This window comes from Carassius auratus, chromosome 17, assembly GCF_003368295.1.
Source record: "Carassius auratus strain Wakin chromosome 17, ASM336829v1, whole genome shotgun sequence".
NCBI classification, from domain to species: Eukaryota; Metazoa; Chordata; class Actinopteri; order Cypriniformes; family Cyprinidae; genus Carassius; species Carassius auratus.
This window is the reverse complement of record NC_039259.1, coordinates 3,709,455-3,851,730: the sequence shown is the minus strand read 5'-3', so window position 1 is coordinate 3,851,730 and position 142,276 is coordinate 3,709,455. Positions and strand designations below refer to the sequence as shown.

The following is a 142,276-nucleotide window of genomic DNA, read 5'->3' as shown; positions in this document are numbered from 1 at the left end:
AATTAAAATCAGGGTCAGCTGTCTACGGTAGTCCTTAAGATACCAGCACAATAACACACACGGCAAATTATAGTCGGCTTATAGTTATAGATGAAATCCCAGAATAGCGATATATATATTGTGAATATCGCACACCCCTAATGTATTTAATATAATGATTTATTGATAATTGTTTAAATTAATATAATATTTTTTACTCATCCATTTTCTTAAGAATGGTTTAAAGACCATGTGAAATGTGAAGTTTATAATTTTGTGAAAACTTGTATCTGAACTGTAAATTATGCTTTTTACAATAACTTTATGGTTTAATTTGGTACTATAGACATTGCCCTAACCCTGCTCATATGGTATTAATTTTATCATTGCAGGTCTTTAAAAAGATCTTAAATTTGAGAGTAAAAATGTTACAGTGCGAAAGAGGCGAAGACTCAAATGCAGGCAGAATGATCCTTTTAATACAAAAAATGAAACAAAACTAACAAAAACAACCTGAGTGGGACAAACAGGCAGACTAGAAACTGTACTATAAACAGACATACCACGATGGAAAACAACAGATCAGCACAGGATTACAGACACAAGGAGAATAAATAGGGAACCTAAGAGGGAGACACAGATGTGGCAACTAAAACAATAATGATGCAACAAGATGGGTGGGGTCAGAAAATAAACAGGTGTGAGCACATGGCACCAAAAAAACCCCAACAATCACAAAAAGACAGTGACAAAAAAATCCTGCAAGAAACCCTGTACATGAATGTGGTTAACCAGACTGTAAAGTACTAAATTTTTGTGCACCTCAAAAATATATATTTGCATTTGGAATATATTGTTTCTTTGTACTTTTCCAAATAACTTTGATGTTGCCTGCTTATAATCACTTCATTATACATTATGGCAGTTTAAAAATAAGACGACTCGTGTCACTTTACTTAAGGCAGACAACGACCACTTATAAATATTACTACTACGTTATTATGCTTTTTAGATATTTATACTTTAAGTAGTTAAAGACCACTTATAAGATGTAAGATACTGGCCAGATCTGAAGTAAAAAAAAAATCAAGAAAGTAAAACATGAAACTATGGGATATATAACATAGCTTAAATATATATATGATTTTTATTGTGTGCGATATAAATCATCACACTCTTAAAAGTTGTAAGCGCAAGTATTATAAGATTATATAACATACTATGATACTGTTTAGAAGGTATTAAGTGTACATTAAAATGCATTAATGATTCCCTTATAATGCTTTATAAATACAGGCTTCATAGAAAGTTTTACCACATTTTGTTCTTTTCAGAATGGAGCACCTGATCCTCAATCCACCACTACGCTGAGAAGTGACTGACCTTGTTGAGGTGTACTCAAGATAGACTAGAGTAATCCTGATGTGCCATAGCAGTGTTTGTGATATCAGAGCAGCTGCTTTTATTTTTCTTCATTGATTCTGCCACTAAGTTTGATTTGTGTCTTGTTAGTTGCTTCCAAGTCCATCCTTAGAGCGATTTTTTTTTTTTTTTTGTAAAATTAGACAAACACACAAAAACCTGTAAATTTTTAATATCTTTATTCCCCCCAACCCCCCAAGTCTGTACTTTGTCCTTCATTTCTGTACTATATTGAATGTTCACAAACATTTCACCTCATTCTTGAATTCTGGTGAAAAGAACCTCATAACTGCAAACACCACAATCCAACACCTCATGTGGATGCCACAATTTACACTGAGCATTCAGTTTACTTAAATTGAATGTTAGGTGGAAGACAAGTACATTGACACGCTAACGTTTAAGCTAAAAATAAATACTTTCAAAAACAACAACAACAGCAAAAATGAAAAAAGAATACAATCCCACAGGGATATATCGTAACTTTTTCATCCTACATAAAAGTGTACATTTTTAAAAATGTTTCCATCTAATTTTTATCAGACAATTTCAGAAATACAAAATGGTATTTTAACACAAACATTATAATGGTACATCAAAATGTTAAATATTGTACAAAAGTTTTCTCTATTGTTCTTTTAAAGCACTAATCAAAATCCATTAACAAACAAGGTGTTGGAACTACTATAAATGCAAGAGTGTAAATGGATGCACCTGACAGCTGCATGTGACACAGTATGTGGTCCTGAGAACAAGGCCTTGATTAATATATATCTAACCATCAACTGTGCAGCCCCTTTGTCAGGATCACCATAGGCTGCATATCTTGAAGTTGCCTTAGCATAAGTTCAGAAGAAGTGGATAGGTTTTCATACATAACAATTTTAACATTCTCGACAGTCTCAATTTTTAGTGGATTTCTGAAATTAACAATGCATTGGATTTGATCTCTCTCTGGGATGACTGGTTGAAGTGTTCGCTGTCGTTTTGATGAGTTGGATAGAGAGTCTTCACTGAACTTCAGGACGGATGTCTCAAACCCTGAAGGCTTATAAAGTTTTAGTGCAACTTCATTATCTACATGGTTCCCTTGAGAGTTTGATGAGTTCAATATGGATTCTGAGACTTTCAGCAAACATTTAACATGCTCAGCAGAGCAGTTCCGAAGACTTTGTTTTCTCTCGACACTGATTTTGTTTCTACATTCTGACTTCCGTGGACGACCCCTTTTCCGTTTGACTACTGGCATGGTTGTGGAAACGAATCCTTCATTAACTACAACCTCTGTTGCAGGCTCTGGGCCTACATCTTGAGAACTGACCTTTAAATTCTCTGTTTCATCTCCATCAAAGCCTGTTTCCGCAACCTCAACATTTGTTGAGGTTTCATCTTCTTTGGGCATCTCATTGCTTTTCTTGCAAAATATGAACTGGCTTCTCCGATCCTCAATATATCGCTCTGTGAGACCATGAGTGGTGTAATGTTTTATTATATTGTGCTCAGCACTCATTACTGAATCACAACTCTCAATCATGCACGGATACTGTAAAGCAAGTCTTTCATTGCACAAGGCAGATGCTTCATCTGTGGATTTAAGAGCAGGCTTTTCTACCATCATCCGATGGTTCTGGGCCTTGTTCTCTTTCTTTTTTGAATTATTCCTCTTCATTTTTATCTTGTTATTTGCAATATTCTCTTTTCCATTGTTTGAACCTGCACTTAACGTTTTTGCTTGAACATCATCCCCAAACCTATTTTCTTGTTTCTGTTTCATAGTTTCAAAAGTAGCATCATGTTTCTTCATAAGGTGTCGAAGAAGGTTTGACTTGGTTGTATATACCCTGTCACAACCTTCGAACTGACATCTGAATGTGAGTTCCACGCTCTCAAAGTCCCCATCTGCTGAAACCTTTATTGCTTTGTGGTCATTTTTGATATGATCAATGTACTTCAAATGACACGTGAAGTGAGCAGAACATTTTGATTGGTCACACTGAAACGTGCCTACCTCAACACCGGATAACAATGCACTTGCCTTTTCCAATGTGCATCTATGGAGAAAAAGATAGTGTTTCAACAAACTGGTCACTTTCGACACTACTTTTGAGCATTGTTTGACTTGGCATCTGTATTCCTGCACTTGGACAACTCCATTAGTTTCTTTAGCCCTCTTTTTGTCATCACATTCTGATTGATGCATAGCCCTGTAATGGAGAATAAGATTTTGTTGGATTGAAAAGGCAGCCACACATCCTTCATGCACGCATCGGTATGGCCGGTACATAATTTGTGTGTCACTTGAATCACAAAACTCAATATCGTCACCTGGCATTTTAGCTTTTTCTTTAAGATCAACCATCACATTTGAATTTGTCTCAGTTTCTCTGTTAGATTGTGCAGTTGAATATTCTGTTCTTTTGTCTGGAGCATTAAGTGTGTCAAAGAGATACGGACTTCCACCACTCAGCTCTTGCACTGCAAATATACCTGGCTCATTGAATTCAATAACACAATTCTCTTCAGTCAGAGAGGGACTTTCTAGTTTTATATTTGTAGCTGAAAGTCCATCAAGATTTACCACATTTTTCTGTGATGCTTCCACAGTCCTGGAGGTGTCAGTGATGGCAACTGTACCAGAGATTTGAGTGGGGCATTTATTTTTTCTTTTGGCAGTGGTGCTGGCTTTTCCTTTAACATTGGAATCAACAGATGTAACTGTCAAATTTGTACTGATTTGGGATTGAGACTGTTCTGGCAGGGAGTCTTTTCCCTGGTCGATGATGACACTGGTATGCACATTTGCTGACACATTTTCTGTTGATTTTCTGATCATTTTCTTTCTATAACCAAGACCGATTTTCAAGCCAGACAATTCCTCTCTTGAAAAATGGTGGACATTTTTGTAGTGAATTTTAAGGCCTGTGGTTCTGGTAAATGTCTTGGAACATAGATGACAGTTGTAAGGAGCTAATTTGTCAGGGTTTTTCTTCATTTCATTTATCCTTTCCTCACTGTAATCATGTACACGGCTAAGGTGTTTAAATAAAGCTTCTTTAGTCATTGCTCCATAAACACAGCCTTCTTTACATCTAAAGGGCTTTAAAATACATTTCTGCTCGTTTTGAACAGGGTCTTTATTTGTGTGAAACTGATCATTTCTAGTGACAGCTTCAGAGCTTAGATCACGCAGGTTAGTGCTCTCAGATACACATTTGTCTTGACTATGTATGTCAACTAAATCAAGACGTTGTAGTGCCCTTTCAATTTCTATAATTTTGCCATCTTCACCAGTATTTGCAGGGGTGAATTCAACTTCAGTTTTGATTTCTCTGCCTGTGTTTGTAACAGGTGGATGGAGGGAATTGTAATTTCTAGTCATTTCAGAGGGGTCTTGAGAGGATATATTAGTGTTCTGAAGGTTGTCTGTGCTCTGTACACTTGTTAAAGAGTTCCCATTAAAGATATTTGATTCTAATGGTGCATAGATGCAGGATTTGTGATTGGGCTCTTGTACGTCATTCGCAGGGAGAGGCATTTGCACCGTTGAAATGTCAGGATCATTCAGAAAATCAAGAAATGATACTGGTAAATCAGCAGTAAGATCAATTTCATCTACAGGTTTGCACTGAGAACGTTTTGATAAATGACCTCCTAGTGACTTTGTGCTTGAAAACTCTCTGTAGCACCTGCAGCAAATAACTTTTCCATCCTGTATTATGGCAGGCCATTTTGTTCTCTTAGATGATTTCATTTTTTTGGATTTCCCAGTTTCTCCAAAACCTGAAATGCTTTGGCCATCTGAAGCAATTACTTCAGTTCCTTCCTGTGACAGTTCATGATTACAAAAATCTTCTGGACTTTTCTCATCAGTCAGCGGGGCAGCACCAAAGAAATCTTCTCCCGATTCTTTAAATTGAGGGTTTAAAAGATTTGAAATACATTTGATATCTGATGAGAATACGGCATCAGTACTATCAGTACTGATTTCTTCATCTGAATTTGCCAATGGCTGCACCGAAATAGCACTTTCCTCAGAAGGCAAAGTTGAAAAATATAGGCTGACATTGTCTCCAGACAAAGATCCTGTTTGCAGCAAACCAGTGCTAATGGAAATATCATTGAGATGATTTTGTCCAATTTGACTGAATCCAGGATTGACACTTGACTCAACCTGTGGCAAGTCACAAGTCTGATCGCTGTTAAGTGCATGTAGTACTCTAAGAGAGGTTGACACATATTTTGAGGCTTCGTTCATCACACTGGAGGGTGTGTGGGCATTCACAGAAAGGGGGATGAGCTCATCGTAAGAAGAGGGAGATGCATAATTTAAGACTGTGTCAGAATGGTATGACAGGTTTGTGTGTTGGTTGTCAGATAAAATTGTAGTGTGGTAAGGATCATTCACAGAAAAAACTGAATCCAAATGTTTCATTGAGGGTGTTTCCCATGTCTGAGGTATTGGTAATTGCATCAGACCTGTCGGGCTTGTTGATGTTGCACTTTGAGTGTTTTCAAGCTGAGTTCCAAACTTTGCACTTGCAGAGTGCACACTATCGTGATTGGAAAAAGCAGAAGAGTCCAGAAATGCATTATGTTCAGTTTGTTTGTAACGGCTTGTCCCTTTTGGTTTCTGAGAACTAGCAGCTGTGTGCTCAGAAGAAGATTTTTTTGCAGCAATTTCCACAATCCGTTTGTACTTCTTTGACAGCTTCCACTCCTCAAAGGCCTCTGAATGAACATTTTTGACATGTCTCGATAAACTTTTTGAGGTGCTGTATTTCCGTGTACAGGTTTCAAATGGACACACATGAGTCAGACCTTCTTCTCTGTTGGCTTTTGTCACAAAGGTAGATGACTTCAATGTTGAAGGCTCAAGCTGACTCTGTGGGAAAGAAAACAATTTCTTGTCTTTCAAGAGTGTTTGAGTTTCACAGTCAGCATCCTTTAGAGCATTTACATATATTGAATCATTGCACTTGATGGGAATAGGCTGCAGTTTTACAAAGCATGCTTCAAGATGTGATTGATTTGTCCTCCCAAGACAATGAGATGTCTTCGATTCATCAGGCTGAGTAGCATTAGTTTGGGAATCACTTTTGCTTGCTGTCAACTGAGCTGTTCCTGATACAAGGTGCTTAGGTTGTTCTGTGGAATCATGAGTGTCTACTACGTTTTCTACTTTGCATTTCATTTCTACTGGGGTAGACTCTTGAGAAACCTCTGATATTTGGCCAGGAGGCAACTCAAAGGCAGGACAAGTCGAAGCTGGTAATTCTGGTTGAGAAGGTGAGTGAACATCAATAGCAGAGCGGTCCTGCTTTGTGTGTCTTTTCTGATGCAATTTTAGCTCAGACAGGGTGTAGAACACCTTGTCACAGTTATGACTTTTGCATGAGAATGACATGTAGTGCTGTGCTTCATGATCATATAGCAAGTATGTCTCGTTGAATATTCTCTCACAGTTTGGATATGCACACTGTGCCTTAAATTCAGCATGATCTTTTCTGTGTATCAGAAGCTCAGCATGAGAGGAAAAGCTGCAGTTACATCCAAGCTGAATGCAAAAATATGGCTTCTCACCACAATGCATCTGTAAGTGATCATTAAGGTGGGTCACATTAACAAACTGGCGGTGACAATATTGGCACAAAGCCTTCTGGCTCTGTTTTTCCAGGAAATGTGTTGCTTCCCGCTCATTTTTGTGGGCCTTAACATGTGCAACCAAATTCCTGAAGTACTTAAAAACTTTCTGACAGCTAGTAACAGGGCAGGAACAAAGTTTAGTGTTGTTAACATCACGAATAGGGTTGTTCTGTTTTGGGGATGACGACTTAATTTTACTTTTCACATTTGTGATGGGACTATCGTTTGAAGCATACAAATTATTGCAAATTGTCTCTTGGCTAACTTCTGCAGCAGTTTTGTTGTAGTGCTCTTCCCTGCTGTAGTGCTCTTCTGCTCTGCTTGAAGTACTGCTAGCTTGTGTTAACTTGGTGTCAGAACTGGGACGTTTCTTGCTCACACCCATTGCAGCAAGGCGCTCCTTACATGACTGTTTCACATGTGATGCCACATGAGGCTCTAAAATTGCCCTAGTTTCAAAAGTCTCAGCACATATTGGACAACGGAAAATCCCATCTTGGACATGCTTCAATGCATGCTTCACAATCCTGTGTCCAAGGAACTCTTTATCACACAAAACACAATACTGCATATAAGCCTGCCAATTGCGGAATCGAGCAGAAACAAATCCCCTCTCTCTCATCTTCTTGGTTTCTTTTTTCTTTTTTCTTTCTTCTTCAACCTCACTAAGTTCATAAGTAGGACTATGTGTAAAATGCACATGTCTGAAATATTTCTCATCAAGGTCATGGACTTCATTGTCTTCACTGTCAGTAAATTTGTCAGTAGACAATATAGCTGCTGCCTCCTGATCCATCAAAGCAAGGCATTGACGTTTTAGGGTTTTCCAGTCCCAGAACTCTGGATCGAAAGGCCACTTAGTCTTTAAGGCCAACAACAGATCACAGCGTAGTGAATTTAGAATCGGTGGATCATCCAGCTCAAGCTTTTGGTCGTGCTCATTAAAGAGAGCCTCAACAGCATAATAAGAATCCAAAGATGGCTTTATCAGGAACTCAGTGAGCTGACAAGCCTGTTTTACTTCCAAGTCTAAAGGCAGCAAACAAGAGATAGTTTTGCAGATGGAGATATTGCAGCCCTCGTTATCATTGAGTCCCATTTTTAGTGCTTGAATGCACATTTCGATGCATACTGACAGTCCATCTTTCTCAACCTGAGGAAACAAAAATGTCACTGTGACATGAATGCCATTGCCTTGATTTCCAAAACACATCGACATAAAAACTAAAACCTTTCTAACCTCAGCCTGAATGACTTTGATGAGGAGCAGAATATGGTACACACTTCCAGAAAGGCGTGCTAACAGTCTGCATTGGTCCAAAAAGGCCTGTTTAGATTCAAGCCGTATAAGAAGTTTACTCCAAAACAGTGTCAGCTCCCTGTAAGATGTACAATATAAAATGATAATCATAATTTGTTCAAAATTGTTCAATTATTTTCATGCAAACTCAAGAGAACTCTTGTTAAAATCAGTGAGCGCAGTCAGTGAGTTTGCACAGTCATATGGACACTTTTTTTTTTTACACTGTGTGTGCATTATTGAGCAATTAAAAAACAAAAAAAAAACAAATCTAACACTAGCTTCTCTAATCTTTTTTGTATGGTTTTTCTTTTTTTATACAATTAACAAAAGCAAAAAAAGGACTCTAACACTAGCTTGCTCTGTTCTTTTTCAATTCTACCTATTTCCTTTTTTATTATATAATAAAACCTTGCTACGTTTACTGCGTCAAGTGTTAATTTTGGCAGACATTTTTTATTTAGTCTTAAGTCTTGAGACGAAAATGCTTAATCTTAGTCACATTTTAGTCATTTGAGTCTTTCATAGTTTTAGTCTAGTTTTAGTCGACGAAAAGTCATTGCATTTTTATCAACTTTTAGTCATTACTTTTAGTCAATAGTTTTAGCCAAACTGTAGTTACCAAAATTTATTTTGGTAGCTATTTTAAATGTAGTTTTCAAATTAAAATAATCATTAATTCTTCTCTCTTCTCTCTCTCTCTCTTTAGACCAAATCAATTGAGCTTATGAGAAATTTTAATCAAGGACTGAATTTGGAAAATCTTGAATAAATTATGACAATTTTCATTTTTGGGTGAACTATCCCTTTAACAGAAGTGAAAAGGGAGCAACTTTATACTATCACACGTTCTGTTTTCACCCACCTGTTCACATTCATTTAATCCATAACCGACTGTATTTACATGAGATACTCTACACCATAATCATGTGGACTGCTGTGTGTGTATTTAAGCACTGAGAACTGATCGCCTGCTGTATATGAGGAAGTGGAGTGTTTGTGCGCGTGCACGCAAGAGCACTTCTATCAGCGTGATTTCCGCACATTTGAAGGACAATAGCCTATAGGATGCATTTAGAATGTCTGGTAGTCATCAAATAACAGGTCTCGTTTAGTTAACAAAGACACAGCATAAATTTCATCATAATTTCGGCATTTGATATTATTTTTAGCCCGTCAACGTCTTGTCTTAGTCACAGAAAATTTTTTTGTTAACAAATATTTTTCGGTGTCGTCTTCGTTAACTAAATTAACAATGTACTGCGTTAAGGTACATGAGACTTGTTATAGCACTTGCATATCATTGCTCTTTTGTTGATTGTAGTTGCTTTCATTGTCCTCATTTGTAAATCACTTTGGATAAAAGCATCTGCTAAATGACTAAATATAAATGTTTACCTGACAAAGGTCTTTGACAGAAATGTTGACAGTTTTAACTTCTGCTAAATAAAGGGTGAATAACTGTGCAGATCTTTCTTGCATAATTTGATGTACCCTTTGATCTTCAAGATGTTTTGGATGTGCATATTTTGACCTTTTTTCCCAATCTGATGTGCCAATCTGAGTCACTGAATACCGTTTGTATGCCGATACTGAGTCCCGGCGGAAGTTTTCGAGTCTCGGGCCGGCAGGAATTGTGGGTGGGGGAGTGCATGAACCAGTTCTCTCTCCACCCTCAATACCACGACTTAGGTGCCCTAGAGGAAGGCATCGAACCCCCAACTGCTCCCCGGGCGCCGCAGCATAAATGGATGCCCACTGCTCCGGGTGTGTGTTCACAGTGTGTGTGTGTGTGTGTGTGTGTGTGTGTTCACTGCTCTGTGTGTGTGCACTTCGGATGGGTGAAATGCAGAGCACCAATTCTGAGTATGGGTCACCATACTTGGCTGAATGTCACGTCTCTTAGCTTTTATTATACAGTTTTATCCTGATTAAAGCTTTAATAGAGTATTGCAAATGCACACATAATGCTTCTCATGGCTGGAAACAGAACTGCATTTCCTAACAAAATTTTCCAAATACAGACATTCAAACAGTGTTCTATGATAAAATACAGCAGATCCATCAGAAATTTAAACTCTTTCAAACCAGGAAAAACTGCCATATCTGTTAGGAGAACACAAAAACTGCTGTGTGTTTGCTGCTCCAATATGTGTCTGCCTGCCATGATATAAGAGAAAACACTCAACCTGCCCTTATCTGATGTTTCCAGCACATGTAGATTATATTATGCCATATTACTGTATTATATTACTTAGTTGTAGGCTATATTTTGCCTCTGTAAATCGAATACTTCCATCTATCTCATTTTATTTTATTTCTAACGTATACACTTACACTAATTCATTTTGCACTGCATGCTTAATACTTTTATACATTTTTATTATTACTATTACTTTTATCCTTTTCTTTTTCTGTTAATACATATGTGCATTATTTGTAAGCAGCCCAACTGCAACTGCTTTGGCAATACAAATGTAGTTTTTGTCATGCCAATAAATCTCACCTAAATTGAAACTGACATTGAGAGAGAGAGAAAGAGAGAGAGAGCGATGCAGAGCGTGTGCAGAGAGTGGGACACAAATAACAGTATTAATAACTGCTGCTTAGTTTAGAATACGGATTTTGAAACTTGTGAATCCATTAGAATCATTAGAAGACAGAATCGCAATTCATATATAAAAAGATTTTTACATACACCTCTAAACTCCTCTTCCTTTTCTTTAAAGCAGCACAGCATGGCCTCGTATGGAAAGATATTCCGGACATTATTTAAAAGGAATTGCAAATTGTATTTGCAATTGCGTTTTCAATTTGTGGACGCATAAAATGTGACAATCCAAACGCAAATGCAAATCACGCATTACCGTTTGCATTTTCATTTAAGCGAACGCACAGTGTCTGCCAAATTTAAAATGGAAATGCAAAGTCCGTTTGCAATTGTGTTTCCCATATCTTACGAGCTATGAGCCTGTCATATGTAAATAGCAATATTAATTACCACATTTGCTTTTTTACTCTCTCTGCACTGCGCATGTAAACTGCCAAAACTCAAATTCCAAAACTCTTTTGCATTTGAATTTCCGATGTCTACACGGAAACCTGTCAATCAAGTAATGGGGTGGGGCCATTTTATTGGGCGTGTTTGCATTGGGAAGTGACGTCACTCACAGTCGACGGTAATAAACAATTATTAATAGACAACTTTGCGGAATGTTTTGAAAAATGAAAGTAATTGGTGAAATTGTGGAGGACATTTTGACACTCGCGCAGCAACTTGACGACAGTTCATACGGTACAGATTTCCTTTTGTAACAATTGTACCAGGAAACTTTTTGCCCTAGGAACTATACCTAAATACTAATACCTACTATACTAAACTCATGTCATGTATGATCCGCCCAGTGACACCAAATATCTCAGAAACCGAAAATTTCAGAACTCCGGCCACTTCACTTAGATTGGCGAAGACATCATTACTGATGATCCTGTTCGTCAAGGCCACAAACACATTTAACCTGTCCAAAACCAAATGGCTTCTGAGTAAAAGGAAATCTGTACCGTATGAACTGTAGTCAAGTTGCTGCGTGAGTGTCAAAAAGTCATCCACAATTTCACCAATTACTTCCATTTACTTCCAAAATCGTCTATTAATAATTGTTTATTACCGTCGACTGTGAGTGATGTCACTTCCCAATGCAAACACGCCCAATAAAATGGCCCCACCCTGTCACTTGATTGCCAGGTTTCCCTGTAGACGTCAGAAATTCAAATGCAAAAGGAATTCCATTTGAGTTTTGGCAGTTTACATGCGCAGTGCAGAGAGAGTGAAAAAGCAAATGTGGTAATTTATATTGCTATTTAAATATGACAGGCTCATAGCTCGTAAGATATGGGAAACACAATTGCAAATAGACTTTGCATTTCCATTTTAAATTTGTCAGACTCTGTGCGTTCGCGTAAACGAAAATGCAAATGGTAATGCGCGATTTGCGTTTGGATTAGGTCATTTTATGCGTCCACAAATTTAAAACGTAATTACAAATGCAATTTGCAATTCCTTTTGAATAATGTCCAGAATATCATTCCATAGCCTCGCCCCCTTTGCTGGCTTTTCATGAAGGTGGGGTTTGTTACATCAAGAGCCCGTGAAGAAACTTGTTGTAGTCCCTACTAGCCGTTTTCGTAGACATCAAACTGCCAGAATTTTAAGGGGGTCCTATTATGCTCTTTTACAAAATCTTGATTTAGTTTTGGGGGTGTACTAGAACAGACTGTCATGTCAGGTTCATTAGTTTTCACATATTTTACATTACCCCTCTCCCCAGTCTGGCATGAACGGGTCAAATAGTTCCTGTAACAAATGAAGGCCCACATTCTGAAATATGAAATGTGCTTTGATTGGTTAGCTGTGCCAGTGAATGTTGTGATTGGCACCACTCGGCGCCTGGTTGGGAAATGTCATACCCCTTACCATAGCCGCCTGCAAGCTTCAGTGTAAATATTGTATCCAAATCAATTTGAATGCGTTTTAAACCCGGATGATTGTAACCACTCTAAGTTTGCCTACATTGAGAAAGCTAGTGTGTCTCCCACAGTGATAACACTCATTGCCTTCTCCAAGGAAGCTCAACCAGGTCTCGTCCCACAAACCCCGAAAAATATGCCAAAAAAACCCCCCAAAAAAGTGGTTTCTGTTAAATAAAATATCTCATTTTGAAGTGGAGTTTGCGCTTTGTAACTTTGCAGATCTTTTTATGTTCAAACAACCTTAAAAACTAATAGCATAATAGAACCCCTTTATAGAACTCAGCTTGCATTGAACTTTGAGCTTCGTAACTTTGCAGATATTGTTCATGCTCTAAAAGCAATATTACACACTAACATTAAAAAACTGAAATCGCAATTAACCACCCCTTTAAGAAAATACATATTTTATATTTAATTAGAGTGGGTGTACTCATTTATGCTGTGCGCTGTGTATATCTTAACATAAATTAGTAAGATTAATGTAAATGAAATGTGTTCATGTGCTTAGAAGAAATACATGATCAGACACACTGTAGTGTGCCACTAAAAATACAGAAGTAAATAATTTAAACAAATTTAAGAAAAATTTTAAACTGTAGCATGCAAAATCAAGATATAAAAATACTTTAACATAATTAGTGCATGCTAATGTACAATAACTGACAATTTTGAGTTAGAACAAGAGGCTTACCAGGCACAATAAGCATCGCCACTGAGAAGCTGGCGCTTGAAAAATGCTGTACAAAGGCTGAGAGCTCCCTTTTCCTCTTCCTCAGACTCTAAATTACAAATCATGTCCAGAGCCTCTTTGCAGTCTACCTCCTTTATCTGCCAAAGAGAATGGAGAGAATTTAGGGTATAAATTAGGTGTGTGTGTGTGTGAGTGTGTATACATTTTATATTTGATCAGTGATATCACACGATCAAGTCACCTTTATTTATATAGCGCTTTAATAACCCTCTGGAGTCGATTAACGCGGATACGCATTTTGAGTCATTTTCACGCATAATATTTTTTTTCTCAAAACACAATTATGTACATACATGCATTTCACATATTATTATAGCCCAGTTTGTGCTGATTACAGTGAGATTAGACTTTACCCATTTAGATATTTATAAGAAACTGAAAAAAGCACAAATGTCAGGGCATGACAAAACTTCTCCAGGCCCCAAAAATACCCTTAGACAAAATACATTGCGTCAAAGCAACTGAAAAACATTCATTAGGAAAACAGTGTGTCAATAATGCAAAATGACAGTTAAAGGCAGTTCATCATTGAATTCAGTGATGTCATCTCTGTTCAGTTAAATAGTGTCTGTGCATTTATTTGCAATCAAGTCAACGATATCGCTGTAGATGAAGTGACCCAAACTAAGCAAGCCAGAGGTGATGGCGACAAGGAACTGAAACTCCATCGGTGACAGAATGAAGGAAAAAACCTTAGGAGAAACCAGGCTCAGTTGGGGGCCAGTTCTCCTCTGACCAGACGAAACCAGCAGTTTAATTCCAGGCTGCAGCAAAGTCAGATTGTGCAGAAGAATCATCTGTTTCTTGTGGTCTTGTCCTGGTGGTCATCTGAGACAAGGTCTGTACAGGGGATCTGTATCTGGGGCTCTAGTTGTCCTGGTCTCCGCTGTCTTTCAGGGATGTAGAGAGGTCCTTTCTAGGTGCTGATCCACCATCTGGTCTGGATACGTACTGGATCCGGGTGACTTAGATGCAATTCTTCTAATGATGTAGCAAGTACATCGGGTGTTATGGGAAGGGTTCCCCGGTTCCGGTTTACCTAATTAATGCAGCCTAAAAATCCTTTAACGGATTTGGATATTAAAAGTAAGCCAGGTTAATGAAATGGGCCTTTAATCTAGATTTAAACTGCAAGAGTGTGTCTGCCTCCTGAACAATGTTAGGTAGGTTTTTTCCAGAGTTTAGGCGCCAAATAGGAAAAGGATCTGCCGTCCGCAGTTGATTTTGATATTCTACGTATTATCAAATTGCCAAATTGTTCTCAAATTGTTCTCCAATATGTTCTCAAATTGAGTTTTGAGAATGTAGCGGACGTAGAGGATTATAATGTAAAAGGAGCTCATTCAAATACTGAGGGGCTAAACCATTCAGAGTTTTTATAAGTAATAAGCAATATTTTTAAATCTATACAATGTTTGATAGGGAGCCAGTGCAGTGTTGACAGGACCAGGCTAATATGGTCATACTTCCTGGTTCTAGTAAGAACTCTTGCTGCTGCATTTTGGACTAGCTGTAGTTTGTTTACTAAGCGTGCAGAACAACCACCCAATAAAGCATTACAATAATCTAAACTTGAGGTCATAAATGCATGGATTAACATTTCTACATTTGACATTGAGAGCAATAGGCTGTAATTTAGAATTTTTTTTAAGATGGAAAAATGCAATTTTACAAATGCTAGAAATGTGGCTTTCTAAGGAAAGATTGCTATCAAATAGCACACCTAGGTTCCTAACTAATGACGAAGAATTGACAGAGCAGCCATCAAGTCTTACACAGTGTTCCAGGTTATTACATGCAGAGTTTTTAGGTCCTATAATTAACACTTCTGTTTTTTCAGAATTTAGCAATAAGAAATAACTCGTCATCCATTAGTTTTTCAAATTGGTGTGTTTCAACGGGTCGCGAAGAGGTACTCCATACTAGGGCTGCACGATATTGGGAAAAAATGACATTGCGATATTTTTTTTTCTTCAATATATGAAATCTAATCTAATTTTTTCTTACAAACAAAAATCCTGTGAGCACACTTCCATTCTCATTTTAAATGATTTAAACATCAGAGTATTATTTAAATTAGAGTAAATTATTTGTTTGTAACTTTAGGATATGGTTTGTATTGTTAACATATTAACTAACATGAACTTACCATGAGCAATACTTTTGTTTCTATATTTTTTTAATCTTAGTTTATAAAAACACAGCTGTTCATTGTTTGATAATGTTACTTCACAGTGCATTGACTATGTTAACAAATACTTTTGATTTCAACAATGAAGGCTATAGCCTAAATGTTGAAATTAACAATGTTGCAGTTTAGTAATAGTAAATGTTAAATAATGAAGTTAAATAGTTTAATAAATAGAACATTATTGTAAAGTGTTACAGATTTTTTTATACACCAATTCAGACATCTCGTGAATTCAGTGTTGGAGAGGTCAGTTGTTTAAACCATTCATTAAATTGAATCGGTTCAAAGGAATCATTAGTTCGCGAATCAGACGTGTACAGCATGTGTTGTGTAATTATCTCTGCAGTTTAGGATATCGCACAATATTTGACAAAACAGAAAACATGTCATCACAGATTTTATTTTTTTGACACCATCGTGTCAATTGATTTTGATTAATATGCGCGAGCGAAAGATCAAGACAGCGCTCGTGTTGTTTGATGACTGAAGGTGTGCGTGCGCGCGGCTGGGGCTCTCTCTCTCTCTCTTGGGCTCTCTCTCTCTCTCTCTTGCGCTCTCTCTCTCTCGCACTCGCTCTCTTTCGTGCTCTTTCTCTCTCTCTCGTGCTCTCTCTCTCTTTGCTCGTTCTTATATGCGCTCTGTTAAATTGACAGGATTTAAACTGTGCAATTAATCCGCGAATCATATTCTGCAAGGGCCCGGGGAGCAGCTGCCTGTACAGTTAATGAATAACGGATCAACTACGACAGCCTACATCGCGAATATCGATGCTTAAATGACACTTCGTGCAGCCCTACTCCATACTGCACTTGTGATCGATATGATACCTCTTCGATGGCGGTCATATAAGTATGATTTAAACCATGCTAATGCACTTCTATTAATACCAACAAAGTGTTCAAGTCTATGCAAAATAATGTTGTGGTCAATTGTGTCAAACGCAGCACTAAGATCCAATAGAACTAATAGAGAGATACAACCAAGATCAGATGATCATTTGTAACTCCAAGGAGAGCAGTCTCAGTACTATGATACGGTCTAAATCCTGACGGGAAATCCTCACATATACCATTTTTCTCTAAGAAGGAATATAATTTTTGAGGATACCACCTTTTCTAGTATCTTGGACAGAAAAGGGAGATTCAAGATTGGTCTAGAATTAACTAGTTCTTTGAGGTCAAGTTGTGGTTTTATGATGAGAGGCTTAATAACAGCCAGTTTGAAGGTTTAGGGACATATCCTAATGACAATGAAAAATTAATAATAGTCAGAAGAGGATCTATGACTTCTGGAAGCACCTTTTAGGAGCTTAGATGGTATAGGGTCTAACATGTTGTTGGTTTAGATTTAACAAATTTATACAATTCTTCCTATGCCATGGTAGAGAATGAGTGGAACTGTTCCTCAGGGGGTCTATAGTGCACTGTCTGATGCGATACTGTAGCTGACGGCTGAATGGTTACAATTTTAGAAGTAAAGTAGTTCATACAGTCATTACTGCTGTGATGTTGGGAAATGTCAACACTTGTTGAGGCTTTATTTTGTTAATTTAGCCACTGTATTGAATAAATACCTGGTGTTATGTTTGTTTTCTTCTAAAAGTGAAGAAAAGTAATCGGACCTAGCAGTTTTTAATGTTTTACCATAGGATAGGTTACTTTCCCACCAAGCAATACGAAATACCTCTAGTTTTGTTTTCCTCCAGCTGCACTCCATTTTTTTGGCTGCTCTCTTTAGGGTGCGAGTATGCTCATTATACTATAATATGTTTTATTAGGTAACACAAAAAAAAAAAAAAAAAAAAACTTAAAATAAACAACAACTTTTATATTACATAAAACAAACTTTTAATTAACTTTAATTTGAAAAAAAGTGATATTACTTTGAAATGCACAATCAAAATACATGATTTGTGAAAATCTACAAAAATGTAGTAATTTATTTTTTTGCAAATAAACTCTTCATACATATCGTTTTATATCCCTAAAAAACACATTATTCAATAATTTTTCACTGGGACCTTAATGTTTTTAAAATGCCCTCCCTTAAGGGGAAAAACAATCGTGAAGCCCTGATTTCCTCATTCTCATTTCATTTTAAACCCAAAAGAAGTCAATTCATCTTTGGAACATATCATTATTATAACTTTCATGCATCAAAATTGTTTTTTTTTTTTGTGGCTTTTATTCATATAGAAACATTGAGCAATGCACATACAAAGAGCTTATCAAATATGTTAAAAAGAGAAGCTTGATAAGGTTTGTCTCACACATCGAGAAAGTACAGTTGTGCTTCCATATTTTCCATATTTGATAAGCTTCATGCATGGGCATTTATCAAGGATGAGAGAATATTAAAAATCTTAATTTGTGCCCCGAAGATGAACAAATATGGAAGCATATGGGTAGAAATATTCAATTTGGAATGTAATATGCAAAATGACAATGCAATATGTAAAATGGCAATGCCTTTCTGTATTTACATTTAAATTTTCCAATACATTTGTGCAACGTTTGGTGCAAAATGAAAATACATAATTTTCATTTGCCATTTCATACACCAGTTTTAATATGTAAAATGAATACTAATTTCGAGCCGATCACGTGTCCGCCCCCTCCCACCATGTCAATCACTGCGTGAACAAGGCGGGGCTTGCAGAAGGTCAAGAGACTCAAATCTCAAGAAGAGGATTCAAGTGAGAGAACATGGACAAGACAGTTGGCCCGTGTACGCTTTGATCATTTCGGTTTATGGCTTCAATATTTCATTCGCACTTCTGAGCGGAGCTGAAAAGCTGCTTTCATCTGATTTGTCAAATCTCTCCACCTTCAGCTCGTTCTTTTCATTCTTTCATGCAGAATAAGAGTCAGTGCGACTGAAGCACTGTAATGTCTGAAACTACATTCACTGTTAATTAGGGGTGTGCCGGTTTCAGAATTGGTGATGACGGTTATGATGTGAGTCAAATGTGACGGTTCATAACATAACCGTCGGGGGGGTTCCAAGTCAACTGGTTGTTCTTGGAGATAGCGGGTTAACTCCGTGTTAGCGCGCGCTCTGATCGGTAAAGGGGCAGAGATTTCAGACCTCCGTTTATTAAGGAGATCTGTCACAAAACTCATCATCCGCGCCAACGTTTTTAAAAAAAAAATTCAAAGCCGCACCCGCCCGCCATCCGCTGATTGTTTTGGGGTCTATGGCGATGCAATGCTTTGCTGATGCGAGCCGCAAAAAAAAGCCATTGCCATTTGCCCATTAGCTCCGCCCACTACCGGAGAAACTGGTATGTCTTCTGCTTGTTCGAAAATGAATATGAATAATTCTAAATTTAATCCATTATTTTGACAGGAGAAGACAACAAAGAATAGTTTACATATAGCGTGTTGTTTAAGCGTGGTAAGACTCTCGCTCTCTCTCTCTTTGCATGTGTGAGCAAAACATGAAACAGTAAAGTGACGGTGAGTCGTGCGCATTCACAAAGAGTTTACAGAGTGTCAAATACAGGTGCGCTGTGTGTCCATTGAGATGAGCTGAAAAGTTCAGATCGCTTGAAGGAGAGAGAACTCAGAAGCTCAGATACTGAAATTAATGCAAGCGTCATGCGCTTCAGTCTATGTAGTAAACAAACCTGCACGTCTCTGCCATTCATTAATTCACACAGAGACGCGCAGAACACGGATTTATATTTTAAACAACTTTTGCGGCTTAACATTTACAGATACTTGTCCATATGGAGATTTGATTTGATTATTTTATGCTAACTTTGGCAAATTCCATAACTGTCCATATTAAAATGCAAGTTTCATTTTCATGACTGGATTTCGAAATTCCGTCCACGTTTTTTGCTTCATGGAAATCATAGAGCAAATTTCAAATCCCCGCCCGCTATCCACTGCTTGTTTTGCGGTCTATGGCGGTGCAATGCTTTGCTGATGCGAGCCGCAAAAAAAAGCCATTGTCTGTTCTAGAAATGATGCAGCAAAGATATTTAATGCTAAAGTATGAGGCATAGGCCTACGCTGAGTTTCATTTACGATGAGATGTGCTCTAGGTCACAGTGCAGTGCGCGTGAACGCGGCGCGCTGGTGCTTCCATGTCATGGTTATCATTGTCTGCTTTATTTGCTTTTTATTTATTAAAATACATGCAATTGGTTGATGAAACATTTATTAAAATTAAGATAAAATTTGTACAAAACGAAATTCGTTTTTAAGAAAGGTTTTCTACAAAGCAAAATTTTATGAAGTGGTAAATATCATGTCTGACGATTTACAAAACTTCATTAAGTGGTAAAAACCATGTCTCCCTATATATTGCGTATCTTATGATCCTATCTAAAAAATGAAAATAATTTTTGATAAAAAATGTTTGTAAAAAATATTTTAATGACACGGTTTTGGCGGTTATAGAGTTCTAATGACGGTGTTCAACTATAACCGCCGGTCTCACGGTTATATACTAACCGTCACACCCCTACTGTTAATTAGCATAATATTTGAATCCGATGTAGCTGGGCACATAATTTGTGCTGCTGAGACCTGCAAAGTATTTCTAGGTTGTAGTATTGTATAAATATTGTCCCTCTGATAAATACAGTGCAAATAGTTTTGTCTCCTTGGATAACAGTGAAGTAGAAATAAATATAGTTAAATTTATGAAATAAAATTTTTGGGGAAGGTCAGTCTGGCCATTTATACAGCAACACGAGTCAGACGAGTCTGAAGATCTGAGCTGAATTTTTGTGAAACATTAAAGTTCTAGTCAATGTCAATTACTCCTATTACTCAATTATAAATAATAATAATAATTATTATATAATTACTCAATTATAAATAATAATAATAAAGTTAACTGTATTTTTTGGTATAAGTTGCATCAGTCCAAAAATACGTCATGACGAGGAAAAAAAACATATGTAAGTCACACTGGACTATAAGTCGCATTTATTCAGAACCAAGAGAAAACATTACTGTCTACAGCCGCGAGAGGGCGCTTTGGGGTAGGCTACAGGAGCACTGAGCAGCATAGAGCTAATTTTACTATTTTTATTTCAGAAATGTTACTATATTAATTTTTACAATTATTTATTAATGTCACATTATTTATTAATGTCACACATACCTAATGCCTTATGACTTAACAGATGAGAGTGGTAAATGTTACAGACAGGAACTGATCAGTCTATTATTGATTTTTATTTCCACTTCACTGTTATCCAAAGAGACAGAACTATTTGCACTGTATTTATCAGTGGGACAATATTCATACAATACTACAACCTAGAATTAATTAATTAATTTTATAATTAAATAATAAATGTAAATACAGAAATGCATGTCATTTTACATATTACATCCCAAATTGAATATTGCTACCCATATGCTTCCATAAACAAAAGCCATTAAGCAATCAAGTCTGTGTTTACCATATTTGATGTAGATGCACTGATCAGTGTTCTTGACAGATTAAAAGCATTAATTAAATATTTTCATCATAAGCAATCATGTCTCTTCAGAATACTTGGATTAAACTGCTCAATTCATATGGATTACTTTTATTTATTTTTGAAGCCTCAAGTTTTTGGTGGAATGGACTGTCTATAGAGGGAAAAATATCCTCATTTGTGTATCAATGATGAACAAAAGTGTTGGATTGGTTTGGAGCACACTTTAAGCATGATGGGGATTCCAACATTATGCAGAAACATGCAGGCCAAGATATCTGGATAACTTGGATTTGACTAAGATATCAGAATCCTTGGCAAAATCAGGAAAAAATTATAATAGAATGACTATTGCCTGGAAGACATTTACTTTTTTTTTTTTTTTAACACATTTTTTAAGGCCTTTTAAGGACCCTAAGAGGTGACCTAAAAATAAATTAAATAAATAATGAGTCTATAAAATAGAAAATATCCTGGTTATAATTTCAAATATAACAAAAAATGTGAAAGAGCCGAAATAAAATTCAAAATATGCATAAACTTTAACCATCAATGCAAAGTAGACAAAAGACCCTTACCTCCTGCATAAGTTCTTCTTGCGGCTTTATTTCACACAGACAGACGAGGTAGATTTGTTTGAAGTTCTTTTTGCCTCCAAATTCTGGAAACTCTGTGCATGTCTTAGCTAGTCTTGCAGCTTTTTCCATATGCTTGTGTTTTATTAGGTGCTTTAAACGCATATGAAGTAGTTCTGGTCCTTCTCGAGATAAAAACTCATGTACTATGGAAGACGCACATTCAATCAAGTTAACAACAATGGCAGTACAATTATAAATTAAAGTTATTACCAAAATATGGAGATAAGATAATAAGAACAAATAGAACATTTAAATAAGAATGTTAAAGACAGTAGTATACATTTCACCTTTCTGTACATTAGTGATATCAGCTGAGAGAATGTTACACAGCGTAGCGTTGGACCACACACCATTCTCCTCTGCTAGAGTCAACAGGGTGTGAAACTGTGAGTTTCCATGTGCCTGAAGAATACCATGAGCCATCTGGATTAAAAGAAAACAAAAACACACTCTTAACACAAGCACTGTGGTGATAAAGGGTCATCTAACTGGCCAAGCCCAAGGATAAAATAAATACACAATAATTCCACAAAGAATTATGGTTTTATTGTGATATTAAAACTTGCACACAAAAAAAAAAAACTTTAACTATGCATTAAAAGTTAGACATTCAAAGTCGAACATGCAAAAGAATTACACACAAAAAATGTTGTCATATATTTTGTAATCTATGGATGGAAACCAGACACAAATGAATGTAAATGTCCACTGCATCCTGAGACAGGTTTTAATTTATTTTAACTTGACATGGTGCATTAAAAGTATTTGAGCATTTGAGAAGCCAAAATTACTAACATCCCTTGTAGTCGATTAAAAGCCTAATGAAACATTATTCCAGTGAAATAATTCCTGTTAACTTTTACTTCAGTAAAGTACAAATGTACTTAATTTTAATGCATATATGTTATTAAAATATTAAGAGTACTGATTGGTGGATTTTTTTGGCCATTCTATATACTCTATCCTACTGGGGAGTACGTCCTATGCCACAGATGGGAGAGAGATTATTATGAACTATTATGAACAGAGATGTATAAAGTACTAGAGAACCATACTTGAGTAAAAGTACAAGTGCTCTATCAAAAAAGTGACTTGAGTAGAAGTAGAAGTGCTCTTTAAGCACCACACTTAAGTAGAAGTACTAAAGTATTCAACATTTTTTGTACTTAAGTATTGCAAGTAGTCTATTTTAAAATTTAATACTCAAGTACTGAAAGTAAAAGTAGAAGTATTGTGTTATGTAGCTATTAAAGAAAATAGTCAAAAGTTTGAACATATTGTTTTTACTATTTCAAATGATTAACCTAAAGGACAATCACAATTCCTTTGACTGTAACTTCTTGTAAACAAAAAACGGTTACTAGGGTTAGTTAGCCCAATTTGCAAAATGATGTCATTGATAACTTACCCTCATGTTGTTTCAAACCCATAAGACATCAGAGGGTCATTTAGAATTTTTTGAAGCATCGAAAATACATTTTGGTCAAAAAATAGCAAAAACTACGACTTTATTCAGCATTGTCTTCTCTTCCGTGTCTGTTGTAAGACAGTTAAAAACAAAGCAGTTTGTGATATCTGGTTCGCGAACGAATCATTCGATGTAACCGGATCTTTTTGAAACAGTTCACCAAATCGAACTGAATCGTTTTAAACAGTTCGCGTCTCCAATACGCATTAATCCACAGATGAATTAAGCTTAACTTGTTTAATGTGTCTGACACTCCCTCTGAGTTAAAACAAACCAATATCCCGGAGTAATTCATTGACTCAAACAGTACACTGACTGAACTGATGTGAAGAGAGAAATGAAGATGAACACCGAGCCGAGCCAGATAATGACTCGTTCACGAGTCAAGAACCGTTTCTGTCAGACGCGTCCGATTCGTGAACTGATGAGCTGATGATACTGCGCATGTGTGATTTAGCGTGAAGCAAACCGACACACAGAGCGTCTGGAACCGAACTGATTCTTTTGGTGATTGATTCTGAACTGATTCTTAATGTTATGAGCCAATGTGCAGTCAACGCCAATGACGCCATTGCATCGAGCGCAAAAGAATCGGTGAACTGTTTTCTTCAACTGGTTTACTGAATCGAACTGTCAGAAAGAACTAACGTTACTGGTCATCCGAAAACCGATGCAACCGGTTCTTGACTCGTGAACGAGTCATTATCTGGCTCGGTTCGGTGTTCATTTCTCTCTTCAGTCAGCATGCGCAGTCTTCTTAATCGCTTGATTCGCTCAATGATGTGCCAGCTTCATCAAACCTGCCATCTACAGTTCTGGCAGTGGTTTGTAATGGAATGATTCGTAACATCATAATTGTAACGAGTAACGATGCAGCACATAAAAAAAATATCGGAGTAAAAGTATTAAACTCAGCGAAAATATGTACCGAAGTAAAAGTGGAAGTAGGAGAAAAAAATAATACTCTAGTAAAGTACAGATACCGCCTTTTAGTACTTAAGTACAGTAGTGAAGTAGTTCTACTTCGTTACTATACATCTCTGATTATGAACCAATATGATTAGTAATTTGCACTCAAGCAGACACTCACAGTGTTTTGTGTTTATTTTATAATTAAAGTTTCATTTGAATGTTTGCCGGTTCCCGCCTTCTTCTTCCCATGATTATCAAGTTTTTACATTGCTACATACACATTACAAGACTAAACTAGAATTAAAAGTTAGTGAACTAACTTTGATGTTGGCTTGGCCATCTTGGCCATGGGGCAAAAGAACCACAGTACTTGTGTGCCCAACATTCTTGAGTTGCCCCACTGCAAAAAAATTAAAATAATAATACCATAAAGAAATACACCTGCAACAGTCTTTTTCCATGGTCCCTTGCTGTTTTCTTTTTTTAATAAAAAGCCTAGGCTATGATAACAGCTACGACAGGGTTGTCTAGCTGAATGCGAAATAAGTCATGCAAAAACCATAATCTCCTAAATACCATTCAATTTAATCTTATTTTAATAGTACTGACAACATATTTTAAGTTATCACACATTACTGAAAAATTAAAGAAGGGACACTATATATAGTATACCTTGGCGAGTCTAGAGCTAAACAAAAAGTCCTGTTTCATTACAAAATACTGTAACTTTTATAAACTTTATACTATCACCACAAAATTTTAATTAATATTTATTATAAAATAAATATTTCATAAAACTGAAACTTAAATATATTATTTCTATAGGCTATACAAAACAGAAAAGAAAAAAGACTAAATAATAAGGCTGAATAAGCTGATCTATAGCATGTTAAATGGTGGTTGCCTGTCTATGAATGGTACACCCCTCTAAGCTCACAGAAGTGGTTTGACCCAAGTCCTCAGCAGCCAATGACATTGACCTCTTCAAACTGATTTTTAACGTGTACTTCACGTCTATTTCACGTGTATTTAACACGTGAAATACACGTTAAATACCCGCTGATTTTTCACGTGTAAACAACTCGTATTTAACGCGTTAAATAATATTGGATATAATATCGGAGTAATATAGTATTTTAAGAAGCTCTTAAAAAAATATATAAATGACTTTACCATGTTGTGCAGTGCTGCTAAATAAATAATATTAAATACGTGTTGTCTACGCATGAAATACACGTATTTAACGTGTTGTTGATGCGTTAAAATTCACGTGTATTTGACCCTCTTGGCCTTCCATACACATTAGATATAATGAAGGGAGACGTGAAAAAAGGACATCGAATTGTTTTGAAATGGATTACTTTATCACAGAATATTTGTTCGGGAGCACTTGTTTAGTTTAAAAGTAGACATATCAAGCTTTCTATAGATATATCTCTCATGTCTCTTCGTTCAGTATTCATGGAGTTACAGTTCATTTTAATGACGTGTTTGTAAATGAAGATCAGCGCAGACCAAGGCTGCAGACAGCACACCTTGTTTGTTATCTTTATTTTATAAGTGCCCAAAGTTTTGTTATTATGTTTGTATCCAAAAAAAGTAGACCCTTTACAGAGACACATTAAAATTCACGTGTATTTGACCCTCTTGGCCTTCCATACACATTAGACGTGAAAAAAGGACATTGCGTTGTTTTGATATGGATTACTTTATCACAGAATATTTGTTCGGCAGCACTTGTTTGGTTTAAAAGTAGACATGTCAAGCTTTCTATAGATATATCTCTCATGTCTCTTCGTTGAGTATTCATGGAGTTACAGTTCATTTTAATGACATGTTTGTAAATGAAGATCAGCGCAGACCAAGGCTGCAGACAGCACACCTTGTTTGTTATCTTTATTTTATAAGTGCACAAAGTTTTGTTGTTATTATGTTTGTATCCAAAAAAAAGTGGACCCTTTACAGATTCGATTGATGTATTGCTCTTATCTGTACGATTAAAACTCAGTGTAATTTAAGTAATTTTCGGGGTTATCAGGAGAAAATGACTTGTATATGCGTTAATCGACTCCAGGCTGTCGTGACTTTTTTTCCTTCCAGTATTCATAAGCTGTATCACGCTGTCAAATTATTTTTCATTTTGCACACATAAACAGCTCAAAAACATCGCGAGCTCGCGGACATTTGGCTGCCGCGAATATATCATGTTATTACTTTAAACTACGGAAGTTCTAAGCGGCCATGCATAATAATTTTTTTCCCTTTTTGTTTTCTCGTTATAACGACTTATTTTTCTCGTTATCTCGACATAACAAAAGTTTGTTTTCTCGTTATAACGACATAACAGTTTTACTGTTGCTATAGTAATGAACTCAACTTTGACAGGCATCTGATGGACAACCATGCAGACGCTCTTACTGTAGCCTATATTTCAGCAAATTTAGCTTCACCTAGGTAATAACGTCTACAATACTGTATATAAATAAAGGCTGATCAATCACTGTTGATTTTTCAAGAGACAGTACAACGAACGTTTTGTTTTTGTAATTAACATGTTTAAATGGCAACACCGGGAAATTAGAGCTGCTTGGATTAAACTCACTTTTCATTTTCCCTTTATTTGAAATAAAATTATATATAATTTGTAGTAGTCATTATATGATGTAGCAGATATCATGTGTGTTACAAGCTTCTGTTTGAAAAGAGCGTCCATGTGTACGTGTGTGTGTGTGTAGAAAAAAATGATTACAACATTATAGAACATAACTGAATTAAATTAGCCTATGGATTTTACATATACATCACATTTCTCATCAATATGGTTAACAATAAAGATTAGTAATAAGCAAAAGAAGCACATCAGCCTACATCGATAAATCCCATATACTGTAGATAAACAGAATACAGTGATGTCAACCTTGGTTTTGATAAGCAGTTATTTTATGACACAGAATGTGTTGGTGAAACTCATGCATCTAGCAGGAACTTAATACACAAAATATTCATATTGATTCAAGCATTTAACATTTATGAATTAATTAAATGTCAGTAATGAAGACTGCACAAATTATAGCAATCACTAGGAAGGTCCGCATACAGTAAAGTGGATAGTGTACAACGCCCCATCAGTTATATTCAGGTCTATAGTGCCACCTGCTGGCAAAGTTGTGTAACTTCTTAGAGAAAATTAAGTCGTTATAACTAGAAAACGAACTTCGTTATGTCGAGAAAACGAACTTCGTTATGTCAAGAAAACGAGAAAATGAAGTCATTATAACGAGAAAACGAACTTCGTTATGTCGAGATAACGAGAAAATTAAGTCGTTATAACGAGAAAACAAGAAGAAAAAATATTATAATGCATGGCCACTTAGAACTTCTAATTAAACAGTTCAGAAACATCTGAATTTAGCTCTTGGTGTGTTCTAACAGGTAGATTGCGTGCAATCGCCAATATAATTTAATTTGAAAAGGTCTTAAATAAGAATAAATTCGCTCGTTGTGAGCTCCGTGTAGACAATGACTGAGCTGATCAGCCGTGATTCTTCTCTCGTCTTTCTGACTGCTCTCTGCCCAGAAATAAATTGTTAATGAGCCCTAACCCCTGTACTAATCAGATATGTTTGTTTAGCTTGTCAGTTTGAAGGAAATTGTATTATTTACTTGTATTTTTAACCGGTTTAAAAGTGAAACGAAACCCGACTCCTCCCCTAAATCTCATTGCAACTGTAGGGGCGCAATTTTTCTCAGACAATGTAAGTCTATGGGTAATGAATTTTTACATATAAAAATTAATAAAAAATAAAAAAACTTTAAGTCTGATCAAATAAATAGGCTACACATTTCATTCACACTGACAAGCTAAACCAACATATGTTATTATTACCGGGTCAGATCTGATAACTCTGAAAAGATATAGCAACCAGCACCGCTCTATCCCACAGGTGTCTGCCCAGTTTGGGGCTTGTGGCTTTAAAGCCCTAGGAGGAGATACGTTTGTAATTCAGTCTCAGAAGAATAATAATAATAAAAATAAAAATAAGTTTAAATAGCATAACAGTATGTTGGCTTGTTGCCAAGTCAACATAATGATTCGTTGGACTAATCCTATTACATTTGGAAAAAAAACAGCTTAAAGTGTATGAAATATAATGTTCACAGTGCCACAAGGCTTTCAAAAACAATTTATTTCTATAAAATCTGGACTTAAGACTGGTTTTATTGTCCAGGGTCACGTTTCTTCTAATTTTTGATCACTATGTATGGGCCACGAGAAATATTAAAGTTCCTATGACATGAAAATGTCACTTTCTGAGGTTTTTTAACATTATAATAAGTTCCCCTAGCCTGTATATGGTCGCCCAAGTTTCTAGAAATTTTAATCGGTTTAAATCGAGATTTTGCTATCTTTCTCTGCCTTTGAGAAAATGGAAGCTCAACCGGGCTGATCTTGAATCTCCTCCTTGTGACGTTATAAGGAGAAATGTTACCTCCCCTTTCCCTGCTTTGCCCGCCCAAATATTTACATATAAATCAGTCGCAATGTCAGCACAGGCATTACCAACAGACTTGTATAATATGGATTCGACAGCACCGCCACAAACAGTGAGTAACAGTGTTCATTAATGCCTGATCAGTGATTTCTGAAGTGTTTCTAATTCAAGTTCACACAGACTTTCTTTCTAAATCGTTTAATACTGTTTATGCATTAGTGAATCAAGCCAGTGACTAAACGATCAACTTCACGTTGTTTCTCATGAGACAAATCTGTTATTTAAATTGTGATTTAACTACAGAAAGCGATCAAAGAATTTTTTTCGGAGCTGTCACACATCGCGAGTATATCTGCAGACTTGCCCAAACTGCCTTTACAATGAATGACACTGTTATGCTGCACAACAAAGCTCTAACTGTATTCATGTGGTTTATTCATGTGTTTGCTGTTAGCTGTGGTGAAAGCATTTTGTGAGAGAAAACGTGTCGCAATAATGACGAAATCACTCCATTCACGCGATAAACAGACTCTGTTTACTCAATGCCCCTCACTGCAGCCTTTCATGTGATGTAAAAATATCGAAAAAATAATTATATAATCAACACTTCCACGATTCGTTAATTATTTCGTGTATTTGGTGTAATGCATTATGTTTATGCAGTTTAAAGGCGTCGATTTTTACAAAGCTTATCGTTCTGAAAAGTGAGGTGCATGTTGATTAGCCAGCTATCCAGTGGATTGTGATTGGCTGAATACCTCAAGCATGAAGCTCATGCAGCGCTATCAGAATACATGCAATGTGCATGCATTAGAAAATAAAACATTCTGCAGTTTATTTCACAATTTCTCATCTCACAGTAGCCTAACCACCAGCATCAGCCACCTCTTCTTCTCATTGAAGACATGTGATGCAGCACAAAACAGTCTCTCGCTGTCGTGGCTTCATGCTTGTAATGATTTCTGCATCTTTCTCTGATAGCTTTAAATACTTTCACACTGCCGACATGTTTGCTGCATTAGTGCATGCCTCTATTTGATTTCATTAGTCATTGCTCGGTACATATTATTAGGCATTTTCGCTTATTCAGGCAAACACCAAAATATTAATTTTTTTATATTTTCGGCCAAATAATTTTGGTTGCCGAACATTCAGTGCATCCCTACTACTAATGGTTATTTGTTATTTCAAACAACTGAAATCAAAGCTAGCTTGAAATACCGACACTCACGTGTGCACACATGCCTATGCTCTGAATGCAAGCTTTAGTAAATTATGGGTATAAAATTAGTGTTAATAAGGATAATTCATGGATAGAATAAACATGCTGTAAGCTGTCAGACAGACTGTAACTTTGTGTGTGTTTTATCATATGCAGCACTCATGCTTTCAGAGCTGCACTCTCTAATTTAAATCTCACACAATCATATTCATATATCATCGCCAGCTTCCACGTGTAGTTCTTCTGTGTGCTTGTAGGCATTTTTTTCGTATTTTTTACACTTTGAGGACCCCCCCCACCACCACCCCCTCAGTTCCAGACGATTATGAAAAAAAACAAGTACCGACAAGATTTTCAAATTTTTATACAAACTTGGTACTATAGAATCGGTTCTCGTAACAACCCTACTTGCAATGCTTGACCCACCTCCGGGGTCATCCGACTGGTTTTGGTACTGCCATTGATGAGCAGCACTGCATGTAAATTTTTTTATTAATTTAACGCACCACTCACATGTGAGACATAGGCTTGCCATAATAGACGCTTCTAACGGTGATACCATTGTTAAGCAACAACACCGGTTAAGCCACTTGCCCAACGTTGCACCGACCCATCACCATCCAGTGGACCACTGACACAGCCATGGTAATGCACTTATAAATCAGCGATCTGCCGTAAAGCAATAAGAAGAAGCCTCCTCGCATGCCTGCTTGAGAACGCGCTGAGGAGGATGCGCTTAGGAGAGTTCGAACAGTTTGCACATTGCATGAATCAGAGGTAAAAAATTATATAAATACTGTTCAGTTTCTTGCACAGACCGATCGTTTTGTCTTTACACCTCAATGTATCATCACGAACCGCAGGGATTGTGAAATTTGGTTTTGTTTGTGCGTGTTTTTAAAAAAAAAAATTTTATTTTATGTTTTAACCGTGATTCCCACCCACTTACATTATAAGACTGACAAACAGCAACAGTTTCAGTTAAAAATCTCAGTTTGTGTCACAAAGAAACAAAGTCACCTACATCTTGGATGCCCTGGGGTAAAGCAGATAAACATAAAATTTTCATTTTTGGGTGAACTATCCTGTTAGTAGGATTAAAAAACAAAAACAAATAACAGACATGGGACAATTCAGTTAAAGGTTCTGAATTTCAGTTTAAATTAATCATCCAGCCCTAACAAGCCGTGCTATTTTTATAATCACATCGCTTCTTTATAATCATGGCACACAATATTTGTTTGTACGCACATATAAATGTACAGTATATGTATATGATTCTGTTTACTATATGAATAAAACATATCATATTATCCAGCTACTTCTGAGTACAACCATTCTAGCTGTTCCTGGCTTGCACAATAGCAGCCACTTGTGCACGGAGGTTGTTGCATTCAGCTGATACATAGAGATAAAGTGTGCACTGAAAATAGTTTTCAGTGTTTGTAAACCCTTAAATCCCTTAACCAAGCTCTCTTATACATATTTTTTTATTTTGACCTCTTACCCAAGTTTTCTTTATAGTTCTTCTATTTAAAAAATAATTGTTATTGTGTGACAAGTGCGATTCAATGGTAAATAAAGCTGATCCTTTATAAAATGATACTCTTATATGAAGCTTATATGGTTAATTGTATCATTCTGCTTCATAGTTTAATGATCTAGGTCCATCTATTACTTCCCACATGCTGCATGTTACCTTTATTGTAATAAAAACATGCAGTTAAGTATTGTCTCTGACCTTGACAGAAGATTGAAACTCTTCCCATAAGGCACCAGGGATTTGCTCAGAGAATGACAACAGAAGATTCAGACAGCTCCTAAGAAGAAACAAGAACATAGAATGAGTACATTTACTTACTTTGTATTTAAAAATGACTATTTTTGTATTTAATGAACACCATAGCATGCCACTATATAATTAAATAGTGAAAAAAAATCAGTAAGCAAAAATGGACATTAAGGTATATACATTGTTGCACCCCAGAGAACTGCAGCTCTGCAGCATTTTGAACTAGAATGCTGCAAAGCTGGATAACATATTTAAAACAATAAAGAATGACATAATGAGAATGGATATTTACTAAATATTTATAAAATACATTTATCAACTTTCATTTTAGAATTTTTTTTTTTAAAACAACAACCATGTGTCTAAATGTAAAGCCCAACAACTATACTCATAGTAGCCCTTCCGACCAAAATATATAGTCACATGCTTAAATTGCACAAAAAAAAAACTACTAGGGTACAGTGCACAGCATAAATTAGTACACCCCCTCTAAAACTTTACTTAGAAAATATGTTGGGGTTCTTTGGAGATAAAATGCTCTAACAAGTCTGCTTGATCAATTACCAAAGAAGGATGCCAAAATTATTTGGCAAAATAAGATTTTCTTATCAAAGTGATAAAATTTTGTGTTGCAAAAACGAGTATGCCCTCCTGAAAATTACTATATTCAAAAAATTTTTATAGGTTTAAGCAGGGCTCCGAACCGGTTCAAGGAACAGAAATGAAAACCGGAAACGAACAAAATTTTTACAGGAACAGAAACCGAAACGAAATCAAATTTCATAGTTCTGAACAGAATTGAAAATTTGAAATGGCAATAACCCCTTAATAACGTTATTTTATCGTTCCATTTGATATTTGAAATTTGCTGCCAACCAATCAGAATTTCCAGTAGACTCCGGCATATGCAAATATGACGCTGAAGCCAGCGAGTGAAATGTCCGCTCAGCTGTGAACTCATCATAGGAGACTCTTAATGACAATGAACCACCTTCAGGGCGGATTAAGACCAAATCAGGCCTGATGATGCAGCACAAAAAGGGCCTTTTTTTCTTGGTGTTGGTGCATGTGCATTCAACACTCAAGCACCAGCATGCCTTTCCTGCCCAACTGAGGACCACAGCTCTCCTTTGATTATTCCCAACTTTTATAAGCTCCGCTCGCCAGGGGCACTGTACATCATCATGCACAGATAGATGCGCTAACCAATTTCGACATTTGGAAACGTCTGAGAAAGATTCAGCGATGGCAAAAGCTCATACAAGCTCTGCTGATTCGTTCACAGTCACCGGTTTCTGAGTGTGCATGAATGCAGCAAACTGTATCAGCTCATTTTGACCGATTAATAATCAGTTAAATGGTTTAAAAAGTCATTTATTTATTTTCAGTAAATTATCAAAATATTTAAAAAGGTTTGCTCCACCCAAACCAGTTTCGGAACGGTAATAATATCAGAGGAACGCAGAAAAGGAACGTTAAAATATTGATTCTGCTCGGACTGAACCAATTGAATTATTTTTTGTTTTCAAGCCCTGGGTTTAAGACTATTTTCGATCAACATGTAAGTATATTGAACTTAAACTTTTAAAGACAAGTAATTTCCTGTCAATTAAAAGTGTTATATAGCCCACTGAATCATACTCTGACTAAAAGCTGGTAGCAAAGTAACCATTTGGGAGAAAACTGCCAGGTGACTTATTTTTTAGTATAAAAGAAGACAATACAAGTACAAGAGGACCAAATTATTGTTTTAAGTGAGAAATTATTGCAGAAGTACAATATCTACATTGCAAATAAATCACTCGCATATGCGACTAAATCTTCACTCTGGGCGACTAAATGATGTCTAATATTAGCCAATGGCTAATCAATTCACAGATTTTACTCGCCAGTGTGTGAGTTGGAGGCTAAGTATAAGTTTAGCACATATATTTTCACTCGCCCTCCACTCTTGATTGAGCGCTTCTGAGTTACAGTACACTCTCCGTCAAGTAATCTGCTATTTTTCAGTTCACCTCAATGGATGCACAGCGCCACCTGCATTTGATGTTCCGTAAACTCTAGTGCATCGCGCACGATTCACCATCGCTTTGGTGAGTCGTTTTTTCCGTGTTACATGTAAACGATATTCCTTGTTGTATTTTTCCTATACCTGTCTGGGGAGTAAACTAAAAAAATTACTAGCCAATGGAGATTCAATTGCCAATGTGTTGGTAGAGGATTGAAGTAGCACCCACATTCAAAAACAATGGACTTGTGATAAGGCTCCTGAAAAACTAAGGTTTTCATTTTAAATTTTCATTCAGTGATTAGTACATTTTTGCTAGAAAAAAAAGAGCAGGAGAAATTACATGCAAGTATTTCAGAGCTATGAAAAGAGTGGCACTATCTCACAGAGTATGACGCAGCCTGCAGAAATGACATGCATGGCTGTTACCACCAGTAGAATTACCTACTGTAAGCCAAAGCAAAATAAAATAATTTAACCTCTTTCCAGGCCCATATTTACAACAAAAAAAATTCTGGGAATCCATACTCTGGTTTTAAGAGACCAAGTCAATAATAATACCAAAGCATCCAAAATGTTCTGGTGTTGCTAGAGGAGTATGTAGAGATGAATGAGTGCTGAAAGTGTGAGGGAGTTGTGCTTTATCAATGCTGGAATGAATTTACACACTTCTGTGTGATGTAATACAAAATCTTGAAACAGAGGATGCTACCCTCCGCTCATTCCATGCATTATTGGGCATTTTCTAAGCATGACAATGAATATATTCACTCTCATATGGTTGCACGGTGCACCGATACTTCAAAAGTATTGCGATTCTCGGAAATTAAAAACGTCACGATTCCTAAATTTATTAGTATCGATACTTAAAAGAATGACCATGTTCCAGATTTTAAAGATGTATTTCATGTTGGTGTGTGCAACGCACGCTTCCAGTGCCTCCCTATGGACGACTGTTTTTTCTCCTCATGCACACAGCAAAGAAGCTGCAGCTGTCATGTGACAAACACTACAACGAGATGGTTGCATAAGTGATGTACAGTTCGTCTCATAACCATGTGACAAAAAATGATTTGGCTTTATTCAAATGTGTGCATAATCACATTAACTAAATAGTCTAAAGTTGTTTAGATGAAGAAAGCACAAGGTTTTCTTGCATAATTAACATTTTAATTGTTTGGTCAGACAGTTCATATTGAAATATATTCACATTAATAAATCGGGGATTAAACGTTGAGTTATGTTCTGTTTGCTATATATTAAAACAAGCATGTGCGCACATTACCTATAACTGTGCTTTATATCTGCTGATTGCTGTTTGAGATTTATATGCTCACAGACCTCAGTCATTTCATTCATGAACGAGATGTATTAGTTAATTTCAACTCGTTCACAAACGAGAAGATCACTCGATCTAGTTCAGTGAAGGGTGGATTCGTACACTTCATTCAACAAATCACATGCTCCGTCACATCTTGAGTAACTCTTTGACAGGATGAAACAGTTCACAGAGCTGTTCACGAGCTGCGCATGTGCTGCTAATAGCGCCGTACTCACGCGCTGCTGTGGAGGGAAGAACTTCAGTGAATGAGAAATATGAGTCGGATTACGTGAACAAGAGTGATTAGTTCAACTAAAAGATTTGTGCCCGAACAAACTATCACCAGTGCAATTTAATATAGCCTATATGAAATATTTGGAATATATATTTTCATATTTTATTAGTTCCTTTAATAAGGTTACAATACGAAGGTCTAAGTAGCAATGTATCTTCCGTGATGTCCCAGATGCACGGGGCAGGTAAAGAAATATGCAGCGCGGGCCAAATTATTTCATAAAAGCGAGACCCTCGGGTTGGACAAAAACCCGACCCGCACATAACTAGGCTGCATGTGCGAGCACAAGTGATGCTGTGGCCACCGGTCCACGACTGTTAGAAAAAGATCACGCTAAATAAAGCTCACTGGCTGAGTTTTCTCCTCTGAAAGGAAAGGTTGCATAACTGACAGAATAAGAGATATTGCTGCTAAACTTCATTTGCTTTTTTTTTTTTTTTTTTTTACCTTCAATGCTATTGTTTAAATTGATATTATTTATATTTTGATATTTAATCTTCTGAGTTCAGAAACGTTGTTTAATATAATCGCTGTTCATATTTTTATTCAAAGTTCAGAATAAATATAAAATTATTACTCATGTTTCTTATGATAACTGAGATAATGCTGCTAAATTTTTATTTATTTTTTTTACCTTGAATGTCATTGCTCAAATTTTTTTTTTTTATTGATATTTTATTTCATTTTTTGTTCAAATGTTTAACATATACGCTGTTCAAATGTTCATTAGTTTGTTATATGATTAGAATGTTGTCCCGGTTTTAAAATAAAGCACAGCAATGATATTTGAGTGTTTTTTTCCCCTTTCAGGAAAAGTATCGAAAAAGTATCGAAATCGCAATTTTTAACTCGGTATTGGTATCAAAACAATAATTTCGGTACCGTGACAACACTAGAGGAGTCACGTGCCGATTTGGGTTGATTTACTATCGGTTGCCAGGGGCAATGCTTTCAGAACTTCACAGAGGCGTGACTAAACATTTCAGAGCTCTTTAATATTTGCGCATTTATTATGTCGGCGGGACAGAGACATATCAACGAATACGAGAAAGAAAAGGAAGAAAGTAAAGCAATGCAAAAAGATAAGGCGAAAGAAATGGGACCTTACAGGAACAGCGGTGTTTGGAGAAGCTCTCAGGCATCAAAAACATTGATTCATACAAGCTCCCTGCAGCGGCACAGAGACCTGGACCATTTACCTCCATGCACATACAGTATATGGACATTGTGAATTATATCGTTTACGATGTAAGTCACCTTGCATTCACACTGTTAATGGCTTTAATCTAATCATGACATTTACATCTTGCAATCACAACACATTTAACTACCCTAGCCAACCAGGAACTGGTTTGTCCACTTTGCAGCCCCCAACACAAAAATATGGTACAGTATATGTTATTGGGCTAAAATCAAATTATAACTAAACATACACAGCTTTAGCCTTCATCAAAACATGTTAGAAACGATTGTGTACATTGCACATCTCGTTATAATCTAGTGTTTACAAAACAGTCGCAGTTATTCAAGTTAGTTTGTCGATTTGGTCAAGAATTACAACACGCTAAAACGCATGTGAATAAACTTACCTTGGCCAGTACAACACTGTTTTCACCACCTGGAGGCTTGTAGATGGACCCAGCCACAGCAGAAAGCCTTGTAACTTTCCAATGACTTGTGCCTTTTAAACTCATGCATTGTGTAGTAACGTACACCTAAAACAAGATAATTCACAATGTCCATATATGTGAATGGAGGTAAATGGTCCAGGTCTCTGTGCCATTCCATTGCAGGGAGCTCGTATGGGTCGATATTTTGGATGCGTGAGAGCTTTTCCAAATACCGCTGTTTTGCGCTTGGTGTAACCTAAAAAAAACCTGTATTCCATTGTTCCTATGTGTTCCATATGTATCGTGTGAGGTACTGCAGCAGTTTTTAACGCAGCAGTAACTTCCAGGCATGGTAAAACAGTGCAGAATTGCGAGAACCTCCTCTACTACCGACTTAACACACGTAAACAATTATGTTTTGCCGCCCATGTCCTGCCAACATGGCGGAGACTGTGATATTGAGGGGAGGGGCTCTCTGCCATGACGACAACTCCTCATTCTCAGTAGCCCAGTTTGTGCTGATTACAGTGAGATTAGACTTTAGCCATTTAGATGTGTATAAGAAAATGAAAAAAGCACAAATATCAGGGCATGACAAAACATCTCCAGTTCCCAAAAATACCCTTAGACTCCAGAGGGTAATCAAAACCAAAAATGTTCTTAATTTATAAAGTAAAAAAATATATTTCTCGTATAGGCCTATTTATTCATTAAATATATATATATTATGTAATAATTATGTATTATGTAATATTATGTTTTCTCAGCTCGCAGAAGCGCTGCAGGTGCGTGATGTGATACATGTGTATCTTCATGTTCTGTTGTTTGATGCTTTTTGCGTATGTAAAATTTATGTTAGTATCTTTTCTAAAATATTCTTGTTTGTTAACGGTTAATAAACGGTTAACGAGCGTCGGTTAGGAAAAATAACCAAAATGAACATCCCTACCACAAAGTTAAAAATCCCATTAAAACTAACATTCAAACTGGATCATCTTACAGCTTTAAAGTGTCAAAATAGTTGTGTGAAATGTTTGAAAGTCTTTGAAAAGTGCTTGAATTTCTCTCTCAAAAGGTTGTATAAATCCTGAAATTAATGATACAATGCATTTGACTATTCCGCACCGATTGCTTTGGGCCAGGCCTAGTCAAAGTCCAGGGCCGTTTTTTGTCCCAATCTGTCCCTGCTTCTGTGTGAAAGCAAACTAGTCCCGGGATTGATTCAGGGATTGATCCCTGGTCGGGGATCTAGTAACATTGCCGGGTTCAGTCCCGGAACGAGCGCTGTGTGAACAAAAGCAAGAACTAATGCCATGTCATAGTAATGACGCACATTTTCGTGCAACTCTTTTACCAGTTGTTTTGAAGGCAGATCAATGTTTCCAATGAAAAAATGTGAAAACTGTAATGAAACAGATATCAGTTAGTTCCTCACTTACCGTGCTGAATCTGAGATCGTTCGCCAGTTTAAGTGAAAGTTAATGTGCCTAGTGTTTACGACTTATACATTACACGTCACGCCCTGATGTCACATGTCTTTAAAGGACCTTTATGGGTTGTGTGAACGGATGCATATATTCCGGGTAATCACTGGCAGTGTGAAAGTGCAAATTCTAGAGACCCAGGAACAATTGCCGGCACACATTACCATGTATTTTCCGGAATCGCAGTGTGAAAGGGGCTAATGAAGCATGCTTTGCTGGACAAACTAAGTACTTACATCATTAAGAAGCATTTAATCTGCTTTATATGTTATGTTAAAAAAAATATTAATATCAGAGGCAAATTTGCAGATACCAATACATATTGGCGACAGGCTCATACTGGCCGATAATATCGGCTAAACATGATATTTTACCCCTACAAGCTAGTGAACAACACAAGTCAAGGAAGGAATTTTATATCACTGTTCAAGATTGTGCAGGGTGGTGATACATTTTTGTAGCCCGAATAGAAAACACAATAGCCCAGGAATGTAGGGCTCATGATTTTGCGAGCTCTGCTTTATTATGATGAACATTATAATAAGAAAAAGATAAACCATATATTGCTGTAGTTGTGTGTTTAGGTCTTGTTGAATCAATGAAAGCAGCTAAAACTTCTGTTTATTCAGCTATAGAGCTAAGCATTTCCTGGATTTCTTCTTCGGCATATTTGGAATTTCAGTGAGAGAGCGCCCTCTGGCATTTAGATGGAGATTTACTACTGATCACAGAACTGTGCTTCACTGAATGATACGCACGACAATTGCAGCTTCTGCCTTATCGTGATTTATTGCCTTTGCTTTTTAATTTAGATGAATTGTGGAGCCCTACAATAAATAATACATGTGTTAATTATATCTATCTATCTAGATAGATATAATTAACACAGTTTAGACTAATTAATTTACACAATGTATGTAGAGTTTCTTATGTATTGTAGTAGTTTTTTGTCCTATTTAGGGATGTTCATTTTTCGTTCACGAACTAATCATTCCATTAAACCGGTAATTTATAAATAATAATTTTTGAGGTTGGAAAAAGGTAATCAATTGCAATATATTGCAATAATATTACATCGTGACACAAGTATCAGGATAATATTGTATCGTGGGGCATCTGGTGATACCCCCCCCCCCCAATAGTCCTGCTACTTTTTGTTGTTTTTTGGCATAAAACTTGATTTCAGTGTGTGTCCAACACATTTTAACATGTATTATACCATGTTATATCATATATAACAGTTTAGATTGATAGATTATTTAAGCAATGTTCATACTGGATAACAAGTAAATTAAGTTACTTAAAGTTAACTCATATTCAGTTCAAGTGATACAAAAAATTAAATAAAATAAATAAATAACCTCAAGAGAGAGAACATGCATGCAAAGCTATTGTAATATATCAATAGATAATACTAATGAAAAATCTACTCACCATGACAACTTCTCCAGAACATCTTTGACATGTTCACATTCAGGGCTGAGGAACGGGCTTGCCTCAGCACAACACGTTATAGCTAATGTATACATCTCCAAAAGAGGATGCGGATCTTCATCAGGTCTCCACTGACATCCATGATGCAACAAAACCTGCATGAAAAAGAGCCAAAAATGAATGGTCATGCCCAAAGCTATTTCAAACAAAGGGATGTAACAGTCAGTGACAATGAAATATGGCACAAGCTAGATCTGACAAAACAGCAGTGATTTATTTGATATGCAAATTAAAAATATTAAAATCATACATTGATAGGATCCTAGGATGATTATTTTATCTGCTAGTCAAAGAATTTTGTCACAAACTGATAAATAATGATCTGAAAACAGCAGTTTTCTTCAATAAAAGAGACAATTAAAACCCTGTCTTTTAAGTTACATCTGCTAAGTTTTTATATAGATAACGGTTATTTCATGATATATTACATACATATTTATTTTTTCTAAGCAAAAGTACAGCCTGCTGCTACAATAAGCTAACGTGTTAGCCATCAGGAGCTGTGACCATACCATACAAACAAAAGGCATGACTGCAAGATTTAATGACTTTAAAAGACAACCATGCTTCATCTCTCCATCAAACAGCTTTCTTTGTTTTACCCATCACATTTATGAATGACGGTATAATTATTGTTAGTTTTGTTATCGTTGGTGCAGCGATGCAAACATGCAGCATCGTCCACGAACAAAGACTGATAGATTAAAACGCATGAATAAAGTCGTACTTGACAAAAATCCTGACAAAAACTATAGGAGGCATCTAGCGTCGACTCGGAGCTCCTTTTTAATGCAGAGATGAGATCCTGAAATTTGTGTCTGAGGGCCACAACCTCAGTCGCACTGCCCTCCTCCTCCGCCATCTTCGCTGCATTCACACCAGCCCAAATATCTCAAACTACTACGGTCAAGGCCTGATCCACATATTCATGACCCGTGCATTCGCTATTAGAGGGTTACCGAGCAACGTCAGCACAACCTAATTAATATTCAAGAGAAAATCTACATGACAGCAATCGACGTCTACAAGTCATATTTAATATTTATGATTGTGAAGCAGTCACCATAGTAACTGCTATGAAGTACATGAAAGCACCATAATTAATATTTAACACGACCTTTCATCATAGTAGCATTCGAAATTTCGCGTCGCACCCTGTCCCAGCAATGGCGCAGACGTTTATGCGGGCGTCTTTTTTCACCGAAATTGCTAACTAAAGGAAATAAAAAAATAAACAAAAAAAACGAAACTATCGTTTCAATCACCTCAAGATAACATTGTTTTTGCTCTGTGTATTCGTCTTATTAAGATTCAAGTGGCTTTATTGGTCTGGCTTTGCATTGGTAACAATAAATTACAGACATACACATTTACAGTTTTGATAAGAACAATGAAAATGAACGACAAAAATAGTACACACTGACATGGTTTCTTATTTAGGCTAAAAGTTTAGGTGTTGTTATTGTGTGGTTGGTGGTCCTGTTGCACTGGTTAATCTCTTACCATGACAGGACATCACAAACCATATTTGAGTTTCTCTCAGCATACGTGGGAGAATGTTCCTTTATGGCATCAGGTTAAGTCTTTTTCATGGGTTTTGTTTAAAATGTTCTTTACACTGAGAAAAACAACATCAACAACAAAAAAGGTCCTTTATAAAGAACCATTCACTGAAAATTCTTCTCCCAAAATGGTTCTTCTAAGGTTTTAGTGCAAAAACACAATTTTGAAACTTGTGTGTAGAAATTTCAATCACAGTCAATACAAAGCTAGAATAAAAGTGATGGCGAAAAGAAGAATCAAAGCATGTCACAAGCAATCATATTTTTCCTTTAATATATGGATAAGATGACAAAATAAGTAAGCAATTACCAGGAAAAGAGGGCTCAAACTAATAGTACAGTGATGTTTCCTTGCATTGTATTAAGGATAAAATATCACATGGTGTGCTTTATAATGTTGGTTGCAATAATGATGGCAACCTTGTGGAAAAGACAACCAGCATTGACAATTTACAGAGAAATTTTTATGGTAAAAAAACTTAAAAAGGACAGCTAACAAAACTCTAATAAGTGGCATAAAATGACCGGTAGATGGGAATATAACTAGTTTTAGGCAAACACAAGCAAATCTTGAATATCACAAGGTTTTTTTTTTTTGGTTTTTTTTAAGACTTATGATGGTAGCAGGTGCTGCAGTGGCAGTCTGTGTGGTTCACTAGTCTTACATCATTGACAAGCACCTACAAATAAAAACAAAATCAATATTTGTTAAATACTCAGTAAAATGTACTATAGTAAAATATTTACAAATGTAATGAAATATAATATTACAGCAATAGCAGTTATTAATGCACATTTTACCCGTTTAACTTCTTTGGCTACACAGCATGTAGCTTCTGATGTGATATTTTTTGGAACAAGCATGGTTTTCTTGGACCTCAGGGGTGTGGGGTAAGCCCTAGAAAAACAGCATCCCATACACTGATAGACAGGAGCTCCAGGTTTTGAGAAAATGTTGTTCTCCTTGAGTTTGCACTCCTCACATCCAACTTGTATAAAATAAAAATATAATAGTAAAGGAAATGGTTCCATATGAAGTATCAAAATTTTGTCATTGGTTAGCAACTTACAGTTCATATCATTTCTTGGATACAGTTGTCCAAGATGAATAAGCATCAGTAGCAATAATATACTTGCTCCAGCATATCTTGTCCAAAACATGTTGGCTATAACAGAAGAGAAAAGCTAAAAAGTGTACATACATTAGGCTACACAACTGCACTAATACATTAAATGTACACACACAGACACACACAGTTTTGTATTGCTAAATTTTAAATATATTCTTTAAGATCATAAATATTTCATTTAAAAAAAAAAATCACCTTTGTTCTTGACTTCCTGTGAGATGTGATCGATCTGTCTTCTCAGAATCACATACCTAGCTACCTTTTATACCTTGCTTACGTCTGCCTTGTTTTGTGTGTGTGTGTGTGCATGACCAAGTGCGTGACTGTTCCCTTGCTGACCTTGTAATCCATTAGGTAAATGATGTTCAGAGGACTGAATATGTAATGTAGTTTAAACTAACAATATTTTGTCTTTGAGATATCTAAATTTCATCAATTACATTGTTGACTGGAAAAAAAACCCCAACCAGTTTTTACAGAAAAAAATAATAATTGAGCTGTTTTCTTTTCATTCAAACCTTCAGATTGTTACATGATTTACTGACACATTAATTAACCTGTAGTTAATGCTGTCCTTAATCTCTTGTGTAAACACACAGTATCACGTGTCAAGGTTGAATGTTTGCTTTGCCTTCACTATCTTTCAACCTTTCCATCTGCAGCAAATCCACAAGACCTTGGTTTGGATTGTGCAGTTTCATGCCTTATGCAAAGGTAATTCAATATTTTCAGTGCCAGATGGAGAGTTAAATTAATAACAAACTGAGATTGTGGAAAATAACAAATGGCAACATGCAAACATATTCCCTAAAAATGCACATGTTCTCCTTTCTATTTTATGGTAACGTATTTCCAACATTGCAGTTTATTTGAAGCCTTTGCTCTATAGCTTTTATGCTACTTTGTAAATGTATTGTTCTGCTTCATTTCACGTTCTACAAACGTACAAATTGCTTTTTTTAAGTAAAGTAAAGAAGTAAAGAAACCAATTAAAGAAACTTTATAGAACAAACTAAAGTGAACGCTACATCAACATTTTGCCCATAGGGAGCACATGATGAAAAATAACCTTTAACAGATCACCAATAGCCTACTTTTGTTAAAAAAAAAACAAAAAAAAAAACGATGGCTTGAATATCTCTGTTCCTAAACACTAACTTATATATCGTTATTGTTACTTATAATTCATTTATAAGTTTTCGCATAAGTCATTTAGCAGACGCTTTTATCCAAAGTGACTTACAAATGATGGCAATAGACCAATTTTTCAAAATTGAGATTTATACATCATCTGAAAGGTGAATAAATAAGCTTTCCATTGATTTATTGTTTATTAGGATCTGACAGTATCCGAGATACAACTATTTGGAATCTGAGGGTGCTAGAAAATCTAAATACTGAGAAAATCACCTGTCCAAATGATTTCTTAGCAATGCATATTACTAATCAAAAATTACATTTTGATATAGCTTATTTACGGTAGGAAATTTACAAAACATCTTAATGGAACAAGACCTTTACGTAATATCCTAATGATTTTTGGCATAAAAGAAAAATCAATAATTTTGACCCATACAATGTTTTTTTTTTGGCTATTGATAAAAATATACCCCAGCGACTTAAGATTGGTTTTGTTGTCTAGGGTCACAATTCAGAGCAGACCTAGGTCATTTACATTTACATTTATTCATTTAGCAGACACTTTTATCCAAAGCGACTTACAGATGAAGACAGTGGAAGCAATCAAAAACAACAAAAAGAGCAATGATATATAAGTGCTATAACAAGTCTCAGTTAGGTTAACACAGTACACGTATGGGATTTTAAATAATATAATAAATGAAAAGAAAGCAGATAGAATAAAAAAAAGAATAGAGCAAGCTAGTTAGAGGTCTTTACACATACACACATATATATAATTGCATAATAAATGAAAAGAAAAATAGAATACAAAAAGATTAGAAAGGTAGTTAGATTTTTTAAGAATAGAATTAGAATATTGAGTGATAAAGTTAGAGGGTCCAATAAAGATGGAAGAGATGTGTTTTAAGCCGATTCTTGAAGATGGCTAAGGACTCCAGGAGGGAACATTTAATTTAAAAGTCCTAAAATTAAAGTCGCCTCGGTGTTCTTCAGTTCTCTCTTCACAGCAGTTCAGTCAGTGTACTGTTTGAGTACATGAATTACTCAGGGATATTGGTTTGTTTTAAAACTGAGAGCTCTCGGACTAAATCTAAAATATCTTAAACTGTGTTCCAAAGATAAACGGAGGTAAACGACTAAGGCCGGGGAGCCATCAGCCTGTGCACCCCCCCCCCATCCCATCACTCTAATGCCCCGATGAGGTCCATACCAATTCATTCGAAGGAGACCTGCACTAAAGGTAGAGGGCGCAATAGCGCTTTTGGGATGCCCGGTGGGTTCACCAACTGACATTCCCGACACAATGGTCTTCCAGCCAATTCTATCAAACCTTTACAATTAATTCAGAACGCGGCAGCAAGATTTATTCTTAAGGAGCCAAAAAGAATACACGTCACACCTCTAAGTTTATCAATTTGCACTGGCTTCCAATAGCTGCTCGCATAAAATTCAAGGCATCCCATTAACCTAAATTTGTTACTTCAGACTTATGTGCCCTCTAGAAGCTTGCATTCTGTAAGTGAACGTTGCTTGATTGTACCATCCAAAAGAAGCACAAAGTCACTTTTACGGACTTTTAAATTAAATGTTCCCTCCTGGTGGAATGACCTCCCCAAATCAATCCGAGCAGCTGAGTCCTTAGCCATCTTCAAAAATCGGCTTCCATCTTTATTTGACATTCTAACTTTAACACTCACTATTCTAATTCTATTCTTTAAAAAAATCTAACTGCCTTTCTAATCTTTTTGTATTCTATTTTCTTTTCATTTATTATGCAATTGTATGTGTGTGTGTGTGTGTAAAGATCTCTAACATTAGCTTGCTCTATTCCTTTTCTTTTTTTATTCTATCTGTTTTCTTTATTATATTATTTAAAATCCCTTGCTACGTGTACTGTGTTAACCTAACTCAGACTTGTTATAGCACTTATACATCATTGCTCTTTTTGTTGTTTTTCATTGCTTCCACTGTCCTCATCTGTAAGTCGCTTTGGATAAAAGCGTCTGCTAAATGAATAAATGTAAATGTAAATAAATGAATGGCTTTCACTCATCTAAGGTCCAGTAAAACAATGACTGCTTTGTTAGTTAATAGTTAGTTAATGTTGAATTAGTGCACACTACAATAAGGTTCACAAATTCCCTTAATAAATCCTTTATTAATGGTATTTCATGTTAAAAAACAGTCTTCAAATGTAAGTTAAACATTAATGTTGAACTAGTGTACACTTTACAATAATGTTCACAAATTCCCTTAGTAACTGCTTAGTTAATGGTAAGTCATGTTAATAAACAGTCTACAAGTTAGATAATTCAATTCAAGTTTATTTGTATTTTACAACTTTACAGAAAATTATGTTTCTACAATATTTAGTAATAGCTTATAAGTGGTGACTGTCAGTTTGTGCACATATGACAGGATTTTTAGAAAAATTAATACAATATGTAATCAGCCAGACGATGAACATTATTAATATTATTAATAATTAATAATTGTTATATGATGCAGTCACACTTGTAGCAATATTTGTTAGTTATGTTTGTTGATCCAGGGTAAGCATCATCTGGGGTCCTCTGAGGGTCAGTATCATCTCTTCTCAGGTGTTCTGGGTCCAGACTGGAGCTTGTAGTTACATGTAAATCCTGTGGCAAAACATAGAAACAAATAGAGACATCATTGGCATAGCTGCTGATCCAACAATGTAAAATTAATTAGTTAGATTTTAGATTTTTGACTGTGGAGGAAGTAACAGTACATCTGTCTAGTTGCAGATTGTAATTTACAATATTCTGTTTAGTGTTTTTTGGTCCAATACTTAATATCTCTGACTTATCCGAATTTAATTGGAGAAAATTATTTGTCATCCAATCTTTTACATTTTTAACACACTCTGTTAGCTTAGATAATTTAGAAGTTTCATCTGGTCTCGTTGAGATATACAGTATTGTTCAAAATAATAGCAGTACAATGTGACTAACCAGAATAATCAAGGTTTTTCGTATATTTTTTTATTGCTACGTGGCAAACAAGTTACCAGTAGGTTCAGTAGATTCTCAGAAAACAAATGAGACCCAGCATTCATGATATGCACGCTCTTAAGGCTGTGCAATTAGGCAATTAGTTGAATTTGTTGAAAGGGGTGTGTTCAAAAAAATAGCAGTGTGGCATTCAATCACTGAGGTCATCAATTTTGTGAAGAAACAGGTGTGAATCAGGTGGCCCCTATTTAAGGATGAAGCCAACACTTGTTGAACATGCATTTGAAAGCTGAGGAAAATGGGTCGTTCAAGACATTGTTCAGAAGAACAGCATACTTTGATTAAAAAGTTGATTAGAGAGGGGAAAACCTATAAAGAGGTGCAAAAAATGATAGGCTGTTCAGCTAAAATGATCTCCAATGCCTTCAAATGGAGAGCAAAACCAGAGAGACGTGGAAGAAAACGGAAGACAACCATCAAAATGGATAGAAGAATAACCAGAATGGCAAAGGCTCAGCCAATGATCACCTCCAGGATGATCAAAGACAGTCTGGAGTTACCTGTAAGTACTATGACAGTTAGAAGACGTCTGTGTGAAGCTAATCTATTTTCAAGAATCCCCCGCAAAGTCCCTCTGTTAAAAAAAAGGCATGTGCAGAAGAGGTTACAATTTGCCAAAGACCACATCAACTGGCCTAAAGAGAAATGGAGGAACATTTTGTGGACTGATGAGAGTAAAATTGTTCTTTTTGGGTCCAAGGGCCACAGGCAGTTTGTGAGACGACCCCCAAACTCTGAATTCAAGCCACAGTACACAGTGAAGACAGTGAAGCATGGAGGTGCAAGCATCATGATATGGTCATGTTTCTCCTACTATGGTGTTGGGCCTATTTATCGCATACCAGGGATCATGGATCAGTTTGCATATGTTAAAATACTTGAAGAGGTCATGTTGCCCTATGCTGAAGAGGACATGCCCTTGAAATGGTTGTTTCAACAAGACAATGACCCAAAGCTCACTAGTAAACGGGCACAGTCTTGGTTCCAAACCAACAAAATTAATGTTATGGAGTGGCCAGCCCAATCTCCAGACCTTAATCCAATTGAGAACTTGTGGGGTGATATCAAAAATGCTGTTTCTGAAGCAAAACCAAGAAATGTGAATGAATTGTGGAATGTTGTTAAAGAATCATGGAGTGGAATAACAGCTGAGAGGTGCCACAAGTTGGTTGACTCCATGCCACACAGATGTCAAGCAGTTTTAAAAAACTGTGGTCATACAACTAAATATTAGTTTAGTGATTCACAGGATTGCTAAATCCCAGAAAAAAAAATGTTTGTACAAAATAGTTTTGAGTTTGTACAGTCAAAGGTAGACACTGCTATTTTTTTGAACACACCCCTTTCAACTAATTGCCCAATTGCACAGCCTTAAGAGCGTGCATATCATGAATGCTGGGTCTTGTTTGTTTTCTGACAGTCTACTGAACCTACTGGTAACTTGTTTGCCACGTAGCAATAAAAAATATACTAAAAACCTTGATTATTCTGTATCATCAGCATAACAGTGGAAGCTAATTCCATATTTTCTGATAATATTACCAAGGGGCAACATGTATATTGAAAAGAGAAGGGGACCAAGGGCGGATCCTTGTGGCACTCCATATTTTACTGATGATAAATGAGATGGCTCCCCATTTAAATAAACAAAATGGTAGCGATCGGATAGGTAGGATTCTAAACCATCTTAGAGCCTGCCCTTGAATACCTGTATAGTTTTGTAATCAATCTATGAGTGTGTCATAATCTATGGTGTCAAACACAGCACTAAGATCAAGTAAGACTAGAAATGAGATGCAGCCTTGATCGGACGCAAGAAGCAGGTCATTTGTAATTGTAACAAGTGCAGTTTCTGTGCTATGGTGGGGCCTGAAACCTGAAATTCTTCATACAGATCATTTTTTTTTGCAGGAAGGTGCTCAATTGAGCAGACACAACTTTTTCTAAAATTTTAGACATAAATGGAAGATTTGAAATAGGCCTATAATTTGACAGTTCACTAGGATCTAGTTTTGGTTTCTTAATAAGAGGAATAATAACCTCCAGCTTGAATGGTTTTGGGATGTGACCTAAAGATAACGACGATTTAATAATATTGAGAAGCGGTCCTGCGGCATACAAGTAACAACTCTTTCAGTAATTTAGTGGGTACAGGATCTACTAAACATGTTGTTTGTTTAGGTACCGTGATAAGTTTATTTAGCTCTTCCTGTCCTATATTTGTAATGCACTGCAGTTTATCTTTGGTGCGATGGATGAAACTGAAGTGTTAGACGCTGTAGAATCTACATTCGCTATTGTGTTTCTAATGTTATCTTTTTTATCATTGAAGAAATTCATAAAGTCATTACTATTAAACGTTGGTGGAATATTTGAATAAAATATTATTGTTTTTCTCTAACCTTTTTCAATTTGATGGGGGCAACAGCTTCTAATGTATTAGAGAAAATAGTGCCCATGTTGTCAGTCATTTCGTCTAATTCATATGTATTTTTGGGTACAAATAGCAGTTGAGATAGATCAGGCAGGTTATTTGCGAATCTGTCTTTTGTGGCTGGAACAATAGTTCTGCCCAGACGGTAACGCTGAGACATATAGTTAATATCAGTGATACGCAGCATGCACGATACAAGGAGATGGTCTGTAACATCATCACTTAGAGGTACGATATCTATAGCAGTAAGATCGATTTCATGCAATATAATTAAATCGAGTGTAGGATTAAAACGATGAATGGGCCCCGTGACATTTTGCTTGACTCCAAAAGAGTTTATTAGGTCAGTAAACGCAAGTCCTAATGCATCATTTGTATTATCAACATGAATATTAAAATCTCCCATGATTAGCGCCTTATCAGCTGTAACCAGAAGGTCTGAAAGGATATCTGAAAATTATTTTAGGAATTCTGTACAATGTCATGACAGTGTGTGGCTGAGGTGCCAAGTTTCTCCTCTTTTGCTTTTTTTTCAGTCTTTTCTTTTCTCTGTGTTCCTGACTGCGGGTGTTGGACAGTGTTTTCTCTACTTCCTGTTGGCCTTCTGTAGCTAATCGTAGCTCCATGTAGCTGTTTTTATTTTATTTATTTTTTCTCTAGAATCTTTATCTTACTATCACTCTCTGTTTTTTTTAAGTGATAAATATATCTTAATTCACACCATATTTCTGATATTATCGATCAATTTTATCAAATTAATTTTGATCGTTCGCTTTTATTTTATATCCGTGAGTGCAGTACACCTGCAAAGTGTTAGCACTCGTTAGCTTGTCATTAGCATTTTCATTCGAACCTATCGCTGTTTTCTTTTCTCCTCTCCTCTCCTCTCTCTTGCTCCAGTTTTTCACAAGTTCATCAAACAACCGCAGTAAGAATATTTCATCAAGCACGGTGAGTAATGGCTTCTCCTGCTATTGTTACTTGCACCTCTTGCCACATGTACAGTTTATCTATCTCTGTCACAGATGAGGGATTCACATGTGATAAATGCAGGGAAATAGATAGGCTGACAGAAAAGATTTCAGAATTAGAGACACGCATCCAAACTTTAATTGAGGACAGTAAGAATGTTAGGGCTCTAGATACGGCTTTGGATGCGTCTAGCTCATGGATTCTTGTACATTTTCCGGTTCCGGCAGAGCCCCTGCAGCAGGGCAACTGGATGACAGTGAGGCAGTGTAGTCTTGGGTCAAAACACCACTCTTCTGTTCCGATCAAAACATTTAACAGGTTCTCCCCACTCAGTGATGCACCCACTGAGAAACCTGATGAAGTGCTCTAGTTATTGGTGATTCTATTGTACGGAAAATTAATATAGAGACACCAGCCACCATAGTCAAATGTTTACCGGGAGCCAGAGCGCCTGACATCTTGGCAAATTTAAAAGTGCTGGCTAATGATAAACTTAAATACAGTAAGATTGTTATTCATGGTTGTGCTAATGATGTTCGACTTCGCCAGTCAAAGATCACTAACATTAAAGAGGTGTGTGAACTTGCAAGCACGATGTTAGACACTGTAATATGCTCTGGTCCCCTCCCTGGTGACGAGATGCATAGCAGATTGTCATCACTCAATCGCTGGATGTCTAAGTGGTGCCCACAGAATAACATAGGTTTCATAGACAATTGGACGAGCTTTTGGGGCAGACCTGACCTGTTGAAAAGAGATGGTCTTCATCCCTCCTGGGGTGGCGCCACTCTTCTCTCTAGAAATATGGCAAATAGTCTTAGTGTTTATACTTGATTAACTAGGGCCCAGGTCAGGAAGCATACAGACTGGCTAAACCGACCGTCTGCTAGTTGCCTCACGTCACAGAGGTCAGCTAATTCTCAGCACATAGAGACTCTTTCACCTAGATATCACACTATAGAGACTGTGTCTGTTCCCTGAACTAGAAAATACAAAAAACATCCAAACCAAGTTAAGATGAACAATTTAATTGAGGTTCAACAAATAAAAAACAGATGCAATATGGATAAACAAATGATAAAGCTTGGCTTATTGAATATCAGATCCCTTTCTACGAAAACACTTTTTGTAAATAATATGATCACTGATCATAATATAGATGTGCTCTGTTTGACAGAAACCTGGCTAAAACCTGATGATTACATTATTTTAAATGAGTCCACCCCCCCAAGATTACTGTTATAAACATGAGCCCCGCCTAAAAGGCAAAGTGGGAGGTGTTGCTTCAATTCACAACTTGACCCCAAAGAACTAGTTCTAGTTAATAATAGACCAATCTCGAATCTCCCTTTTCTGTCCAAGATACTAGAAAAGGTGGTATCCTCACAATTATATTCCTTCTTAGGGAAAAATGGTATATATATATATGAGGATTTCCAGTCAGGATTTAGACCATATCATAGTACTGAGACTGCTCTCTTTAGAGTTACAAATGATCTGCTTTTATCATCTGATCGTGGGTGTATCTCTCTATTAGTTTTATCAGATCTTAGTGCTGGGGTTTGACACAATTGACCACAACATTATTTTGCATAGATTTGAACACTTTGTTGGCATTAATGGAAGTGCATTAGTATGGTTTAAATCTTACATGACTGCCATCAGTTCGTAGCAGTGAATGTATCATATCGATCACCAGTGCAGTATGGAGTACCTCAAGGCTCAGTACTAGGGCCGCTACTCTTCACGCTTTATATGTTACCCTTGGGAGATATCATCAGGAAACATGGTGTTAGCTTTCACTGTTAAGCTGATGATACTCAGCTCTATATTTCTTCGCGGCCTGGTGAAACACACCAATTTGAAAAACTAATGAAATGCATAGTCGATATAAAAAACTGGATGACGAGTGATTTCTTACTGCTAAATTCTGAAAAAACAGAGGTGTTAATTATAGGACCTAAAAACTCTGCTTGTAATAACCTAGAACACTAAGACTTGATGGCTGCTCTGTCAATTCTTCGTCATCAGAACCTAGGTTTGCTATTTGATCGCAATCTTTCCTTAGAAAGCCACGTTTCTAGCATTTGTAAAACTGCATTTTTCCATCTCAAAAATTTATCTAAATTACGGCCTATGCTCTCAATGTCAAATGCAGAAATGCTAATCCATGCATTTATGACCTCAAGGTTAGATTATTGTAATGCTTTATTTGGTGGTTGTTCTGCACGCTTAGTAAACAAACTACAGCTAGTCCAAAATGCAGCAGCAAGAGTTCTTACTAGAACCAGGAAGTATGACAAAATTAGCCCGGTCCTGTCAACACTGCACTGGCTCCCTATTAAACATTGTATAGATTTATTTTAAAATATTGCTTATTACTTATAAAGCCCTGAATGGTTTAGCACCTCAGTATTTGAATGAGCTCCTTTTACATTATAATCCTCTACGTCCGCTACGTTCAGATACAGATCCCCTGTAAAGACCTCGTCTCAGAGGACCACCAGGACAAGACCACAGGAAACAGATGATTCTTCTGCACAATTTGACTTTGCTGCAGCCTGGAATTAAACTACTGGTTTAATCTGGTCAGAGAAGTACTGGCCCCTCAACTGAGCCTGGTTTCAACCAAGGTTTTTTTCTCCATTCCGTCAACGATGGAGTTTCAGTTCCTTGCCGCTGTTGCCTCTGGCTTGCTTAGTTGGGGTCACTTCATCTACAGCGATATCGTTGACTTGATTGCAAATAAATGCACAGACACTATTTAACTGAACAGAGATGACATCACTGAATTCAAAAACTATCATTTTGCATTATTGACACACTATTTTCCTAATGAATGTTGTTCAGTTGCTTTGACACAATGTATTTTGTTTAAAGCGCTATATAAATAAAGGTGACTTGACTTGACTGTATAGGGCCCAGGTGGTCTATACACAGTAGCCAGAGAGCAAGAGATACATTAGATTTCTTTTGCATGTCTGACAGTGTAACATTAAGAAGAAGTATTTCAAATGAGTTAAACCTGTATCCTGTTTTCTTGGTAACACTGAGAATATCACTATGTATTGTTGCAACACCTCCGCCACGGCCAGTCTGATGGGGCTCATGCTTATAACAGTAGTTTGGTGGACTCATTTAAACCAAAATGGTTAGAGAATTTGACTCCTAAGCCTAGGGTTGTGGGTTCGAATCTCGGGCCGGCAATAACACGACTTAGGTGCCCTTGAGCAAGGCATCGAACCCTTTTTTTTTTGGGTAATATTTATGAGCCCAAACTTAAAAATTTATTTTTGTTTATTTACTTTACATTTGATAAATTTATATTTTGACCTCACTATCTTCACTATTTTTATAGCGCAAGTACTTTTATAATTTAAGCGGGTGGAACAAAAGTCATCATAATAGTTATTTGAGAATTGTCTTACTAGTCAAATGGTGCGAAGTGTCCTTGAAATGTTGTCAGAGAGCATCTCCACTTTGCCTCTGCTGGGGTGCAGGCTATCAGCACGAAACAACCTAGGACGCTCCCAGAAAAGATTCCAGTTATTAACAAATAGCAGTTTCTGTTCTTTACACCATGACAACAAGCATTCATTTAAAGCAAAAAGTCTATTGAACCTTTCGTGTCCTCGTCGATACAAGGGCAGTGGTCCTGACATGCTGTGGGTCGCTGTGGGTGTTGTGCTGCAAACCGTCTCGATCAGGCTCATGAAGTCCCTCTTTGTCTCCGTCTGCTGCAGCGTGTAGTCGTTAACCCCGGCATGAAGCACGATCGCTCTGGGGCTCTCGTCGGCCTTCAGGATCGCAGGTATCTGCGCAGAAACATTGACAACACGAGCACCAGGGAAACAGTGAGTGTGCACTTTACTTTCGGCTAATGGGAGCGAAGCAGTTCCGGGTGGAGATCTCGAAGATCGGAGGGGGGCCTGGCTCGTGTCCTCCGCTGTGGATGCACCCAGGGTCTGTGGTGTCCCGGCGCCGGAGTGAAGGACATCTGGGAAGATCGCGTCCTGGGTGCATAGGGCCTGTGCAGAGAAACACACTGACTAGACGTGGTGGGACTGTTAACAGCACACTGTATACTTACCCCGGACTTGTGAGCATCAGCCCGGGATGATCCCAGTGCGGCTCTCCACTCTCTCAGCTGAGCCTGCCTCACCTCCAGGTCGCGAATCTGCTTCTCCATGGCCTCGAGCTCAAGCTGCAACGTGTCTGTGGAAACAGGGCCAGGGCCTGAGCCATATCAATTCAAGCCGCTGACTCAAACTGCGTACTTAACTCCCTCTTTGTGATCGGCATCCAACGATGCTAGCAAAGCAGCTGTGCAAGAGAGAAAGAGGCCAGTCTGTAAAGCCCCTTTCACACTGCCATTCAGGCAAATACAGGGGTAAAGTGTTCCTGCAATTGTTCCCTGGTCGCTAGATTTGGCACTTTCACACTGCCAGTGATGACCCGGTATATGTGCGTGCTTTCACACACAACCCTTGAAGATCCCGTAACGACACGTGACATCAGCGCGTGACATGTAATGTACGAGTCGACAACGCTAGGCACGTTATACTTTCACTGAAGCAAGCAAACGATGGCGTCAGCTGTAAAAGAGTCGCGCGATAACACGCGTCATCACTTCGACATGGAATTAGATCTGACTTTTGTTCACACAGCCCTCGTCCCAGGTCGAACCCCGCAATGTTACTAGGTCCCCGACCCGGGTTCAATTCGGTAATCAATTCCGAGACGTGGTTGCTTTCACACAGAAGGCGACCCGGCAATGTTCCGGAAATATTGCGGGTCCGACGTTTAGTGTGAAAGGGGCTTAAGTTAGGAACTGCATCACTTTTCAGCGTGAGCTGTGTGGAGAAGTCCATTTCCACCTCCATTGCATTGGAGAAGCAATCTCGCGTAAAATGCAGTTTGCACACTCCAGCTCTAGGCAGGAACTCACAGTCTTCCAGGCCAAGTGCATGCAACCACTGGCGCCTAAATTTCAAGTCTGCTGGAAAACTATGCAGTCCAGCAGAGCTGTTGCAACCAGCAACACTACACCTACTTACCATCCTGATCACTGTAAATAAATCTATGCTAACTTGAAGCTATCCTAACTGATGCAATACTATGCTACTAACCAACTGTAATGAAGGTTCAATCAGAGTAGAGGAAGGAGACCAGAGTCGGCGTACGGGGCTCGTGAGAGGCTTTATTCCAAAACCAAAACAAAACAAATAAACAAACAAACAAGCGCGGCAGGTGCGCGCACTCTCTAACAGCACTTCGGCCACGGATACTGCGTCTGGTTTGCTCGATCGCTCTCCAGCTTCCTGCGCTCACGAGTCCCCGTCTCTCTCTCCTTTTGCCGGCTGTCGCGCTCCTTAAATGCGGGTTCCCCACGCCAATCACTGAAACGAGATCCAGGTGTTACTTGTTTCTCACCTTAACCACTTATCGCCGCTCGTCTCTTCACTTGCTCTCCCGTTGCAGACTTCGCTAAACCACGCCTCCGCCACATACCCCCACCGCCCGACTCAGGCCGGGGAGCCATCCGGCCTGCAGCTCCCCCCCCCCATTCCTGGAGAGGAAATCGCCCACAGCCATCTGCGCCCCCGGCCTGTGAATCACCTTGAACTTAAATGGCTGTAAAGCTAGATACCAACGGGTGATTCGCGCGTTGGTATCCTTCATGTGGTGGAGCCACAGGAGGGGCGCGTGGTCCGAGCAGAGGGTGAACTCCCGTCCCAGGAGGTAGTAACGAAGGGTGAGAACCACCCACCTGATGGCCAAACACTCCTTCTCTATGGTGCTGTACTTAGTCTCTCTCTTGGAGAGCTTCCGACTAATGTACAGCACCGGGCGGTCTTCCCCCCCCACCTCCTGGGACAGGACCGTGCCAAGCCCCCTGTCCGACGCGTCGGTCTGCAAAAAAAAGGGGAGAGCAAAGTTAGGAGAGTGCAGGAGCGGCCCGCCACACAGGGCCGCTTTAACTCGGGTAAAGGGCCTTTGGCACGGCTCCGTCCACTGGACCGTATCTGGTACCTCCTTTTTAGTGAGGTCAGTCAACGGGCTGGTGAGGTCCGAATAATGAGGAATAAACCTTCTGTAATATCCCGCCAGCCCCAAGAAAGAACTGCCTCACCTCCTTTTTGGTCTTGGGCCTGGGACAGGTTGCAATTGCTGCCGTCTTATCAATTTGGGGACGCACCTGCCCGTGGCCCAAGTGGAAGCCCAGATACTTTACCTCCACCCGCCCAACTGCGCACTTCTTCGGGTTGGCCGTTATCCCCGCCCGTCTCAGCGCCCTGAGGACCGCCCTCACATGCTCCATATGCCGCTGCCAGTCCCCACTATAGATGATAATATCATCCAGGTAGGCGGCGGCATATGCAGCATGGGGCCGCAGCACTCGATCCATGAGGCGCTGAAACGTAGCCGGGGCCCCGAACAAGCCGAACGGAAGCGTAACAAATTGGTGTAATCCAAACGGCGTGGTGAAGGCGGTCTTTTCTTTGGAAATGGGAGATAAGGGGATCTGCCAATAACCTTTGGTTAAGTCCAATGTCGAATAAAAACGAGCCGTGCCTAACCGATCGAGCAACTCGTCAATCCGCGGCATTGGATAAGCATCAAATTTGGAAATTGCATTCACCCTGCGATAGTCTACACAGAACCGTACCGAGCCGTCCGTTTTGGGCACCAAAACTATCGGGCTCGCCCAATCGCTGTGTGACTCCTCGATTACTCCCATCCCCAGCATAGCCTCTAATTCGGTCTGAACTACCTTTTTTTTGTGTTCAGGCAATCTATATGGCCGGCTGCGAATTACGACTCCCGGCTCTGTCTCAATGTGGTGCTGAATCAGGTCCGTACGGCCGGGTAGGGGCGAAAACACTGCAAATTCTACCTGCAACTGCGCGATGTCAGTGAGCTGCGAGGGCGAGAGGTGGTCCCCTCCTAGAGCCAGTGCGAGGGGTTTTCCTTTAATAATCGCCTCTGGCCCGAGATCCTCCTCCCCACTCACTACCGTCGCTAGCAACACTGACTCCTCCCCGCTCCATTTTTTAAGGAGGTTGAGGTGGTAGATTTGCCGTGAGTCGCCTCTATCTGTCCGTATTACCTCATAATTGAGATCTCCTATCCGCCGTGTGACCTCAAATGGTCCTTGCCACTTGGCTAACAATTTGGAGCTAGAGGTTGGCAGTAAAACGAGCACTTTATCTCCCGGTGCAAATTCTCGTAGCTTAGTTCCCCGGTTATATAGCTGGCTTTGTCTGCCCTGGGCCCGAAGCAAATTCTCCATAGAGAGCCGCCCCAGTGTATGGAGTTTTGCGCGCAGGTCCAGGACATATTGAATTTCATTTTTGCCATCCGAGTGTCCGTCCTCCCAAGTTTCTCTCAGGACGTCTAGCAGCCCCCTGGGCTGACGTCCATAGAGAAGCTCGAAAGGGGAAAACCCCGTGGAGGCTTGGGGGACTTCGCGCACAGCAAATAAGAGGGGTTCTAGCCAACGGTCCCAATTTTTCGCGTCTTCATGTACGAATTTCCGGATCATGGTTTTTAATGTGCGATTAAACCGTTCGACCAGACCGTCCGTTTGTGGGTGATAGACGCTGGTACGCACCGCTTTAATGCCCAATAATCCGTACAATTCGTTTAACGTGCACGACATAAACGCGGTGCCCTGGTCCGTGAGAATCTCTTTTGGGATTCCCACGTGGGAGATTAAACGAAACAAGGCATCCGCCACACTTTTGGCTGAGATGTTGCGGAGCGCCACTGCTTCTGGATACCGTGTCGCGTAATCCACTAAGACTAACGCGAAACGGTGTCCCCGTGCGGATCGCTCTAACGGCCCGATCAGGTCCATACCAATTCGCTCGAAGGGGACCTGCACTAGAGGAATAGGGCGCAAAGGCGCTTTTGGAACGGCCGGTGGGTTTACCAGCTGACATTCCCGACAAGACGCGCACCACCTGCGCACGTTCTCGTGAATGCCCGGCCAAAAGAATTGGGTCGTTAGACGATTTAGTGTTGCTGCTACTCCTAAGTGCCCTGCCATAGGATTACAATGCGCCGTCCGGAAAAGCATTTCCCGACGGCTCCGCGGTACTAACAGCTGGGTTGTATCTTCATTTGTCTGAGCGTCGTGGGTCACTCGATACAACCTGTCTTTAATAACGGCAAAATACGGGTGGGATAGCGGACGCTCAGGGTGGAGGACCCACCCATCGATCGAGCGGACCTGCTCGAAGGCATGCTTCAGCGTCTCGTCCTGGGATTGTTCCAGGGGAAAGTCATCGCGGCCGGCAAGGTTTAGCCTCGCCATGCCGCTCGGTTCCCCTGAGACCGCCCCGCTAGGCCCCGGGACAGATTCTCCCACCTGAGCGCTCGCCCCGCCCCCCGGCTGGTTCTTTCCCCCGACGGCACCCGCTGTCAAACACCCTAGTAAATGCTGAAATGCTGGCCAATTCGTCCCCAAAATTAGCGGATGCCGGAGGTGCGGACTAACGGCCACCTCCACACTATGCTTATGGCCCCGAAATTTAATACCTATGGCTTTTAATGGATATTCCCTTATATCCCCGTGCACACACCTCACCTTAACCATGCGGCCCGTATCCAATGCCCCGGATTGTATCAGGCTTTGATGGATGGAGGTCTGGTTACAACCTGAATCCACCAGAGCCTGATAGGTACCCCCCTTAATACTCACGGGTATTTGGTACAGCCCGGCTTGATCGGGGGTAGCCTGCGGGTCGTCCGGGATCCGGACCAGTGTCCCCACCTCCATCATCGGGCACCTGTCCACAAAGTGGCCCGGATCCCCGCAACGCCAGCAGGCTGGCCCGGGTCTCCCCACTGCCCTAGTGGCAGGAAGTGGCTCAGGGGATTGACGTGGGGAAGCAGCCGGAGTGTCTTCACTCCCCCGTCGCTGGGGAGCGGCCATCCCTCGTGCGGGACCTCGGGCCCCGGCCGCAGGCTCCATCGCCACCCTCCAGCGGGGCGCAGCCCTCGGTGGCCCCACCCAACGGGACCTAGGGAGAGGGAGAGATTTCGGAGTGGGGGGGAGGGGGAAACAGAGAGAGAGAGAGAGACAGCAGGGAGGGGCTCGCCGACCCCGGAGCACGCCGCCAGCTGATCCTCCGCCAGTTGGATGGCCAGATCCAGCGACGCCGGGCGGTGGCACTGGACCCACTGGGCGGACTTCTTTGGAAGGCGGGAGATGAACTGCTCCAGTACCACCGCGTTGATGATGGATTCGGCGTCGCCGTCCCCGGCCAACAGCCATTTGCGGCACGAGTCCCGGAGCTGCTGCGCCAACACAAAGGGTCGGCCCGCCTCGGCCAGCTCCAGTGACCGGAAGCGCTGGCGATGTTGTTCTGGGCTGAGGCCCACCCTCTGGAGGATGGCTCGTCTGAGGTCGGCGTAGACCAGGAGGTTCGGGACGGGTAGTTGTTGGGCCGCCTTCTGGGCCTCCCCCGACAGCAGAGGGATCACCCGTACGGGCCAGCTGTCCACCGGCCACCCACACGCCTCCGCAGTCTGCTCGAACAAGTCAAGGAAAGCCTCCGGGTCGTCAGTGGGTCCCATCTTGGGGAGTGGCATGTGAGGGGGCGGGGCGCTGGGGGAGGCCGTCCCCGTCCGAGCCTCCCGGTCCAGCAAGCTCCGGACCAGCTCGCGGTCCTCCTGCTGGGCCCGCATCATCGCCTGGAACCGGTGGTCTTGGTCGGCCCGCAGGTCCAGCAGGGCCTGGTGGTGTTCTTGGTGCAGGCCCGCGAGCGATGATATGATGTCCGCAAATGGCGAGGCTGATGTAGCTGACAGAGTCTGCATGGCGAACGCTCTCCTTCCTCCCGGGTTTCGGCACCAGTGTAATGAAGGTTCAATCAGAGTAGAGGAAGGAGACCAGAGTCGGCGTACGGGGCTCGTGAGAGGCTTTATTCCAAAACCAAAACAAAACAAATAAACAAACAAACAAGCGCGGCAGGTGCGCGCACTCTCTAACAGCACTTCGGCCACGGATACTGCGTCTGGTTTGCTCGATCGCTCTCCAGCTTCCTGCGCTCACGAGTCCCCGTCTCTCTCTCCTTTTGCCGGCTGTCGCGCTCCTTAAATGCGGGTTCCCCACGCCAATCACTGAAACGAGATCCAGGTGTTACTTGTTTCTCACCTGAACCACTTATCGCCGCTCGTCTCTTCACTCGCTCTCCCGTTGCAGACTTCGCTAAACCACGCCTCCGCCACGCCAACCATGCTTCTAGTAATACTAACGATACACTAACAACTATGCTTATTAACTACATGAAGGCTACACGAAATAATCTAAATAAATATATAAATTATATGCTAAATAGATGATAAAATACTCTATCCTGATCGTTTTCAATACTCGCAATTCCAACTCCTGACTCACTACAGTGATCATGATGGAATAAGATGGTTTTATACTGCCAAGGTTGTGGTTTTATTTTGCCAAGGGCGTGGTGAGCTGGAAACTGCATACGTCACCTGCCACCACTCACATCACCTATCACCGCAAACATCCAATAGGAAAAACCTTTCAACCTGAAGAGGGCAGCACTCAGACGTTTGTACATTGTTAATTTTTAGTTTATTTTAACGAATGCATTAACCACATCATTAAAGGGGGGGGGATGCTATTTCATGCATACTGAGTTTTTTACACTGTTAAATAATTGGATTCCCATGCTAAACATGGACAAAGTTTCAAAAATTAAGTTGTACGTTTGAAGGAGAATTTTTGTTCCAAAAATACTCCTTCCGGTTTGTCACAAGTTTCGGAAAGTTTTTTCAAGTATGGTTCTGTGTGAGGTTAGATGGTGCGTAATTTACTTATATGGGTCCTAAGGGCACTTCTCCCGGAAGAGCGCGCGTGTGCCCGTAGACCAGAGCAGAGACATTCACTGACCAGAGCAGAGACATTCACTGACCAGAGCGAGAGAGCGAAATGTCACCAAAGTGTGTTTTCGGTTGCCAGGGCAAGACAACCCTGCACAGATTACCAAAAAAAAAAAAAAAAACAGCATTAAGGGACCAGTGGATGGAGTTTATTTTTACAGAGCATCAACGGAGTTGTGCAAGTGTTTTTGTTTGTTCCCTGCATTTCTAAGATATTTGACGCCGGATTTGCATATCGTTTATTACTTAAGGATGATGCAGTTCCAATGAAAAAGGGTCACGATCGTGAGTGAGTTGGTCAGTAAAACTGCTTCAAATATCTCTGTGTGGTTAACTTAGCTATCGGCGCGTACGCATATCAAGTAAACAACATGCAATGTATGGTGTGTGTGTATTTAAATACATTTGTTTAGCTGGCCACATAATGCATTTCAAGACATAAGTATAACCGGTTCTATTTTTTGGCAGCAAACGTTTTCCACCTCAGTTGGCATCAAACTGCACTTCCCACATGTAAACCTTTATAAAAAAAAAAATAAAAAAAAAAAAGACGACAAAGTGGAACTTAGTCATTTTCCAAAACCGCTAAGCAAATATATAGTTTCAATAACTTACATACCACATAGAGACGTCCTGCTGTAGTCGTTGCTGCTGCTGCTCTTGTTCAGTTTCAGCCTCGGGATCTGATTCTGGATCATAAATGTACGGCTGAATCTGACTGTTAGCCATGGTTTGTTTGGATGATGTTTTTTTCCTCACGGTAATGTCACAGCTTCCAGACGCTCTCAACGCAAAAGCCTATTCGCGCTCATGATTCTTTAGCTCTGCCCACACGTCATGCCTCCAGCCGCTCGTGTTTTTTCCGGAAAAAATCGGTACAGACTATCTTTCTCTCATGAATATAATAAAACTAGACTTTTTGGAGATATGAAGGATGCAGTACTACTCTATAGGTGCTCAAGATTGACAGGAGATTGAGTGAAAATGAGCATTTCACCCCCCCCCCCCCCCCTTTAACTAGTTAATCTGTTAATGTGAAGAGATGCATTAGCAAATGTGTAAATTAACATTAACAAAACATTAAGTAATCCTGAAGAGTGGAGTTGTTCATTGTAAATTCATGTTAACTAATGTATTAACTAATACATAAATATATATTAATATAATTAAAAATATTAATTAATGCTTAACAAATACGTAGTTCATTGTTAGTTAATGTTAACTAATGCATTAACTAACGTTAACTAACACAAACCTTATTGTAAAGTGTTAACAAAAAGAGTCTCTGTAGTAAGGATTCAATTTGGTACTATTTCCCCAATACAACATTATCATATTAGGTGGTCTAGATTTTCTTTTCTTTTAAAAAGTAATTTCACTCCTAAAATGTCGATTTCTCTCTCTAATTTTCACAAACAAGCTTTACTTGCTTGGAAATTGTGTACACAACTTTCCCCCCACAAAAAATAAAAAATATCATTTTATTTAAAATTTGTGGAAAGTTTCTTTTTATTGATAAGTGATAGGACAGTGGTATGTATTGTCTTCGTTTTGGATTTATTTAAAGATGATGGTAATATACTGGAGTATGAAGAATTTATGACTTTATGAATAGTTTTCCTCTTCCAGCTAGATCCTTCTGTTATCAAAAGTTTGTCTCCAAGTTATGTACATTTAAGACATACCCGAGTTATAATGAGAGGAAACAATTATGCCCAAGTTTAAAAAAGTAAAAAAAAAAGTAACAGTAGATATATATATATATAAAGCAAATATTACATTATTCTGTATATACATCCCCTATGTGTAAATTTTTTGACAATATTAGGTTGGAATAAAGCATGGTTACTCCCTGAAAAATTCAGCATTTCTAATAAAACTAAAGAGGTACATTTTAAAATTTTGCATAATGTTTATCCAACAAACTTTTGCGTGTTCTGCAAAGTTGAAGAAGAATCTTTACTACATTTATTCTATTATTAAAATTAGGTTAAGTCTCTTTGGGAGAATTTAAATTGTTATTTGTCTTTTATAAAAGCGGATTTAAATTTTCATTGAAAGCTATATTTTTGTATTTTTTTGGTAGTAACCATGTTGTCGATCTTGTCAATTTTTTGGTTTTGCATTGTAAATTTTTATTCATAAATCAAAATTTCTCAATATGTTACCTAGATTTGATGTCTTTCTTGCAGATATTTTGCTTAGCTAAATCTCTTTAATACATTGATAATAACAAGTTTATTAAGGCTTATGATGATATTATAGTCCGTGATATTATAGTCAATAGCAGTGATATCGCAGTGCTTTGTTTTTCTTTTGTCTCGCAAAAAAAAAAAAAAAAAAGGTTGCAGATAAACACTGGGAACAATTGGAGGAAAATAGGTCAAATCCAAGGGTTTATTTTTATTTTTTCTGCCTTTTGATGTCAAGATCGGAATTCTTATAGAATACTGTCGTCAAAGACACCATTTGAACCTAGAGGCAGATGTTTAACTGGATATACTATGGATGAAAACTGCTATGATTACTCTACTTTTAAAGCATACTGTCACAGACTGACTGTGACCTAGGACTTTTATTGTGAAGGCATTGAGCATGGGCATGTGCACACAACAAACATTTTCCACCATTACACATACAAACTAAATGCCGGCAAAAATTTACCATCCTTATATAGTTTTATGTTTTTAGCACTAATTTTGGTGTTGTGACATCCCATTTTTCATCTCAAGTTTTTATTTTTTGTTTTTGTCTGTTAAATGTTATTTGTTTAAATGTTTAGTGTCATCACAAGAAAAGAATACCAGAATACTTTGCATAACGAGTGTTTATTTCATTGAATTTAATTATCAAGGTAACTTCAATACGTTTCAAACAGCTAGACATACCTTCTGGTGCACCTCTCACTTTGGCAAACTTGTCAAACATGGGAAGTAGCCATATTTAAGCTAACATTTGCTCATGGCAGATTTCTCCATCTGGTTCTGACTTCATAAGGGAGGAAGAAACCATGTATGTAAGTGTAAGTGAAGTCATAGATGTAGATGATGCATGTTGTAGAGCCAAACTATAATGAAGTTATTATGGTTTTATCTCATCACCTGATTGTAAATTATAGAATCCCCCCCCCAACATGGTATGTTCCAAATATAGGAGGAGCCAAAGCTTTAAAATGCAGCCATTTTAGGGGAAAAAAGGGTTGTATGGAAAGATTGAATTACACCTGTATTTTTGTGCCTGGATATTGGCATAGCCAAATGTACATTTGCTTGTATAATGTAAATAACTTGATATATTTCCATAAGTTTTATTTTTTTTTATTTGTTTTTGACTATTGCTACGTTGCACACTCTGGAGATTAACCCTGGGGATTAAAACCACTCTGAACTGTGCAATTTGTTCCCTACCGTCTTATTCACACCTAGCTGCCGGTACATCCTAACAAGTGGTGTAAGAAGTGGGATTAAGTACCGGTCGAGCGACAAGTAGGGATATTTTTTTCCCCTCTTCTGACATGCCTCCCAAACTAAGGAGTCAGGCTGAGGATGGCGCAGTTCAGGACATGGATCAGGGTGCCATAGAAGGTATCTCGGAGGCAAGTGTGCAACCTTCTGAAGTTTCATCAGCTGGAGGGGATTCTGCAATTACGACTCTTGCACACATGTTTGAGTCCTTCATGCGGTATCAGCGAGAGCGGGACGAACGGCAGCAGCGAGAAATGACCCGACGAGAACAACACTACAAAGTCCTCAGCCATCAAGTAAACCAAATGCAGCTGAATATGGAGCATACCAGAATTTCAGGTACCGACAGCGATGGAACAGCAGCCAGGGTGAAGGGCAAGGAGCCAAAATTGGCCAGGCTTGAGGACACAGAAAATTTTTTGACCACTTTTGAGAGACTTGAAGTTTACCAGTGGCCGAATGGAGACTTGGCTATACACCTTATCCCCCTGCTTACAGGAAAGGCCAGGAGTGCTTTCGTGGCAATGAACCCTTATCAAACAAAGGATTATGACCAGCTGAAGCAAGCCATACTGAAAAAACTGTGAGATCAGCACTGAGACTTAACGTCTGAGGTTCCGTTCTTTAAATAACCTTATGAATGAGTCACCACAAGAGCTCTACACTCTATTGTGCTATTGTGTTTGAACAGTACCTGCAAGTCTTGCATCCAAAGGTGAGAACTTGGGTCAAGGAAAGGAATCCAACCAATGCTGCGCATGCTGCTAACCGGGTGGAGGTCTATATAGTGGCAAGGAGGGGTCCAGGAAACTTCCAGTATGCTGGCATTCTGCAGGCCACCAAGGGTAATTCAGAGGGATTCGGGGCGTGTTCAAGCATTCATACATTAGACCCACAACACCCCTACCTCAAACTACAGACAAGAATGAAGTTGTGTGTTATAATTGTGGTGAGCCAGGTCATACTAGACCGCGCTGCCCCTTAAAAAAAAGACCAAGACAGCAAGTCTCTGTTATGTTCCATGGCTAGTACAGTATGCAACCCCTAAACAGGACGTAGAGCCAGTTGTCGCTGTCTTGTTGAATGGTAAACCACTTCCAGTGTTGGTAGATACAGGTTGTGCCCACACATTGGGAGAGGCCAAATATTTACCCAAAGATAAATGGAGTGAAGAGGAAACTGTGACTGTTTGTTGTATTCATGGGGATAGTACTAAGTTGCCAACAGCTGAGGTCTACATTGAGGTATATAATCAGCCATTTCTCATGAAGGTTGGAGTGGCTCAGAGTCTGCCATACCCCATTCTGTTAGGCACAGATTTGCCAGTGTTGGTTGACTTCGTACAGGAGATCGCATGGTGTGGAGTAGTGACAAGAGCTCAGGCCAGGCAGCAAGTACGAAATACACCAACCCAATGTACTGATGAGGCACTGCAACGAATGCCTTTTTATTCTGAGGTTACTGTTGCAGAATCAAGGCCTACAGAGGAGGATAGGCTAAAGCTAAGTAGAATGCATGTTGAAAGTTTAATAGGGAACACAGAACAAACTAAGGTAGAGGCAGAAGAACTTGAATTGAGTAATACAGACATTGTCATTCTGAAAAATCTTGCTAAGCTTCAGAATGAAGATCCCACCTTAGCTGACTGTTTTAGGCAAGTAAGGGAGAAGGAAAGGATGAATGTTTTGTTGGATGAGAGATTTGTGCTGTGTAACGGACTCTTGTACAAAGAAAGTAAGGAAGATGGCATGCAGTTGGTTGTATCAAAGACACTGCATTGGGCAGGTCAATTGGGATTTATGAAACCCTTGATGAGGATTGCCAAGAGGTTTTACTGGCCCAGAATGTACACTGATGTTAAGGAGTACGGTAAGACATGCCCTGAGTCTCAGCTTAACAAGAGGAATACAACAACTGTAGCAAAATCCCTTGACTCGTCTGTTTGTGGTGGCTCTTGATGACTTGACCCCAGCCTCAGTCCATTCCTTGTGAAGTTCACTCAAATTCTTGAATCGATTTTGCTTGACAATCCTCATAAAGCTGCGGTTCTATCGGTTGGTTGTGCATGTTTTTCTTTCACACCTTTCCCTTTCAACTTTGTTAACATGCTTGGATACAGCACTCTGTGAACAGCCAGTTTCTTTGGCAATGAATGTTTGTGGCTTATCTTTCTTGTGAAGGGTGTCAATTATTGTCTTTGGACATGATTCTTCCCCATGATTGTGTAGCCTAGTGAACCAAACTGAGAGACTATTTGAATGGTTCAGGAAACCTTTGCAGGTATTTTGAGTTGATTAGCTGATTGACATGTTACCATATTCTAATTTGGTGGGCGTTTGTTAACTGCGAGTCAAAATCATCACAATTAAAAGAACCAAAGACTTAAACTACTTAAACAGTCTGTGTGCATTTATTGAGATGCACCTGTATAAATAAACACGCATACAAAGAAAAAGTAGATATGACTTTCAAAATAATATAGAAAGCTAGTTTTAGAGTTTAAGAAAAAATAGCAGTAATAAAACAAAGAGTACAAGTGATAGGTCAAGTTTTTTTTTAATGAAAAAAAAAAGACAAAATAGAAAGAACATGGAGTGCTAGAGTTAGAGGGTCAAATAAAGATGGAAGAGATGTGTTTTTAGCCCTTTCTTGAAGATAGCTAAAGACTCAGCTGCTCAGATTAAGTTGGGCAGATCATTCCATCAGTAGGGAACAGTTAATTAAAAACTAAGTAAAAGTGATTTTGAGCCTCTTTGGGAAGGCACAATAAAGCGACGTTGTTCACTTGCAGAACACAAGCTTCTAGAGGGCACATAAATCTGAATTAAATGGATTAAGGTAAAGGGGTGCAGAGCCAGTGGTGGTTTTGTAGGCAAACATTAGTGTCTTGAATATTATACAAGCAGCTGTTGGTAGCCAGTGTAAATTGATGAACAGAGGTGTGACGTACATTCTTTTCAGCTCATTAAAGATTAATCAATTTGCAATTTGGATTAATTACAAAGGTTTGATAGAACTTGCAGGAAGACCTGCCAAGAGAAGCATTGCTATTGTCCAGTCTGGACAGAACAAGAGCTTAAGTGTGAGGCATGTACCAAAAGAAAGGGCCTGATTTTCCTGATGTTGTATAAACCAAATCTGCAGGACCGAGCAGTTTTTAGCAATGTGGGCTGTAGGGTTGGGTATTAGTGATGGCCGATTCGTGAACGAATCGTTCAATTTAACCGGTTCTTCTTAGTCAACCGGTTGAACCAGTTCACCAAATCGAACTGAATCGTTTGAAATGGTTCACGTCTCCAATAAGCATTAATCCACATATTACTTAAGCTGTTAACTTTAACGTGACTGACACTCCCTCTGAGTCGGCATAAACCAATATCCCGGAGTAATTCATTTACTCAAACAGTACACTGACTGAACTGCTGTGAAGACCGAACTGAAGATGAACACCGAGCCGATCCAGATAATGAACGAACACTCCAACTGCTGGAGCAGTTCTCGTTCTGGAGTCAAGAACCGGTTGCTTCGGTTTTCGGATCACCAGTACACTCAACCGAGAATCGTTTCTGTCGGACACGTCCGATTTGAGAACCGATGAGCTGATTCTCGTTAGATGTTTCCAATCTGTATATTGTATATAATGTATAGGACAAATGGGTTTTCAGGGAAGTTGGACAATAATTAAGACTCTAAAGACTCTTATGTTTAATAGGAATAAGGGATGATTTATGAAATATCTGTACTGTATTTATAGTTAATGATGACACATTCACAAATTGAGTTTGTAGTAAACAGAACATGAACACGAGTAGAGCAGCTGATAATACTAAACTGCAGCACATGCCGGTTAGAGCGATTCTCATTCTCGAGTCAAGAACCGGTTGCATCGGTTTTCGGATCATCAGTACACTGAAGCGAAAACCATTTCTTTCGGACATGTCCAATTCTAAAACCGAGGAGCTTGTTATACTGCACATGCGCTATTCAGCGTGATCCCAACTGACTCACAGCATGTCTGAACCGAAGTGATTCTTTTGGTGATTGAGTCGGATTCTGTGCTAAAGGTTATGAGTGCGGGTAATCCGAGGGCTTGGATGAAGGGTAATCTGGCGAAACGTAAATTCATTTAATAACAAATACCGCAATGGATTATGTTTAGTAAGTGGATCATGGTTTCAGCACTGATGACACCTAATTTATTTACTTTATATCTTCAAGACTTAAATCCTCATATGCACATTATTGCTGTTACTGTATAATGGGTAATGTTGCAAAACTCAAAATGTAAACTCTTCATGATTATGAGGTTTTTAACTGACTAAAGTTATGATTATTGACTTTATATATTTGAATGTTTGAGCGTAAAAGAACCGTTGAACCGTTTTTTCAACTGGTTTATTGAATCGAACCGTCCGAAAGAACCTGTTCGCGGAAAATAATCGAACTTCCCATCACTATTGGGTATCGTTTGGGTTTTTAAACTGTACCGGTGCCTCAACAGTGCCTGAACCAATACTTAAAAAAATAAATAAATAAATAATAATTTGGATAACATTAAAGAACATCAAAAATATTTAAAATAAATCCATTGCTTTTACATGCTCCTTAGATGCTCTCGTTTCCCTAACTTCCCTTACTCTAAGGCTAATAAATGTATTTCATGATCTGGGTCATTGTTTAATACTCTGACAAAGAGCACTCATTTTAACTAATAATTAATAGTCTTTAATCAGTTCTGTGCATGACTGTATGGTCAATCTTTATAATGTAGCAACAATGTTGTAAAATACAGTACTGTGCAAAAGTCTTAGGCACATTATAGCCCCGCTAAAAAAGCCTAGCGGCACCCATGCTTCGTGTGTACATTTCGGAGAAACGGGACAAAGATTTCAATTGATCGCTCAGGCATTTAAGAGGCACAAAAATCTGCGTTCTGATTTGGTTCGGTGCATACTGGCTCCACAGGTACCGGGTTTCGGTACCCAACTCTAGTGGTCTGCGAAATTCAATGCTCAGTTAATCCTAATTAAGTATTTATAACAATGAACACTGATTTGTGATAATTTTACACATACTGCTTGACTGCTATGGAAATGTAGTAATTTTAAGACCGACATAATTCCTTAGAACATCAAAAGCAAAATAGTAGCTAAAGATAATCAACAATAATAAATGACAAACAACAGAATAATTTGAAATAACCAAGGATACTGAGAACTTTATCTATAGTGACTTTTATTTATGACAGCCTCCAAGCAAAATGGAACCAACCAGATGTGTAAACAATTGACAGAGATGTCATTGTTAAGATGAAGAAAAAAACAAACTAATATTCTAAGAACATAAGAGTGCCAAGGAGTGGCTTAATGGGAAAGGTTCATTATTATTTAAAAATGCATTGGTGGGATGTTAACATATTGTAATAGTTAAAGACTACTGGGCCAAATTAAAGTTTTAATCAGTAATATCAAGAAGAGGACGTCCTAGATCACCAAAGTTCCCAACAACAGCCACTAGATTTGGACTAGTCCTTTTCATTGGTTGCCGATCATTTTCCTCCTCTAAAACCGTGGTGCGCCATAATCGTCTGGCATCCTCTCAATGTTATACCTGAATAAATAAAATAAAAAAGTACAGTTATATTAATTTACACCGGTGACAATTAAATATTCTTCTTCTGCAATAATCGATCGACAATTTCAATCAATCGGTCAGACTGGAAGCAGTGCAAGGCAGATAGAAATTTAGTTAGAAAAATGTTGTGTCCCTGTAACTTTTGGCTTCAAAGTATTATAAGAGTGATTTGAGACAGCTGGCTGGCCCAATCTGCGCAGCTTCTCCAGAGGGACCATTTGTTTCATGTTATTCTGACACCTTTTTTTCCCCGATATCACTCACAAATCAGTTTTTTTAATAGAACTAATTTCATGCATCACTAATACAAAATAAAATATAAAATTAAATAAAATTTTAATGTTATTTTAATAGTATTTGCCTATGTTAAACTTTATTCATATACATATGGGTGATTTATTAAGCAGTACTTAAAATTTGAGCAAAAAGTGTTTTTTTTTTGCAAGTTAAATATAGTTTTGACATGTCTGTGTATTTAACAAATATTGCATTGATCCACTTGCATACTATGAAAAAGTATGCAAACACTGCCAGATATTCATTACGTGAAGCAGAAAGCATATGACTTTCATTGAAAGTCTGGAGTTTGCACATAACCTAGTCTTTCTCACTCACCACCTGATAAGGAAAACCCCCCAGACCCACTCCTCAGTAACACTAAGGTAAGACTTAGCAAAGAGACCTTGAGTACCTGTGATTGGAGATGTACATTATTGGGACTCCTGGGATCTTCCGAATCCTCCTTTTTAGGTCCCTGTCCACCGTAGCCACAATGTAACATTTGTGCTAATGAAACAGATGGGAATGCTTTAGTCATAAAGGGAATCAGCTTTGAGATTGGAATCGTTTCATGGTCATTTATTTTATTGATTTGTGAATTGACTTCATTTTTACTTCTAATATACTGTATATCTGAGAATATTTTATTTATTTGTTTGATTCCTTGCTTTTGTGAACCCTCCACATTCGCTGTGCCTTAACTTTCATAATGCTTTCAAAATCTGCATTTGACTTTTGGATTCCTGGGTCCATTTGGACCTGATGGAAATGAAATCTTATTTCATCCACAGTCATATTGTATCTTATCAGTAACTTCTAATTAATTAGTGATTATGCAATTATTTCAAGGTTTTGAGTTTGAGTGTTTTTACACCATACTTTTTTTATTAAATGGAACCTTGAAAAATAAATGATCATGAATAGGTGTGCACTTTTACGTTTATCTATATTTTATCTTTTTAAATATAAAATATTAAATGTTTTTTGATATTTTTTCAGACAAGTCACATTCCTGTAGATTCTGTAGACTAGTAACACCAAGTTTGTGTGTTCGATTTCCAGGGAATGCATTAAGTGAACGAATGAATAAAAATTTCAAAAACAAAGTAAAAAAAAAAAAAAAGACCCACATTTAGACCACTGAAAATTTAACATTCTCAGAGCAACACTATTATTTTGTTATATCTATGGAACCATAAAAGGCCTTCAAATGAAGATACCAGAAAAAAAAGATAAGTACCAAAATATACAAGGATATTAATATATCTTTAATACATTTTGGGGGGAAAAAAATATAATCAAAGTCCTTTTACCCATTTTTTTTAACCCACCGTCACAATTAGCATATAATGCAACATAGATTGCTATATGTAATTTGCTTCCAAATATTGGGGGAAAATTGTTACAAATAATGCTGCTGCCATCTTAGTAAAGCTAAACAATTATAACCCCACATATTACAAAGTTCTCATACCTGCGTTACTCTTTGCACCAAGCAGTCATCAGCATATGTTCCTTTGTGTGAGCAAGGTAATCGATCAAAGCGGGGATCTTTTGCAATCCTAAAAAATAAAGCTCCAATCAGCATAAAAACCAAGGAAGAATGTGTAGCCACTTTCAGACATAAAACCAGTGAAATGCCAATTTTAACTTTTCAGGTGAATGCACCACATTCACACACAAAGCAGCTTTTGCCTTTTATCTACACCGTTTTCCTGACCACTTTTGATGAAATGACCAAAAATACACTTCAATACCCTGGAAACAGGACTTCTCTCTAAGGATGTTCATTTTAACAAGTTAACTGTTAAACAACCATTAAGAAATTTGACCAATTAATACAATCAGTTAAACTGTTTAAAAAGTCATTTTCAGTAATTTTTTCAAAATATTTAAAAAGGTTTCCTGGATTGTTAAAACAGGCTATGCTACATGTATACATTTGTTTTTTAGATTTTATTATTTCATTTAGAAGTAGGCCTAATGCCGACGAATAAACACTGTAAACATAGATATGTTATTTTAGTTCCCCTCACTCAACAAATCCTTTCAATTAACAGTAGCCTATTTAAAAAAGAACAAGAATAAAAAATAGCCTATAAGAAGTTATAGCAACAAATGAGAAGCCAAAACAAATTCATTTAGGCTAAAATTAAACAAACAACGTTGGGTCTCAAATCAGTAACATTTATGAACATGGAAATTAGAGTTAAAATCTTGGATTGTTTTTTAAACATTTGGTAGTTTTGATCAGGACTGAAGGTGCAGTCACACTAGCCTTTGAATGTGCAAAATTATTTTGGACGCTGCTGCGAATATGGGCGGGAGCAAGAGAAAACGGTTTCCCCTCAGTTATCACAACATGGATTAAATCTGTGCTTGTACCGTGTCTTTTGCGACGGAGTCGAAAGCGTCTCATTATATTGTACTCTCTGTCTCTCTCTTTCTATAAATATATTAGTGGTGGGCATAGATACATTTTTTTATCTAGATTAATCTCACTGTGATCTTGAAATTAATCTATATTAATCTAGATTAGAATGGCTCATTCGAATTCTGGCATTCAGAATATGTGTGTTACCCAAATAAAATTGACAAACAGTAAGTCTTTGAGAAGGGGTTTATCAAGCTAGGTGGTGCATTAGAAAAGGGGCTCATCTCCTGTTTCCAAAATACATCACAAACTGCTTGAAAAAGCTGTAAACTAATTCCACATTGCACAAGGTGCAAACAACCTTATGCCTGTTTCACACAAATGTAAAAAAAAAAATTCAAGTTTGTAGGTGTCAAGGTACAGAAACCAAATAATTAAATGTAAAACAGCACTGGATATTCTTCAATGTAAAAATGAAATATACAAATCAAACCTACATTTATTCAGACACCTTCAAAATTTCTCACATTATTACAGTTTTGCTATATATATAAAAAAGTATACCTGGTGTCTGAATAATTTTTGGTTTGACTGTTAAAACTACAAAGTAAAGTTTTCTTTCATTTTCTTGGATTAACATTACAGCAGCCAGTAGCTAAATTAGGCGCGGTCACTTTAAGAGACGATGAACGCATCCAATATAATACACATCCCATTTTTTTCCTCAACAGTTTACTTTCACTTAAGAAATAACTGACAGTTTTTTTTTTAGCATAATTTCCATGGTGGATATTTTGAATGTATTTTGTATGTATTTGTCGGCACAAGAGCAAAAATAAGCAAATTCGATGTTCAAGTGTTTTGAGACGCCTTTCTCTTTGCAGAAGAGAGCTCGGTTCAGTGTCGCTGTCCGTGATACGCGACTCTCTCTCTTTCTCTCAGCCCCGAACACAGCGCGAGTTACTAGCTAACGTTACTCCGTTCCGCTTTTTCGTGTCTTGTGTTTGGATGCTTTAAGGTTTAAATCGACAAGCGGTAAGGCGTAAAAACATGTGAAAACGATAAGCTTTCGAGACGATGCGCAGCAGTGGCGCGTCAACTGTCCTGAGCATCTTTTTAGGCTGGCCTCAGCCAGTCGGTTATATAAAATATCAAGGTGAAAGTCATCCTAGCTTGCTTAGTATAGACCCAGATCTCAACGCAACTTTGAGAATAGATTAACGGCAATATTTTTTTTATCTCCCGATAAGAGTCTCGCGTTAACGCAGCACGTTAACGCCGATAACGGCCCACCACTAAAATATATACACACTTAACAATAAAAAATTATAGAACGTGTCCTCATTCAAATGTACCATCTGTTCCTGTTTCCATTGACACTGTGAACCATGTGGCTTCTTATTATTATCTTTTAAATATGTATTATATAAAATGGGATGCTGCGCTACGGCTTAAATTAGCACATCCTTCATTTTTTTAATTCTGTACAGAGAGGTCACGCAGTATCGATCATCTACTGGTCACACGACTTCACGTGATGCGAATTCGCAGGTCACCAAACTTGAACTTTCGAACGCAGTGACATGCGAAATTTTCCGCATGAGCCTGCGTTTCCGGTCTGACGCATTCGCATGCGTATGAATGGAAGTCAGTGGAACGCAAAGTGCAGTGTGACCGCCCTTTGAGGTTGATTAATAGATTTATGCAAAAAAGCTTAAACATTTTTACAGTAGTTTAATATAGTGATGTTTTTATCCACAAACATAACGAAAGGGTAGTGAAATTGTTCACAGTGTATTGCTGAGCTTCTGAAAATTTTCAAAGGATTTTCCCAAAATATGTGACAAAATAAGATGTCACCAAACACCATTCCATTTGCTGAGAAACAGAGAAAGTTGGGGCCAAAATAAGACTCAACTTTACCCCCTAGTGGACGAAAACATCCCCAACACTGAATAAGGGTTAATATAAGAATGTATGAGGTATGTAGCTATACATTTAATATTTGCCAACTGTTTTATGAAAGAAATGTTATATTTAAAAAATAAACAAATTGTTACATAGGAAACATAGGTGTGATTCATGTAATTCATAACTTAATGTGATTAAGAGTAAATGTGTGCACATTTTAAAATAAATTTGTATATAGTTCAACTTGTTTTTACAAAATTTTTACAAACAAAACTTACAAACTGATTCCAAAAAAGTTGGGAGACTGTACAAATTTTGAGTAGAAAAGGAATGGACTAATTTACAAATCTCAAACTTATTTTAAAATATTATCATAAAATATTTTATTCACAATAAAATATAGATGACATATAAAATGTTGAAAGTGAGACATTTTGAAATGGCATGCCAAATATTGGCTTATTTTGGATTTAATGAAAGCCACACATTCTAAAAAAGGTGGGACAGGTAGCAATAAGAGGCAGGAAAAGTTAAATAAACATAAGGAACAGCAGGAGGACCAGTTTGCAACTTATTAAGTCAAGATGGGCAGAGGATCACCAATTCCCCACCAATGCTGCGGCGAAAAATAGTGGATCAATATCAGAAAGGAGTTACTCAGAGAAAAGTTGCAAAGAGTTTGAAGTTATCATCATCTACAGTGGATAATATCATCCAAAGATTCAGAGAATTTGGAACAATCTCTGTGTGTATGGGTCAAGGCCCAAAAACCATACTGGATGCCTGTGATCTTCGGGCCCTTAGACGGCACTGCATCACATACAGGAATGCTACTGTAATGGAAATCACAACATGGGCTCAGGAATGTATCCAGAAAACATTGCTGGTGAACACAATCCACCGGTCAAAAAAGAAGTCATATCTAAACATGATCCAGAAGTGCAGCAGTTTTCTCTGGGCCAAGGCTCATTTAAAATGGACTGTGGCAAAGTGGAAAACTGTTCTGTGGTCAGATGAATCAAAATTTGAAGTTCTTTTCAGAAAACTGGGATGCCATGTCATCCGGACTAAAGAGGACAAGTTGTTATCTTTGCTCAGTTCAGAAGCCTGCATCTCTGATGGTACGTATGGGGTTGCATGAGTGAGTATGGCATGGGCAGCTTACACATCTGGAAAGGCACCATCAATGCTGAAAGATATATCCAAGTTTTAGAACAACATTTGCTCCTATCCAGACGTTTTCCAACAATGCCAGACCACATACTGCATCAATTACAACATCATAGCTGCACAGAAGGATCGGAGTACTGAAATGGCCAGACTGCAGTCCAGATCTCTCACCCATAGAAATCATTTGTCGCATCATAAAGAGGAAGATGTGACAAAGACCTAAGACAGTTGAGCAACTAGAAGCCTGTATTAGACAAGAATGGGACAACATTCCGATTCCTAAACATGAGCAACTTGTCTCCTCAGTCCCCAGACGTTTGCAGACTGTTATAAAAAGAAGAGGGAATGCCACACAGTGGTAAACATGGCCTTGAGATGTGTTGATGCCATGACATTTAAAATCAACATATTTTTCCCTTAAAATGATACATTTTCTCATTTTAAACATTTGATATGTCATCTATGTTGTATTCTGAATAAAATATTGAAATTTAAACTTCCACATCATTGCATTCTGGTTTTATTCACAATTCGTACAGTGCCCCAACTTCTTGGGAATCGGGGTTTGTATTTCACAGCTTTTCATTATTCCCTTTAAATTTTTTCACGTTAAATAAAAATAATTATTATTCTACCCTGGCCACAAATAATGGCTTTGTCCCCAATGTTCAAGACACGGTTACTCTTAAATGTATGTCATGTAAGTGTGCATTACCGCAAAGCCACTCGAAACTTCATCCCTAATTTTTCAAGTTCAGCCATCACACAGTCCGTTATGCAAGGAACACCTGAATGAAACAACAAAACATTTTTACTTTATTAGCTTGAAAAATGCAGACTTCTGGTCAAAAGTTAGGTAACAGAATAATTTATGTTCTTTTTTTTTTTTTAAGGAGTTTCTTATGATCATCAAGAAAAAATGTGAAGGGGTCCTATTATGCTTTTTCACTTTTTCAACTTTAGTTAGTCTGTAATGTTGCGGTTTGAGCATAAAACAGATCTGCAACGTTACAAAACTCAAAGTCCACTTCAAAAGGACAATTTATTTAAAGGGGTCTCTTTGGAGTGTTAGAAGCTCTTGGTGCATAAAGAAGATCTGTAAAGTTGCAAAGACTGAAGTCTCAAATCCAAAGAGATATTCTTTATCAAAGTTAAGACTCTGCCACAACCCCCCTAAAATGCCCTGTTTAATTAAACACACCCCCACATATCTACATCCCCATGTGGAAATATTTATGTAATGCCACCCTAATGTTCATGCAAAGAAATGAGGAGTGGTTTCAATAACCGCAGTTAGTGTTGAAGCAGCCATGTCAGGGAGATGCCGTGTGTATCTAGGCGAAAGCAAAAGCACTTTATTTGGCCTTCCGAAAGCAGATGCAGTTAGGAATCTTCAGGATTACTTACAACAGAACAGCAACATACTTTATGGACGACTGTTTTGTGAATCCAGGAGAGGAAGTAATTCTGACGTTGCTATGACAATCTGGCAGTTCTGAATCAGTTACAGTAAGTATTTTTTGTTATTAGTTTAACCTGACCCCCCATTATGGGACAGTTTCCTACTTCAGTGTGTTACAAACATAATTTAGGTGTCTTTGCAAAGAAGACCCTTTGGGCTTTTTTATCAACCTGATTTGATAATGCTCAAATATATTGAAAGTTATAGAAACATATTATTTATTTATTTTTTAACCACACTTAAATATTTTTTTCTTTGATATAAAAATACATGAAAACAGTCCTGGAGCAATCTAGAAAAGTAATGGTTTGTGAGTTTCTATTTCAAATGTGAATAAGATATCATGAAAAACGAGACTCCTGTAAATCATTTTGAGACCATGTCTAGACGCCCCCATAAAAAAAATATACGTTTTGGCTTGGGGTGCTTCACATGGAGTGGCAGCAGCAGCCGTTTCCACAGCGCCAATAACACGGGGCTGCCCGCCGACGTGCCTGACTTTAAATCGGCGCTACTAAACACGGATATCGGCCGATGCCGATATATTAAAAAATGACAAATATCGGCCCGATATATCGGCCGAGCGATATATCGGTCGACCTCTAATATACATATATACACACACACACACATATATATACATATATACATATATATATACACATACATACATACATACATATATATATATATATATATAGTTGAAAGTTGAAAAATGAAACAAAGAAAAAGGCGATCGCTATAAGTTCCACCTCCATCAGCACGAGCCGTCACGAGAAAGCGCCAGAATTCAAATATACGATCTTTCATCCTATCTTTCATTCACTTTTTTTTTTTGGTGGATCGTCTCATTCCGTTTGTGACACTGTATGCTGCAAAACCTTGCCTTTATTTAGAATCAGAATCAGAAAGAGCTTTATTGCCAAGTATGCTTACGCATACAAGGAATTTGTTTTAGTGACATAAGCTTCCAGTACACAGAGACAACAACACACAGAAAAAAAAAAAAAGGATGTACAAATTGGCAAATAAATAAGTGTATAAACAATTGTGCTATAAATGATAATGGAATAGGATTGAGTGAGATGCAGGAATGTTCTAGGATGGAGGGTTAACAAATAAATATAAGGATATTGCACGTTTATAAGCATAAGTAGGGAACATTTAACGGTTCATGAGGTAGATTGCCTGGGGGAAGAAACTGTTCTTGTGCCTTGCTGTTCTGGTTTTTGCGGCTCTGAGGCGCCGGCCAGATGGCAAAAGTTCAAAGATGGGGTGACTTGGATGTGAGGGATCCAGAGTGATTTTCTGAGCCCTTTTCCTCACTCTGGATGTATACAGTTCTTGAAGGGTGGGCAGGGGAGCACCAATAATCCTTTCAGCAGTCCGAACAGTTCTCTGCAGTCTTCTGATGTCTGATTTTGTTGCTGAACCAAACCAGACAGTTATTGAAGTACAGAGGACAGACTCAATGACGGCTGAGTAGAACTGTTTCAGCAGCTCCTGTGGCAGGTTAAACTTCCTCAGCTGGCGAAGGAAATACAACCTTTGCTGGGCCTTTTTAACAATGGAGTCAATGTGATTGTCCCACTTCAGGTCCTGAGAGATGGTGGTTCCCAGGAATCTGAATGACTCCACTGCAGTCACGGTGCTGTTCATGATGGTGAGTGGGGAAAGTGCAGGGGGGGTTTCTCCTAAAGTCCACAATCATCTCCACTGTTTTGAGCGTGTTCAGCACCAGGTTGTTAAGACTGCACCAGACAGCCAGCTGCTCAACCTCTTGTCTGTAAGCAGACTCATCACTGTCCTGGATGAGGCCGATGACTGTAGTGTCGTCTGCAAACTTTAGGAGCTTGACAGAGGGGTCTTTAGAGGTGCAGTCGTTGGTGTACAGGGAGAAGAGCAGAGGGGAGAGAACACATCCCTGAGGGGCACCAGTGTTGGTGGAGCAGCTGTTTGATGTGAATTTCCCCAGTCTCACTAACTGTTGCCCATCTGTCAGAAAGCTGGTGATCCACTGACAGATAGAGCTAGGAACAGAGAGCTGGGTCAGTTTGGTCATAAGGGCTGTTGGGATGATGGTGTTGAATGCCGAACTAAAGTCCACAAAAATTGGATCCTCACATAAGTCCCTGTTTTGTCCAGATGTTGCAGGATGAAGTGCAATCCCATGTTGATTGCATCATCCACGGACCTGTTTGCTCGGTAAGCAAACTGGAGGGGGTCCAGTAAGGGTCCAGTGATTTCCTTCAGATAAGCCAGAACCAGTTTTTCAAACGACTTCATGACGACAGACGTTAGAGCCACAGGTCTGTAGTCGTTAAGTTCTGCTATCTTGGGTTTCTTTGGGATGGGGATGATGGTGGAGCGTTTGAAGCAGGAAGGCACTTCACACAACTCCAGGGATCTGTTGAAGATCTGTGAAAAGATGGGGGCCAGCTGGTCGGCACAGATTTTCAGACAGGCTGGTGTAACACAATCTGGGCCTGGTGCTTTTCTTCTTTTGTTCTTCTTGAAGACCTGGCGCACATCATTTTCACAGATTTGAAGAGCAGGAGGTGTGGAGGGTGGGATTGCAGGATGTGTTAATGGTTGTGTAGGGAGATGGTCAGAATGGTTGATGGGGGTTTCAAATCTGCAATAAAACTCATTCAGGTCGTTAGCAAGTCGTTGATTAGCCTCAGTGCAGGGGGATGGTGTCTTGTAGTTCGTGATGGCTCTTAGACCTCTCCACACTGAAGTTGAGTCGTTGGAAGTAAACTGGTCTTCCAACTTTTTAGCGTAGGTCTTTTTAGCCGCTCTGATCTCTTTGTTCAGTGTGTTCCTGGCCTGATTATACAAGACCCTGTCCCCATTTCTGTAGGCATCCTCTTTGGCCTGACGAAGATGTCTGAGATTTACTGTAAACCATGGCTTATCATTGTTGAATGTTAAATAAGTCCTGGTAGGAATGCATATATCCTCACAGAAACTAATATAGGATGTTACGGTCTCTGTGAGTTCGTCCAGATCGGTGGTAGTAGCTTCAAAAACACTCCAATCAGTGAGGTCAAAACAAGATTGCAAATCCTGCTCTGTTTTGCTGGTCCATCTCTTCACAGTCCTTACTACAGGTTTAGCAGATTTAAGTTTTTGCTTGTAGGACGATATAAGATGAACCAGACAGTGATCAGAACGTCCCAAAGCTGCTCATGGAACAGAGTGATATGCATCCTTTATTGTGGTGTAACAGTGATCCAATATATTACTGTCTCTGGTGGGACATGTAACATGCTGTCTGTATTTTGGCAGTTCACGGGAGAGATTGGCTTTGTTAAAGTCCCCAAGAATAATTAAAACAGAGTCCGGGTGTTGTTGTTCTATGTCTGTGATCTGATCAGCAAGTTTCTGTAAAGCTGAGCTCACATGCGCTTGCGGAGGGATGTAAACACTGACCAGAATGAACGAGTGAAACTCCCGCGGCGAATAGAACGGCCATTTACTACCAAGATGCAATTTCTTAGCATGAGTTATTCCATAATGGACACAAACAGTTCTGTAGCTGAAGAACTGAAACGTAAACAAAGGAATTATGATCCATATTACAATGTTATTGCCTCGTTGGACCAAACGTGCTCCATGAGATGTCATTTAGTAGACCCTTACCTTTCTAACTAAACTGGGCTTTACAGCTGTGGATGCGTTTATGACTCGTTTTTACACATAGACATATATACATATATATAAAGTGATTTTTGCATTGCATTCTATGGCACCTTTAAATAGAAATCTAATAAGGTTACAGGTGAAACAGTTCTATTTCTGCTGTTCCACAATCACCATCTACTGTCAGACAGTAAATCTGCATTTTCATTTAACTTGGTGCTGTTTTTCCTGCAGACCAGCATGAAAATGAACCAGTTGACTTATCCATTATTTTCTTTTTTTAACAAACAATGGTTAAAAAGGTTCAAACTATTTTATTGAAAGATTAGTTTTAAGAATGTGAGAATGTGCACTGATCAGGAAAATGTGCTATGTTTTGTGAACTACCAAGTGAATAAATAGAAATCTCTTTAATTTTCTGTTAAAAAAAACAAAACAGGAACCCTCCATTTTAAGCCCTGCATCCACATGATTGTGTTATCATAAACACTATTTAATACAGCATAATTTTTGTTCAGTGTTGCTGCATTGGAATCACTACATTATCAATATATCCAGTATATGAAAGTGACATGCCATGTAGGCAAGTATTGTGTCTGATACTCAGAACTCTAAACACACACCTTGAGCAGTGGGCAACCATTTTTGCTGCAGTGCCCAGAGAGCATTTTGGGGTTTGGTGCCTTGCTTGTATGTCTCTTAGGGTGGAAGAGTTCACTGTACATTCACTCACCCCCACATACAATCCCATGGCCTTTGGGTTACAAGTCCGACTCTCTTACCATTAGGCCACAACTGCCCCACTACACCCATCCTCTTTAACATCAGCATTGATGAAAGTAATTCTGAGAAAGTGGAGACTTACATTTAGCATAGAGGCAGTCCATCATTGACTGGACAACATCTAATTTGGCCTTAATAGAAAAGTTGATAAAGTTGGTATCAACAAGGATGTAATATGGAGGTCCAAGCTGCGTGTTGTACTGAAAGAACATACAAGATGGGTACTTTGTTCTGAAAGAAAAAAGGATGAGGCATAAATTATTATATATAAAATTAATGCAAACATATGCATACAAAGACTTAAAAGTATTACTTAACATATTACTAGTGGTGTCAAACGATTAATTGTATCCAAAATAAATGTTTTTGTTTATATATATATATATATATATATATATATATATATATATATATATATATATATATATATATATATATATATATATATATATATATATATATATATACAAGTTATAAGTTTGATGTTTGATATTCTGATGTACAACCCCTTTTTAAAGTGATAATTTATCTAAGACGACCTGGTTATACAACTGGTACAGCTTGTACATATGTACAGATTACTTTTTTTATTTATTTGCTACACAGAGCCGTTGTTAACTGACAAGCTGCACAAATCCACGTTCATTATCAGCTTGGATTTGTTTAGCTTGTCAGTTAACAATGGCTCCATGTAGTAACAGCTGCTCTATGTGAAATCACGCACCTGATGGTATTTACCGCTGATTAGAGCACCAGCTTTACTGACTAGATGCACATTAATCATCGGCTGATATATATCATACACCCTTGGAACCCTTCCAGCACTTGCTGGAAAAACAGCAAGTAAACTGCATTTTAATGTAAATAACATTTTAACAATCCATTACAACACTAGTGCTTTCATTTTCAGTTTACAAGATGAGGTCGGCGACACTCAGCAGTAGTAGATGCAGTAGTACATACATACAGTAGATGTGCCTGTATGTATGTTTCATACAGATTACATAAAATGAGAATATGTCTTCTATTTGAATTGATTCATTTAAAAGTTTCACTCTCTATTAGTGTTGGGCGATATGGTAATTTACGATATGGTCAGCCCGTGAGATAGACGATACACAATATTATTGTGCATGGGTGGAGCAAGAGAGAGACTCTTTGTTCTTGTCATAGCATAACTATTTGGTGTTTTAAACCACGCAGGTGCATGAGAGAGCCTGTGGAATCACCAATAATCAAAAATATATACTTTCAAAACATACTGATAAACTAATGTTAAATATAAAAATACTGTATTTAAAACAGCTAGTTCATATAAAGTTGGACGCAATTGTCATATCGCACATCCTGTGACAAATTTGCCGCATCTGCGCATGGAAGTTATCAGTCAAAATGTTCTTCAAATCAGTCATCAGTGAAAGTCAATAGTAGATTTCATTTAAAGTCCAAAATTTTAACACTAATATTGGACATAAACGAACACCTAAAATATAAAGTATTCAAAACTGTTAAGTTCATATATTAGGAGTAAAGTTCAATTGAACTGATGCATCAGCCATACAGTGCTCTGGACCTCACGCCTCATGAAGAGCTCGTCACACCGCCACAGAAACAAGAATGAGATGCATTCTAACAAAACTGTGGCATTAAACTCAGTTAGTGAGGGCTTGTTTAAAATACTGCACATATATAGGAAGTTCAGATTGCTTGTCAAAGTGCAATGAAATGCCTTATATCTGCAGACGACGTACGTCTGTTTGTGAATGGAGACTCCTTCACCGGCTATAGGCTCTAATCCTCATTTGCGCACGCGCATGCGTATGTGTGTGTGAAATGTAGTGCTGAAGTGAAATAGCTGGGCGGTTTGATAAAAATACAAATATTTGTATTTTTAATACATTAAAGCGTTAGTTCACCCAAAAATGAAAATTATGTCATTAATAACTCACCCTCATGTCGTTCCAAACCAGTAAGACCTCCATTTATCTTCAGAACAGAGTTTAAAGGCCATCTTTCAATTTAATTGTATAACTTAATTTATACAGAATCTTTTATGAAAATTTTTTACAACACCCACGGGCAGAAATTAAGAAAAAAAAGTGTACCTATTCCAAGCTTTGCTTCAAGAAACTGCCTTTTCCCATAGAAGGCGTCATATGACGTAACGACAGAGGTGGTAACAGAAAAGAGAGTTTGTCTTTTAACGTTATTATAGTAGGTTTTTGTAAAAATGATTGTGTCTGAAGTATTGTGAACAATATAATCGAATTACAAATGAGAGAAATATACCATTATTCAGAGCTCATTTGGCACTCTTTGTTTGCGGTGACTGAAACTTACATTTTTGATGCTCTTCAAAGAGCACTCACACAAATACAGTAAAGATTAAAATCTGCTGCCTATCAGCAGGTACTGGATCGATCCACTACTCTCTATTACAGGTTTTAAAGAAAAACTGGTATTGTTACATTTTTAAAATTCAAGTATTAACTCGGTACTGAATTATGGGTACTTTTGGCAAAACTACTGGAGAGTAGTATTGAGAATGAGGAGTCACGTGCCGATTTGGGTTGATTTGGGAGGGGTCTGAGCCGGTCGGCCCTGATGGAAGGATACGCTATCTGTTGCCAGGGGCAATGCCTTCAGAACTTCACAGAGGCGCGACTTAACATTTCAGAGCGCTTTCATTTTTGCAAATTTATATTGTCGGCGGAACAGATCGAGACGGATCTACGAATACGCGAAAGAAAAGGAAGAAAGTAAAGCAATGCAAAAACATAAGGCGAAAGAAAGGGGACCTTACAGGAACAAGCTCACACCAAGCGCAAAACAGCAGTGTTTGGAGAAGCTCTCAGGCAGCTCCCTGCAGCGGCACAGAGACCTGAACAATTTACCTCAGTGCACACATATGGACATTGGGAATTATATTGTTTACGATGTAAGTCACTTTGCATTCACGCTGTTAATGGCTTAATCTAACCCGGACATTTACATCTCGCAATCACACATTTAACTACCCTAGCTAACCCAGAACTGGTTTGTCCACTTTGCAGCCCCCAACAAAAAAAAAACCTGGTACAGTATGTGTCATTGGGTTAAAATCAAATTATAACTAAACATACACAGCTTTAACCTACATCAAAATATGTTGGAAACGTTCGTATACATTGAACATCTCGTTACAATCTAATGTTCATTGGCAGTTAATTACTTTGTCATTTTGGTCAAGAAGTGCATTCTAAATGCAATGTAATTACAATACGCTAAAACGCATGTGAATAAACTTACTTTGGCCAGTACAACACTGTTTTCAACACCTGCTGTAAATGGACCCAGCCACAGCAGAAAGCCTCGTAACTTTCCAAAGACTTTTAAACTCCTGCATTGTGTAGTAACTTAAACCAAAAAAATATATAATTCCCAATCTCCATATGTGTGCATGGAGGTAAATGGTCCAGGTCTCTGTGCTGCTGCAGGGAGCTCGTATGGGTCGATATTTTGGATGCTTGAGAGCTTCTCCAAATACCGCTGTTTTGCGCTTGGTGTAACCTAAAAAAAACTGTATTCCATTGTTCCTATGTTTTCCATATGTATCGTGTGAGATACTGCAGCAGTTTTTAACGCAGCAGTAACTTCCAGGCATGGTAAAACAATGCAGAATTGCGAGAACCTCCTCTTAACAACACATCTAAACAATCCTGTTTCGCCGCCGGTATCCTTCCAATGTGGACTGTGATATCGAGGGAGGGGCTTTGTGCTATGACGACAACTTCTCATTCTCAATATAAAAATTATTTTAAAGTTAAATTTTATTTAATTTTAAATAATATTTGTATGGTACAGCTAAATACGATGTCATTTAAAATTAAGTTGAAACTATTTTGTTTTTACATGTGGAGATGGAACTTATCATGACACCATGATGTCATTATTTTTGAAAAAAATTGCCAGCCAACACCAGCGATTTTGATGATTTTCGCTTCATCTATTTACATAAGAGATTGCTTGTTTTTCCGTCCTTTTCACATGTGATTTTGTTTGGGAGGTTTTGTTCTAGTTCAGAAGATGTGTAATAGCACCCCCCAAGTGTATAACAGTAAAAACACAATAGGGTGTAAAATCTTGTCTTTGGTGGGGAAAGAGTTTAATGGAATATGGAGAGGCCACTACTTAGAGCTTTGAAGTTATGTATGGTTGTATTATTTTTGTTAATACATTGTAAGGTCAAAAATGATCAAAGACTTCTGTTTTTCCTGTCCCAAACTATCTTGAGTAACAAAAGGCCCATTTGGCATTCCTGATGGCATTGAAGTGATGATATCAATCAAGGCCTGTAGGCCAGCATGTGTTTACATCGGGGGTCTGCTAATTGCCACACCTTTTGCACAAAGGGTGAAGCTGTAGTCTGCTGATTGGTCAGGTTGAATGTATCACATTTGGGTTTCAGGCACATGGTCAAGGAAGGGATAAAAGAAGACTGTGAATGTTGCTCTAGGCTTTTTCTCTCTTCTGGCTTTTCTTTGCTAAATCTTTCCTTTACTGGAGCTCTCTCCCTCTATTTCTCCCTCTCTCTATCGCCCCCTCTCTCTTTCCTTCTCAGGTAATATTTTACATACATGTTGGGTACAATTAACTATGTTTTACCATCCTTCATCTATTTTGTAACCAATTCAAGTGTAACCATAACAAAATATTGTTATTAAACCATTTTAATTATTAATTATGTGCTAACTAGTCTTGACTCAATATTAACTTTGAAGTGCTACCTATTGCAATACAATATAGTCACTTAATAGCAACGCTCTCCCACATATTTAGCTATTGTAACTGCGCTTATTTCCGTCGTTGGTATAAGTGGCAGCGGGTGGTAATAGACTAGAAATTTACAGTTTTGTAACGTCGTGCTGATAACGTTTCTTTAGTCCTTTCGGCAATCCTACAGCCTGAACCTCTGTAGGCAAACCACCCTTACATACATGAATTCTGATCAAGGTTTATGTGCCTCTGGGAATCATTGATTAACTTTTTAAAGTCTCACATCCAAAATGTCTTATAAGAATAGATATAATCAAACTGTATACTGTGATTCAATGTTTATATATCATGCCATTCAAATAAACATATTGCAATTTCTGCATAATAATAAATCAGCATGCATCAATTAGGCTTGCCGCAATAGACATTGTTGACATGTTTACTGGTTTTAAGCCGCAACACCGGTCACATCACTTTCCCACCGTGACACAGTCCCCACCGTCATTTTTTTAAAAAAAAGTATTCGTTTTTTCTTACATTTTTTTAAAGTAAAAAATTATAATTATAAATAATTTAGTTTAAAAGCGAGCATACACTTTAAAACTGAACGCAGCCACATTGCTTCGTGCCAAGAGATAGTCACATCACAGAACAGCATAACTGCATCATCCCTTCTCCCTCTGCTGCATCTCATTAAAGACGAAACATTGGCCACATCAGACGAGGATAAACAACTGACAGCCAACTTGAAAGCTGGCATCATATCTATTTTAGATGAGAAATATGAAGCTCTGCCAGAAGCAAACCGGCAGCTCATGCGTGAGACAACATTCCTGTACCATCCTGCTACCGGGATGACCACGACCCGAATGTTGAAGAGACCAAGAAGATGACAGAGCAAGAAATGGTCATCCTCGACAGGAAAGCGCAGTCAATGTGAGAGAAGAGGGAGAACAAAATGAGGAGGAAGCTGACGTTGAGCACCAACATGGCACTAAAACGCCATCGTAGACTTAAGGTCTTTTTGGAAGTTTTTCTTTAACATTCTTTTTCTTATTTATATGGTTTCATGTTATTTAAACTTTGTGTAATTTATTTAGGCCTATTTTATTTTCTTATAAGTTTTAAAAACGTTCTAATATTGGCTAGGCAATGAACGTTCTTGGTTCTTATTTGTTTTGGTAACAGTTGGCCGATTTTCAGGTTTTTCAGCCCTTGCATGGTGGTATTTTTATTCCTTATGTTAATAAAAAGTCTGTATTTTACTACGCCATTTTAGTGCCACGTTAAACTAAGATTATGAGATTAAAGTCATAATATTTTGAGAATAAAGTCGTAAAAGGCCTACTACGAGAATACAGTTGAAATGTTTCGATAATAAAGTTGTAATACTATGAGAATAAAGTCGAAATAATAGGCTACGAGAATAAAGTCTAAATATTACAAGAATAAAGTCTAAATATTACGAGAATACTTTTTCACATACCCTATTTGGAATTTTCACGAAGAAAATAGTTTAATTTAATGAATTCTAATTTTGAAAGCCGAGACATTAAAAGAAGGTCTATCAAAAGCACAAATCTTATTGCTATTGGGTGGCTGGCGCACTACAAATAACGAATGCAATGGAAGATATTAAATTATTTCCAAGCATACGGTATCCGCGAGTATGACACATGGTATGATTTCTACTAATAATACCACATATATTTATAGTACATTTTTTAAAAAAAATTAAAAAAAGAGAGCTACTGTGCTCCCCGAAGGAATGTCGATTGGTGTGTGAGCTGATGTTAAGATAAAAAGTGTTTCCTGTTCAGTCTGTTGATACATATCATATTCTTGATATTAAGCTATTTCAGTGAGTCTTTAAAATTGAATCTTCCTCATTCCAGTAAAATGCTGCAGCAGCTCGGACGCATATTCAAATCAATCCCGATGGCCGGCAACTTCTAGAAACATTTTTTATTTATTCTCGTAGTATTATGACTTTATTCTCGTAATATTTCGACTTTATTCTCGTAATCTTAGCTTTTTTTTCAAAATGGCACTAAAACGGCATCGTAGTATTTAATATTAGTGTTTTGTTTTTGTTTTTAATTCAAACAATTGACACGGAAATGCCAATTGCTGCTAATTCAAAAGTGAAAGTACAACACGCACACATTTATAAGCTATTTAAAAGCAAGGAAGCGTGGGAAATTTTCCTCACCGCGGCAACCCTAGCATCAGTAGATGCAAAGTAAAACAAACACAATCAGAAATATAGAATTCAAACTTACACTTCTTGTTCCTTAATGACTGAGGGATCTTCCTTCTTTTTCTTTTCTGTTTTTGCCCTGTCCTGTTCTTTTCTGAAAATAAGAAAGCAAGGTTAAGGACTGTGCTGTGCCAAATTGAGTTTGCAGTTTCACTGCATATTGTGCTAGAATGCTAGAGAACAAATTAAAAATCTAAACTTAATGTCTACTATTTTTATTGTGTCCACCATTATTATCGCCCAAACATATTTATTTGTTAATGGAGTGTTGCCTTGTTTCTTATAATGACGTGTAACCCTGACCTCCAGGATGGTAGTGATCAACAAGGGAACCGCACAAAGGATCGGTCACTCAGTAGTGAATAACATGCTTGTATGATAAAAGATGCTTTTGACATGAAAGAGATTAATTTGAGCCTCAATTACCATGCCAGCTGCTAACAGAGTGGTTGTACTTTTGCATCCTGTTAAGTACCCCCCACACCTTGTTATAAAAAGTCAATTTTTTTTTTTTTTTCAAATCTTAACCCAAACGTTTGAATAGTAGTGGTCTCTATAAAGAAAACAATTCCACATTGGATTAAGTTGAGGATTAAGGATAAAGTTTCTTGAACACAAAATCAAAGGCTTCCTATTTCATTAGATTCTCTCTGTGACACGCTACCAATATTATAAATTTACGAGATGCATTTAATCCATGTGTTGCTTATAATTTAATATAATACAAATGATGATACTTACATCCTCTGATCCTTCAAACTGATCATTCTTTTCATGGTAGCATATTTTTTCTGTTTCTTCTGTTTCCCCTAATTCACAAAAAGACAATTAAAGAAGAAATAAAGCCATTGTGCAAATTGTTAAGCATTACAGAAATTAAACACTTAATTTTACCATGACGGCTGAAAATACTTGAGATTAGCAATATAGCCCTCGTGTGTTACGCTTCTTCTTATTCTTCTCAGCGTTTAATGGCGGATGGCATACAACTTTTAGGCGCATTACCGCCACCTACTGATTAGGAGTGTGGATCTTCTTCTTCTCTGTTTTTTTTAAGGGCGGCTGGCAACCAGCGTGGTTAGGTAATCGCCACCTGCTCCGGAGTGTGGAACAGAAGTGAAGAAGTGAAGAGACATTCAGCCAAGTATGGTGACCCTTTGTGCACACACACAGAGCAGTGAACACACACACACACACACTGTGAGCACACACCCGGAGCAGTGGGCAGCCATTTATGCTGCGGCGCCCGGGGAGCAGTTGGGGGTTCGATGCCTTGCTCAAGGGCACCTAAGTCGTGGTATTGAAGGTGGAGAGAGAACTGTACATGCACTCCCCCCACCCACAATTCCTGCCGGCCCGAGACTCAAACTCACAACCCTTAGATTGGGAGTCCAACCCTCTAACCATTAGGCCACGACTTCCCCTGAGCGTTATATACAGAGCGTTATATTCAACTTATTAAACTCGCCCTTTTAAGAAATTCTAATAAAGGTTTACTATTTATTTTACTACCATACTACTTCTTTCTTCCTCATATTTCTTACATTCAAGAATTGCATGAGTTACTGTTTCTTTTACTTTGCATTCTTCACATTGTCCATTTGGATGCTTCCCTAATATTCTGACGGTACTATTTAGATTGGAATGTCTCAGCAATATTCTATTATATACAACTTCTTCTTTCCTTGTTTAACAATATGTATTATTTTTTTACTTAATTTGTTAATTAAAAATGTAGAGGAATCTACCATTTTCGTTATTGTCCCACTTTCATTGCCATTCTGCAATAACCCTTTTCCATATTAAAACCTTAATTTCAGACTTGCTTAGAGGAACTTGTAATTCTATTTCTTCTCTCTGCATAGCTTTTTTGCTAACTTATCTACATCCTCATTTCCCTTTACACCTACGTGTGATTGAACCCAAATAAAACTGATTAAAATATTATTCTGAACCAATCTTCAATATATCTGTAAAATACTAAAAATAAAATCTTGACTAGATTTAAAAGACCTTAGCCCATTCTGGGACTAAAAAAGCATCTCCAGTTGTCTCACGGTCTGGATCTTTTGAGCCATCTGTAAATATTTGTAAATATTGAGGATATTTTGTTCAAAAATGTACAGAGAATGCTGAAGATATGTCTACTTCTCTTTCTGCTTTTTTTTAAAATTTCCAACAAATGTAAATCTATATGGGGAGTGGTATAACTCCATGATTCATTTTTAGGAATCACCACTGTTGGACTCATCTTAAACCCATTTACCTCCATTTCTTCTACATACACTTTACTACTCCATCCAAAACTTTCCCTACACAACTATTTTTTTTCCCAACAGTTCATTAAAACCATTTTTGTAGGATAACCATTTTTTTGACCTTTGAAGTTTGCCCAGTAATTGATCATTTATTAGGAGTGTGGATCAGGACCATAATCCTCCCTAAATTCTATTATATAATCCTGTGTCAAATAATGCATTAAACATTGAAAGTTTTTTTTCCCATGATTAATTCCCCAAAATGTTCATTAAATTAAGTTTTTCTTTATTTTCCTCGAGTCCATCAATAAGTATCTTTCTTTTCTTTCCGTTATCTCGCACACGTCTATAACAAACTCTACATTTTCCTCCATAACACAACATTCACATTTCCCCCACATTTTCTTCAACCTGTTATTAAGAGCAGTGTGACCAGCCTTGAGTATATTTTCCTCCTGTCTATTTCTTCCTGTTACTCTGTACTCACCAACAATTCTTTAAACACTATTAAACCATCTCCCTGTTCTTTATTCTTCCCAATATTTCTGCCATCTATTCTTCACGTTTTGCCTGATTAAACACTTCATTTCACTCTTACCATACTTTATCTGCATAATGTCTACTTTCTTTGTTGCTTCTTTTGTCAGCTAACTCATTTCCTTTTACTCCCACATGCGCTCGTACCCAACAGAAAGATAAATGGATTGTATATATTGTTTGAAGAATCACAATCATTATATCTGCTCTGCTATCTGAATTACATGTTTTAATTGTAATTAAAGATGAACTTGAATCAGAACATATGAGCGCTTGTGTAAGACTTTGCGACAAAGCGTCATTTGACGTCAACATTATGCGACACATTGCATATTTTACTTACGCCGTCATTTCCTGCGTCATCTATGCTAGCGCGCTAGATCCTGCGGTCTTTCCGGTTCTCAATAGACATCCATCAAGGTAAATATGTATAAGACAATACTGTAAATGTTGTCTAAATATGAATTGTAAAGTATCGCACAGTACTTTTTGGGCTTATTTATTACTTTTACCTGAATTGTGGGTATTTTAGTACTGATTGTTGTTTTTCTGTGACATTGTGTGATTATTTTGCGTCGCATATGTTCGGTTTATGTCACTGTGATTCAGACAGAGTTCAAAATATGTAGGTTCGGATTGTTATTCAGATCTATGCTAACATTTTTCAGAGACTTTAGCTTTGTGTGTTCTACTTCGCTGCACTGCTGTAATCGTTTAAATAATAAAGTCTGTACCGATAATATGATTTTGATGTTTAAAGAAAGACCTAAGCGACATTATGGAAAACCGCAGTAATTTTTTAGCAGAGTTCTGTCATTCGGTGAAGCTAAGGTTGTACGTGTACATCTTCATAACAAAAGAATGGATGCGAAGTTTTTATTGTTTAAAAAAAGTCTTCATGTGAAAGTATATATAATTTTTCCACATTGTGATATGTTGCAGCATTTTGCTAAAATGCCACTCACGCACACATACACACATTCATCAATCTGTTCTCTATACCCTGTGATGACTAAGCAAAAACCATTCCATGAGGTAAAGCAGATTTGTGGTAACCTTGTATATTTACATAAATTACATTTACATTTAGTCATTTAGCAGACGCTTTTATCCAAAGCAACTTACAAATGAGGAAAATTGTGAAAAATGGAAAATATGTACCAGAGCAAAAACAAGGCCATGTGGTCAAAGCAACAGACACAGGTTTGTGTCAAGGCACAAATCTTGAGGAGGCTATAAAAAAAATTGTGCTGCATTGGAAGCTGCCAAGGACTTCCATAATTCTGACATGGGTGACATTTGGAGCGAGCAGAATTGTTCAAAAAGTAGGATGTCCAGCCAAGCTGAACAATAAGGGGAGATGTGAACAAGAACCTGACATTCACTGTTTGAGTTCCAGAGATCATGTGTGTATGATGGGAGAAACTTGCAGAAAGACAAAAATAACTGCAACACTCCACCAATCTGAACTTAATGTCATAAATAATTTTTGAAATTGATGCCTCTGTAAGGAGGAAACCAGGAACTGCTCATCATCTGTGTAATTTTATCTCAGTGTTGTAGGTACCTTTGTGCTGTATTTCAGAGGCAGGAACTGGTCACTGTAGAAGGAAATCTGAATGTAGCAAAATACAGAGAAATACTTAAAGGGATAGTTCACCAAAACTTGAAAATTAAGTCATCATTTATCCATCCTTATGTTGTTACATTTTAAAAAAATAATAATATGTAATATGTATAATAATAATACATATGTATATGTATAATAATATATAATAATTATGGGATTTAGGTAATTGATCTCCAATACTGTTTGGTTCTCAACATTCACAAAAATTATTTGTTTTTGTATTCCACAAAAATTAGACCAGGCTTGTCACATCATACACTTGACCTGAGGCTTCAATTGCCGCTCAATATGCTTAATCTAAATAGTAAAGGGATATTTCACCCAAAAATGAAAATTGCCGTTTACTCTCCCTTAAGGTGTTTTAAATCAGTATTAGTTTCTCTCTTTTGTGGAACACAAAATAAGATATTTTGAAGAAAATTGGACATGACCATTGTTTGCATCACATCACGCAAGCTAGAGGCAGTCTTCAGTAGATGCGCGACAAAGTGACTGTTTCAGATCATTTGACCTTTCTGTCAGCATTCCATAAATAGAACAAGGCATCAGTTTACTGTTGAAGATTTGTGGCCCACATTAAGTCACATCTAGTGGAGACAAATTTGTATTGTTTTGAGTCACGTCGCATTATATCTTACCTCTCCTGTCCAGTTTAGAGACTTTGCAAAAATGTGACAATGAAAGGGTTCGAACACTTCTCTAAATGCAATGCAAATATTTTTTACTTAATCAAACAATGCTTCACAAGTCTAAATTATATGTATGCTGTCCTTTTCCGGTAGGAGAAGACATGGGAGAAGTACCCGGGACCAGATAAGACAGCAGAAAGCAAGGCAGACCCTGAGCTCACAGAGGTCTGAGTGGAGTCTAAACATGGTCTAATGGACCGACGGTTTTTGCTGACCTTCGTCTTCTGTTCAGTCTCGTGGATTTTCTTCTGGGAGGTGCGCTGGAAGAAAGGCAAGGAAAGTCAGATTGAAGAATGGCTCCAGAGACGCAGCCTATCCGAGTACAAGTATTTATTTGAAGGTTAGTTCAACACTTAAAAACAAACACTTTTAGTTTATTGATTTGCCTCACTAGGATTGTTTAGAATATTAGAAGTATTAGTTCAGAGCAGTTTTTTTTTCAACCTGTGGTCCTCAACAGTATTAAGGGGGCCATCAATTTTAATAATAGAAATAATAGTATTGTTAATGTATGTAAAAATGTGTAGTCATGATTAAATATAGCAACTGTTACTATATGCGTTCACTATTCAAAGCCGCGTTTCCACCACAGGAACTTTACCCACAAACTAGGGACTTTGGGTCGGTACTCGGTGTGTTTTCCACCGCAGGAACCAGGGGCCCGTTCTTCGTAAGCCGCTTATTACATCCGAGATCAAATGACACATCCAAGATTTATAATAGTTGTGCAGTCTTTACATTTTTATTTCAATGTAGAAATTATCTATTCATTTCATTTTATATTTGGACAGATTTGTTACGTGACAGCATTAATGAAAGTTTCTTAAGGGTCAATATCATGTTATCTGCATCTCCTGCGCTCCATCAAGCCACTCTTATAATAGCAGTCATCACTCAAAATAATGCACGACTCTATTATCTGTATAGCATGTGTGTAAGACTCTATTACAACTATGAAGTAATAATTTTATGACAAATAAATATTTCAGTGAGTAAAACTGGCTGTCTATAGTAGGCTGTTATGGACTACACAGCATTTTATATTATTTTTAAATAATGTTTTTAAATGATTATTATTTTAAATTATTGTCCCTGAATCAGTACGATACTCTTGTAATAAAGTAGCGGTGGTAGCAGACATATGTTGAGTATCAGTTCTCATTGAAAAGAAGCGATCTAATCCTATTTACATGAAATAAGCTGCTCCCGAGCAGGTTTAAGCTTACGGACCTGTTGCTATGACAGCAGCTCCGGGATGAGCTTCGAAGAACCAAATGATCCAAGATCATGCAAAATCGTCAACATTCAAATCCAGCTAACTGAGTTAGCGACATATGAAGAACGGGCCCCAGGAACTAAATAAACTTTTGGGTAAAAAAAAATGCCCCTTAGAAAGTCCCTGCTGACGAGGTAGTACTTTTTCAAAGTTCTGGAACTTTTGGGGGCGGGATTTGGGTGCTAAACATCCTGATTGGTTGAGTTCACCCAGCAATGTGATTTCAACCCCCATTTATTCGGATCATTTTCTAAATATTACTGTTATTGTGTCATGAAATGTAATTTTAAAAGTATTTCAGGTGAGAATGTAGTGGTTTTATAACGCAAATCTGTGGTTTATTTATAAAGACAGCGCCTATTTAAAAATATGTGTTTCGCCGATTTCGGAGATGGTCAGCTCCACGCGATCAGCGGAGCTTAGTGCTTATTGTGCTTATTAGTGCTTATGTATCCACCCAGAGCAGCCTCACCTCAGCTAGACCTTCTGACATTTGCCTCTGGCTCTGATGTCTCTTTAGTGGTTAAAGATAAAATATCATTCGTTTTGGGTGAATCTAGAAGGTAATCTTTGGTCTGTATTCAATTTATCTTTGTTAAAATGAAATTAAAAAAATTGCAATTGATATGATATTTTGTTTTATTGTTATGGCTGTATATATATATATATATATATATATATATATATATATATATATATATGCATTTACCTGAAATAAGTACATTTCTGCGGCTATCATTATGTTTAAATGAAAAACGAAAAAGGAGGCAGTGGTATTTGATATCCGATTTCATTTTATTGTAAATATACAGAAAGGAAAAGTGCAGTAGCCATGGCAAGGTAAGTGATGTTATCAAGTACGCTGCTGTTTCGTTGCGGACATCACACTCCTGAATCGATTGTGCAAAGTCTGAACTACCGAGGATGCATGTCCAAAATCAGCGTAGCCTACTTTGTATTGAGAAACGCGTGCAGACCTACATCACCAGTCTATTTGCCTAATCTTCCCGGTACTTTAGACTGCAGTAGAAACACAGAAAGCAACAGGTCTGGGGGGAAAAAAGTTCCTGGTAAAAATGTTCCGGCTAATTTAAGTGGAAATGCGGCACTAGTTCGCTGATTGGTTTAATAACAATCCACTAATTTATTTAACACATTTTTGCTACATATATGCTACGAAAGGCAAATCACATGGTCTGGCAAATTTGTCGTATCACTTCTGAAACTCTTCTGGTGTGAGTTAGCATTGCGTTGAGGATGGAACAAAACCTCGTTGGAGCCAAAATGTGCAGTGTAAATAATTTGTTAATTTGACAAAAAACATTTGGTTTTTAACCAAAATGGGTAAAATTCTGAAGACTGAACTATAGCTGCGTTTCCACCACCGGAACTTTACCCAGGAACTAGGGACTTTGGGCCGGTACTCTGTGTGTTTCCACTGCAGGAACCAGGATCTAAATAAAGTTCAAGGTAAAACAATGCCTCTCAGAAAGTCCCTGCTGGCGAGGTAGTACTTTTTCAAAGTTCCGGAACTTTTGGGTGCGTGACTTGGGTGCTAAACATCCTGAGGTCAACCACCATTTAATTTGGATCATTTTCAAAATATTACTGTTATCGTGTCATGAAATGTAATTTTAAAAGTATTTCAGGTGAGAATGTAGTGGTTTAAAACTCAAATCTATTTATAAATTGATATAATATTTTGTTTCATTGTAATGGCTGTATATATACATGTATACATTTCCCTGAAATAAGTAAATTTCTGTGGCTATTATTATGTTTAAATGAAAAACGAAAGGAGGATTTCATTTTATTGTAAATATACAGTGAGGAAAATTTCAGTAGCCATGGTCAGCTGACTGAAGTTATCAAGTACTCTGCTGTTTGCAGAATTACTGGATTTGCGTCGTCGCGGGCATCACACTCGCGATTCGAACGCACAAAGTCTGAACTACCGAGTATGCAAGTCCAAAATTTGCGTATTTTGTATTGAGAATCCCGCGCAGACCTACGTCACCAGACTATTTGCCTAATCTTCCTGGTACTTTAGACCATGGAAAGCAATAAGTCTGGGGGGAAAATTGTTCCTGGGGAAAAAAGTTCCTGGTACAATTGTTCCGTGTAATTTCGGTGGAAACGTGGCATATATAAAGTTTGAAGATAAATAGCCTATTAAGTCTAAATATTTCAGTGGTAGTTGTTTACAACTTTGCAGACTTTTACATTGAAGGATAGCTACCTATCCTTCAATGACTTAAAATTATGATTCAAAATAAAAGTTTGGGTCACGCTTAATTTTAATTTCAAACTTTTTCATTATTAATGTCACTTTGTTCCATCCAAATTAATTGTCATCTCGCTTAACTTCTGAGCTAATCATCTGACCTGGTAGCTTTGCTACCCACATTGCTGAATTTCCATTTCAATTTCATACAGATCAAACACTGCCTTGATGCAGCTTAGCCAGGGAAGACAGCCTCTGGGAGTCATCCTCATCTTCACTTATTGGTCTGTAGTCACTAGCCCTGTGGTCTGTGACAATCCATTTTGTGGTCAAGCGAGAATCAATCCCCGACTTTTAACTTTTATGGAGATAGCAGCTCCTACCAATTACACCAAAATGTTAGATCATGCCTCTGAGGCAAAAATATCAGTTCAAATATCAGTTAATCATTATTGTGAATTTGGTATAGCAGAATATGTTGACATGCTTTAATGTTAAAAAAACACGTTAGGTCCATTGTAGGTCCTCTATGCTTATGTAGGTGTCCGCGTCTCTCTAACGTGTCGTTTTCTACAAAGTCACTGCTTCCGACAATCACAGTCTGCTCTGATTGGCCAACTGACCCAGTGTATTGTGATTGGCTGAACACCACAAGCACTCGATGGAAATGTAACGCCCCTTTCCATAATCACAAGCTTCTTCTTTCAAAATAAATGTAAAGAGTTAATAATGTCCTTAGTTTTACCATCAGTTCAAGCCGAAAGGGGAACAGAGTTGCGTGACTGACACAGTGATCATGCTCGTATGTGTTTGAAGTACACAAGCCACGGACGGTTAAGATAGCTGACTCCACTGTGTGACCCTGTCTCTCTCCATCTCTCTCTCACACTCACACACACACACACACACACAATGTGCAAAATACCTCATCTGAACAGTCTATAGCAAATACTTAAACTAATAACAAAACATACTTACAGTAGCTGATTCAGAAGCACCAGATTGTCATAGCAAAGGCAGAATTACCTCCTCTCCTAGGTTCATGAAACGGTCGTCCATAAAATGTGTTGCTGTTCTGTTGTAAGTAATCTTAAAGATTCCTAAATTGATCTGCTTTTGGAAGGCCAAATAAAGTGCTTATGCTTTTGCCCAGATACACACAGCATCTCCCTGCGGTTACTGAAACCACACCTTCTTTCTTTGTGTAAACATTTGGGTCGGCATTACGAAAATATTTCCACATAGTGACAAAGACAAGTGGGGGAGTGTTTGAATGAGCTGTTTTAGGTGGGCATATTTGAGTCTTAAATTTGATAAAGAATATAGTCCTTGCAAATTTACCAACCTTTTTTATGCACCAAGAGCTTATAACACTCCAAAGAGAAAGAAAAAAATTCAAATCGCATCAAATGACCCCTTTAACTGCATTTCATGTCTGGTAGCCAGAACAATTGTTTTGTCCGATACCCAAAATTGTGTTAAAAGTTATCTATCAGCTAAGAAGTTGACAGAGTAAAGCTAGAGAAGTGCAGAAGCAGGAGACGAAGTAAAGAGGAAAAAAGGAAGCACAGTTTATGAAAGTTGTGTATGTTGCAATGCTTAGACTTTGTCTGATCAGCACAAATCCATCATGTGTTATTATACCACAAGTTATTGTGGAAATTACTGCTTCACAACAGCATCCAGTAATGTAAAAAAAAACTTGAAATGGACACATTCCCTTATCTTTTATTTGTGAAGACAAATATCCCTTGAAACCATGCAATCATAGGATTAAACAATAATGGAATATAATATAAAATAAAGTAAAAGCAGTATAAATGGATAACCAGTGAATGCATCAATGAAATGGCTTTATAAATGGGTTAAGTGATGGTTTAAGGGGTACACACACACACACACACACACACACACACACACACACACCGTTTTACTTTACACACAAAATTGTACATTTTCTAAACAAACCTCTTATGCTCAAGTAGGACTGTCCCTGTTTTCAGTCATTTCTGTGCATGATTGTATGGGAGTTAATAGGAGCTGAAGTCTGTTTTCATATCAAATTAAAAGGGGACTGAGGCGATCATGAATTAATGTACAGTTTATGGAGCTAATCGCCAAATTTTTAAGGGGGCTCAGTAGATTTTTTGGGGGAGGCTAAAGCTAGGGTTGCCAACTTCAGAAAATGAAAATGTGATACAAAAACAGGAAGTGTGTGTGATCATGCACACACACACACACACACACACACACACACACAAACACACATAAATAATTGTAAATGTTTATATATATATATATATATATATATATATATATATATATATATGTGTGTGTGTATATGTGTATATATGTGTCTATACAACCATAACTCCTTCAAAAACTGCTAGAAGCGTTGGAGTTATGATTGATGATCAGCTGACTTGATCTGACCACATTGTTAAACCTGTCCGATCCTGCAGATTTGCTTTATTCAACATCAAGAAGATCAAACCCTTTGTTTCAGAACATGCTGCACAACTCCTTGTTCAAGCTCTTGTTCAAGCTCTTGTTCTGTCCAGGCTGGACTATTGCAATGCCCTCTTGGCAGGTCTTCCATCCAGTTCTATCAAACCTTTACAATTAATTAAGAACGCGGCAGCAAGATTAATTTTTAATGAGCCAAAAAGAATACACGTCACACCTCTGTTTATCAATTTGCACTGGCTTCCAATAGCTGCTCGCATAGAATTCAAGGCATTGATGTTTGCCTACAAAACTACCACTGGCTCTGCACCCATTTACCTAAATTTGTTACTTCAGACTTATGTGCCCTCTAGAAGCTTGCGTTTTGCAAGTGAGCGTCGCTTGATTGTACCATCCCAAAGAAGCACAAAGTCACTTTTACGGACTTATTAACGGAAAATTACGGAAATTAAATGTTCCCTCCTGGTGGAATGACCTCCCCAACTCAATCCGAGCAGCTGAGTCCTTAGCCATCTTCAAGAATCATCTTAAAACCCATCTCTTCCATCTTTATTTGACCCTCTAACTTTAACACTCACTATTCTAATTCTATTCTTTAAAAACATTTAACTATCTTTCTAATCTTTTTGTATTCTATTTTCTTTTCTTTTAATTATGCAATTGTATGTGTGTGTATGTGTAAAGACCTCTAACACTAGCTTGCACAATTCTTATTTTATTCTATCTGTTTTCTTTATATTATATTAGTTAAATTCCAATGCCAGGTTTACTGTGTTAACATAACTGAGACTTGTTATAGCACTTATATATCATTGCTCTTTTTGTTGTTTTTGATTGCTTCCACTGTCTTCATCTGCAAGTCGCTTTGGATAAAAGCGTCTGCTAAATGAATAAATGTAATGTATATGTATGTGTGTGTGTGTGTGTGTGTGTGTGTATATATGTATATATATTTTATGGTTATGCCGGTATCAAATTTTCCTGTTGCGGTTAATTGATAATGCTTTTAAGTGAAGTGAAGTGAAGTGAAGTGACATTCAGCCAAGTATGGTGACCCATACTCAGAATTTGTGCTCTGCATTTAACCCATCCGAAATGCACACACACAGAGCAGTGAACACACACACACACTGTCATAATACAGTATAACTGGTTAAATAACTTTTTTTTTCTTATAACAAAAATAACTAAACATTTGACACAAAAAGCAATACAGAAAAATATATAAAAGTTAAATGTTTTACACATTAAAGTGCAAAAGAACTATAAACACCAATAGGTATCACTTTACAATAAGACCTCATTAGTTAACCTTACTTAATGCATTAACATTAAAGGCAAGGCAAGTATATTAATATACACAATGGTAGTTTAAAAAGAAAGTAAAAAAAAAAGTAATGAAGAAAAATAATCACAAAAATAAAACAAGCAATTTAAGAACTTGAAAATGAAAATGATTTAGAAATTGAGTTAAAATGAATTTAAGACTATTTAATGATTTTACATAAAATACAGTGCAATACATAAAATATAGTGTAATCCGTTTGGACATCGCATAGTGCTCATTCAATTAGTGCTCAGTTGAACAATGAGCAATAGCTACATTTACTATAAAAGTTATTATTCTTTGTTAAAAAAATTCAAGTCTTAGTTCATGTTAGCTCATTAAATAACACAGTTGCAACTTTCAATTTTAACAATGTGTTGTTAAATATTGGAATACCTAAGATTAATGAATGTTCAGAATAATTTTTTCATTGGCAGTTTATGTAAACTAATGAAGCCATAATGTAAAGCTTGAATGAACAATAAAAGATCAAAACACTTTCAAACAATATCTAGGGCATTTGTAGTCCAGATAAAAAAAAAAAAAAAAGGAATGTTTGAAGATAAATAGCCTATTAAGTCTAAATATTTCAGTGGTAGTTGTTTACAACTTTGCAGACTTTTACATTGAAGGATAGCTACCCTACAAACTGCAAAAGAGATATTTTTCGAAAACCCATATGACTTGTCCTTTAAGACCTAGATGAATGCGTTTATGAGGATAATTGCAAACCCGGCATTTGGAAGCATATAAGTGTTTATACAGTTGTTAAGACAATAGAGGGGCATAAATACTCACAAGCTCTATTAGCAGCTGATGCGTGGCTTACGCACTCCTCTCACACAGAAACCTACAGTGCACGCATATAGCTCTGTTGTTTGTGTTCCAGTTGCCTAAAATCAGTTGTTTTAAACTGCATTGCTTAAAAACGTGTGCAAACTTGAAGTTTTCATTACTGCACGCACAGCAGTGTGACGTGAGTGCACATGCTATTATTCTCGTTTCTGCCTGCATCCCCATGTAATGCAAGACTGCTGTCATTCAAATGCTGAAAAAGTATTGCCGTTAACAATATTTGCTTAATGCTGACGTCAAAAGAGACTATTACTAATAGGCCTAATATAAAAGCAATCGTTATAATACTTTCTGTATACATTAATTCCTTTGTTAAACCGTTCTATCTGCTTATTAGACCGACTTCTATCCATATTAGATATTAGAAAGAACTGTTAATAACGATGACAAACAAAAGGGAGAGTGTGAGCACTGTGTGTGCTCAGGTGCTGCCACTCTCAGCGCAATCAAAATAAAAGTCTGGCGCGTTGTCAAAATAAAGGAATCCGAACACATTAGCCAAGCAAAAAAAACTTATTGGCGATGACGATATTTGAAAAATGCCAAATTTTGGCCGATATATCGACCTTGGTGATAACACCACTAATTATAACCATTCAGTATTACAGTATAATTGGGAGATATCAATTTAACCTTCATTAGCCTCATTAGCCTAATGAATTCATTAATATTCATTAAATGTCATATTTACCTGTGCTCTACAGCAAGTAGAAAATATAATTTAATAAAGTTATCAAACATAAATTCTATTGTAAACATGTAGCTTAAAACTACAGAAGTTATTGATTTCCTCCTTTTTATTTTGTTCTTTGATTAACAGACATCACAGGAGCTGGCTATTAGGATATTTTAGCTACTATTATAAGAGCTGTCACGACTTTCACCTGGTGCTGAGGTGACGTAGAGTGCGCATCTGAAAATTCTCCCATTTTATGTTCTCGTAAAGACGTTTTAATTAAAGCTCAGATATCACACACCAATATCTGAGTTTGAATTATTCTGAAATATTGATTGTTACCTCATTTCTCATGTGTGGACTATATTCCATAGGGTTGCACAAATCCCTCTGCTTAGACAGTGACATCATTATTTTGATTTACCTTTAGTACAAAGTGTGTGTGTGTGTGTGTGTGTGTGTGTGTGTGTGTGTGTGTGTGTGTGTGTGTGTGTGTGTGTGTAAAACTACGTTGACTTATGTTATTCATACAATACCTACTCACAAATAAACATAAAAAACGAAGCCGGCTGCAATGAATTTCTGTGCAAAACAGCTTTTACTACAAACACTTCCACACAAGAACATTGTTATCACACAAGAACATTTTGATAGAAAACTATTTTTTTTTTTAAAGTAGATAAAATTAGAATAAATAAAATGGAAATGTCTACATACTACATACTATTACTACTGTAAACTTTGCAAATAGGACATCAACCCCTTCAAGTCAATGAACAATAACAAAGTGGGCTGCAATGAATGTCTGTGGAAAACAGCTTTTAGTGAAAAATTTCTATACAAGTACAGTATCACAAAAGAACATTTTTAATGATTTTAAAATAAGTTTTAAATGAACACAAAATGCAATGTAAATGCATGCACAACTAATAACTAATATCATCACGCTATAAAGGGTTGGCCTGCGCTGGGTGCGCCCCTCCCCCTATAACTGTTCTGTCTCCTGGCGGAGCTCATTTGTATGAACACGCATAGGAAAAAAGACGATAGAAAGAACGGCTCCTCTCCAGTCGCGACTCGGCTCCCATCGTTCATGTTTATGAGCCGTTCAAAAGAATCGGTTCGTTCGCGAACGTCACAACTCTAATGTACAGCTCTCTCTCCCCCTTCAATACCACGACTTAGGTGCCCTTGAGCAAGGCACCGAACCCCCAACTGCTCCCCGGGCGCCGCAGCATAAATGGCTGCCCACTGCTCCGGGTGTGTGTTCACAGTGTGTGTGTGTGTTCACTGCTGTGTGTGTGTGCACTTCGGATGGATTAAATGCAGAGCACAAATTCTGAGTATGGGTCACCATACTTGGCTGAATGTCATGTCACTTTCTCACTTTAACTTTTTCATAATAATGTTGGCAATTTTATCTAGTAGGCAGGACAAAAATGTATATTGTTGACATGGCTTTGTTAGATGTATTAGACACGACACAATTAAATGTAGTTAACGGGGCATTATTTTTTAGAGTTGGCATGGCAAAATTAGACCTAGTTAACCTGAAAATATTTTCTCTATTAGGGATGGCAAAACTTTATCTAGTAGGAATAACACATAATTTTTTAGAAGTCTTGACTAAATGAATTCAAGTTCATACGACAAGATTACAACAAATCATATCAAACAAATTAGATCTTGTTGGAACAATGTAATTCAATTTCGAGGAAAACCTTTCCTTAATTTAATTAAGGTCGTTCAACAAATTTTTTTTTGAGTGCATGTCTAAATAAACAATTCTCTAGCAGTTGTGTGTCGGGTGGCCAAACCTAGCTCCGCCCCTGCATTAATTCTGTTTAAAAAAATATATATTTTCTAATATCTTTAAGACCCTATGAAATTTGGTTCACCCTATGTTTTAGTGGATTTCATGCTTTAAATGATTTACGTTTTTTTATTTTATCTATTTTTACCTATTTAGGGTTTACACAGTTTTTATACATTTAAAAAATATTTAATATATTTTTTATATTATATTTTTTTACATTTAAACATTTAGAAATATTAAACAAATAATCCTAAAATAGTTTTTGTGGTAAGAATCTTAAAACTTTTTTTTTTTCAATTATTTTACTTCCATTAAAGATGTACAGACTCTGGAGGAGCTGAGTTTATGTGTGCTTTCTCGGCTGGAGGAAGTGGTAAAGGAAAACCATCACTGGAGGGAGATAACAGAGGCCCAAGTTCAGCTGCTCAGAGACTTTGCTTTCCAGGAGTGGCTTTGTTCTCAGAGCCTGGAGCACTACTATCACACGTGAGTTCACATACACATCATTGTCACTCAAACAACATCAACATCTGTGTATACATCAGCTTTCTAGTGGGAGAATGAGAAGAGATTGCATGACCAGCTAGATAAATTAAATAAATTAAAGTTGTTTTTTGTGTTCAAATAATTATACATGCTAAAACACAGAATTTGATAACAATAAAAGATGGTGATAAAAATAAAACTTTTCATAGGGCCCTAAACATGTAATTTTTGTTAATCTTTTATAAAATTTGTGAAAATTTTTATTTCATGAGTTTAGAATAGTTCAGTACTGTTTTTATTATATAAATAAAGCACTATTTTAGTCTTTGTTCAGAATCCATTTTAAAAACTATCAGTTAATTAATCTGTATCGGCCAGTGTGGTCCAACCTAGCTATCGTTATCGGCAAAATATCAAGGGGAGACAGGAACTAGATCAAGTGAACAAACAAGGAATGAAAACAACCTAAAAGCCCAGGTAGACTTACAAAATGATGACCCTCTTTACTATGTTAATTCTGAGAAAGTAAAGCTCCTGTAGTCATCTCTGACGTGTCTGTTTGCTTGATAAATGGCAGAGAAAGTCAGTTAGTTCAAACATTCACTCATCCATCTATCTTGTCTGTCATATAATGGCTCTTCTTTATACTGTATTTCGGCAGCTTGAAGACCCTGGGCTGCACTACCCTGGATGATCTAGCACAGTTTGACAGCCAGCTTCAGCTTTCTCTAGCAGCTTGGGGCTATTACTATGAGGATTACATCAAACTGTCCACAGGTGTGAGGGTCCTCCAGGCATCTAAGGGAAGTAGAGATCAAGAATACGAGATTCAGCTGGTACACTGCCTTGCTGAGAGGCGGCTGAATGAGAAGTGGTCTTTTGGTATGTATCCTATTGTTCAAAATTATTTGTAAAGGGGTCATCGGATGCCCATTTTTCACAAGTTGATATGTTTCTTTAGGATCTTAATGAAAAGTTTATAACATTTGGTTAAAACTTCCCAACGTTAATCTAAAACAGTGGTTCCCAACCCTGGTCCTGGACCCACCCCAACAATGCACATTTTGCATGTCTCCTTTCTCTGACACACCAATTTCAGGTCTTGGAGTCTCTACTAATGAGCTGATGATCTGAATCAGGTGTGTTTGATTAAGGAGACATGCAAAACAGGACCTGGGTTGGAAACCACTGGTCTAAGGCCGGGCATACACTATGCGATTTTAATGCGATTTTGACTCGTGCGACTCTATTTCGGGTCGGGCCGATTTTCAGCATTTTCGTGCATCATTTATCGTGCAGTGTTCGTGCAAGCCAAAGATTATCTATTATTGAACATCTCGAATGAACAAAGACTTCAAGTTCATTTGTAAAGCACATAAAGCTATTGTTTGAGTTTATAAACTTCTATTTCATGCATGATTCGTATGGGTCTGCTAACTGAATGCAAAGTGTGAGTTCTAGAAGAATGTTTGTGTCTTAATGAGCATGTATCGCTCACTAGGAGTCGCTAAATGAACAGCTGCTGTCCTTTTTTTTTTTTTTTTTTTTTTTTTTTTTCAACGGAGGATCAGTTGCCCTATTGGTTAAAATCCCCAAACGGTTTACTTAAATATTAAATTAATAAATGACATCAAAACAGGGGCATTTGCGTTATGATGTGGTGGGCTGCTGTGGGCCAGAAAGTCCAGGGCCACTTTTTGGTCCCAGTCTGCCCCTGAATGGCTCACACCTATCCAAAAAGCACAATCAGTTGTATTAATAATGTTATCCCGAGTGTGAAGTGTTACCAGAATTTGTTTTAATTAAGGTGAAAAGTAAAAGTTTTGTGTTTAATGTATTTGTGTTGATGTTGAAATGGATTTTAAAACATATCGTATCGGAAAAAGTATCGTTAGGAACCGGTATCGAAACTGAGGTATCAAAATTGGCACCGGATCGAAAGATTTTGAACAATACCCAGCCCTAGTTTTAAGGTAAAACACCGTTTTCATATTTAAAGAATTTGCCACTGATGATTAAAATGTGAGTTTTGAGCAGTGTAGAGTAGTGCTGCTTGTTTGTCGTTTCTCCAATCACAAATGCAGACACGGTTTTATGTTTTCACGGTGCGGTATGCAGCGCAACGCGTAAAAAGACTGTAGAATTCATTATAATCAGTAATTATTTCTCCGTTTCGCTGTTTGCAAGACTTCGAAGATTCTTGGCAGCCACAAAGTTTTAACGGAGTGTTTTGAGCTTTGGATGACAAGAACGCTAGCAGTGTGTTCGAGTAGGTAGTTCAAGTCATGGTGAAGACGGAAGAGCAGCGCACTAGTAAGTTCAGGCATTAGGGTTTTATCCAAGCTGATTTGGTCCATCCCACGACGTGATCTTCCAATGGGATACTGTTGCAAGGCTTAGCATGCATTCCTTAACATGACACTTCAACTTGTCACATGGGGTGATATCTTTGCAGGCTTTTGTTTAATAACTTCTATAACGTGTCGTACAACACAGACCATTCAAAATACCATCTTTTCATTCATTTCACAGTCTTGCAAAGATCAGGACCATTCGTTCAACAATAAACTTTCCATATCTTACACACATTTAATAGCGATTACGTTGAACAAATCAAACATATATAATACATAAACATTTGTTAATATAGTTAAACCTTCAGATTTTTCAGTGGTTGTCCTTTTAAGATTATTTCTTAGTTCTATTTGTAGAAAAATTCACAAGCAAGTCACAAGTCATGGGACATGCTGAATGAATCCTTTGTTGTGGTACATTAATTATTGATGATTCTTGCAGGTTTGAGTCTTGTGATCGAAGTTAATTTAATCAGCTCCTTTTTAGGAGTGAGCAGCACGGCTGACAGGAAACCGACTCAGGATGTTGATGTCACATGATTAGATCATGATTTGTTTTCTGATGAGCGGGACCGATGTCCTCTGTTGTGGAATCATGTTATCAACTGAGCATTGTTAATTTTCAGACAATCATTAATGGTGTTCAGCAAATCGTCCAAGGTGTGTTGTTTAGGATTAGTTGTATTTGGGCTTTTGATCAATCTGTTAGTGGTTTGATGAAGTGGTATGGGCGTAATCTCAATCAGGTTGATTTGATTCTCAAATTCAGGTTCTTGGTCAGTTTTATCACTTCTGAAAATGTGCAGGATGCCAGACGTGCATTTACTGAAAGACTCTTGTGTGACGTTCACTCGCTTGTGCAGGAGGAGGGCTAGTATCAAGGTCACAATATATCCTACGATAGTAGAGATGCAAAGTGCTGTGTCTGCAACAGACCAAGACCGAACAATTGGCTCACCAGTGGGTGGAAAGCGAGCTATAGCTGCTAAGGCTATATCCGCAAGAGTCAAATCAATAAGTTGCGTTCCTTCCTTCTTGATCCTTTCTTCCAATTCTGGATCAAGGATGAAGGTCTTTAGTCATTTTCCAAAAACATCTAAAGACACATCTTTTTCGCCAGCACTTGACCATCTAATACTTGCACTTACCTTTTTCTATTCTATTTTATTCTGTGCTATGCTATTCTATTCTTAAAACATAGCTAAGTGTACTGGGCTACATTAACTGGGACTTGTAAGCTGTTGTTGTTCTCTCTTTGGTCTGATTGCTTCTATTGTTCTCATTTGTAAGTTGTTTTGGATAAAAGCATTTGCTAAATGATTAAATGTGTATTTTGAACCTTGAACCACAGTTACATTTTTGAAAAACAAAATGCATAGCTGACAGCAGTGAGACACACCGTAGTAGGTGAGCTCTGGTGCAGAGCTACAGATTCACAATCACTGTAGGGGTTTTCTGGCTACAGAATCCCAAAGTAGTGTTTTGTCACTTACCTTATATGCCGTATTTTTCGGACTATAAGTCGCATCTGAGTATAAGTCGCATCAGTCCAAAAATACGTCATGATGAGGAAAAAAACATATATAAGTCGCACTGGACTGTAAGTCACATTAATTTAGAACCAAGAGAAAACATTACCGTCTACAGCCGCGAGAGGGCGCTCTATGTTTTCAGTGTAGGCTACAGGAGCAATGAGCAGCATAGAGAGCCCTCTCGCGGCTGTAGACTGTAATATTTTCTCTTGGTTCATGTCTCTTAGTTAATTTCTCTTGGTTCATGTCAAATTAATTTTGATAAATAAGTCGCACCTGAATATAAGTCGCAGGGCCAGCCAAACTATGAAAAAAAGTGCGACTTATAGTCTGGAAAATACGGTACACAGATAAGAAACAAAGAAATCTTAAAGTCAATTGTAAACATAATTTTTTTGGGGTTCTTGTAACCCAGGATCGCACCTGACTTGAGATAAACATTCTCACAGATCCTTGGGGGGGGGACCCCGTCCTCAGAAGAAAAAAATTCTACAAACGTTTTCAATTTTTCTCATTACATAGTTGACTGCACCTTTTTTTGCAGTAAAAAGTTATTTCCATATGTTCCATTTATGTGCAAAGCTATTCAAGCCTTTTGTTTGAGCCTATTCAAGTTTTTTTTTTCTTTTGTAAAATAGATGTAAATTTTTTTTGAAGAGATTATATAAAGATTATTAAAATTGGAGTTAAAAGATGAAGTGAAGTTTTTTTTTTAAGTGTTGATAACAACTCATTGCCTGCACTTTAGAAATGAACGTTTAAAAAACATTGTATGTATTTATTCCTTCAATTTCTTTAGGTTGTTTAAAAAATGTATTTCATTCAAGCTGCAAATGAGATATACAGGCATGCATGAGATTTGAGGTACACTACCATTCAAAAGTTTTTGAACCGTAAGATTTGTATTTTTTGTTTTGTTTTTAAGAATTCTCTTCTGATCGCCAAGCCTGCATTTATTTGACTTTTATATATGAATATATTTTAAAATGTAATTTATTCCTGTGATTTCAAAGCTGAATTGTTAGCATCATTACTAAAGCCACATGGTCCTTCAGAAATTAATATAATATATTTTGATTTGCTGCTCAAAAACATTTCTTCTTCTTCTTCTTATTATTATTATCATCATCATTATTATTATGTTGAAAACGGGTAGAATTTTGCAAGTAGAATATTTCAGGTTACTTTGAATATAAAGTTCATAAGAACAAAATTTATCTGAAATTTAAAACTTTTAAAACATTATAAATGCCTTTTTTGTTACTTTTACTAATTTTAAAGCATGCTTGCTAAATAAAAGTATTAATTTCTATAATATTTCAATTAAAAAAAGCTTTGATTCCAAGCTTTTTAATGTATAATGTTACAAAAGCTTCTTATTTCAGATAAATGCTGATCTTTGTATCTTTGTATTCATCAAGAAATCCTGAAAAAAATTTACTCAACTGCTTTAAATATGTATAATAATTATTATAAAATGTTTCTTTAACAGTAAATCAGCATATTAGAATGATTTCTGAAACATCATGTGACACTGAAAACTAGATTAATGATTCTGAAAATTTAGCTTTGATCATAGAAATAAATTGTTAAAATATATTGAATTTGAAATCAGTTCTTTTAAATTGTAAAATATATATATATGTATATATATATATATATATATATATATATATATATATATATATATATATATATATACATATACATACATATATATATATATATATATATATATATATATATATATATATATATATATATATATATATATATATATATATATATATATATATTTGCTGTATTTTGGATCAAATTATTTCAGGCTTGGTGAGCGAAAGATAATTCTTTAAAGCATTAAATAGCTTACTGTTCAAAAACTTTTGTCTGTTTGTGTATGTGTCCCTATTGATTACATCAACTCTTTATGATGGCTGAAAGTACTCATCTAACTTTGTTTTACTCCTGTGATTTGTTCTCAAATAAATGTCGTTTTTGTTAAAGCCTGTGTTATATTTTCTGCATGAGCAATTCAGACAAATACACAGACTGTGTTGACGGGAACTATTTGTATTTATACTACGGTAAGCGTATGGTGATGGTCTACTCCGCGACAAACATGTGAACAAACAATTACCCGAATTATTGCACATCTGGCTTTATTATTGCACAATTGGTGCTTTTGAAGCCTACTGACCTATGCATAAATGCGCCGGTCACAAAAAATTGGGAGGCACACAGATGTCGGCTCAGAGCCTCCTTGCACACTCTCCGATGAGAATTTTTACGTCATGCATACCATAGTGGACTCACGGATGCAGAAAGTGTAACACAGGCTTAAATCAGAGAGCAAAACAAAGAAAATAGGAATTGGTATTAATGATTTAATGGTGATGTGATTCATATGAATTTTGTTTTAATGTCTCACCTTTCAGCAGGAGCCCTGATATTTGGCTGTACCATTGCCCTGTGCTTTCTGATAAGGGACCTCATGTTTTACGTGATTGGTAAGTCAATCACTTGATATGATTATTTTTAAAGCTTAATTATATAGTTGTAAAATGTGATAAAATAATTATTTTGGTCATTCCACAAAATCGGTGTCTTTTGCATCCCTAAGAAATAATCAAACTTAGATTTAATATAACAATGAATACATTTGTAATTTAAAAACATAATACTATGTATTCTTTCATCAATATTACATCAAAAAAGTCAATTTAATATTATTTTAAATAATTATATTATTTAAGGAAATGATATGCCCTTGTATTACCAGGACCATACCATTAAATGACAAAGGGGTCACCCACACACAAATACATGACTTAACCTCCTAAATTAGATGAATTCACATCGCATTTAGAACATTAAAAAAATAATCAGCATTCATATTCGCTTATGCACTATAACACATCATATGAATAAACAACAACATTATTTGTCCCTGCTCATTGTTACACCTTCCATCACCAGCGTGCACTCCAGGAAAAGAAAATAATTAGGAGCTACCTGTCCTCCTTTAGTGCGCATAAAGACAACATAAGATACCTCACTTAGAGCATTCATATTTAGACAAATAAACAAAACTTACAAGAATAGATACACATTTACAAAGGAAGAAAACCAAAAGGAAAATGCATCAAATCCCAATACAACAATTAACAAACATTTAAAACGGATACATTTATCTGTGGCCTTGGTCATCACAGTCTCATTGTTAAGCAGTGTATTTGGTATAAGTATGCATTTTCTTTCTATACATTTTTTTTTAGCATTTTATTGGTGTCCCCTGATATCATGTCATCCTTGTTACCCTCATAAAAAAATAATTCAAAAATATTAAAAAATATTTTTGAGTGATTCTAAATCTTGATTATATTGCTTGGGTTATATTGCTGTGTCAATACAGTTGCTATTTTTAAAATGCTAATTTAAACCATTATTTATTAAATATATTATAATTAAAATCTACTGGTAAAAACTTTCAGTCAGTGGCATATGAACATGAGTTACATTTATTAAGTATTATTGGTATTGTTACTATAAATCTTGCGGTTAAAGACGGATAGGATGATCAGTCTCAGTAAAACAATTTTTTTCCCGCCTAACTCATCAATAAGAGCAGCAAGGAGACTGCAGAACATGACCCTAGTCTTGCAATGTTCAAGAAAGTCAAGATCTTGGTCTGGATTCAGATGTTTACAGAATGACCAAGATCTGATCATCTTCCTTACCTAATTGAACTAGGTCAGTATATTTGAAGTTCTATGAGGGGTCACCAGTGTTGAATAAATAAAACGCCATGTGGAATAGCCGATTGCTGACTGTCTTTCCTGTTATTGTTATCCTGCAGTGTTAATTTAGTCGGATGACTGACGTTATTCATTGTCGGGAGTCACGACTTCTAGGTGCATTTAAAGGGGCCGGGGGCTATGTCTGTCGTGTGTGAGCCGCTGCAAACGGCTTTTAATTTTTGGTAACGCATGAGTACTCTAACGCGTTACTTTTATGAATAGGTAACGCTGTATCATAACTGATTACTTTTAATTGATGGTAACGTTGTAACCTAACTAACTACTTTCCAAAGTAACTATACCCAACACTGGGGGTCACAGACAAACAGATGGAACACATTAACTTATTACAATACCCTTAAAACTTTAGATCTCCTAATGCGTGATTCCCAATGCACACAAACTTCCCAGAATGCTGAGTGACCTGTTTAATTAGATTTTTATTTGTGTAAAATACTTTGCATCTAAAGTGTTTATTTTACACATTTATTTTATTTCTTAAATATTAATTAAAATAAAAAAAAATATCGGACCCCCCCCCAGCTCCGGACCCTTGGAAACATCCTATCCCCCCATTCACCCCCACCCCTTAAGCCATTCCTGAACTTGAGTATCTATGGAGTGGTATTGCATCCTTCATATCTCCAAAGAGTCTTTAGTTTTATTATATTCAAAAAAGAAAGATACAGCTTTATGATTTCTCTTTGAAAACAGCCGAGCTCATGGAGGTGCACCATGGACAGAGCTAGAGAATCGTGAGCACTTGCGTGCTGATTGGCAACAACAACAACAAAAAAATTGATATAGTTTCACTTACTGCCTCTGGTTCCGAATCATGACCAGGATCTTTTATCGCTGAGACCGTTCCATCTTTAAGTATCAAGCGATGTGCAAATCCAGTGCCTAACTGGGTCTTGTTTATAAAGCATTCATCACTGAAATGACGGAAGCAAATAAACACTTGTTAAACTCCATTGCTGCACCAGAAAAACAAACCGCATCTACTGTTCACATAACGCTGGGTTCTTAGGAAGCTGTGCAAGGTTTTCTTTCCCTCACAACCAAAAACACACTCCTTTTAGAGACACATTTTTAAGCAAGTCCTTCTAGTCAATGTATGGGCATTTCTCCCAAAAGAGCCCACACACATAAGGAATTCCTCCCTTCATGATGTCATGAATCCCCATGTTTAAAAAAAAAAAAAAAAAAAAACTTTCAGAAACTTATACTACTTTTTCACCTAAATTACCCGGAACAATAAAAAAAAAATCTTCCCGTCTAGTGACGTGGGTCTACACGCGTTGCTCAATACAAAGTATGCACATTTCGGACTAGCAATTTTCTGTAGTTTGGGCTTTGCGAGTTCGACTCGTGAGTGTGATCTCCCCCAGATTGAATGACACAAGCCTGGTAATTCTGTATGTAAACCACAGATTTGAGTTTTAAACAACTAAATTCTCACCTGAAATCTTTTAAAACTAAATTTCATGAAAATTATCCAAATAAATGGTGGTTGAAATCACAATGCTGTGTGAACTCGACCAATCAGCATGTTTAGCACCCAAGTCCCACCACCGAAAGTTCTGGACCTTTAAAAAAGTACTTCCTCATGAAATGGGACTTTCTGAGGGACATTTTTTTTTAACCTTGACTTTATTTAGATCCTGGTTTCTGCAGTGGAAACACACCGAGTACCAGCCCAAAGTCATTCATGGGTCATTAATGTTAAAGTTCCAGCGGTGGAAACATGGCTTGACCTACAGGAGTGAATTACTCCTATTACTTACTGCACACTCTGTCACATGTTCAAATCTTTTTTTTTTTGGCCATGTTTAGTATAAGAATACAACTGTTTAACACTGTAAAGAATTCATTTAATGAGCCGTGAATGTAAAAAATTTAACTGATTATTTGATAATTGTAGATTATTTGCCATGTATAATTTTATTTATCAATAAAAATTAAACTTAAACTAGAGCTTAATATGTTGCAGCCTCAATTTCAGTCAATTTTATCAGCAATTAACAGTAAAATTGAATGGTATTGTGCAGCTGAATGAGTCATGTCAACACACCACTTATAAAGTCCAATCTGTCATGCCTTTGAAAAGATAGATATAACGCAGCATGCCATTGTAAACATTAGGGTGGGCAATTTGAAAAAAATCATATTGGAATACTTGTTTAAGGTGTTTAAGCTATAATAGTATTTTTTAGGGGTGCTCCGATCACGATCGGCCGATCGTTAATGAGCATCTCATCAGTAAAGCTGGTTTTCTAATCAGCGGTTAATTCCATCAGGTGCTTGATTTCACATAGAGCAGCTGTTACTACACAGAGCCGTTGTTAATAGAGAAGATGCACCAAAAAACGCTGAAAATGAAGTGGATTTGTGCATCTTCTCTATTAACAACGGCTCTGTGTAGTAAAAGCTGCTCTGTGAAATCACGCACCTGATGGTATTAACGGCTCATTAGAAAACCGGCTTTACTGACGAGATGTGGTACTGACTGCCGATCGTGATCGGAGCACCCCTAGTATTTTTCATAATATTTTTTATTAATTTTAAAATACAAAATATGCAACCATCTTCCTATGCTTATAACCAAAGTGTTTAATATCAATGAAAGAAAGGTTTCTGTTAAAATAAACTATAAAAAATTATAAAATTAAGCCATACATTTGAATATTGTAATTAATTACATTATATACATAATTAATAATTACATACATTTTTCATAAATATGTTTTAGGAAACACTCTGCTTTAAGTATAATTGGCCTTTCCTTATGTTAGTTGTGCAGTGCTCAACCATGAATAAAATTTTTTCAGCCATTGAAAATCAATATCTTTAAAATAGTCCACTAACCGTTAGTCAAACAGAAGAGGTTTGATCTACCAAAATTTTATTACTCGCAGAAAATAAATAAAAATCCAAAGTCACATGGATCGTTTACAGCTGTCAATGTGGTAATACACTAGTAGGCTACATCGGGAAGGACAAACGCTCGCCATTCGACAAACGATCATTCTACAACCTCTAATATGGCTTATTATTTGAAATATGTAAGTGGCAGCAACTTTATATGTCCACTCGATCTAATGTTAACCTGGAAAAATGTGTGCTGTTTATGTGTCTGTGGGAAGAGTGAAGAATAGCGCACTCACTGCATGGCAAATGGAGGCGCTGGCGTGCTCACTTGCTCTTAAAATGCTTCCTCATTTTTGCTCATACAGATAAGAGTAATACATCTTTCAAATCTGTAAAGACTCTACGTTTATTTGTTTGCACTCAGAATAACAACAAAACATGCTTTTGTTAAATAATGAAAGCAGTCAGAAGGTTTTTTCTAGCATCTTAGTGTTGTATATTTGAATATTTTATATATATATATATATATATATATATATATATATATATATATATATATATATATATATATATGAATATCATCAAAAAGTTGATTTCAATAATTCCTTTCAAAAAGTGAAACTTGTATATAATATTCATTCATTACACACATACTAATATATTTCAAATGTTTATTTCTTTTAATTTTGAAGATTAAAACGGACAACTATGCAAAATCCCAAATTCAGTATCTCAGAAAATTAGAATATTGTGAAAATATTCAGCTAATTAACTCAAAACACCTGCAAAGGCCTTTAAATGGTCTCTCAGTCTAGTTCTGTAGGCTACACCAGGGGTGCCCAACCCTGCTCCTGGCGATCGACTGTCCTGCAGTTTAGCTCCAATCCTAATCAAACACACCTGAAGCAACTAATTAAGGTCTTCAGGCTCACTTAAAAATTAAAGGCAGGTGTTTTTGATTGGGGTTGGAGCCAAACTTTGCAGGACAGTCGATCGCCAGGAGCAGGGTTGGGCACCCCTGGGCTACACAATCATAGGGAAGACTGTTTACTTGACAGTTGTCCAAAAGACGACCATTGACACCTTGCACAAGGAGGGCAAGACGCAAAAGGTCATTGCAAAAGAGGCTGGCTTTTCACAGGGCTCTGTGTACAAGCACCTTAATAGAGAATGATGTTGTAAAAAAAATTGTACAAGCAATAGGGATAACCACACCCTGGAGAGGATTGTGAAACAAAACCCATTCAAAAATGTGAGGGAGATTCACAAAGAGTGGACTGCAGCTGGAGTCAGTGCTTCAAGAACCACTACGCACAGACGAATGCAAGGCATGGGTTTCAGCTGACGCATTCCTTGTGTCAAGCCACTCTTGAACAACAGACAGCATCAAAAGCGTCTAAAGACAAAAAGGACTGGACTGCTGCTGAGTGGTCCAAAGTTATGTTCTCTGATGAAAGTAAATTTAGCATTTCCTTTGGAAATCAGGGTCCCAGAGTCTGGAGGAAGAGAGGAGATGCACACAATCCACGTTGCTTGAGGTCCAGTGTAACAGTTTCCACAGTCAGTGATGGTTTGGGGTGCCATGTCATCTGCTGGTGTTGGTCTACTGTGTTTTCGGTCCAAGGTCAACGCAGCTGTATACCAGGAAGATTTAGAGCACTTCATGCTTCCTGCTGCTGACCAACTATATGGAGATGCAGATTTCATTTTCAAACAGGATTGGCACCTGCACACAGTGCCAAAGCTACCAGTACTTGGTTTAAGGACCATGGTATCCCTGTTCTTAATTGGCCAGCAAACTTGCCTGACCTTAACCACATAGAATATCTATGGAGTATTGTGAAGAGGAAGATGTGATATGCCAGACCCAAGAATACAGAAGAGCTGAAGGCACTATCACAGCAACCTGGGCTCTCATAACACCTGAGCAGTGCCACAGACTGATCGACTCCATTCTACGCCGCATTGCTGCAGTAATTTAGACAAAGGGAGCCCCAACTAAGTATTGAGTGCTGTACTTGCTCATACTTTTTCGTGTTCATACTTTTCAATTGGCCAAGATTTCAAAAAATCCTTTCTTTGTATTGGTCTTAAGTAATATTCTAATTTTCAGAGATACTGAATTTGGGATTTTCCTTAGTTGTCAGTTATAATCATCAAAATTAAAAAAAAAAAAATATTTGAAATAAATCAGTCTGTGTGTAATGAATGAATAATATATTCAAGTTTCACTTTTTGAATAGAATTAGTGAAATAAACTTTATGATGATTCTAATTTTATGACCAGCACCTGTATAGTGAATAGAGTGAAATGTCCACTTTCAAATAAACCAATTCAAATGGGAAACAAATATCCTCAGATGTTATCCATATGAAACATCCACAAAGGCACATCCACCACTGTGGAGTTGACGGGCCAGTGTCACTGCCTTCATTTCTCAGAATATCTTAGCATAATGCTTATCGGCTCACTTGATATTGTTGACAAAAGCCAAAGGTATCTAATAGTTATTGGATTGTTTATACATTTTATATTCATATACACACCTTTTTGGAGTTTCAAAACCTCTGGTCATAACTATCTAAATGATAGTTTGTTTTATAATTTCATCCAATTTTCAGTTAAATAAACACTTTTGCTATGATTACTTTTGTACTAACATTTCTTTTTATGTTATTTGTTTGATTTCCTTGGGTTGTCTGGGAAAATAACTTTTTAAATTTATGTTGGCACACTTACGTTTGGGGACCAGTTCTCACTATGAGTTAATTCTTAACTATGACTTTTGCCTCAGAAAACTAATTTGTTGCTTATTAATAATTAGTAAGGTAGTTGTTGTTTAGGTTTGGGATAGGATTAAAGTGCCCCTATTATGCAATTTCCAGCATTGCCTTTCATGCAGTGTGTAATGTACCTGTATGTGAATGTAAATGATATGGAAAGTTGTAAAGGTGAAAGTGCTGGATAAATAAAGTTATTTCCCAAAATAAAGAATAGACTCTGTACAGCCTAGACGAGTAGTTAGTAATTCAAATCTCACTTCCATGATGGCTACATGTCAGGTTGTATTCATATACTGTATAAAAACATGGCTGTAGTGTCCGTGATGTCACCCATAGGTTTACGAAGAGAGTTTTTGAAACCAAAAGTGGGCGGAGCAGGCGTCACCATCTTGGCAGTGCGTCATTCTGGGTTAATCAAAAATACTCAGAGGCGGGAGCTGGTTGCTGAAGCCAGGCTCACCTAGCGGGACGGCGGTGACAGCAGTAGCAATCCATCTGTCACTCTAGTGGCCACGCCCTTAATTATGCAGAACTAAAAAAAATTCACCCCCTCACAGTTGTCATGAAGGGCAAAAATAGCTATATAGACAAAACTATTTTTTGCACCAGGCTGTAAACATGTTTTTTTGCTGTAAAGTTTGGCATTTTAACATGGGGAGTTTATGGGACTGACTCCATTTGGCAGCCAGCCTCAAGTGGCCAGTCGATGAATTACAGTTTTAGTCAATTCCTTGTTTGCTTCACAAGAGAGAGCGGGAGGTTGCCGCTCAGTTGTAACACATTTGCCTAATGCGCTCTATGTTCTACGTTGGCAGACTGCAAAAAACCTAACAGCACCCACAAAAACATCATTTTACTGATGACTGCTTCTGTAATCTCGGAGTTCCAACACAGGATGCACAAAACGCTTGCTATTGATTGTTGTTAAAGATAAATCAGTTTGCTGTTTATTTGGACCAGATGCTCCTCTGTATTACAACCTGAAAGTATGATAAATAGATGTTTATATTTTCTATAGAGCCTTCAAAATTCAGAAATACTGAAATAGGCATATGAATCTTTAAACTGTTTCCAACTAATCGTTTGAGAATCACTGAAAAATTGTGATATTAATGCATATTTTTAGAAAAAAAAAACGTGTTTTGTCCTTGCATGCTTTATTCCTATTGTAGGAGACTCCCAAAACACTATTAGGAACCTTAAAAATAATAATAGGCATAATGGGTGCACTTATAGGGACCTCTAAATTATGGTCATGAAGAATAAGGCATTAAGTGCTTTTTAAGTACCAATAAACAACCAATATTCTAGTAATATGCATGCTAAAAAAGCAACTAGTTAATTGTGAGAATTGGTCCCTAAACATGTTATATTTTACGTTGATTAATTGTCAGTATTTTAAGACTCATATACTCTCTTTAGGTGGAATAACTGTTTCCATCATCGCATTCGTCTTTACCATCAAATTTCTGTGTGAGCTTGCTGCTCGTGTGGTCAGCTTCTTACAGAATGATGACCCTGCCCGACATGGGGACCGCAGTATCTATGACTATGTACGGGGTAATTATTTGGACCCACGCTCATGCAAGGTCTCCTGGGACTGGAAAGAGCCACAGGAAGTGGGTCAAACCATGAGTTTCCGAGTGCAGGTGAACAATCAAAAGTTTTTTTTTTTTTCATGTTGTGTAGTCTGTACTGACTATGTAATTGACTAAACATTGGTGCTTCATGCAGCTCAGTTAAAATGACTACAGTTGTATGTATTAATTAGTTGTTTTTAAATCCCCCTCCCAGCTTTTTTACAAAAATGGCCAGCCTTTTCCTGCACACAGACCTGTGGGATTGAAGGTGAACATCACTCACATAGAGCTGGCTTTAGAAGTCCCTGTGACCCAGGAGGTCCTCCAGGAGCCAGAGTCTAATGTAGTCAAAGTGGCCTTCACTGTGCGTAAGGCTGGACGTTATGAAGTAGCTGTAAAACTTGGAGGCCTGAATGTGGCTTACAGCCCTTACTACAAGATATTTCAACCAGGTAACATGCAAGTACAGATTCCTAATTCTTACTTTTCTAATACTCTCTGTGTTTGGCAAAAAAAAGTCTAGCTGTGCTTAAAGGGTACATGTGTGTACCCTTTAAGCACACCTCTGTTCCCAATGAGCTCACATAATGTGACAAACATGAATTAAGTGCATGTGCGGAAGTTGAATAGGCAAATATAGCCAAGTCAAAAGAGCTCTCACAAAAGTTGAAGCTATAGAGAACATGCATTACTACATTAGAAAGTCTGTGGTTGCAAGACAATTTCCAAAGCACTTAAAGTTCCTTGAGACAGCTGACAGCCTTGTTCATAAGTTTAAAATATGTTGAACCAGAAAAGCTTTGAGGGTGTTGAAGAATAGCACAAAATCATCAAGGATAATAAAATGTATGATTCGAGCAAGGGAGTAAAACCCCTTATTTTACTGTCAAAAACTTGATTAAAAATTTAAAAATTAAAGCAAGATAATTTGATGAAAGGAGGCAAAAACATTTCAGTTCAATTTCTAAATATGAAAAACAGAAAAACTGTTTTTTTACATAGTAATTAGTAGCTAGAAATAAATCATTATTATATCATTATTTTGAAACATTCTGCTTTCCCAACAACTTGATATTCAAATGAGTTCAAATATGTATGTATGCTTGCAGTGTCTTAAAAACAGGCTTGCTCTACAGTATAGAAAGTCTTTAAAAAGGGCAACAAAAAGAACCAGCATATCCTTTGCCAGTTTTCCTTTTTATTTTTATTTTTTTTTTGTTATTTACCAGATAATTATTTTATATATGTTGTTACATTTAATCTTACATTAAGCTGTGCATTTAGAAAAAAAAAATTTTGTAGTAAATGAAAAGATGCTGATGACAAATGACATGAATTGCATGTTTTGCAGGTACAGTGGTGCCATCCAAAACAAAGATAGCGTATCACTTCTCAACACTGGTTCTGACTTATGGCCAGCAGCACACGCTGCAGATAGAACCACGGGATGAATATGGCAACCCCACCAGTAACTCTGTCTCACTTGTGGATGAGGTCAATTACAGCATGAATGTCCACCCAGTAAGTACACTTACTACATACCCAGAGTTTTTTTTTTTATTAAAACTTTCAAAGTTTGGATATATGTATTAGCATAAATTCTGTTATCATAAAAAGAGTTTCAGATTCAGCAGAATTTGGTGAATTTCCATTCATATATCTCTCTTTCTTACTGTTCCTACAGTTGGGCACAGTGGATGAGGAGAGCTCAGATGATTGCTACAGCACATCGGTATCATCAAACAAGCCACAGTGCCAAGTTCTGATGAGGCTTACCTTCAGGAAAAAAGGCTGCTTCAGGGCATGTATCTCATACAGGGACCAGCCCCTTAGCAATGGGGAGTTTGACATCATTGTACTCAGCGGTGAGTTAATCTTAGCATTAGCTTGTTGTTGAAACTTTTTAGCAAAATGGGTCCAATGTTAAAAAAAATAATTTGCTTAAATTTTCCATTACATTAAATTTAAATTTTAAATCACAATTTTTCAAAGACCTGCAACATAAATTGGTGAAACTAAATGTAAAACAAGTGACAAAAACAAATGCTAGTGCATACAAAAAAATAACTATTGAACATACATTCTCCTCAGAAAAGTCTTAATATTTATTTCATCACTATATAGTATTGAATGAATATCTATTGCCAGTGCTAAAATTTATTGCTCAGAATGGACATATTCAGATTAGGCTCACAAGTTTTTTTTATGAAACTTTTGCATAAAACGTGAATACCTAATATTAAACCTGACTGATACAAGGTTTTGGCCCAGTCTGTTTCAGTATTGTTCAATGAGGGAAATGAGAAGTCATGGAGTTTTAGTGATCAAAGTGTAGAAACTCTGTTGTTCTCTCCAATGTAACTGTAAGGGTAACAAGGACAGAACACAGCAGTACACAACATGGAATACATAACATCCAGAAGAGTGGAAGCATGTTGATGTAACCTTTTTCTCAATTTCTTTTCACCATTATGCACTCACACAGAAAATGAGAAGAACTGTGTGGAGAAAAATGTATCTACCCCAGGCATAAGCATCTACTTTGAGGCCTACCTCTACAGCATGGGCACTTACAGTAGTTGTCCTTGGCAGTTTCTAGCTTCCTCCCAGCTTGCCCTGCAGAGACGGCCCTCCATGGGTGATGATGAGGAGGAACATGACTCCCCTGTAGAGGGGCAGTCAGAGAAGGTCAAGAAACCAAAAAAGGTTTATTGCTATATCTCACCAAAGGTAAAAATAGATTTTTAAATGGGTTAATGCTACATGTGTGTGGTTAATTTCTTTGTTAATATTGGTTCTTTGTTAATTTAAATACTGACTTAATGTGTTACAGCAATTTTCTGTGAAGGAGTTTTACCTGAAAATTATTCCTTGGCGCCTTTTCACTTTCCGTGTGTGTCCTGGAACTAAGGTTATCTTTTTTTTTCAGACTTCCTTATTTTCTGAATCATTTGATCAAACTTTGCTGACTGCAAAGGCTGTCATTTTATTCAAGAATATATATTTTTTTATTTTTGTTTTAATTCTGGCAGTTCACTTACCATGGACCAGACCCTGTCCATAAATACCTAACACTGGTAGTAGATGATGGGATTCAGCCTCCTGTAGAGCTCAGCTGTAAGGACAGAAATATCATGGCTGCGACTTTTATCCGCTTTCTCCACAAGAATATTGGTTAGTGTGACTGGCAGTGTGCTGTAAATACAATCAAATGTAAATATATTGTTTTGTTTGATTTGTGTTGTGTTTTTATTTTGTGTGTATCTGTGTGTTTGCATCTTCTAGGTGGATCAGAAACTTTTCAGGATAAAGTTAACTTTTTTCAGCGGGAGCTGAGACACATTCACACCAAGAGACCTCGCACTAAAACCTGCCTGAAAATCAGCCGTCACTCACTCCTTGAATCGGTGAGCAAATATGGCAGATCATTCCTTGTGGGCCATACAGAACAGTACAGAAAGATGGAAAAAGTCTCTCGGTAGTCACATAAACCTGCAGTATTTATTTTAAAGTGACACTTTTCCTCACCTTTTTCAGTCTCTGAAGGCCACACGGAACTTTTCTGTGTCGGAGTGGAGTAAGAACTTTGAAGTTGTGTTCCAGGACGAGGAAGGTTTGTTAACCGATCGATGCTATTAGCTTTACTAACTATTCCTGCGCATTTCACAAAACCTGTCAAGAGCATCATGAATTACATAAAATTTAATTACATAAATAAAATAAAAAAAAAAAAAATAAAAAAAAAAAAAATAATAATTTTTTTATCATTAAGATTTGTTTTTATTGTGACATGATTTGTATTTTTTTTTTTTTTTTTTTTTTTGACCATTGATAAACCCATAATCATATTTAAAGGTTGATTTGTTCTATGTGTTTGGGTGTGTTTATTAGCTCTGGACTGGGGTGGGCCACGACGTGAGTGGTTTGAGCTTATCTGTAAGGCTCTGTTTGATACAAATAACCAGCTTTTCACACGCTTTAGTGACAACAACCAAGGTTTGGTAAGTCATAGATGTACAAAACAGCTTTTTAAGCTGCTTGTTATTGCAAACTTGTATTTCTTATTGTATTTTTTTAATATATTGTTGTAATTATAAACACTGGTTTGTAGCGCAAATTGTTTTATTATTGTATTTACTGCATTTTGTAATATTTCTAGTTATTTACTTAAGGCAACTAATTAATTGGAAGTTTTGCACATTCACAGGAAATATGTTATTATAATGTTGCAAAGTAAGGTGGATAAAGAGTTCTGGACAATTGTCTGTGTATATTACACTGGGATATGAGAAAGTATTTTAAAGGGGATAAAATTACAAACATCACCTTTAAATGAACTATTGTGTTATACTTGTTTATTTTTTTAATGTTGATGTTGGTTAAGAGTTGAAATAGAATGAGCTGTTCTATGTTTTTTGGGCAGGTCCACCCAAACGCTGATCGCCCCCCTCACCTGAGGATGAAAATGTATGAGTTTGCAGGTCGAGTGGTGGGGAAATGTCTGTATGAATCAGCTTTAGGTGGGTCCTACAAGCAGCTGGTACGAGCCCGATTCACCCGCTCCTTCTTGGCTCAGATAATTGGATTACGAATGAACTATAAGGTGACAACTGATTCATTTCCTGCTAATAAATATACATTTTAACCTGTGCTGATATAGTTTATGACTCTTTTACAAATGAGTACTCATTTTATGAGTAGTCATATCTCTTCTCTTTGGGTGCAAATTTTGCAATCATACCAGTAAACGTCTGGTATGGTACTGTAAACTTTTCATACCAATTATATTTGACCATGGACCACAAAATCAGGGTGTATTTTTACTGGGGTATATTTTTAGATATAGCCAAAAAAACATTGAATGGGTCAAAATTATTGATTTTTCTTTTATATCAAAAATCATTAGGATATCGAGTGAAGATCATGTTCCATGAAGATTTCTTTTTTAATTTCCCACCATAAATATATCAACACTTAATTTTTGATTAGTAATATGCATTGCTAAGAACTTCATTTGGACAACTTTAAAGGCGATTTTCTCAGTGTTTTGATTTTTTTTGCCCCCTCAGATTCCAGATTTTCAAAGTTGTATCTCGGCCAAATATTGTATTATCTTAACAAACCATACATAAATGGAGAGCCTATTTATTCAATTTTCAGATGATGTATAAATCTCAATTTAGACACTTAAGTGTTTTGGGGTCTAGGGTCACATATGACAATCAAAATTCCTTTTTTGGCTGAAATCTGAGGTTTATCTAAACTTAGTAAGTATATAGTTATATTTCTAATATCAGAGCCCGTCAAATTTTTTTCAGCACAGAGTTTGCGAGTGTGCAAAAACTCTTACTTTCCTTGAATGAAATTGTGCGTTTAATTTTTTTTTTTTTGTTATCTATTTGCTTTGGCAGTACTTTGAAACTGATGATGAGGAATTTTACAAAACCAAGGTGTGCTTTATTCTTAACAACGATGTCAGTGAAATGGACCTGCTGTTTGCTGAAGAAAAATATAGCAAGTCAGGACACCTGGAAAAGGTATTCATCATAATTCAATGAAAAACAAACAAAAAATGAAATCTGTTCATTTTAATCTTGATTCCAATACGATCATACAGTTAAGTGCCTGTGTGTGTGTTAAAGTGATCTTAAAGTGATAGTTCACTTTCAAATTAAATTTTGGTTTGTTTTAGCTTACCTCAAGGACATCCAAGGTTCCTTGTAGGTTCCTTTGTTTCCGCAGTATTTCCCATTTTGATATTTTTAGATCTAACCATTTTTGTCTGTGACTCATATAATGGAGGTCTATGGTCACCACCTCAAAGAGCATGCACAGAGGAGTCCAAATGAAACAATTCCCCATCGTAAGTACACATTGATGACCAAAGACACGAAAACGAGCGGTTTGTGTAAGAAAATGAATAGTATTTATATTGTTTTTACTTCTTGTACACAAACATGTCCAACTCATCTGAGGGCATGCGTGCTTCCTGATGTGACGTGTGCAAGCAACCTGGCTTAGTCTGCGCAAGGGCGGAAAGCACCGGAAATGATCTCTCGAGCATGAACGTCACTCATTGTTTACGGTTTACCACACGATACGCCACCAATCTGCACTGTCTGAAAAATAATGCAGTAATTGTAATTAATTAATTTGTTTATAATGCACCCTATAATCGTTGCGATTATAATACAAATAAATCACATTACTCTATTGACATCGTGCCATTGGGTCTCTCTGGCATTGGACGTCGCCTCCAGTTTATACGTGGCAAACTAAAAACAATGTGCAAAACGATGCATCTCAACAGCGGAGAAAACTCAGGATCTTCAGTCAGGCAGATGTGTGATGCGATACTGTCAATTAGGGATGTAGCTATTGAATATTTTAGTAATCGAGTAAATGGTAAAAAAAAATGGACTGCATTTATATAGCGCTTTCAACAGACCACATGGCCATCCAAAGCACTTTACAATTTGCCTCACATTCACCCATTCACACACTCATTCATACTCCGACTGCGGTGTCAGCCATTCAAGGCGCCATCCAGCTCGTATGGAGCAGCTGGGATTAGGTGTCTTGTTCAAGGACACCTCGACACTTGGTCAGGTGGAGCCGGGGATCGAACCACCAACCTTCCGGCTTGTAGACAACCTACATGAACCACTGAGCCACTGCCTCCAAAAATTCTAATTAAAATTCCATCGATTAATCGAGTAGTCTGATAAAATGTGTTTTTGCTTAATTAAAGTGCAATATTAATTATGCAAGAGAAAATAAGACTCCTAGGTCTCTTAAAATGAACAACTAAATTTCCTCTTTTAGAAAAAAAATATTTTTCTTTTTTAAATGCATAGAATGCAATGCACACATCAAAAATAAACATTTAATTATTACCCATTGTTTCTCTGTCTGTACTTGTACTGTGAACAATGACAATAAAGTTGACAGATGAATTAAGTGCATTTTAGTGCCATTCAGTTGGGGTTGTAAATAAAGCATTTTCTGAGATGCACATTAAACACATAAAACATTCATTTAATTTTTGGTAAACAAAGGGGATTTACCGTATTTTTCGGACTATAAGTCGCACCTGAGTAGAAGTCGCATCAGTCCAAAAATACGTCATGATGAGGAAAAAAACTTATATAAGTCGCACTGGTCTGGACTATAAGTCACATTTATTTAGAACCAAGAACCAGGAGAAAACATTACTGTCTCCAGCCGCGAGAGGGCGCTCTATGTCTTCAGTGTAGACTACAGGAGCACTGAGCAGCATAGAGTGCCCTCTCGCGGCTGTAGACGGTAATGTTTTCTCTTGGTTCATGTCTCTTATTTCATTTCTCTCGGTTCATGTCAAATTAATTTTGATAAATAATTCGCACCTGACTATAAGTCGCAGGACCAGCCAAAATTGAAAAAAAGTGTGACTTATAGTCCGGAAAATACAGTACTATAAAAAAAAAAATAGAACATGGCAGAAAAGATGTTTGATTAAACCTTAAAAAAAAGATTTTTTTCTTTTTAGTAGTAGGCTATGAACATTCTGCTGAACTATAGTCTTTAACACAGAACATGAAGGATTCATATTTAAACCGACTGTTCCAGCTTAATATTTACAGATATAAGTCCATATCGTGATTTGATGTAAGTGCAATGACCTATTTTTGATTAATTCATTCAAAATTTGGCAAATTCCATCTCATTCCGCGTTAAACTGTAAATTCCATTTTTATGACTGGGTTCCTCGATTCCCTCCGCGTTTTCTGCATCGCAGAAATCATAGGGCCCTAGTTGTGGTATGCCAGCTCTATCTTGCAATGGACATACGCCATGACGTTCTCTTTACGTTTGCCCGGGCCCTCAAATCAAAACTGCTGACTCCTTGCAGTATGCAATTTCCTATGGCGATTTCAGACTCAGCGCTTGTGTCTCCTTCCGCTTTGGGGGGGACGTAAACTATTTGTGTCACATAAAAAAAATTAATTGCGAAGAACCTGATGTGAGATTTTAAATAAATTAAAAGAGGCTTCGAAGCAGAGGAATTTGCCTCCATCATTTTTTGTAATCGAGTTACTCGAGGAAATCGTTTCAGCCATACTATCAATGTCCTCATCGTCGTCTTGTAGTTGTGGCATTGCTATGTTCCATTTGTGACAACATATGCTCTCCACTTCTGTTGGCATCTCACAACACTTGCTACTAAAACACCACCAATTTTGAAGAGATCTCGGTCTCTCTGAGGCTTGAAGACGTGCTGCTGCAGCGGATCGCTCCTGAGTACTTGATCTGTGTATTCTGGTTCAAATAAATATGGTTGTGAAAAAAAATTAAACGTTGTCTGTTGATATATTGAAATCGTCTTCCATTGAAATTTCCTGTATGTCTAAATATGTTTAGATCTTCACAGTGAAAGGTAACACTTCCGAAATCTCTGTGTAAACCAAAGACAGTAAGTGTAAACAATGAGTGACGTTCAATCGCGAGAGATCACTTCTGGTGCTTTCCGCGCTTGCACAGACTAAAGCCAGAGCGCGCGCACGTCACATCGGGAAGCACTCGCGCCCTCAGATCAGTTGAATGTGGTTGTGTACAAGAGGTAAAAACAATATAAATACTGTTCGTTTTCTTACACAAACCGCTCGTTTTGTGTCTTAGGTCATCAATGTGTACTTTATGATGGGGAATTGTTTAAGTTGGACTCCTCTGTGCATGCTCTTTGAAGTGGTGACCATAGACCTCGATTATAGGAGTCACAGATAAGTACGGTTTGACCTAAACATATCAAATTGGGAAATACTGCGGAAACAAAGAAACCTACATCTTGGATGCCATTGAGGTAAGCTAAAACTTATCAACATTTAATTTGAAAGTGAACCATCCCATTAAGGCAGGGGTCTCCAATCCTGTTCCTGAAAGGCCTACATCCTGCAGAGTGTAGCTTCAGCTGGCTCCAACACACCTGCCTGGAAATTTCTAGTGGATCTAAAGACCTTGATTAGCTGGTCCAGGTGTTTTTAATTAGGGTTGGCGCTACATCTCTAAAAATGCCTCAATTCGCAAATTTTTTTACACTCGCTTGAGGTGGTTTTTGACTTGTGTGAGAAGGGGTTATTGCAAATAATGGGAGATGGAAATGCATTTTACAAATAAATTCCTCCAAGCGCATTAAAAAAGTCATGTGACTTTGCTTTATGGGACAGTAAATCCCAAATAACCAGAGGACCAATTTCTTATCACAGCATATGAAATGTTGCTATATGGTCATTCGGAAATGCCAGAGCAAAATCTGTCATCAAAGTATTTCTGTATAATTGCCTCTTATTACTGTTAAAGACTGTGTTCCCAAACAGTAGCATCGACCTCCGAAAACATTAACTGCATTCATTGTGCTTCGTCTGCGTGTTCTGAGGTGCAAGTAATTTATTATATTCAGTAGCTTCTCCTACTTTTCTTAGTGATGTATAGTGCCAGTTTATCAGAAAGTGTCTTTTTTTCCCCTCTTTGACTCGATGGATGGAAACGGTGCTTGTTCGCAAATGTTTTGTGCAATATTCCAATTTTGAGTTAAATTCTGAACTTCGGATGGAAACCTGGCTAGTGGCTTCCAGAAGCAGGTTTAGATACCCCTGCCTGAAGGTTTATTTGAAGGTACAGGTGAATTTTTGTTGTACGCTTTCACTTATAGTAATAATATTGCAGGTAGTGGAATTGATATCTGGTGGTGCTCAAATTGCTGTGACAAATGAGAATAAAATTCACTACTTAAACCTGTTGGCCCAGTACAGACTAGCCAGTCAGGTGCGAGATGAAGTAGAACACTTCCTTAAAGGTAAGAGCCCAAGTTTCTGTCTCTTTATTTAAACCTTTGTACAAAACCTCTTTAACTGAATTGCCTCTTCTGTTCAGGTTTGAATGAACTGGTCCCTGAAAACCTTCTGGCCATATTTGATGAGAATGAATTGGAGGTGAGAAATTTACATTAAACTGTAAATATACAGCAAATTAGAATAATTGAAAATCATTCAGTAATGGAAGTGTATTAACCCTTTGAAGTAGATTAACACGTATACGTGTTATGAGGCATTTTCTCTTGATTACCCCGAAAAGAACTTAAATTACACTTTCAGTTTTGATCGTACAGATAAGAGCAATACATCAATCGAATCTGTAAAGGGTCTCCTTTTTTTGTATACAGACATAATAACAACAAATCTTTGTGCATTTATAAAATAAAGATAACAAACAAGGTGTGCTGTCTGCAGCCTTTGTCTGCGGTGATCTTCATTTACAAACAGGTCATTAAAATGAACTGTAACTCAGTGAATTCTCAATGAATAGACCTGAGAGATATCTATAGAAAGCTTGACATATCTACTTTTAAACTAAACAAGTGCTGCCGAAAAAAAAATATTCTGTAATAAAGTAATCCATATGAAAACAACGCAATGTCCGTTTTTCACGTCTCCCGTCATTATCTTCGAATGCGACCACGCCCCCGCGCTGAACGTGCTATTCAGATTCTAATGTTTCACTGAAGCGCTCGGCTTGAATACGCCCATACAACAGAAAACAATGCAGCGAGACTGTTCTTCAAATTTTTTTATTTTACGGTTTACACAAGAAAACATTTGTTCATTAATAAATAATTAAAATGTCTCCTTTTTCTCAATTATTGGGCTACTTCTGCCTGTGCTTTGTGGCATACTTAATGCATGTGCTTGAACGCGGAATATATTAAGGCTCATTATGGATTATAGATGTAAATTTAATATAAACCTGTGATTAGTTGAATAATGACAAATGAACGACTAGTAACTAGAAAAAAATTTCATGGGGGCAGACCTATTAAATACCCTCAAGACATCTCTGTTAAAGTTTTAAATCATTTTATATGCGTTTGCATAAATTCTCCTTTCAGAACGGTCCATTTATTTTTTCCTCTGAAACACAAAAAAGAAAATGTAAATAAAATTTATATTTTTTGTTTTGCGAATGGCCAACCCTTCTGTTCAGATATCGTTGCTTCTGGTTTGTGCATTGTAAATCACAGAAATTCTACAAATATTGTTTTGTGTCACGTCTGTAATGCATGTATATTTCCCAAATCTAAAATAGCCTATAAAACATGTTAATAGACGGATACTTTGCTGATGTCTGGACTGTGTTTGCGATTTTGAAAAACATGAATAGATGGTTCAATATATTGGTAATGAATAGGCTACAATCTGTGAGAATTTATATTTCATACATTCAACAAATAAGGTTAATGCAACAGTTTGTATTTGTTTTAAAAAGTTATAATAACTAATAAACTTTATTGCGCTATACAGTAGTCAACATTTGAAATGGATCAAACCTTTCTTTAAAGTTGTCCTAAAACATGTTCTGCAAGTTTGAAACCCTCTTAAGACACTATCCATATGAAAGAGCAAGAAATTCACACATTTATATCAACCCCCACAAGCTATACAGATCTGCCCCCCAAAAACCCAACCCTGAACTGAATTCAGTCTGTTTTTTGGCTGCAAGGAACAATGTTTTTTCATGTTACTGGGTTGAAATATGCCTGCACTCACAGCAGCCATAGCTACTCTTTTTATTCATTATTTTCTCGCAGGCCATATTATTATTTTCACTAGGCCAAAATAATAGAAAATTATAAATTGATAATGAATCATTATTTTTGCAAAAATCATTGTTATTTGTGAACTTAGGCGTTTGAGGAAGGCTTTAAGACCAAGCGGACTCGTCCGCCAGCTGCTCGCGCTTAACAGAGCGGGGACTCTGCTAACTGACCCAGCTTAACCGTCCGTGGTTTGACTTTACAAAATCAGTATGAGGTGAATGCAACTCATTGATCATGAGCCCAACATTTAGCAAGGCAGGAAAACATTCAGCCTACCCGAAGGAAGATGTATTTCATTGTAAGTTAATGCTGTTAAATAGAGAGAGTAGGCTATTCTTAAACGTGGAGCTCATTATATTGAAGTACAAATCCAAACACCAGAAGCAACCTACAATCTATGAGTGTTCTTTCATTTAAAAGTATGTTTTTTGTTTATTCACAGGCAATATGGTTGAAATAATATTTAAGTTGAAAACTTTAAGTGCTATTGTTTAAAAAAAAAAAAGATTTATTGACTAAAGTTTCATAGACCTTCAGTTGTTATGCTTTAAAATTCCATGCCATTTGTAATTTGAAAGTATTTTCCCTCCTAAATTACCACCCCAATTCTATAATGGTAAACTTTACTCATACTGATGGCATTTTATGACATTATTTATTTTTATTATTTAGAATAATTGTAGCTTACATACATGGGTGAATCAAATATGATAACTTTTTAACTGCAGGCAGATATAGGCCTGTATTATTGTACATTACAAATATTTGGATCGTCCCTTATTATTTCTATTATTTTATTAAATAATAAATACTTATTTTCTTCAAAAATAAATATTATAAATAAAGAATGGGTGCTTAGTTTCAGAAAACAAATACAGCTCATAAAAAATGATATGTTGAAAAAGTCATGCTAACATAGGCTATTATTAATTCATAGAAATTATTTTAGCAATTAAAACCTTTTTTTAATACTAAATTCAACTTGAATTTCAATACTATTAAACTGACTTTAAAATCTTTAGGAGTTAAAACGGTAAAATGTCACCGTGCATGTTAAATAGTCTAAATTAAATTCTGTCTTGTATAGTATCCGAAGAACTTGATTGCATATTAACTATATATATATATATATATATATATATATATATATATATATATATATATATATATATATATATATATATATATATATATATATATATTATATATATATTATATATTATTATTATTATTATTATTATTTTTTATTATTATTTTTTTTGATCAATTCCTGTATAAAATGTGACCGCAACCTTTATATCAAACATTTTTAAATCGTCCACAGCTGAGCAACGTGGGAGGCAGGTTGAGCGTGCGAAGTGAAGTCCTTTTCAGATGCAATGGGAAAAAAAGCTGGATAAAAACATAGAAACTTGTAAATAGTTAACAACATTGCCTAGATTAGGCCCATACTCTGTTCCTAAGTATATAATGTAAATTGGTTAACCCACAATAACAAATTTTAACCGATTAATTTACTATTTTCAGTTGCTACATGTTTTTTAAACATGCTAAACAATAAATTACGTTTGTGAGAGTAGCATTTTAATTACATTCTGAAATAATAACGGCAGGCCTAATAATGTTATAGGCTAATATACCAACAGGATATATTTTGATCCCTTCACTTTAAAACAAATCCTTTAAATGTAACAAATTTATCAGAACAGAACAAGAATTATAAATTTATAATTCTAATGGATAAATATAATTGCAGTATATAAAAAAATAATTTAAAGCGAAACATAAGGTTGGGCTCTCTCATTCAGGACGAATCCAAACGTTTCCATATTCGTGATGTTTCCCATTCGAAGCTTAACTATTTTTATTTTTTTTTAAGAGTTAATAAGAATTATTTGTTAATAGTGGACCGTTCTCGTTTCGTTCTGCATATGGAACCTGAAGAATTTATTTATTCATTAATTTATTTTTAAACCAAGAATGAACCGAATGAAAACATATAGCTTTCAATCCGTGTGTGTGTGTATGTATACATATATACTTAGGAACAGAGTATGGGCCTAATCTAGGCAATGTTGTTAACTATTTATAAGTTTCGTGGATGTTTTTATCCAGCTTTTTTTCTTTTTTTCTTTTTTTCCATTGCATCTGAAAATGACTTTGTGCATGCAGTAAGAGCCCTTGTGTAAAGGTCTTTCTTTAAATTTTTTATGGCTAGACTGTAGCCTAAGACTATCCCACATTTTGAAATTAACTCACTGTAAATATTCTAATGGTTTTTAAGGATGTTACAATGTTAAATTATAATGTTATTGTTGTTTTACTTCATCCTTGCATCTCCATTTACAAACCAAAATTGTACAATTACATTCAGTTTGCAATACATCCCTTTGCGCCACCTGGCGGTAGTTTCGTGAATGATTTTAACACGTGACTGACTTGCAGTTAACGCAGCAGTGGTATTACCCATTTTGGTTGTCTACCTGCTGTACACATATAAATATATATATTGTCTGTTTTGCTCAACTTTGCCAACCACAAGATAGACAAAGCAAAACTGTTCACTTCCGAGCAACCCACAGTGGCATTTCATTTCTTAATCCACGTTTTGAACGAATTTGGTGAACCATTTGACGCGCTGAACCATTGGCCTATGCATTGACTTTAAAGTGGTGCTGCACAGACCAATCGGTACCAATCAAAGTACCGCAAGGGTGATTCAAAAGCACAAGGAGTCGTGTGCTCTCTAAGCTCTTGCGGTACTTCGATGTCACACACTGATCGGACTGATGGTTATGACCAGTTTCAAGTCGAACAAGCCTAATGATTCAATGAAACATTCATAAAGAACCACTTCACTCCTGAATGAATCAGCCATTTGAACGAATCAAATGAATTAATAAATGACTCAATGACTTAATCATGACCAATGATTCGGCAAAGTGTAGGCTGTAGTAACTAATGGTAATGATAGTAACTTGCGATTGAGTGGGTGAACCACTGATGCTAATGTGCTTTAGTTGTTAGTATAGTGTAAGGGGAGGGAGCCATGGAACCATGCTCAGTGGCTCCAGTGCTTCATCAAAAAAAGGCCAACGTTCAGGCCACCTAAAAAAAATCCTGAACACAAAAATGGTGAAAAACTTTTAATGGTCTAACTCCACAATTCAGTACTACATAGTTCTCAGTCTTTCTAACATGTTTTCAGCAATACATATACAGTGGGTTTAGAAACAAATCTCTTAAATGCCTTTTACATGCACTTTAAGTGATTACTGTTTTGTCTTGTTTGCAGTTGTTGATGTGTGGTACAGGAGATATTAACGTGCAGGACTTTAAAGCTCATGCTGTAATTGTTGGAGGGTCGTGGCACTTCAGAGAAAAGGTAGGTGACTTAATGTTAAATGTATTTAATCTTTTTTTAACGTTATCAACATAGGTTTGTAGAGAAACATGGCATTACCTAATATCTTAATGACAGGAAGCATTGAATTAGGGTTCCCACTCGTTTTGAAAAACTTGACTGACAAACTGACAAATTTTCCAGTCCTGGAAAACACGTAGAAATGAGAGAAAGAGAGAAAGCAATTATTTTGAATTTACCAGTTTACCACTTGTCCACAACAATGAATGTTTATAATGGAAAATTTTGCATTCAGGGATGCTTTGTTTTGACAGTGTGAGTATTGTTGTGCTTCCCAATGTTCTGTCCACTGGTCAGATTTAAATGGTAAGTTCACCCAAAAATGAAAATTATCCTGTGATGTACTCATCCTCAAGGCTTCCTAGGTATATATAACTTTCTTCTTTCAGATGAATCCAGTCTGAGTTATATTAAAAATTGTCCTTGCCCCTCCAATTGTAACAATGGAGATGAGTTTGATTTAGTTTTTTAAGTGAAAGTGAAAGTGACATACAGGTGACCCATACTCAGAATTCATGCTCTGCATTTAACCCATCCAAAGTGCACACACAGCAGTGAACACACACACACACACACACACACACACACACACACACAGTGAGTAGTAAATAGTACAATTGTATAATAGACCTAGTGTAAGTCGTATAATATCACATAATATAATATCCCGAAGAACTTTCTTTAGCCTTCCTTGAGGTTTGTGTTGTCCTGTGTTTCTATTGGCTTAAATGGGCAAAACATAAATAAGCCACGATTATATGATAAGCATTCTAATCATCTGCTCTTCAGAGATGAGTCTGTGATTCTGACAGTCTGATCTGTCCTGTCAGTCCTCTGGCTCACAGCATTGCACGGAAGACTATCTTAGATTAGCTCATAAGATATCTGTAAAATAAGCTCAGACTTCATAAGAATCATATAAACTTTATATTATTAATTATAAATTCTATTTACATTTAGTCTGACTTTGGTGGATAACTGATCTCAACATTATGTTATAATGACAAAATAAAACTAAAAACAACTATTCAGGTGAAAGGTAATTTCCCGAGAAATAATTCAAATTTTACGATTTATAACAACCTCAAAATTGTAACACTCAGGGAATCAGGGATCTTTTCTTCAGTCCACATATGAGAGTTATGACAAGTTGCTTGGACCAATACTGTGTGTGTGTGTGTGTTCAGCATTCAGCACTCTATCAGTTGTTGCAAATAAATATTCATATTATTTTATTGAAATATTGTCTGATTGTTTTATTTACTATTAAACTTTTTCAAACTAAACTTGATTACCATCTTAAATCATATTTCTATCACTGACGATGTGACGAAAAATATTTTGTCTTAAATTAAAAGACAAATTGAATTAGCCTATTCTACTTACGTTTGTATGTAAACTCAAAATCAACAACAACTTTGCTTTAAAAAGCATTGCAAGATCTCCTACATGAAGATTACATGATCACAAATGGAAATCACTTCCATGAAGTGACCATCACATGCTCCCTTCCCTAACGGACTTCTGGAAGGGCCCTTCATGAAGGGATTCAGTTGTTTACTTTCAGTTGGAACATCCCAACAAATGGTGTCCCCTTCCCGAAGTGCACTTCAGGGGCGCAAAAAAGCTGTTTGGAATTCACTCTTTATATGTCTATGGCTATGACCGCTTCACCCAATGGTTTTGTGTTTCACAGAGCAACACCCTTAGCAACATAAATCAATAATATGACATCAAAACGTTTTCATGTATTATGTATTTCAGCATAATTAATTGTTTGTTATTTATTTAATGAAGTATGAGTGACCCCAGGAGGCATTATGTTGCATCTTTCATCTTTAATTTTAAGACCCCACCCTTCAGCCAGAGGCCAACACTTTTTCAACACTGTATTCATGTTAATGTTAATTATTGTATATATCTAAGATTTTTGTATAATGATGACTTGATATTGGAATGTGTTTGACTTCACAATAATAGGCTGAGAGATCACAGCAGGGGATGAAAGTGTTGCAGTGAGCTCATCCCGATTGTTCTGTTGTTTAGGTTATGAAATGGTTCTGGGCTGTGGTGTCATCCTTCACACAGGAAGAATTGGCACGTTTGTTGCAGTTCACCACTGGCTCCTCGCAGCTCCCACCTGGCGGCTTCAATACGCTTTGCCCCTCCTTCCAGATTATAGCAGCTCCCACACACAGCACGCTGCCCACTGCACACACATGGTAAGTGCACACATCAAACATCATCTTACTTCCACAGAAGGACCAAAATCCATTTCCCAAAATAATACAGAGATATACAGTTAGGTCCATATATATTTGTAAAAAAATTTTTGTTATTTTTGCTGTTGACCAAAACATGTTCAAGTTACAGTCACATAATGAATATGTGCTTGAAGTGAACACTGTGAGCTTTGTTTTGAGAGAATTATCAAAATTGTAGGAAAGATTAAGGAGTTACATCTCTTTAATATGTACCTCCCCCCTTCTAAGTGACCATAAGTAATTGGACAATTGACTCAAAACCCATTTTTTGGCTATCCCAAACCCATCTTTGGTGATGTCCATGAGTTCTAGACTTAAGGCAGCCATTCCAAGCAAAGGACTCTAAACAAAATCACTGTATTTATTTGTCCAATTACATTTCAGCCCTTGAAAATGAGGGTACTGTGCATAAAATAGTTCTATTTCTAAGCATTTTATGTTATATTTTTGTTTAACCCCTTGAATTGAAGTTTAAAGTCTGCGCTTTAATTTCATCTTCATTGTTTCATTTTTATTCTATTCTGGTGGCATACAGATCCAAAATGATGAAAATTGTGTCAAGTGTCCTAACTTTGTGCCCCTAACTTTAACTGTAATTTTCTTTAAAAGGCAAATTTCATTTATGTTGTTATTTTATTAGTAATATTCATCTTAAAGGTGGCCTATTATGCCCCTGTAAATGCAAATGAGCTGGTGCTCCCAGCCCCCTTTTCAGAAGAGGGCAGAGCTTCATGAGGGAGTCTATGGAAACTCCCATGTTGGTTTGAGCATCCCAAAAAGCGTCTCTTTGGGGCTGACCAGCAGCATCAGCAAGAAAACAGTAATGGCAGACTGCTGCTTCTCAATAAGGCTGCGTTTATGCAGATAGGATAGAGAGCACCAAAAAGGGGCGGGACCTTTGCCTACGATGATGTGTACATAGGGAAAATCTGGAATCTGGACTGTTTACGATTTATTGGGATTATAAAAAAAAATACATGAGTGGGTAGATTTTTACCATTATAGGCTGGTTGTATTCACACACAATGGCCACACAATTGTGTTCAAACTTGATTCTTGTATAATAGGTCCCCTTTAAGGTTTTAGCACTTGTTGAAATTTGATTAAAAAGAAAAAACATTATTTACTTGACTATCATGACTTTTTACAGAATATATGTATTTTTAAATTAACTGTATTAATGTTTCTAGCAACATACAGTTTTGTTAGAAGCATCTTATCATTAAAAGTTATATTTTGTATATCAGGCTTGCATGTTTAACCCCTCTTCTCACATTGTTCTGTTTTAACCAGTTTTAACCAGCTGTGCCTCCCAACATATGACTCCTACGAGGAGCTCCACAAGCTGCTGAAACTGGCCATCAGTGAGGGGAGTGAAGGCTTTGGTATGCTTTGAAACATCTGTCCAGCTCAGGCCGAAACAGAGTTATCTCCAAACTTCCTTTTTTTCATGGACATGTCACCACAGTGTACTTTACAGTGTACTGTAAAGGAAGGACTTTGATCACAAGATGCCTCTGGGAGGATTCAGGAGTTATGTACATATGTATTTAAAGACTGTTCTACAAAATGAAAATGATAGATAGTTGCCTCTCTTTCTATATGAGTGCAGACATAATTAAATGGCCTACATAAGTGTCAGGATGCTTGTTTTGCATTTGACATAAAGAGAATGTTTTTTGTTGTTGTTGTTGTTTTTTTAAGAAATCTAGTAGACTAAGGGATGTTTGCAATGACTGCATACCCTATACACTTGGGCCTTAACTGATCAGGGAAGGTTGTGTATATAACTGCTATTTTATTCTATGCTTTATTTATACAGTGTGTAAATTCTCCCTATAACGTTAATTTGGTATTTATGAAAAAGGGACCTTGGACACATTATAATGGTACCATCTCTTCTTTTTTTCATCTTTGTGTGATTTCCTAAATTATTATTTTGTTTTTCTCAGAGATGTTCATACTGTTTCAGTTTCAACTGTTTTGGTATCAGACAGTTTGTTTCATATTTCAGATAGCTAACTTGCAGATTTATCAGATGTGCTTTTTGCTCTCTTAAAATATAATAATATAATATGATTAGATTTAGCTTTGTATGTCCATAAAAAAAGTTAGTTCTAAAATATTATTACAAAGACACATGTAACCTACCGCAAAACTACTGTTATTCTGAAATCTTTGAGCAACATCTATGCATCATACCAGACAAGACCCCAAACAACATATAACTCTGATTATTTGTTATTTTTTTTTATAATTTTTGCTTCTTTTGTACATAATTGATGCTGTTTACATTTTTTTTTTCTTTTAATGCCGCTACAAAAGTAAAGTCTATTTGTGAGAGGGAAGAAAACAATGCACAATGGCTGACTGTTGAAGAACAATAGTGAAATGTTTCCCACTGTATAGAGCCTGTAACAATATTCTAGTGTCTTTTTATGACCACTACAAACACACTTTCTCTTTTTTTCCATGTAGATATCCTCTTTGGTTTCATCATTTCTGTATAAAATAATAATAATAATAATAATAAAACGTAAATTAATAATTGATTAATTGTAAATGTCATAAAAAATGTGGAATTGTAAGCCAAAGCATAATGTTATGGATTAGCACCACTTCAAAGTAAAATTCAAATTTTAGTACAGCATTAAGAAAGGCACTATATCAGTAGCCAGAAACAAGGATCTGGCTACCTAAAGGTCTTGTATAGCTCTATATTCATCCTTTTCTTACTTTGTCTAAACCACAATTTAAAGTCTCTTTTATCAGACTTGTTTATTTGTAAAACATTACATTTGATTAGGTCTCTTTCACTAAGCATGTCTAGGCAGAAATGTGTGCATAAAATATGCGTATGAACACTGTCACTAACTTTTGTACGAATATTTCGCAAAATAAATAAAGCTTGCATACATACACCGAATGGGCCGTATAACTTCAGTTCTGCTACAGATGTTAGCTAATATCCAAAATATAGCATAAAAATGTCTCCGATTACTGTCTTAACCAAGTTCTCTAAGACCAAGAATGAGGCATTGCAAGATACACTGTTGGAACTCCTTCCCTACTCCAATTTCCTGAAATCTTATAGGATAATAGCAGTTCATTTAACTGGCCAATTATCGCTACTTATGCAAACCTGACAAGCTCACAGGCATTATAAATCCAGCAAGGGTGACAATTGCATCAGAATCTGAGACCAAACACTGCAGAATGCTCTCAGGAAACCAAGGTTACAACTAACTCAGCTGGATTTGATTGTTGATTATTTGGTGTGGTCTTGAATTCTTTGGTTCTTCAAAGCTAATCCAGGGGCCCTTTCTTTATACTTTGTGTAATACATCTGAGATTATTTAAAGATGCCAGATCTTCTAATTGTGATAACACATCTCTTTGGCTTATTTGGTTCTTCAAATGAATTTGCAGTTTATTAAAATATCTGGATTAAGTTGTCTAAGATAACTGCGCTTTCTTGTGTTCCCCGAAAAGGGCAGATGTATCAATACTTGAAACTATGGTCAGCAATGCAGCGATTAGCTGACGCCATCATCTAATAATAATAATAATTAAAAAATTACAATTAATTGTACAGGCTTTACATTTTTGTTTCAATGTTGTGATTAGCAATTTATTTAATTTTGTCTTTGAAACAGATTTGTTACGTGACAACATTAATTAAAGTTTCTTAAGGGACACACAGCAAAATCCCCAGTGTTAATTTAACACTCCCCAGTGTTAATTTAACACTCTGAGTGTGGACTCATATAAACACTGAAGCAGTGTTAAAAGTAACACTGAAGCAGAGTTGAAGTTAATGAGATAATTAAGAAGTTAATTGAGTTATGATTGACCATTATTGAAGACACCTGATGTTAACAAGCAGAATCACCAAACGAGAAAATCACAATTTGTGTGTCACCATTATAGTGGTCAATGTTTGCTTTAGTTGGGATCTTGGCTTGTAACTTTTTACTTTTAAAGTTTGTTTGTCAAACCAAGAGCAAAAATCATTGCGTGTTGATGATTATGTTTTAATGTAATTGTTGTTTGACATGAATCACTGAACTCATTTACAGTCTTTTCTCAAAGTAAAACTTCCATTATTGATTGTCACAGCTTTGATTCCACAATGAAAAAAATCTGTATTTTCTATACATTTTGTAGGTATCTCTTGCAAGTGATTCTGATTTTTTTTAATTAAAGAATTCTAAGTTTAGGCACACACAGATAACAATAATCAACGTATGAATCTCAACAACGGTGACAAACAACATATTCAGATAAACAGACCAACTCTGAACATCACAAAACTAGATACAAAATGAACATAAAAACAGCAAAAAAACAGCAAAAGAATAAAAAGTTAAAAAGACAGTTCAGCTCATAATTTATTCATGCCGCAATGCATGATGGGAGCCATGGATGAGTTTTTATTGGCTACAACATGCTTTTTTGATGGTCACCGTTGTTGTGATGCTCACGCTGATTCCTGATGTCTGTGTGTCCAAACAAAAGATTACTTTTTTACGTAGAACTAACTATTAAAAAACATGTCATACTATGTCAGAAATGCTGAGTTGCTTACTTTTCTTTTTCACTTAATTTATGTATGCAGTAAAGAAACTTAAACTCAGGCATTCAGGTCACTCTATAACAAATAGCTCAAATCACAATCAATGGCACACATGATTGCCTTTGCTGTGGTCTGTCTGTATGATATAATTCAGTCACCACAGCCACATAAAATCTAAAGATAATAACTGAAGGGTCAAGATCCCAACTAAAGCAAACACTGACCACTATAATGGTGACACAAATTGTGATTTTCTCGTTTGGTGATTCTGCTTGTTAACATCAGGTGTCTTCAATAAT

General features: G+C 37.2%; 4 protein-coding genes across 5 annotated transcripts; 1 reads left to right on the top strand and 3 right to left on the bottom strand.

The window, feature by feature from the left end:
• Window positions 1–436: 436 nt before the first annotated feature.
• znf292a (zinc finger protein 292a) lies at window positions 437–40,898 on the bottom strand. 2 transcript variants are annotated; one of them, XM_026285341.1, is made up of 8 exons: window positions 40,724–40,895; window positions 39,937–40,091; window positions 31,734–31,812; window positions 22,185–22,320; window positions 21,838–22,040; window positions 13,566–13,702; window positions 8,285–8,423; window positions 437–8,197 (listed from the first exon to the last, which is right to left on the bottom strand). In XM_026285341.1, the coding sequence occupies exons 1-8, from the start codon at window positions 40,856–40,858 to the stop codon at window positions 2,183–2,185; spliced, it is 6,999 nt and encodes a 2,332-aa protein (XP_026141126.1). In that variant the 5' UTR covers window positions 40,859–40,895; the 3' UTR covers window positions 437–2,182. The 2 variants fall into 2 exon arrangements, with proteins under 2 accessions (XP_026141126.1, XP_026141127.1); XM_026285342.1 differs by having other exon boundaries at window positions 8,059–8,197; window positions 8,285–8,371; window positions 40,724–40,898.
• Window positions 40,899–42,157: 1,259 nt separating this feature from the next.
• On the bottom strand, window positions 42,158–42,988 carry cga (glycoprotein hormones, alpha polypeptide). The gene is made up of 4 exons (XM_026285340.1): window positions 42,884–42,988; window positions 42,629–42,724; window positions 42,360–42,547; window positions 42,158–42,238 (listed from the first exon to the last, which is right to left on the bottom strand). The coding sequence occupies exons 2-4, from the start codon at window positions 42,717–42,719 to the stop codon at window positions 42,164–42,166; spliced, it is 354 nt and encodes a 117-aa protein (XP_026141125.1). The 5' UTR covers window positions 42,720–42,724; window positions 42,884–42,988; the 3' UTR covers window positions 42,158–42,163.
• Window positions 42,989–69,871: 26,883 nt separating this feature from the next.
• Window positions 69,872–89,974, bottom strand: fcf1 (FCF1 rRNA-processing protein). The gene is made up of 8 exons (XM_026285339.1): window positions 89,821–89,974; window positions 89,668–89,735; window positions 88,949–89,020; window positions 81,994–82,142; window positions 76,737–76,809; window positions 72,041–72,128; window positions 70,979–71,073; window positions 69,872–70,263 (listed from the first exon to the last, which is right to left on the bottom strand). Exons 1-8 carry the CDS (start codon window positions 89,821–89,823, stop codon window positions 70,215–70,217), a joined length of 597 nt encoding a protein of 198 aa, XP_026141124.1. The 5' UTR covers window positions 89,824–89,974; the 3' UTR covers window positions 69,872–70,214.
• Window positions 89,975–92,043: 2,069 nt separating this feature from the next.
• On the top strand, window positions 92,044–140,321 carry arel1 (apoptosis resistant E3 ubiquitin protein ligase 1). The gene is made up of 22 exons (XM_026285338.1): window positions 92,044–92,141; window positions 94,134–94,380; window positions 104,998–105,166; window positions 105,828–106,048; window positions 111,488–111,559; window positions 119,927–120,153; window positions 120,299–120,536; window positions 121,436–121,605; window positions 121,769–121,949; window positions 122,570–122,814; window positions 122,918–122,995; window positions 123,117–123,258; window positions 123,370–123,491; window positions 123,622–123,697; window positions 123,976–124,085; window positions 124,508–124,687; window positions 125,496–125,621; window positions 129,787–129,916; window positions 129,994–130,052; window positions 135,009–135,098; window positions 137,184–137,359; window positions 138,695–140,321. Exons 2-22 carry the CDS (start codon window positions 94,233–94,235, stop codon window positions 138,795–138,797), a joined length of 3,063 nt encoding a protein of 1,020 aa, XP_026141123.1. The 5' UTR covers window positions 92,044–92,141; window positions 94,134–94,232; the 3' UTR covers window positions 138,798–140,321.
• Window positions 140,322–142,276: the final 1,955 nt, after the last annotated feature.

What these genes read in the sequence shown, in the direction of transcription:
- znf292a (XM_026285341.1), bottom strand. Translation starts at nt 40,858, where the DNA reads ATGGCGGAGGAGGAGGGCAGTGCGACTGAGGTTGTGGCCCTCAGACAC. An exon ending in AAGAAGAACTTATGCAGGAG is followed by an intron (nt 13,703 to 21,837) that starts GTAAGGGTCTTT and finishes TCTCTTTGGCAG; the next exon opens with ATAAAGGAGGTAGACTGCAA. An exon ending in TCAAAGTCATTCAGGCTGAG is followed by an intron (nt 8,198 to 8,284) that starts GTTAGAAAGGTT and finishes TTGTTTCCTCAG; the next exon opens with GTTGAGAAAGATGGACTGTC.
- cga (XM_026285340.1), bottom strand. Translation starts at nt 42,719, where the DNA reads ATGTTTTGGACAAGATATGCTGGAGCAAGTATATTATTGCTACTGATG. An exon ending in TCCAAGAAATGATATGAACT is followed by an intron (nt 42,548 to 42,628) that starts GTAAGTTGCTAA and finishes ATTTTATACAAG; the next exon opens with TTGGATGTGAGGAGTGCAAA. An exon ending in TAGCCAAAGAAGTTAAACGG is followed by an intron (nt 42,239 to 42,359) that starts GTAAAATGTGCA and finishes TTTTATTTGTAG; the next exon opens with GTGCTTGTCAATGATGTAAG.
- fcf1 (XM_026285339.1), bottom strand. An exon ending in AGTTTGAAGGATCAGAGGAT is followed by an intron (nt 89,021 to 89,667) that starts GTAAGTATCATC and finishes TCTTATTTTCAG; the next exon opens with AAAAGAACAGGACAGGGCAA. An exon ending in TGGTGCAAAGAGTAACGCAG is followed by an intron (nt 71,074 to 72,040) that starts GTATGAGAACTT and finishes CTGTTTCATTAG; the next exon opens with CACAAATGTTACATTGTGGC.
- arel1 (XM_026285338.1), top strand. Translation starts at nt 94,233, where the DNA reads ATGGACCGACGGTTTTTGCTGACCTTCGTCTTCTGTTCAGTCTCGTGG. An exon ending in CCTCATGTTTTACGTGATTG is followed by an intron (nt 111,560 to 119,926) that starts GTAAGTCAATCA and finishes TACTCTCTTTAG; the next exon opens with GTGGAATAACTGTTTCCATC. An exon ending in GTCACTCACTCCTTGAATCG is followed by an intron (nt 123,492 to 123,621) that starts GTGAGCAAATAT and finishes CACCTTTTTCAG; the next exon opens with TCTCTGAAGGCCACACGGAA.